Here is a 133,059-nt window from a genome sequence, read left to right as displayed (position 1 = left end):
TGGTTATGCCAACATTCTAAAAATAAATAATTCTCTCCTGTTTCCATCAGAGACGCTCAAGGTAATTTGCAAACATTTGCAGGCAAGTTTTCAAGGGGCTGAACTGCAGGCAAAGCTGCCGCTGACTTCACAGGAAGCTCCCAGGTGACAGGTGGCAAGGTGAGGCCTTGGTTCTGGGTAATTAAGACTTACGGCACCCTTGTTAGCGAAGAAATCCCTGCATGCATCATTGGAGTGCAGTGGACTGCAGCCCCACTGTGCTTCCACCGCCCGCAGCCATTAGAAGCCCACTTGAGCCATCATCAATATTTCTGTCTTTTACTTTCAAAATCAGAGGGTGACATCACTTTGATTAAAAGTGACAGTCGGGTTACAAATAATCAGTGGAGTCAGCCTGCTATGGTCAGTGTCCACAAAACTGCTGATGGAGGAGCTGGTGCCGCACAGGGCTGCAGGGCTTAGAAAGAGTTGGCAGAGAGAGATTCAAAACCCACTCTGGCCTTCTGAGCAAGTGAAATTCTCCCAGACATTGTACTTGCACTCTTTTCTTACATTTTTACACTCCTTTTCTACTTACCTTTCTGTCCCCTTCTCTAAGACTCAAAGGTGCTCATAGGTGGTCAGGTCTGGACAGATGTCTCTAGAACACTCTCTGGAACCCTCCTCTGCATCAGGGTGGAGGAGGGATGGGCAGATGAATTAGGTGTCTGTTGAGCTTCATCATGTGCAAGGCTCTGTGCTGGCAGCTATGGGGTGCAAGGAATTCTGTAAAATTCCTATAAAATTTCAAAAAAGTCTATAGTTTCAGAGGCACATCTCTACCCAGAGCAAGATACCTACTGCCTTGCCAATGGGTTTCAGCCCCAGACAAGTTTGCTATGGATTCAGTGTGACCAAAGAAGTTGACAGCAAAACATTCTTTGGGGTGAAAGGGTTATATCCAACTTTATTTCCACGGTGGCAGATCAATCACTAAAATCCCATTCATTCAGAGCGATTTTGCTCGCAGCAAGCCTGTCTCTGCCTCTGGGCCCCCCTCTGTCCGCACAGCCGTCCTCTGGGCCTCTGTCCTTGGTGCTGCCTCCACTACAGCTTCTGCTCTGCTCTCCTGCAGCCTTGCAGCCCTGCCACCATGTCGCACCCAGAGCACTGGGTGAAGCTCTTTATATAGTCAAATCACCCACAGGTGTGCAGTGAGCTAGTCAACCGGGGCCAGGTGAGAATCCTGGCCACAGGAACTCTCATTTTATCCACATCTACCACCTAGGGTTATCAGCACAGCTTTGGAGGCAGACAGCCTGGGTTAGAATCCTGACTCTGCCACACTGGCTGTGTAACCTTAGGTAAGTTATACAACCTCTATGTACCTCAGTTTCCTCATCTGTAAGATGGGAAAAACAATAGTACCTATCTCACAGCATCATGAGGAATAAACATATAAATGAAAGGGCTTAAAACCTGATCATTGCTCAGTAAATGTGAGCAAAGCAACATTCATAGAATATTCACTGTGCTGAATGCTTTATGCTTTATCTCATCTAATCTGCAAACAGCATATGAGGTGGGTACCATCATTATCCCCATTTTATCAGCAAAGTAGTGGAGGTGCAGCAAAATTAAGTAACTTGTACAAAGCTAGAAAACTAGGAAGTAAAAGAGCTGTGATTTGTACCCAGAGCCAAGGTGCTTCTAGAATGTATCTTCTATAAGAAAATCCATGGGAGCCAAATGCTATAGGTACTCAGAGAACCAAGAGATCCCTGGAACAGTCAGGGAAGATTTCTGGTAAGTCTTCAATTGCATGTAGGGAGCTTTATTTATTTATTCAGCCAATATTTATTGAGCACATAATATGATCAGGCCCAGAGTTGGAGGCATCGTGAGTAATGCACAGTTTCTACTGGGAGTTTAAAGGAAAAGTAAGCTATCAAATGCTTCAGCAGCAGGTAGGGGGGTCTCTGTAAAAGGTCATGCTGAGCAGGACCTCAAGGGGGGAGTGGACAAATCCTTCAGGATGGGAAGATATGGAGAAGGGAGAGGGGCAGGATAGGATTCCAAGGGAGATGAAGGCTTATGGCACAGCACGAGCCGAGGCTCAGAGAGATAAACAGCTCAAGGAAACCCTAAGTACTTATGGCTGAAGCCAAGGGTAAGAGTGGGTAGGATGGTAAGAAATAATTATAATAACCAACAGCTTTTGAAAACTCACGGTGTGCTGAGCACTTTGTGCTCTTTTATTTCTTACCTAGATTAGGCAAACTACAGCCTGTGGGCCAAATCCAGTCCACCACCTTTTTTGTTTTTAGTCCATGAGCTAAGAATGATTTTTACAGATGAACATTTGCTATAGATTTTGATGATAAGGAATACGAATTGTGAACCCTAGTGAAGCAAAATCATAACATTTGTCCCAAAAGAATTTCATTGTTCTCATGAACAGGCCTGTACTATAAAAAATTGTCTTCGATTACTATTATGTTTTGGACTTTGTCAATAAAATATGTTGTAGACATTTATTTTCTCTCTAGTTATACTAGTATTTATATACTGGCCTTAATCTTGCATCTTGACCTACAAAACCTGAAATATTTACTACCTTACCCTTTATAGGAAAAGTCTGTCAGCCCTGATTCTTTCCCATTGCCCACGAGGCATCATTCTTATTTAAGGAGAAGGGGCATAGAAGGATGACTTGATATGATTCATGTTGCAGAGCTAAGGTGGGTGGACATTAGATTCAAACCCAGGTAGTCTTGCCCTGGGCCCATGCTCTGAACTGCACATCCACCCAGAATTTGCAGCAGTCTGGGGCCAAGGAGTTAAGGGCCTGAACTAGGGCAAGCAGAGAGGGAATGGAGGGCACAGAACTGCCTGGATGTGGAGACCAGCAAGGAGGAGGAGGATTCCCTGGCTGACCTGACTCAGGAGCCCAGAGTAGAGCTGGGAGTCATTAGCAATGGGGGTTGAAGTCTCCGAGAATCAGAATTCATACACTAAGGGAAGAAATGTGTCCCTCTGTTAACAGGAGTTGAAAAGTTCACCTCAGAATGGGGATGGGAACAGAGCACTTTTCCATCTTGGAAGCTCTGCAGTAAAAGGGAGTGGGATCCTGCTCCTGGGTCCAGTGGGTCCAGGAGAAGGAAGCCTGTTTTGAAATGGTTTATCCATATCATCACGTGATATCTCTTGTCTCACACACACACACTCCAGAGGATCATAAAGGATTTTTTTTAAAACTCCAGTGTGTATATTAATTTACACAGAATTATCTGATTAGCTTCTGAGGCTGTTGACTTGAGCATGAAGATTCCAAGTAAAAGCAGAGGGAAAATGCTCAGTGTATTTGAGAACACAAGAATTTCCTTCAGTGGAGTTTCAAAAAAACAAAGGAAGAAGCAGCATCTGATTACATAATTCCTACCTGAGAAAGTAAAAATCTCTGATTATCTATTTGTGCCCTGCCACACTCAGGGCCCAGAGGAAATCAGCCAAGCCTAAACAAAATGAATTTCCACCCCTTCTCCTTTCCCTCCCTCTTGTTTCATGACCTTTGTGACCTTGAGAAGCCCGAATGGCTGACAGGGGAAAGAGGGGAAAAAGGGAGAGAGGTGATTAATGCCACCACCGAACCCAGTCAGGGCTGCAAAAACCTTGCCTACTGTGGGCGCTCTGATGGACCTTATGTTTTCCCAGGAATTCTTGGGGCAATGAGAAAAATGAAAGGCTGTCTGAAGCGTAGAGGAAGTGAGGGTTTAGTGAGGTTCTGGGTGGTCTGGTCTTGGGAATACTTGCCTTGGTTTTCCTTGGGGTAGGTCCTGGTCTGTAAGGTGCTTGTGGCAAGTTTTAAGATGATGGCACCACTGTTCCCGGCCCCTACCCCACCCCCAGGCAAGCTGGAAGCTAGGGCGATGGCAGGGTGAGGGAGAAAAATCCCCTGCTGGCCCCCCTGGGTGATCTTGGGGGCAGAACACAACTGCACACCCCAGGCCTGTGTGTTCTGTTCATGAATTTGCAGAAAGAGCAGTATCTGGAAGGTGGGTGCTGTAGAAAGCCTGATGATGTGGCAGGGCTCAGCAACTTCAGGCCTGTCCCTCTCAAATGCTGATTTGCTTTCCCTTGGGTAAACAATGGAGAAGGTGGCCTGGGGGCATGCGTCATTTCATCCAAGAGGCACTTTGAAAAACGGCAGCCACACTTTCAGCAGCTAGGATTCCACTGAATAAATAATCACTTTGGCGTTCTAAAGGGACCCGGAGATCAAATCGACAAGATCTAGGAAATCCATGAAAGGGAAAAAAAATGCAACATGGTCCTCTATCTAATACGTGAATGAGATTTTCATGAGATGTCTTTCAAAGAGAAAATGGGTGTGCATAAATACACAGCAGCTGTATAAACTAAAACAATTATCTCTCATGGTTTGAAGGGAGCATATAATGTAGGTGAAGGAGAGATTTGTATATTTACCTCTGAACCTGATTTGATTTTAATATCATTCTGTCATTTGTGGATAGTTCCCAAATGCCTTGTCAGGCACAGTCGCTTATTAAGCCACTGAAAGTAGCTTACAAAAATAGCAGACAGTGTAAACTGTGAATCATTCCATGGAACCCCAGTGGCCCTAGGACAACCAGATTCCGCACCAAGTTAAACAGGAGTGCAAATACGTGCTCAGCATCCTTTCCATGGCAGATCCAGTGCAACCTCAGGGTGAAGGAAGATTCGTAAGGCATAGCCTGGACTGAGGAGTTCACAACCCAAGAGGGAAGGAGCAAGCAGCCTTAAAAATACTGTACAAGATGAGGTCAAACCACTGGAGATCAATTAGATGGGATCACTCTCAAGTTGCATCGATGAAATAAAGGTCTGTATAGAGTGCAATGGGAACAGAGAAGAGGAGATTTTAACCCAACGTAGGGGTGTCAGAGAGAGGCATCAAGGCAGAGAGAGTTGAATGGTGTCCTGAAGGATGATTAAGTTTGAAAGTGGCAAGGGGAGTTTTCTTACCAGAGGAACAGCACTGGCAAAGGTTTGGAGGCAAGACCACTGTAAAAAGTGAACCGAAGCTCTGCATGGTGCCTGTGAAGGTGATGAAAGACCAAACTGGGAGAGCAGGTGGGGTGACTGGGCTAGACACAGTGTGAATGTGAGCCCTGAAGGTTTTTAGGCTGCGAAAGAAACACGGAGATTAATATTCTAGATGGATTCTACTGATGGCCTCCCATTTACAGAGCAAAGCCTCTCAAAATACATGGTGTTGTCATTGTCTTTCTCACTGACTCAGAAAATTAATTCATTTCCCAAAGTTCTTTGTTTAGTCTCAGGGTGTGTTTATAGCTTAGAACAGGGGTCTGCAAACTAGAGCCCACCACCTGTCTTTCTAAATAAAGTTTTATTGGAACACAGCTGTGTCATTCCATTCATTAATGTCTACAGCTGCTTTTGCACTATGACTTATTTTGAAGAAGAGTTCAGTAGTTGCAACAGAGACTGTATGACTGACAAGGCCTGAAATATTCATGATTTGGTGCTTTTCAGAAAAAAGTTTGCTAACCCTTGCCCTTGGGTTCTCGGAAGTCTTTGCCATCTTTCTCATTAGATCAGGAACTTTGGCGATAACCCAGAAGATTGGCCTCATTACCCTTTGCATTGCTCACTCTGCCTTTATCAGGAGGCCAAATTCAATTTCACCCTTCAAGCCAGTAGTGGGAAACAGAGTGGAGAACCAGGTATAAGAGACAGCAAGGCAGTGAGTGCCAGAAGCCAGGCAAGTCAGGTCGAATCACTCCATTTCTTCTCGGCAGGAATCCTGCATATGAGATCAGTAGCCTGCTGTGGACACCAAGTACATTGGTTAAAGTAGAGTCCAAAAGCTTTTTACCATATCCTCATGGGAAGACAGAACTGATTAGGTTGTTGTGTTGATGGTCAAACAATGGTGGCCAAAATATATGGATTAACATGCTGGCATCAATCTTAGGGTGATCTCTAATATGATATTCATGTTATTATCTCTATTAATAATATATCTCTAATATACAAGGCTCTGGACTTAACTCCTGTCCAGCTCAGCATTTTTATTGACTTAAGTAAATCAGAAGCCATGTTATCAATGTGGATTTTTGCCCATAGCTGGGTGGTGGGGGACAGCTAATAACTGGCAATGATATGTCAGCGTCAGTGTTCCAAAAAAGTCTTGGTAGGCTAGAGTAGTGATCAAATGTGCTCTTTGCCAGAGAGGTGGTTTATCCTAAGTGAAGGATGTGAGGCTCTAGCAAGTCCATCCCTAACATTCATGGACCCTGGGGCGAGAGTATAAAGGGAGGGCAGCATGCCATATATCTAAACATTTAGAAGTTATAAACCAAGCTAATAAATGGCTAGACAAAATATGCTCTATCCTCCTACCTTGACAAATTCCTTCTTCCCAGCCTAGAAGGCCAGGTTCAATTTCAGAATTCTGATTCCTCAGAGTCTTAGGGCTGGAATATGGCAGCACCGGGAGAGCCAGCTCTTCACCTCACCTCTAGCTCTTAAACCATCTTTCTAGTTACTGACCTGCTCTTGGACTCCTTGGCAACTTACCTTCAGTAGCTTCCTCTTTACTGCCTCACCAGTTGTATCTGTCATTTGGTGTCATTTGTCTGGCTCTGCCTCCTGGCTTCTATACTTAAATCCAATTCCTGCTTCCACCTCTGATTAATCTGTTTCCAGTCTCCTTGGGTAACCCTGATCTACTGCTTACATTTGGCACAGTCCCCTGGCAATAGTGTCCCTTATGGATTCCCCCAGGGCTGGGAGACAGAACCTGGCCAGCTCCCACCTACCTTCCAGCTCTCAGATCTCATATAACAACTCCTCTCCCTCCCAACCCATACCATGCCAAGGCCTCTTAAACTTGACTGCAAAGGAACAAGTACTTGCTCAGTAGCAGGGTGGAGAGTGGGAGGTAGTCCTACCCACAAGCAATATATTTCTTTGAATGTGAGTGTTTTTATTTGCAAAGGGTCACATGCTTTAAGAAAAGCTTTAATCATCGAGATATGATTTATGTATAACATACATTCTTAGAAGGACACAAAACATAAACATATAGCAAATGAATTATCACCAGACATATGGCCGTCAGGTAAACAAATGTACCAGGAGACAACCTCCCCTTTATGCCTTACTATCTTCTTTCCAAAGGAAATCAACCACTATTTTGACCATTGATTCCATTGCTGAGTTTTGCTTGTTTGGAGATATTATGCAAATAGTATCAAACACTATTTTTTCGTTTGTGTATGGCTTCTTCCACTGCAAATGTTTCTGAGATTCCTCTGTGATGCTCTGTGTAGTTCTAGCTCACTCATTTTCATTACCTTGTGTCCACTGAGTACACCACAATTTATGTATTTATACATCTTGTTATTGGGCATTTAGGCTGTATCCAGTTGCTGGTAATTATGATTAATGTTGCCATGCACATTCTTGTAAGCACCTGCTAGTGCACCTGAGCATGAATTGGGACCAGTATACATCTAGAAGTAGACTGCTGGATCATAGGGTTTGCATATTTTGACTTAAGTCAATACTCCCAGTTTTCCAGAGTGGCTGAATCAACCTATACTTCCACCCTTCTATCTATGAGAGTTCTTGTGGCTTCACGTTTCATAGGTTGTTTATTCTTTATTCTCCATGATATAGCTGTGTTCATTTTCATTTTTGCCTTAAAGGGGAATGATGCTTCTGAAAGATGTACCAAGTTGGCTGCAGTTTCACCTGTCCCCAAGTTGGAGGAGCTCAGCTGTGTATCAACCAAGCAGCAGAGGTTCTTGCTCAGTGTCATGACCTTCTAGCCTTTCACCAAACTGCTTCAGATTCTCAGAACAGCTTTTCTATGCTGCTGGAATAGCATCTGCATCATATGGGATGAATGTAAAGAGGATCCACTGCTGACCTCCAGTCCATTTTGCCGAGATACTATTTACCTGAAGTAATATTATTTTGATTTCCTTCATTTATTTGTCACCTTAGATAGCCTCTAAGTCCTTTCAAGGAAATGGCCCATATATTCTTTTAATATATGCTTGGGATATAGAGTGCTTGGGACCCCATGGGGAGCAATCAGTATTTGCTAACTGACTGACTGGCTCAGTGTAGCTTAAAATCCATCTTTATTTTTACATGATAGTTTAAGTGATTTAATGAGTGGCTGTCACTGACAACGCACTTGGGGACTGTGCATAAAATGACACAATAATATAAAAATAAAGCTTTGCTCAAAGACTGATGCACAGAATTACCTTCTCTGTACACATTACTCTTGATACTGGAGGAAACAATTCTTCCTTTGGTCAAGTGCAGTTGTTTTCATTGATAAAAATAAATAAATCCACATTCCTTTTTGCTGCCTTATTTGAACGCTTACAAAATCAGGAATCATATATAATATTCATTTCAGCAATGAATATGCAGAAAGTGCAGCATTTCTTTATTTAGGGATTTTAAACATTGTAGTCATGCTCATCATGGTGACTGTAGGCTTTTATATCTAAGACAGACTTATTTCTCAAAGTCAAATTTAAATATCTCAAGTGGTAGTGTTGGCCTCCTGGGTACTACACAACATAAAACTGAAGAAGGAAGGTTGATCTCGCCAAAAAAATGTAAAGAAAGGGCGCAGCTGTGGATATTTCATGTTTAGGAAGCAGAGGGACCAAAGAAGAACAGAGAATTCTAGGGGAAAGAAGCTTGCAATGAAAATCTGGATGTTAGCTACATCTTAGAGCAGAGAGTGGGAGTTGTTCCCTAACTTAATGATGCTCTAAGTGAGGTATACAATTTTTTTCTCACTTGCATGTTTTTTTTTTTTGAGAGGGCATCTCTCATATTTATTGACCAAATGGTTGTTAACAACAATAAAATTCTGTATAGGGGACACAATGCACAATCATTAATCAACCCCATCTCACTTGCATGTTTTATAGGGAAGGTTTTTCTTCTGCTCCTCTCGATAATCTAAATACCAAATACTGACAATCCAGATGGTTACATGCATCTAAGCACACACAGTTTCATACCCATGGCTTTGCTCCTGATTTTAGTTCCTGAGATAGTTTCTTTCATTCATTCATCCATTCATCCATTCACTTACTCTTTCACTGAGTTGTTCATTTGTTTAATTAGATGATCAAGCAGGAAGTAGCCAGTATCTACTATATGCACCATGTTGTGCTTGGTGCTTAGTGGACAGTGATGTGTCCTAACCAGACATTATTCAAATAATTGTAAAGCTGCATCAGTATTAAGTGCTTCTGAAGGGAGAACATGGTGCAACGGAAATGTGTATGAGAAGGATCTGGCTTCTGGGAAGTGACCTTGTGGAAGTGATGACTGGGCTTCTATCTGTTAAATGAGTGGATGAGTTAAGTAGGCGAAGCAGGGGGAGGGGAAGGGAACTTGAGGAAACAGCTCATGCAAAGGCCCTGTGGTGGGAGAGCATGTGACTGATACAGAATGAAGGTCAGTGTAGTAGGAGTGGAGAGAGCAAAAGATGTGGGCAGGACCTTGTGGGTCCTAAAGGAATTTTATCCTTATCTTAAGGGCAAAGTTGATACATGGGGGAGAATAGGTAGAGGACAGGAAGAAATCCAATTTCACAGTGTGGGTTGTGGAACTCAGAGGTGTACAAGGAAGGGGGTTTTAGGACTTCTTGTCCTTACCTCTATACAGTCTCTGGTCAGCAACCTGACTCAATCACAGATGTCCTCTGACAGCTGTTAGCTGTGGGATAGGCTGGTGCCCCAGGCCCAAGTGGATAATAGGGAGGACACTTGGGGTGGCAGAAGGACATGCTCCAGTGGTCCAGATCTGCTCTCTCCTCGGCACCCAATAAGCTATTTGGGCAGGAAGGCTGAGCTTGCTACTCACAGAGCCGATGTGTTTAACTGTTAAGGCCTGACAGGGAGGCCTGGTTTCAACTTTAATAGAATGCAGGGTGGCCAACCAACTGGCATAATCTCTTCCCTGAAAGGTAATGTGTGGCCTTTGTGTGCTGGGGCTTCAGTTTGCAACCAAGATTAAATATAGACAAATTCAAAATATTAACGTATGGACTTGATTAATAATGCTAATAATAAAACACATCACAATAGCATTTTCACACTCCAGGTATTCAACATTTGGAGATTCAAAAGATCTGAAAAATATCTGTGGTTCAAGTTATTATGATGCATAGCATTCTAAGACAGCAGCAGATCTTGGAGGGGCAGAATTCTGGGCTGGAAGGAGGGGAAAGGCAATTACTTCCTGACGGTTGACTGTGATTGTCACAGAGCAGGGTTTCTTGGCCTTGGCACTGCTGACACCTGGGGCTGCTCACTCTCTGTTGAGCTCTCTTCTGTACTGCATGCTGTTTGACAACATCCCTGGTCACTACTCACTGGATGCCAAGAGCACCCCACCCCTGACTGTGACGTCCCCAAATGCCCCCAGACATTGTCCAATGTCCCCTGGGGGGCTAAGTCCCTCCCACCCCCAACTTTTGAACAGCTATAAGAGGATCCATAATTAATGCACCTGGTGTAGAGGGTTTTGTGAAATAAAACTAAGCATGGCCAATAATTTGAAGATTGTTTTACATACACATTTTAAATGTTCCCTATGGAATGTGGCTAGGGGTTTTTCAACCTAAAATCAGTGTCACTTCTCAAACGACTTCATCACACAACCTGCGTATGACAAATGACTGGACCAGAGCCTTCCTTGAAACTCCCAGCCAAAGGGCAGATGCCTTCCTGTTGACGGAGGGAGGTTGAGCTTCTGAATGATGCTGCAAGACAACTTTTTAATCTTAAGTTTGAGGTACAAAAACTGCTTTGCCATTTCTTCCCTTGCAGAGGGACAAAAAAGGAACAGGATTGTTTGGTTTCTGTACACTTGAGACTTCTATGTCTTTCTCCCCATCTCAGTTTTGGTGGGAGATGGGAGGGTATGAAAAGCTATAATACAACCATTTGGATGCTCAACCATAGTCTGGTGGAATTGGAAAAGCTTTGTAAAATTTCCCAAGAGAATGCAGTGCTCTGACAGGGTCTGCTGCCCCCCATCCTGTGCTGGGACAGACGTCTCTGCCCAGCTGGGGTTGCTGCAACCCTGTGGACGGAAAATGCTTGCCTTTCAGCCTCTTCACCATGCTGTATGTGACCTTGAAAACTGGCTAAATCTCCTTGGCTCTCGACTGTGCTTTCTCTGAAAATTAAAATTAAAAACAGTGACTTGTCCGGGTCCGTTGTCCAGGTGTTGTGAGGTTGAATGAGATCGCAGTTCGGGAGCAGGGTCACCCTTTTGAGGGGCGCTGCTTCTCACCTTGGTGCTGCTGGGGCTGCCCTGTATTTTATCTAGTTTTTTATGTTAAATTGGCTAGGCAGGCAGGTGATTCTTTTTACAAAATTGGAGATGCAGGATTTAGAAACGTCACGGAAGTACCAGTTAATCACCCTAAATTTAAATCTGGTGAGTTGAGATTAGATCTTGGCAAGTTTAAACTTATTTTATGTGTACATGAAATACATAAATTATATAAACTTATTCTATATACAAAATAAGTTTAAACTCATCTCTAATATAGTTATTTGCTCTATATATGTAATATATAAAATAGATTCAAAATTTATATGTATATATATTATAAATACAGCAAATGTCCTTGAATAGATGCATAATGTGAATAATGATAAAATACCAACTAAAATATTAATAATACTGTGGCTTATGTGATTTGAAAAAGCTGTCAGTATTTTAGATTAGAATGTATAAGCTACATGTACTAAAAATGTGAAGGGAGTTAGAAAAACTTAGTGTGACTATGAGAAATCCCTAGACAGAATTGGCCCAGGCAGCCTACGTGTTTATCTGGGGGAAGAGAATTTATCTACAGCCCCTGGAAGAATATGGAGCAGGACTTGTTTTGTTTTGTTTTATGGCCTGTGCTTCAGGCAGTAGAAGGACTAGGCAGCGAACTGTTGGTCTGTTCACATTAAGCCTAAAGACTGATCTCTGACTAATGTTGAAATTAACCAGATAAACTTGGATAAGTCCAAGAAGAAATGCAAGTAATAACACGAAACCAACATCTTTGGAACTAGAGCATGATTTTGGAACATTCCAGTGGTAGCAGCATGAGATGTTTGTCTTACAAAGAGTGTGGGAGGGAAAGCCCTGTGAGTTTTTTAGCCGTGACACTCAGAAGTGTGTCCTTTGAATAGCAAAACTTTCCTCCGTGTCCAAAATGATACTAATAACCCCTCATTTGTGTAGTTTCCAAAGCACTTCCCCAGCCACCATTTCATTGAATCGTCAAAGCAATCTTGAGAGCGGCTTTCATCATTCCCAGTGTGGATAAAGCCAGCTCAGAAGGGTCAAAGGACTCGCTCAAGGTGCTTGATTGGAAATTGGTGGAGAACCAAGTCTATCCCACACACCAAGTTGATTCTTAAAAAAAAAAGACAAATTCCCTTTTTTAAAGAAGGTAAATTAAAAATTGAAAGCAGTCAGGACTCCAGATGGAATTGGAAATCAACAGAGTGGTTTTGTTTGCTTTTAAAAAAGTTTCTTTCCTTCCAATTTAACCACCCTTCCCTTTTCATTTTAAATTCCTGCTAGCAGTGATCTTTCATTTTAAAATGGTAAGAAAACCTGTCTTCTTGTTAACCACCATATCTCTCCCACTCTGAAACTTCCTGTGGGTTATTTGGCCAAATTTTAACATGAGCTGCCAGGCATTGTGTTGCCTCGTGACATGTACATGCACAAAGGCATGTTGTGGTTTCATTTACCATGATCTCCCCAAGGACCATGTCTTTCCTCCAATGCGTGTGCATTCCAATTTATTAGTTTTAAGATGCAATGAAGAGAAGTCTGTTCCTGTAATTGACCACGAGGTCTTAGCCCTGGAAGGCATGAATCTTCTGATGAGTATGTGACCACCCTACTCCAAAGCCATGCTCACTGCATCTAAGCAGCTGCAACTTTCACTTCTTGGTTTTTTGTTTTTAATTTCCTAAATTTTTTATTTGCTTTTGCCCTTCGCTGATTAGGCAAATACATTTATACTTTTCAGAGAGATGTTTAAACCATTTGTGTTCAAAGTATTTTTTTTTTAATGGTGTCCTGTCAATAATACGTTGAGGATACAGTTTTAAGAACTCAAAATCTGTTTAAACACAACTTTCTAAGTGTTATTGCTCATCATTTGGCCTTTGGCCTTTGCAATCTCATTTTGTTTAATGCCATATTCAATGTTCTTTATTGGGAATATTTTCTAACTTATTCTTGGTCTTGAAGGCACTATGTTTTTTCTTTCACATGTACCCCATTTAATTTTTTCCTAATAACTGTTGCTCAAAATATACTGGATTTCTATGTAATTCATATCTACTTATGTGTCTGCCTGTCTAACGATCTATTGTCATTTATCTATGCAAATAAAAAGTGCTTACTGCAAGGCGCTGGGACAGTGCACCATAGTATATCTGGCCCAGAGGAGGTTCTTTGCTATATGGCCCCCGGTGAGTGTCACACAGGATTGCTTCTTCAAAGTGAGATATCCAGTTATCACTCACCAACCTGTTCAGCCTTTTACGGAGTAATTTTGTCACCTCTCCACTTCACTCAGATTTGAGAGAGTTAATTATTTAATATGTTTTCAAAGCACATTGGGTTCCCTAGAGAATGTATGCCACATAAGTATATATAAATGAATAATTAATTAAAGTTGAAGCAGGTTACTTGGTGAGTTCTTCCCTAACCGCCCCATTTTCCTAATGAAGTGTTTTGAAGTTACAATGCAGGTTTGGTTTCTCACCCCTCCCCTTTCCGGCGCCTTTTCCTTCTTCCTCTTTTCATTTCCCTCCGGTCTGGTCAGTTCCATCAGTGCCTACCATCCTGTGGGCCCTTGATCAGTCACACTGACTTAGCACTGGATCTATAGGTAAAAGCCTTCATTAACTCCAACGAGCATCATAAGCACTCTAGAGTGAGATTAATAATTAGATAATGGTATTAATACACTGTGAAAATGAGAAGTCAGGCTCATGAAATGCCGAGCATGGTGTGGTGATCAGTAGTTGAGAGACCCTTGTTTACTGACCGCTTTTCCCTGATCTGTTTCAAGTAAAATAAGAGATCCCTGATACACTAAAAATTATAAATCAAATCAAATCTATCCTACATCCTGACTCCTCTCACTGGCTAGAACAAAATCAGGAGCCTGCAATTAAAGAACACAGTTCGGAGGTCCGTTGGACTCTCCTTGAGGGAACAGTGGACTAATTTAGATGGCGTTCGAAGGCGTGACATAATTGCTTATTGAATGTTGACATCCAAATCCTAGTTATACCTTTACCAGAGATTAAGAAGAATTAGGGAGCAGTTCACATCCATCCTGCTAAACCTGACCCAGTTTATTTACACTATAATCTTACTTCAGAGCATGAGAAGTAAAATGAGCTGCTCTTATCAATTAATAGATGAAGAAGAATTTAGATCTCAAGTTCAATGTAAGAGCTATTTATTCCAAAGCACTAGAGAAATGAAGAGGCCCTCCCTGTTATGCTGGAGAGAGGTGCTGGGGGCAGGGGAAAATGCTGAAGAGAATTTTTTATTTCCTTCCTTCTTAAGAGTTTGAATTACTGTGCAATCTTGGATTTTCTAGTGACCTGTGTTAAAGCCCCGGGGCTAAAGGAGACCTATAATGGATCTATTTCTGAATTGTTCAGCAGTATTGGAGGTTAAGACAGCAGTCGTGGTACATGCGTATAATGAGGCCAGTGCCTCCCTTCTAGCCAGCAGGGCATTGGTCACAGCCCTGCATGGCCTCTCAGAGCACAGAGGAGAGGACACTCCTCCTCAGCCCACTTCCAGAATTCTTCAAGTGGCCAGTCCTGTCCTGGGAAGACACAGAAGTTGCTTTAGGGATATGAGATAAAAGATCATTGAAAGACCCTACGGTTGTGCCCATATCTGCCTCACTTTGCCCACTCCTACCCTCAGTCTCACATTCCACTATCAGAAATTCACTTTCCTCAGTTAAGGCACTATTCCACATTCAAATACCTCTGGGAGGTAGAACACATTCTCTTTACCAGTCATTAATAATTTAGTGTTCACTTGACAAACAGTTTTTGTTCACTGAATTTATCTATAACATGAATTAATCAGAGTCGGGGAGTGAGAAGATGTTTTGGAGTCCAATGCTGCCTTTCTGCAGGTAGCATGACCCCTTTGAACCTCAGCTGGCACACCTGGAAAGCCAGGGGATGGACCAGGGAATGTCCTAAATTGCTTCTGGTTCCAGTGCCGTCTATCTCTAAGACAGCTGTGGGAATAGGCACAGACCAGACAACAGTGATGGGTGGGGGGATTCTGGGTGTGGAGATCCTGGGGAGATTCTGAGACACAGCAGGAGGAGAATGGAAACTCATGCAAAGGCTTGGGGTCTTTGATTTGCTTAGTGTCAACCTGTAGACTTGGGTCCAAGCTCAATAGCTCAGCATAGAGCCTGGTACACAGTAGGTACCCAATAACACTGGATTAAAAAGTACAGGGAAAATGGCAACACCTATGTATTAGTTTCCTAGGACTGCTGGAACAAAAATTCTCCAACTGAGTGTCTTGAAACAACAAAAACTTACTGTCTTATAGTTCTGAAGGGCAGAAGTCACAAACCAAGGCACTGGTAAAGCCACGCCACTCTGAAGCTTCTAAAGAAGCATCTTTCCTTTCCTTGTGCAGCTTCTGGTAGCCCTGGGTGCTCCTTTGGCTTGTGGCAGCATCACTCCAGTCTCTGACCTCACATGGCTGTCTTCACTCTGCATCTTCACATTGTCATCCCTCTGGGCATGTCTATGTCCCAATTCCCATCTTCTTGTAAGGACAGCAATTATATTGGCTTTGGACCCATCCTATGACCTCATCTTAACTTGATTATATATCCTAAGACCCTATTTTTGACTAAGATAATATTTGCAGGCACTAGGGGTTGGGACTCCAAAGTATCCTTTTAGAGGGTACAGTTCAACCCATTGTAACTTATTCCACAGGATTGTGGAGACAATGAACTGAATTGTGGATGTGAAATGTTTTAATGATTGGAAAGTGTCCATGCAAATGTAGGATAATGAACTCAGCTGGGATTGAGTCTGGCCCTTTTTCTCCAACCATTAGGCAATCCACAAAGAGTTTTAGCATAATGACTCTGAAGTCCAATTTAAGGGTGCGAAGATGAATGAGGGAAAAAGTATAGAAAATGAGATTAAGTACACATTAGACAAAGTTCACTACCTTTACGGGGTTGCCGGGGCTTCGCTCAGGTCCCAAGTGAGTGAGATGACCTCAAATAACTCCTGTCCTAACCCAGATTTTTCAGAATGGGACCAGCAGGCAAGCAACACCCATTTACCAAGGCCATGCTGGAGAGCATGGAAATCATTGATTCACACTCATCTTTATGCCTTTTATTATCACAGGCTTGGAAGGTCACTTAGTGAAGAAAAGCTTTAATAGGCACCGGTAAGGCATTAAGCATTGCACTATTCAGAAGACAGATACGGTTCCTGGCCTTCCAGAGCCCAGGTTCTAAGGAGAGCCATGTATATATTTTAGGTGTTTTCCCTTTGCTCTTTGGGGGTTAATACCAGGAAAGCGTTGTATCCTTAGGAATCAAAATCTAAATTTCAATTCTGGGCTGAATAGTAATTTTTCCTGAAGGTTTGAATAAATTATCCAATCTGCTTCCATTTCAACTATTCTCAGCATTTCTATTTTAATCATTAATTTTGGCTGCTTAGGACCCCAGAGTCACTGAACCTGTTTGTGACACTTAATTTGGGATAGGAATGAGGTAGGAGGCAGAAGATGCTCTGAGAATCAACCAGGAGGAAATGGGCTTGAGCTACAGACTGAAAGATTTGGAACAGATGCAAAGGACATTTGCTTGTTAGTGACAACTGTAATTCTTTGGTTTCCTCTAGGAAGGCAGATTTTAGAATTTGTACAACTGTAACTTTGATAAAGACAGGAAAAATTCTCATGTAAGGAAGATTATTTGATTTTCATTCTGATGTGACTGCAAGGAGTTGAGTCAGATGAACTATCCCCATAGGTACAATCATATCTCAAGATAGTAAGAATTTCATATAATACATCCTGCTTCCCTTTTTGCTTTGAATGCCAGGAAGCTCAAAGCTCTCTAAACTTCTCAGTTAAAACATTAATATTAGCCTAGGACACTCTGCCAGTTATCTATTGCTGTAAGCAAACTCCCTACAAATTTAGTGGCTCAAAGCAAAAAATTATTTTTATCTTTCATGGTTCAGTGAGTTTACAGGACTCAGCTGGGCAGTTCTTGCTCGGGGACTTGCAGTTTCAGTCAGATAGTGGCTGGAGTTGGGGTCATCTAAAGGTTTAGTGTGGGTAAGCATTGGAAATGGTTTGCTTATTCCCATGTCTGGCACCTGGGCTGAGATGGCTGGAATGGCTGAGGATCTCTCTCCTTCCACACTGTGAACTTGGACTTTCTCACAACATGTTGGTAGTGACAGTTCACACAGGGCAGCTGGCTTCCCCTAGAGGAGATACTGGGGGCGGGTATAATAGTAGGTGTGCTTCATGGGTGAGTTCATCTTTGGAGACATGCTACCATAGGTATTTATGGACCTTTTTCTGTCTCTCATGGTCTTATAAGGGATGAATCTTTGTGAAACTCGTTTGGAAGCAGGCGAGTATGTTTGATACACAGTGTTTCACTCTTGGGTAGGGCTTGACGATTCACCATGCATCCTCACCTATGCTCCCTTACCTGGCCTTCACATCACCATATAAACCAGCCAATCAGTGGCTTTATCCCCCCCTTTTTTTTATAGACGTGGAGACTGAGGTTTGAAAAGGATTAGTGACCTGCCCAAGATAGCATAGCTAGGAAGAGGTGGGATAGATCCTGGACAGGTGTGTCTGTCATGGCAATGTATGTTCTCAAGCACATGGTGGAGTCCTGGACAGAGACCTAAGTCTCAAACCCAGGTGTGACTCCCCACATGCTGTGCAACACCGGTCTCTGCAATACCCACTTTCACTTCAGGAGTTCAGTTAATGGTATGAGTTTGAGTCCTTAAGCAAAATTACCAGAATCCAAATTGGCTCCGCCACCTTGTGGCTGTGGACTGGGGAATCTTTCAATGACTAGGTTTCTTCATCTGTAAAATGGGCGGATGCTCAGACTTCAGGAGGATTAAGTAAATTAATGCAACAAAGTGAAACTTGATAAGAACATTAAAAAGGAACCTCTCTGTGAAAAACTGTAGAGATGAGTAGCTATTACGAAGACCCTGGTCTAGCTTGCCATCTACATGCCATTCTTGATTTTGTACAGATCTGACTAAGTGTCCATACAAGTACAGCTGATCTTGACATTTCACTTTACTTGATATTGTATATTACTGAATAGACTAGAGCCCGCCTGAGTATCATGATTTCAGCTGCAGGCTGCAGTTATAAAATGTTGTTGGGACAATCACAACCTGCTTTTCCCAAGCTCTCACATGTCTTCACTCTCTCTCTTCAATCACTGATGCTGACATTCTCTCCCTCGGTGCCCAGTTGCTCTCCCCCCTACTCTGTCCCAAATAGTTCTGCACATTCACACCCAACTTCTCTCCACCCCACTCCTTTTTCACACACATTACTCAACATACTCACTCAAAGATATTCTTCCACCTACAGATACATGCTCTTGACCTTCTGCATCCCAGAGTGTCTTCCTTCCTCGGAACCTCAGTATACAGATGTTTCTGTGCTCACCAAGCCTGAAACGTCCCTCCCTCCCATCCCAGGTCTTCAAGGATGACAGGAGAAGTTTTTCCAGTCATGACCAGTGGGTAGGATGCAGACGAATGTATGAGTGAGGAAGCTTTGGACACCTGGCTGCACCTGCCTGGGGATGTTCCACTCACTGCGCTGCCCATCAGGGGTCTGATGGGCCCAGAGAGAGGATTTCCTTGCTGTTCACATGGACACTGTACAAACAGCTGGTACACAGTCCAGAGGGCTCATGATAGCTGCTGCTTAAGGGGCAAATGCTCCTGACCTGGGAGAAGCTTGTCTAAGGAAAATTGCCTGCTTTTTCCCAACTCAGGGTAGGGGGAGAATCAGGCTGAATATGTACCTTTTCAGAAGGGCAAAGAGCCAAAAATAACTAGGAGCAGCATTTCATTTGACAGGCCCAGAAATAGAGCTCATTTTAGAGTACACTGGGGCTAAAGAATGAGTGATTCTGAGACTTTAGCATTTCCACAGAAATACATGGACAAACTCCCAGGTCACGTAAGTCCTTCCATCCCTTCTTTACTACAGTTTCTCAAATCTGGTGCTCTGTGGTCTATCAGAAAACAGTCTGCAGAGTCAGAGAGACTTGAAGGCTCAAAAGACGGGGTCTTGGGGCATCCCATCTGAGATGGTATCTTGTGGAATGTTCTAAGGAAGAAACAGGAAGTAATTAACAAATATGAAGGATGCAAAAAAAGAGGAACAGATAGGAAATGGATTTAGGGAAGGTAAAGCCTAAGTGTCGTGAGAAAAATGGAAGTACTGAACATTAAAAATTGCCTGCAGGGTTAGCTGGATCCTGAAGGTCATGTTGGGCAGAGAAAATGGCCGTGCTTTCCCAAGCGAGCTGAGGAGTGTGTTGCCTGACAGCAACCTCACCTTCTATTTTTGTTTTCTTCTCTTGTATTTTGATGTAAAAGGCAAATGTTACAGTTCATTCACCTTTTTTCTGAGTATCTGAAATTGCAAAGAGCAGTGGGAGAGGAGAGATGGCAACGGGAATGTGGAGGACAGTGACTGTGGGAAAAGCTGGGTTTAAATAGGAAGAAGGTGGAGGAGAGAACAATGAATACAGAAGGAAAGAGGGAAGGAAGGTAAGAAGGGAGGAAGACGGAGAAGGTGCACAGAAAAAATGAAAAAGGATAATAATGGATGCAACTTTATTTAGTCAATATGTCTAAGAACTTTCTACATATAAGGCATGGGGGGAAACACAGAGCTGATTAAGAAATAACCCCTCTTTTCAGGGAGCTTAGAGTCTCCTGAAGGGGGGAGAATGGACCAAGAAACCCACCGCAATGTGAAGCAGGGTTAGCCAGCCGATTGCCACATGGGGCTATGGGCAATGCTAGGTGGGGGCAGAGATTGACAGCCCGTTGAGTTTTGACCTGAGGTCACAAAGGAAGGCTCCCTAGAGTTGGTGGCATTTGTAGGCAGGCAGTGGTGGAGGGACCACTCGTCACTCGTACACAGTCCCCTTCCCTGCCACCTCTTATAACGCATAGGTCAGTTGTCTCTGCAGGGACAGACCTCTTCACCCTGGACATCCTTGGTCCCTAGAAATGTGAGTTCAAGTGCCCTGGCATGGAAAGTGCCCATCCTCACGTAAGTTTCAGCTGGTCCACAGCAAAATGAGACAATGACAAGTTGGGGTTTTTTCACAAGCAAATTATATTCAGTTGAAGGGACTGTCTTTTATTATATTAGGTCCTTCCTAATCTTTGATGGTAAAAGTGCCTTGTCTCTCAATAAAATAATGTGGATAAAAGAGAGTATATCTGGGTTTTTTTGGTTTATTTTAAATACTGTCACTTGGAAAGTTAATAGTTGGCCAACTGCATTGATCCCTGAGATTTTTACTGCTCTTAAACCATCTCAGAGCCTAAGAACTCCTAGCCTGGGAAGTCATCCTGTGCCCACGCCCATGCCCCCAGAGGCGGGCGCATTCAGTGGATGATCTGCCTTCCTTCTCCAGCCCCTCCCCTCCACCTGAGCCTTGATGAGCAAGGCCATCATCCTCCCTCAAGACTCCGCTACCTGTGTCCTTTTCCATGTGCACTTGCTCTCCTCGCAGGCACCTAGAGGGGATGTGATGAACTGACTCATGCTAAGGCAGTAACGAGCAATACCAGATTAATACAGTCTCCCCAAGGGCCTTCACAGTTTAGTGGAGTATTAAAACTTAATTCAAACCAATGAATTGTAATGGTGGAATTTTAAGCTCTTCCACAGAGCAATGGGAAAGAACAATATTTTTAAATAAAGGGTCTTTTTCTGAAATCAGACCATACCCTTCAGATTACTGACACAAACAGCTGGAGAGGAGGCGAGGGCAATAACTGATTCTGTCTTTGGGATCAAAATGTCACAGTCCACTGTGAATAGAAATCCTGACGTTCTCTTTCTCTGCCCCTCTCCAATACAAAATGAATCAGTCAATCTTGCCACCCCCTGGCCTGGGTGCCAGAGCAATCCGAACATCCCTTTTAGAAGACCAAATTGTGTCACGGGAAGTTTCCTGCATGCCTGATGCTCCTCATGGAAATGAATGCTCACCCCCAGATTCCAAAGCCTTGGGTGGTGCTTACACCCAGTAAGAGTGCATCAGAAGATGGGGAAATGAGAATTTCCATACACCAGGTTAAAAATAGGCCAGTCCCCTCCAGGATGCCTCCATGCTGACTCTAGTTAGGTAAATTCAGACCCTTAAAACTCACAAGGCTTTGACAGCTCTGATTCTGTGAATCCCAATCGCAAATAACCTGAGTGGACCATTCAGTTCCTTGAAGACCAGTTGAGTCTGTGTGCAGGGAAAGAGGAGAGAAATTCTCGAGAAAAGCCCAGGGAGACAGGTGGAACCCCCAGATATGTTATGAAGCTCCATTCTGCAGACAGGGAACAATTTTCCTTCCACATATATTAAAAAGTATATTCTACACTTTGACCTGAGAAGAAAAAAAATATGGACACAATCTAGGACAAAGCCACTAAATCTTTTGTCCCTTTTGACACTTGATAGAATAAATGGTTTTCCATATCACACAGGAGAATTTTAAGTGCTTTGGGTCTGTGGAAGTGGGACGGCTTGTTGGGACATCTAACAAAGAAACTCTCAAATCCTTCTATGTAGGGCTGCTGGATCACAGAAGAGAAAAGTGACCCTTTCCTATGAGCCAGTGTTTCTGGAAATGGGGTCTCTGGGCCTGCGGTGACATTACCAGGGAGCTTTGTTGGAAAGGCGGCTTCTCAAGCCCCATCCAAGACCAAGTGAACCTGAAATTGTAGTGGGATTGCCCAGCAATGTGTGTTTTAACAAGGCCTCCTGATGATTTGGATGCAGGCAGAAGTTTGAGAACCACTGACACAGGCATTACCTTGCAGTGAGTGACTGTGCCAAGAGCTTGACCCAGGGCCACAGCCCTCAGGTGACCTAGAAAAAGTAAGGAATGACTCAGCTGAGTTGCTCAGTGTGGCCCAGCCTGTACTGAGCTGGCTTAGAGCACATCCAGGCACAGGGATTCCAAAGCTGTCCTAACCCAGCCCTGTGCATCCCATTTTCACCACCAGCCTCTCCTAAGCCTGCCATGACTTGAACTTTCACAGTAGCATCTTTACAAGCAAAGGGCTGTGTTGTCTCAGATTCCCAGTCTATCATTAGTGCCAATCCATGCAAATCTACCAATGCCAAAGGGAAGCTTTTGAGAACTTTTGATGATGGGTTAACTGTTGCCGAGTAGCAGCCACTGACCCCAAGCAGTTGTCTGAGCCACTAGACGCAGCCATGAACTTCCCAGAACGCCAGGGCAGCAACCAGCTGGGGCAGAACCCAGGCCGGACAAAGAGCAGCTAGTCCCAACCTGCAATCTCAAGGCGGAGGATGTGCTTGGATTTTTTTTTTTTAAAAGCTGTTTGTGCACTTCATTAGCCTCACCCTTTTTCATTTGTGGCTTCAATACAGTTGCATTGACCTAATTAATTCATTTCCTTTTCGGTCCAAAGTGGAAGCCAGGGCACAGGGATGCAGATCACATACAAACCCGCTTTGAGCGCCGACACCCTGGACAATTAAAACAAAGAGCGCGGCGGTGGTGGCACCGTACGAAACCCCTCGGGAAACATCCAGAATGTACCACCGACCAGCCGGCAGGGTGGGGCGCAACCCGGGCTTAAAATGCGCCAGCAGGGAGGCGGCTCCACCCCTGCAGGTGGACAGGTGGAAGTTGGCAGGGGTCAAAATCCATCCTTAAGGACTAGAAGCTGGGCAGCTGCGTGGCGCAACTCCAGGGGGCACACGCGCCCTGCGCCCAGCGGGAATGGCGTCCTCGCCGAAAAAGCAACCAAACAAAAACCCATTGCCCGGGCGGGAACTGGGCTGCAAGGCCCGCCAAAGGGGTGGGTGGGAGAGGGAGAATGCGGGAGGGAGGGAGAGAACGAGAAGGGGAATCAGGGCGGGGAGGAAAAGGGCAGAGAGAAAGGGGCGAAAGTGGGAAAAAAGGCGGTTAGGAAGAGAGGCGAGGGGAGAAGAAGGGTGACGGAGGGAGGGGAGGGATCGCGGCGAGGAAGGGCGCGCTAGGGGGGCGGCGGAGGGAGGCACAGAAAGGGGAAGGGCGGGCCGGCCGGGTGGGTCCCCACCTGCGTGGGCGCTGGCTGCCCAGGGGGCGGCCGCTGGGGGCCCGAGGGGGCTGCCGGGCGCTGGCTGGGCAGCGAGGCAGAGGGGAGGGACGGGGGCTGGGAGGGGAGGAGGAGCCGGCGCTCGGCGGGGGCTGCGGGGGCGGCGGCGGCGGCGGGTCCGGCGGCGGCGGCAGGTGGCCCCGCGCGCGGCTGCCGGCCCGGCCGGGGGCGGGCGGGAAGGTGGCGCCTCGAGCGGGGGCCGGTCCCTGCACCAGGTGACCTGATCCGGCCCTGATCCGGCCGGCCACGCCATGCAGCCGCGCGGCGCGGGGTTCGGGTGGCCGCGGAGGCAGCACCAGCCCCCGCCGCCCGCGGTCGGCGTCCGGGCCGCAGCCATGGCCCCCCCGAGCGGCGGCGCCCCCCCGGGCCTCGGCGGCCGCCCTGCCTGCGCGCTGCTCCTGTTCTGCTACCTGGTGAGGTCCCCCCCACCACGCGCGGGGCCCCGGGGACGCGGGTGGGGCGGCCGGGGGCCTCCGCCGCGCGGGGCGGGTGCGGCGCTGCTAGTTTCCTCTCTTTCTCTCGCTGCGCACCGGGCGCGCCGGCACCTGGGATGGGGACCCGGGGCGCGGAAAGCGGTGCGTGGAGCGGACTTGCGGCGCTGCGCTCTCGCCGGTGTGCATTCCTCTTTCTCCGAGACCCGCTCCAGACCCGAGTCCAGGTTCCCCTCCAGACCCTGTCCTTCCCTCCACCCCTCCTGGGAGCCTCGCAGCCCCTCGTTTCCTCCCCACCCCGCCGCGCCTGGCTCTCCAGCTCCCTCCCTCCCGTCCTGGGCGCCCCTCACAATCTCCCCCCTGCTCCTTTCCTCCCCCTGCCCAACTTCGCCTCTTTCCGCCAGTGCCACCCGCCTCGAACCTCCTCTTAGTTTCCGCCGGGTCCTCATGGCCCGGACCGTTTTCTGCCAGCGCACCCGGCGGTGAACCTCGTATTTCCAGCGCTCTTCAACTCCTCCATGGTCACTCCGGCCAAGTTGGGGATGCCAGAAAGAAATCTAGTTCTTTGTAACACGCTTGCCGCCGGAGTGGTGACTTTAGCTGCGCCTTGAACACTGTCATTTCAAAGAATACACTTGGTTTATGCATGTCAGTTTACAATCTTCACACTTCTTGGTTTTAGTCATCAACTAAATGGCAGTAACCTATTTTTCAAAACCAGCTCATTTAAAGCATCAGAGTAATTTAAACCTTCAGAACAAGGTGGGGGAATATTTCTCAGTTTCTTTGATGGCTTGCTTTCTTCTGCTTTGAATTCTTTTAAACAATGGTACATTTACAGAAGGTGACACCCTTCCTGTCCAGCTTACCTTATGTTCCAGGATCCTGCAGAAGCCCTGTGATATCTTGCCATATATTACTGTAAATAAATGATATGGAAAATGCTGAATCATGAAACTGATGTAATAGGAAGTTCACAGAATGCTAAAAAAAAGAAATGAGCAGTGTCATTGTCCAGAATTTTTTTCATTTTTCTGGCATTGTCATTATTCAGAATCTTTCTTCTTACAGGCTAAAAACTGCTTAGGAGATGTTGGCAGGCATTAAAATTTGATTCCAAAGAAATTTTCCACCCAGCCCAAGTTTCTTTTAAAGTTCTTTTACTTCTCGGGTGTTTCACTTCTTGAAGCAAGAGGGTGTAAAAAGGCAAATTATACTTCTGCTTTTGCATCTACCTGTTGAATAATCCATGCTTTTTCTCATAGTTTAAAATTAGCCAGTGCCAAATTTTGTAGTTGGATTTACTTCATGTTTTCAGAAGAAGCTGTCAGTTACCATGAATGACTTTTTTTTTCACCCAAGAGATTATTATTATTTAATATTTGTGCTACAGGGTGATAGCACATAGGCTTATAAATAGAACTGCTATAACAAATTGACAGCGTTTCATTTCAAACAGGTGATCTCTGTCCACAAGGTGCTGGTTACCAACTCACAGAGGCAGAAATAATGTAGTAGGATAGAGTGTGTGAAACATGTGCACAGGTAGTCTGGAAAGTTCCACGTGGAAATCGCACTGGCAAGAGAAGACCACTTCTTGATGGTTCCAAGAAATCAGAGTACCAAGGGCAAGCCTAAAGGCCCAGTGGTATGCAGGAAGAGAGAGAGATAATGGAGCAAGTGTAAAGGTTCTGTATGGACCAGGGGGGATTGAAAAGAACAGATCGCAGAGAGGTAAAGAGTAATGTTCTGCATAGATGAGACTGAGGTAGTGAAGTGGTGAGGTAGGACTCCGAAGAGAGAGATTATAGAAAAAACGGTAATGTGAGAAATAACTAGAGCATGGATGAATGTCTTGGCAGACGGGAAGGAACGGCTTTTGGAACTCTCATGGAGAGGAAAATGTCAGTGCTTCCTGATTGTGTTTCCTTCAGATGGGTTTCAGATATGCTACTGGAAAGGAAAGACCTTGATAATCAAGAAAGCCATTTTGCAACTGAATGAGAAGATTGTACAAAACCCAGGGGAGCAAAAATGTGACTTGGAAGGTGGGCTCCACCTATTGTTCTGAAGGTCCAGTGTTTGCTAGGGATGTTGCACTAGAGGAATGTGCTACCCAAAATCCTGCTGAAAGGGTAGGCTTCTTGACCTTGGAGAGGTTCAGTGTGCAAATTGGGGAAAATAGAAACAACTGCATGAGACACATGAAAAACCTAAAACACGGGGAAAAGAATGCGTATAGTTGTGTCCATTCTGCCCAGCAAAGAATACTTCCTAGAGGAAGAGATTGGTCAGGGAAGGCAGGGTGGACAGAATAGGTAGGCAAGATCTCAGGAATATGCAGACACTAGAAGGAGAAAGCTATCCCATAATATGGAAGCCTAAATAATAATAATGATGATAGTAATAATAATAGTTTGACTTATTACTAAGTCATTTATATGCATTATCCAACATTAATTTTTGTAACCTTATGTGGTAGGAGCTATTATGATCCCCATTTAAAGGTAACTGAGGCTCAGAGAGGTTAAGTAAGTTGCCCTGGGCTACACAGGTAGCCCAAGATTAAAACCCAAGTCTGTCACTTTCCAGAGCCCCAGTTCTTGGCCATGCTAGCTTACTGCCTTTTGGGTTTTGGTGCTTGTATCTCATTTCCCTAGATGTATGTGCCATCAGCAAAGCCCTTCTAATTAGCAGCTACTGTGCAGTTGGCCAGGATGTGAGGTCATGTCTAAAGTATCATAAAATATACAAAGCAGGAAGCTCAGACCATGGAATGTTAAAGCAGGATGTTAAAGAAAAAAAAAAAGGTAAAACCAGGAAATATTTGCCATCCACATGGAGAGGTGAAGGATTGGATCTTTATGTAGTCCAGGGGCAGCTGGTGGGGTTTAGCACTGGAGTTTCTTATGTGTGTCCAAGTGTAGAGTGAGTGTGCCTTGGAATGCGTTCCAAAGCAAATTGACCATGATGTGGGGACCAATTCCTATTTTATGTTATTTCTGCTGATTTGTTTGTTCACAAGGACTGGAGGTTGAGAGTGGCTTTCTGAACAGATGCCTTTAAGCTGCTGCCCTCATGGGGAGCATGCTTCCTGGAACCAGGGTCCTGAGGCAATGGGCATCTTCCTTCTTCATTGGCTGGGACAGAGTGACCTTCAGGAGCAGCCCAAGAACAGTACTGTGACTGTAGCTAGGATACTGCTAAAGCATGAATAATTGTGAGGAAGCCTGAAAGATAAGTCACAGATTGATGTCAAGCAGATTTCTGAAAAGATGATCTCTGGTTCCAGCAGCTGCCAGAACATTCTGAGGTCACCAAAGGTCAAGACACAGAGGGCCTCCTCAGAAAGAGTGAGGCCTTGAAAGCAAAAGGTAATGAAATTGCTTCCACTGTGGTCACTGGTGCTGAGTGGTGTGGTCCATGCAGGACTTGCTTTGCCAACAGACCCCCTTGCCATTCTTGTACAGCATTGATTCTTACCTTCCTCCAGATTTGGCTGGAACAGCCTGAGGCTGCCCCAGCTCCATCTGTGACAGTGGCACTTGCAGAAAGCAATTGTGTCCATTCTGAAGCCTAATTTCAAATGTACAATTTTTTCTTCAAAGAGGAAAAAACAAATCTAACAATGGCTAGTATTGATGTTAGCTGTAGAGCTGAAATATTCATAGTGGACATTTGCACTTGTTAGAAAAACAGAGGACAGAGAAATAAGAGAGCATTAGTGGCACAGCTATAGGTGGGGTCATTAGCAGACGGTAGCTGGGACAGTCTTGTAGAGAATTCTCTGTAAGTGGCCACAGACCATTGGTTATCCCTCTAGAAATATTGATTAACTCCTTACTCTGTAACACAGGACCTTGGAAGATCAAAACATGGTATAGAGACCCTCCATAATCCAGTCTGTGCAAGAGTGATCATGGATTTCTGAAATACGGAGATTATCCTCAAACTTCATATCATCCAGTGGCTTCTGCAAGTGTCCTGACCAGAGCTCCTAAAATTGCCAAGCTGTGTTCTTTCTCTCTTGCCTTCTTTTCCTCTTGGCAAAGGGGTAGGAGCTGTGAACTGGCTGACAGGAAGCAGCCAGAGGAAAGGTAGGAGAGAAGACGTAAAGAACCCGGCAGTTCACAGTGAGGATGGGTAGTCTCGAGGAGATCATAACTAGCCTACAGTGAATTCAGTTGCCCTATTTATTGGCTCATCCCATTCCTCTGAGAACAGGACCCCGGGGCAGGTGGGCTGTGCAGCATGTGAGGAACTGGTGAGGGGATTCTGCTCCCGTGGCCCTTATTTGTCTTGCATCCTCATTTGAAGAAGGGCTTGCTCACTTGAGCTGGGGAGCTGCTTCGGTGCAGTGCGTGTGTTTGTGGGGGAGTTGATATCAGTCCTCCCCAGACATAAGCTGTAGTGACCTGATGGGGTTTTACTGCCCCCCCACCCCCCATCAACTTTCAAGATGGGAATGAGCAAAGTGGTGACAGGTGTAGAGATAAGTGGGTGTGTTGACGTCATCATTTTGGATGTTTCTGGAAGGTGAAGAGGAGGGCCATTGCTGACTTTGGAGCCAGCAGGTAGGGATTTGAATTTTGGTTCTGCTTTTTAGTAGCTGCTTGACCTTGGGCAAGCGACTTACCTTCCATTCCATCCCATTTCCTCAGCTGTATAACTGGGATGCTGTGTCCCTCACAGGGCTGTTGTGAGGATTGGGTCTCTGAAGTCCTTTCTGAGAGGATGAGGTTGAGAATGAGTGGCAAGAAAGTCTGTACCTGTCCAAATGCCTGGCACACAGTAGGTACTCAGTGAAATAAAATCAAACCAAACCTCAGTTACCCTCAAACGATTTGAGCTGTAAAGAAGTAGCATACCAAATAGTATTAAAGAGGGGAGAGGACCAACACAGTAAGAGTATTGATCATTACTGGGATGGGGTTTCTCTGCCCAGCTGTCAGGTTGGGCAGGCATATTGGTCAACTGGGAAATATTTCACAAGGCACGTCTTGGTTTTGAAGTCCGTATCTATATCACTGCCCATGCTGTTTAATTGCATGCTTTGTTGACATAAACAGAATTTTTGCTTATTTCCAGGCAGCAGAAATTGGAAAAGTAGGTCTTCTAAGCCAATGTAATTACCTTTTTGACCTATGGAAAGTTTGATCCAACCAGTTTGGAGAGAAAGTGCTCAAGAGCCAGCGTTTTCTTAGGTGACTGATGGGGCAGAATGGGGAGAAGTGAGAAACACAGACATTCAATTATTGTTTGCATATCAGACAAGCCCACATACACGTGTAAGTGTAAATGAACTTCCCATAGCGACATAGTGAATGATTTAAGATTTTCCAATCTCTCTGTCGCTTCCTTAGTTAAATAACATGTGGATCATAAAGAGAACACAGCCAAGCTTTCTCAGCTCTTTGGAACAAGGAAGGGTTATTTGAGTAGAATTTCTTCTTATCGATTTTGTTTAAAGGAATCAGATGCAGTCATTCTAAAAGAAGTTTAGGCCGTATTGATAAATTTTTCTTTTTTTCCATGCAGAAGATACATCTGTTCCTCAATTCCCAGGCTGAATTGAAAGCATTTAGATCTCTAGTTTTGGGTCTTTTATCATGAACACAGCATTAACCGACCCATTTCTTTCTTAAAAAAAATATATATCACAATACACAATTACACAAAGACAAGGGAATCTGTGTTTTGTGACTGGGTGTGACATTGTCAAATTTGACTTTAACTGAGGCTTACTTCTGATATAAACAGATGTTTGATGGCTCACTCACCTTTCAGAGCCCAGCTCCATTGTGTGCAGAGCAGATCAGTATCTTCTGAGATGGCGCATCTATGTGGCCACCTAAATGGTGTAATTTGAGGGGCACAGAAATGCCTCCCTTCACCTCAAAAACCTTGCTTACAGCTGCAGTGCATTTGAGCTTTGCTTTTAAGGTATTATCTCCACCAGGCTGGCATAGAAATGCAGATACATGACATTACTGCAGTAGTTTTTTCCATTATCACATTAACATGGATGAATTTACCCAATTGGATAGGAGTCCAACGGGGAATGGAGGGATAGAAAACTTCAAAAATTTAATTTGTATTTTTGGTGTGGAGAAATGGAAAAGTTCTAGAATGTTAGGGTGGGTGTCCCAAATGTCTGGAGGGCTTGGGTGGCTGGGAGAAGTCCACCCCAAGTGGGTAAGGTGAGTGCCAGAATGCCAGCTTCCCTGACGTCACAGTCCCCTACGTCCATTCTGACCCCCAGGAGTCCAGTGAGATGCCAATGGTAAGTGCTCTTTGGAAGGAGGCTGGATGGAAAATAGGGCCCCTCCTCACAAAAGAACTTGTGAATGTCAGGAAAGTGGGGAGGACTTAAGATCGGATCAAGTCCTTCAGTTTATATCCAGGTGGCCTCAGAAGGAATGACTTGGGATGCCCCCACAAGGTGCCTGGCAGAAATGTCCATGACCAGTACTTTATTTCAGCAAGAAACACTTACCAAAATCCTACTACATGCCAACCTCTGTTTCAGAAGCCAGAGACATAACAATGAATAAGACATGGACTCTGACCTCATGATTTCTAAACAAAGGGACGTTTGGGTAATTTTTAGCTTGTGTTAATGTAACCTGGCATGTGAAAATACCTATGAAGGTTGGACACGTGTCATGCCTGTAGCTGAAACTCTTCAAGTTAATTGCCTTATTTTCTTGGCAGGAAACAGCTCATAAGCACACACATGACTTGAGCCAGGAAATCAGCTTCAGCTTAATCAATATTTAGAGTGTGATGTGTTGCTAATCATTGTTGGTTTTGTACATAACAAAGGTAACCACAATTCATGGTGTAGCCGCTGCCCACTAGGCCTGCTCCAACCCGTGAGAGGCCAGCTTCCTGCATTGCATAGGTGTCCAAAAGACTGAAGATCATAATGCCTTCTTGAGGGGTTTAGACCATGCCCCTAAAGCCCTGGACAGGGATTTTGAGGTCCTCTTTGGGGCCAGCACATCCACGTTATATTAAATCATTTCCCCATCCCTCAAATTGCTCTTCTCTTTTACCCTAGCTGTCTCTCATGCTTGTTGCACTTCTCAAATAATCTTTCTGAGCCCATGAAATTATATGTCTTTGCTCAGCTGAGCTCCAACTTCTCATCTTCTTTAGATCAAAATTGAAAAAAACAGTAACAAGATGTCAACACCACCACCAGGGAATCTTAGCAAAATAAGAAATCAAGCCCTATCAGCTATGCATCTATGAAATTACGCCTAATTGGGTTATTCATTTCATTTCTCCTGTATAAGATAATTCCTTTAAAAGCATACGTTCTGTCACTTTGTGTTCTTCAGAGCTCTATCTAGGACAAAAGTTTGATAATCTAAAACAGTGGTTGGCAAACGGTGTCCTGGGGGGCAATCCAGCCAGCCTCCTGCTTTTGTAAACAAAGTTGTGCTCATTTGTTTGTGAGTTACTTGTCTGTGGCTACTTGCATCATACCACAGCCAAATTGAGCAATTTTGATGGACATTGAGTGGTCTACAAACTTTAAATATGTACCATATGGCCCTTTATAACAGGAAAAGTTTGGTGGCCTCAAATCTCGAATAGTGTCTTTCAGTAGCCACAAATACGTAAGCCACAAATGAGAAGCCGCATATGTAATTTCACATTTTCTGGTAGCCACCTTAAAAAAATAAACACAAACAGGTAAAATTGATTTTAGTGACATTTAATTTTACTCAGTGTATGCTAATATTATCATTTCAACATGTAATCAGTGTAAAGATTATTAACGAGGTATTTTACAATCTTTTTTTTTTTCTTTTGTATTGTCTGTGAAATCCAGTGTATATTTAAAGCACATCTCATTTGGACCAGCCACATTTTGAGTGCTTGATACGCCTTGTGGCTTGATGTGACTTGTATCCGATAGTGTATTAAATTATAGAGCCCATAAACCTTGGATTTACTTTTATTGCACTTAAGACTTTGAAGCAGGTGAAAATAAAATAATCTTCCTATGAGTATATGGATATTCCCTTTAATTTTGAGGGCAGGCCCTGGAGAGAGTCCACAGTCAAGTGTCCTATACCTTCTTCATTTTCATCTGTCACCACCAATCTCCGCAGCAAGTCTGAGGTCTGCAAAGTCGCGGGTCGTCAAACAAAACTGAAACCATGTGCAGCACGCTGCAACTTATTAAAGCAGAAAAGCAGACTGATGCATTTTTAAGCCATAAGATGGAAAATAATGAACACAATTATTATTAACTGCACTTTGCAGTGAAGTCAAACAGTCTTTCCTCCTGGCTTTCTGTTTAAAAAAGGCATTCACTGGAGTTCCCAGTGCAGCAATAAAAAAAGTGATAAAAAAATCAAAGTGGAAGAGCTGGGCCGGGGTGAGTTTTTAAGGCATACATGAAAAGAATGAGGAAGAGGTTTGAAGTCATTCTTTGAAAAAGAACACAATGTGACATTTAATGTGCCACACCATGTCCTGAGCTCTGCTTTCTATTGTGTCACTGACTAGGCAAATTTCTCCTCATGGGTTAAGGACAGCACCGGGAGCACTGGGAATGAGAGCGGCCGGCGTCAGCCCCTTTCGGCCTGGCTTCCAGCCGCACCCGCTGTCTCTGGCTTTGGCTGGGCTCTGGTGTGGGCTTAACAGCTTGATTTGCATCTTGAGAAGGGGACCCATCGAGATTCATCCAGCCGAATGAATGAACCGCTGCAGGTGGACAATTGCTGGGTGTATCTCTAATCATATAAAAGCAGAATTCAGCCTGCAGTCCCCGGGAGAACGCGGGAGTGGGAGTGGAGACCAGGAGCCGGGCTCCTGGGCTTGTCTCTGCTAAGCCACCAGCTGGGTGACGTTGGACACCGTCTCCTCTCGGTTGCCATGTCCTTGTCTGAGAAGTGGGGTGGGCTGGCTCATCACCAAGGACTCATCCATTCTAATGTTCAATACTTCTAAATATAAGGCTACTTTTATATTTGGAAGTATAAGTGAGACCCTCGAGAAGTTAGACCTATTGCTGCAGGGGGTGGGTAGTTTGGACTGTACCCCCTTTACATGTCTCACAGGTTTCCCATGACTGATCAAAGGCAATGGCCGGCCCTTCCCTTTCCTCTTGACGTTGGGAGAAGCTATATTTTCCATTTTCATCTTTTAGGACTCTTCCTTTTCTCCCCTCCTCTCCCTCTTTTTTTTCCCAATAGGTCAAAATTCAAAGGGTAAGTAAGAATATACTGTAAGATAAATTCTAGCCGGGGACTTTGGCACGGAATCAGTGTCTGACGTGCTCCCCCCTCCCCCCAGTGCCTTCAACCTTACATATACAATGCAGGCCTCTCTCTTATCTTGTCTCCTGGTCACCTCATCTTTCTCCATGCAGGCAACCAATGCTATGTGTATTCAAGCGAATATATATTTTTTTCCTTTTTTAGCTCGAATGGTACTTCTAAACTTTGCTTAAACAAAACAAAACAACTCACACTTTGGAGATCATTCCATTATCTGCAAAAGCAGATCTTCCTCATTTTAACAGCTGGATGGTTCTGCAGGAGTGGATGTATTACAATTTATTGAACCAGGCCTCTCATGATGGACATTTAGTTTTCCATCTTTTGCTGTTAAAAACAGTGCTTTAGTTAAACATACATCATTTTGCACAAATTTGAGTGTATTTGTAGGATAAAGACCTTGAAGAGGAATTATTGGGCCAGAGGTGGGTGCCTTTTTCCTTTTGTTGGATATTGCCTGATTGTTGTGCCCAGAGATCACTCCCATCAGCAGTGTAGAAGAGGGTGTGCTTCCCCACACCCCAGCCAGTGCAGTGTGTGTAGGACTTCCTGATGTTTGTGAATCTAGTAAGTTCAAAATGATGTCTCAGTGTAGTTTCAATTTGCTTTTCTTTTATTATGAGTGAGAATTTACTTATCAATGAACCACATCATTTGCTCATTTTTTCTTCACTGTTAGCTTTGTTTCTAATTAACTGTTAGTACTTTAAAATAGAACCACTGTCCTCTTTCATAGAAACCTTCGTTGTTCCTTCACTGTCAGTAGAATAAAAGTGCACATTCACTGGACTGGGACTGGTGCCCATCAGAGCCAGGACCCTCCTTTTTCTTCAACCTCATATCCCTGTGTCTTTTTGGGTTTTTGCCCCTGTTCTATTCTCTGGTCAAACCAAGATGCCCCGTCGACCCCCTGCACACTCTGCATCTCCCTGCCTTCTTAACCCCACTTACGCTGCTCACACCACTTGCAGTGTCTTCTCTTTGCCTCTTTTCGTAAAAAACTCTTCATCCCTCAAAGCTCAACTGGGTATACCAGTCCTTCCATAAAGCCTGTTCTGGAGCCCCAGTGAGAATCACTCTCAGGGCTGTGCTCTAGGGCATGTTTATTGTTTGACTGTAGCCGCGACCTCATTCTGTGGAGCCCTGACCACGTTCTGCCTTGTGTCATTGCTAATGGTAAACCTAGTTCCCTGGTACCTGGCTGTGTGTCTTATCCACCTTTGCTTCTCCTTCAACCCTAAGTCAGAATTGAAGGAAGGGGCCCCATTTCTTCCTTCTCTGGAGAAGACCACAGTGACCTTTTTCTTAAAAATTGTGGTATAAATATTCCTAGCGTAAAATCATTTAAACCATTTAAGTGTACAATTCAGTGACATGAAGTACATTCATATTGCTGTACAACCATCGCCACCATCTGTCTCCAGGACTCTCTTCATCATGTAAAACTGATAAACACGAACTTCTCATTCTCCCCTTCCCCCAGCCCCCAGCAACCATCATTCTGCTTCCTGTTTCTATAAATCTGATTTAGGCACCTCATTTAAATGGAATCATACAGTATTTATTCTTTTGTGATTCGATTATTTCACTTAGCATAATGTCCTCAAAGTTCATCAATATTATAGCATATGTCAGAATTTCCTTTCTTTTTAAGACTCAGTAATAGTCCATTATGTATATATCACATTTTGTTCGTCCATTCATTCATCAATAGATATTTCGGTTGTTTCCACCTTGTGACTACTGTGAATAAAGCTGCTATGAACATGGGTCTATGTGTATGAACATAACTCTTAGGATCTCTGTTTCTGGCTTTTCTGGGTGTATACTCAGAAGTGGGACTGCTGGATCATATGGTAATTCTTGGTTGTTTTTGAGGAACTACTATAGTTTTCCTCAGCAGCTGTACCATTTTGTATTCCCACCAGCAGTGCGCAAAGGTTCCAGTTTCTTTACATCCTCTCCAACACTTGTTATTTTCGGTTTTTTTCCTATTTGTCTTTTTTTGGATAACAGCCATCCTTATAGGGTGAAGTGATCCAAACTAACCTTTTTTTGTTATTGTGTTATGGATGCCTGAAGCACAGAGATATATTTAGAAAAGCTTTTTGTACCCCCAAATCAGTGCCAAATGCTCCAAACATTGCCTTAATTTCATGATCAAACTTCCCATATTTCTTCTGGAAGGAATGTCTATTGACAGGGCTTTGTCATTTAAAGAACTAAACAAGTAAACAGGCAGCTAAAATCTTTCTTGGCACATGTGATACCATCCATGGTGAAAGAATCAGACAACACAGTCTGTGGTCCAAGCCTGCCTGTGTGTGATTTGAGCAATAGAGATCTGCTGGTCCATCCTTCATACATGCTCGTCCTGGCCCAGAATTTACAGGGAGGGAAAGATGCCAGGTTGGTGTCCCTGTTATATTCTCTCTCGGGTACACCTTGAACTCTTCTGTCCCCCTTTGATTTGGCTGTATTTGACCACCATTTGAAGTCAGGACAACAGTTTGGAAGTGTCTGAAGCTGGCTTGTCTCTTTTTTGCTCTAAGGCAGAGTCACTGCTACTAGATTTGTAGTGAACAAGTTCCTCCATTTGGAAGCCAGTTCTGGAATGATTGCCACATAGACTTGAAAGTCACATTTTGATCAGCAGATGCTACTGGAGTCTGGGGAGAGACTTAATGTGGCCTCATCTTCATTTGTATGTGTGTTGGTTTTTCTCCAATGATTCAGCAGTGGTTTCAACATCTTTTATCTTCCACAGTCATTGCTTTATGTGGATGGATGTTTTTTATCCTAGGAAAATAATGATTCATATATCTGTTAATATGATGATTTTTAAACTTCCTGTATTTCTTTTCAGAATTTTGTACCATCTCTGGGCAGGCAGACTTCCCTGACTACACTGGTGATACCCGAAGCTGAGCAAAGTATGGCTTACAAAGACTTTATTTATTTCACTGTCTTTGAAGGAAATGTTCGCAATGTTTCTGAAGTCTCGGTTGAGTATTTATGCTCTCAGCCTTGTGTTATCAATTTGGAAGCAGTTGTGTCGTCTGAGTTCAGAAGTAGCATTCCTGTGTACAAGAAAAGGTGGAAGAATGAGAAACATCTTCACACCAGCAGGACACAAATAGTACATGTGAGATTTCCAAGCATCATGGTTTACAGAGATGATTATTTCATCAGACACTCCATTTCAGTATCCGCGGTGATATTACGTGCCTGGATTACTCACAAATATAGTGGTGGAGACTTGAATGTTAAATGGGAGGAAAATTTGCTTCATGCTGTAGCAAAGAATTATACTCTGCTGAAGACAGTCCCGCCTTTTGAACGTCCTTTCAAAGATCATCAAGTGTGTCTTGAGTGGAACATGGATTATATTTGGAACCTTCGGGCAAACAAGATTCCCCAGTGTCCTCTTGAAAATGGTAGGTCATTTGCCTTCTTAGGAACCTAATGCTTATTTCTTTTGATAGCATGTATTCTAAAAGTGGCAGGTAAAAATTCTAATCTAGCAGTGAGGGAGGCAAGGAAAATGGAGGGACACATCGCACCTATAATTTAGGGCACAATGGGAGAGAAAAATAGAAAGGTGAAGAGAGGAGACAGAGTGGGAGAGACCAGGACTGGAGAGGCAAGTGAGATAGGGACAAGGGACCTTGAGAGCCTGGATCTGTTTTAAGTTGGAAAGGAGCATTCTTGCCACTGAAACAAGGATTGGGAGACTCTTCCTCCCTCTCTCTCCTCAAAAATCCCTCAAGCGTCGGTTGTTTTTAGCTGGAGTGTTTATCCCAGAGGAGACGGAACCAGAAGGAGCCTCTGTGTCAGACGGGAAGGTAGAAGCCCACAGTGGTTTTCAGCCAAGTGCACCTGGGTTCAGTTCCTGCCTCTGATACTTTCTACCTATGTAACCTTGGAATTCTCAGAACCTCAGTTTTTTAATCTATAAAATGGGGATAATAAAAGTTCCCTTGGAGCAGTGTTGTGAGAATTAAATGAGATGTAATTCATTTAGCACATAACCAGCATTCAGCAAAAAATAGCCACGATGATGGTAGAGTCCAAACTGTGCGTTTTGTACCAAATAACGCATGGTCACAGCAACAAAGGACTAGTGCAGGAGGCTCCCATGCCCTTTCAGCCTCCCGTAAGCGCTGGGGTTGGAGATCTCTGGCTACTCACACTTAGAATAAGGAGTCTGGAGTTCTCTCTGTTGGTATGGGGTGAGGGGGCACGTTGCTGTGTGGATGCTGAGTGCTCACCAGCTCTTCTCCCTCTGCTGCAGCGGGGAGCCAGCCCGGGCATGCTCCTGGGCACCCACTCGGAGTCTGGCAGTGCTTCCTAAAGTGTGGTCCTAGGCCCACCTGCAACAGAATCATCCAGGGTTCTTGGTGCAAATGGAAATTCACAGTGCCCATCCATTACCTACTCAGTCAGGATCTGTGGGGTGCATGGTCTGGGAATCAGCATTTTAAACACATTTTCATGATTCTGATGCACCCCAAAGCTTGAGAACCTCTGGAGGAGGGGCAGAGCTGGTGGAACTTTGGTCTAGAGTTACTATGGCCAGACCCTCAGACAGCCTTAGTAGGTGAAGGAATTTCAAGGGCTTGTGACAGCACAGCATTCCACAGGACATAACTGATACCTCCTAGTCTTCAAGACAACTTGTTTGGGACAGGGTGATTTAAGGACACAGCAGAAACAATGGCAGTGTGTATTTCCTGGGGCCAACCCAAAGCAACCCCAGCATATAATGAAAACTTGAAGGGCCTGGGCAACCGTATGTCCTAGTTGCTCAGAGGCCACTTGCCACAGAACCAACATATTTGGCATTAAAAAAAAAACTCTCTTGAAATAATTGTAGATTTTCAGAAAGTTGCAAAACTGGTAGAGTGAGTCCTGTGTCCTGTGTGAGCTTCCCCCATCTTCCTTTAATGGTGACATCTTCCATAACTGTAGTAGAACATCAAAACCAGGAAATTGATGTTGATCTAATACTGTTAACTAGATTATGGGCCTTTTTCAGATTTCACCAGTTTTACATGCACTTGTGTGTGTGTAAGTACAGTTCTATACAATTTTATCCCCATTTTGTTTTAATAGCCCTGCTCTGTGCCTAGCTTATCCCATGTGCAGTGCTTTAAACACAGAGATGTTGGGAGGAAGAAAGCAAATTCCTTTTCTGTGCATGTATGTGTATGGGGGGGTAGGGTGGGCGGTGATTAAATGCCTGTAATAGTCAAGCCACATGCGTTTTGATGATCAATGTGCATCCCTCCTGCAGGCAGAAGCCCATGCTAGCATCTTTCTTGAATGCCTTCCACAGGGATATCTAATTTATTAAGGAGAAGGAAGCACGGGGCATATACAGCCAGTTTTGATTTGCCTCCGATTCTGTCAGGGCTTAATGATTCCATTTCATGTTTGGCAAATCACATATTTCTCATTGAAGAACAACTGAATTGCAAGCTGGAAGTTTTCAAATGAAGTCATTTACGAACTGGCTGAGTTCTTAGGGTGCCTGAACATACCCTGAAAATTGAAACATCTATTCTTTCTTTTCTTTTCCTTCCCATATTCACAGGACTTCAGAATAGCACAGTGGGATTTTTCTCCTCACCTTCAAAGCATGACTTTTGGGGTGAGAACCAGTATATTAAAAGCAAAACACAGAGAGAAACCTTTCAAAGAAAGTCGCAGAAAATAGGGGGGTGCTCCATACACCCTCAAAACCAGCTCATTACAGTTTGCATGGCTGTAATTTGTTCACCAAAAGAGGAGAGCATTTCCTCTCCCTCTGTCTTTAAAAGACAATCAAAAGAGCCCTATGGGAAGTGTCCATGACCTTTGTGCTTGATGTTGGCCATACGTGGAAGGGGGCCAGGATTCTGGCTGTTCTTAGCAGGGGCTTCTTTATTCATCTCTTGATGAACAAGAGTCAAGTCAGAACAAGAGGATGGCATTAGGGGGTCTCGGGGTTGCCTTTCATGTCTGGCCCATAGCAGTCTTCAGCCAGCACTGTGGTGGTGCACAGGGAGTGTTTTCTGTGTCCAGTGAGTGCCCTGTGTCCCACGGGGGTTCTTCCTCTGAAGTGAAGTGCCCTTGGATTTACGTTCATTTTCTTTTTCTGTTATAAAGAGAGAGAGCCCACATCCTAGTGCACCGTTGTTCTGCCAAGTACGGCTGGAGTGCCTTGCACCAACAGCTTAGGTGCAGGCTCCCAGGAGAGGGCTGTGCGTGCCTGGACACACCACTGCCGCTTATCTCCTCTGCCAGCACCTGTGCCAGGCCAGGCTGGTGGTCTGATTTCTGATGGAGGTGCAGCAGACTTTCATCCAGCCCTGCTGAGTGAACCTATCCTGGATCAAAAGCCAGCAACCTTTCAGGACACGTGTGTGCCCAGGCTCTCGCATGTGCCCTTCTGGGCGTGTGGGCCATAGGTGGCTAGGCGCACCATACCTGTGCCTCCACTTGTCTGTTTCCTTGGGGGAGGGAACCAAACATTCGCTTTTGTCCCTCACCAGTCACACGTGTGCCTGAATCATGTCTGAACTCATGGAGAGAAAGAAATCAACACACAGGCTGGGAACTCCAGGCCCATCTGGACTTCTCTTCCTGTCACCTCATGTTATGAGAGGTCAACTGGTCCTGTCACTTCCATCTTCAGACTATATTGCATATTTAGTCACTCTTAACCATGTGCATTGCTGTCATCCTGGTCTAAGCCACCACTGACCATGTCTGGACTCCAGCCACAGCCTGTAAATTGCCTCCCAGCTTTGCTCTCATCCCCCAGACAGCAGCCAGTGCAAGCAGATCATATCACCCGCGCAGGCGGTTCCTCCCATTGCAGTTAGGAAGGATCCACCCGTGTCCCATCCTTGGCCTGAGGAATCTGTCTCTGTCCCTTCCCTGGCCACGTGTGCCATGCTCCCCCTTGCCCACCTGTTCCAGCCACACATGCCTGCTTGCTTCTCCTAACATACCAAGTTCCTTCTTGCTTTGGGACGTCATCTTACTGCTCCCTCCATCTACGTGGCTTGCTGCCTACCTTGTTCATACCTCTGCACAAACGTCGTCTCTCTCCCGACCACCTTACCTAACCCAGCAGCCACCCCCTGCTGTCCCCACCGCATGTCTGTCCACCTATGTTTTGCTTCCTAGCCTCATTGCTGCTGAACATGGTAATGAAATACGTTGAGTGTCTCCATTCTGGAACCTGAGCTCCATAAGGCCAGGGGGTCAGGGCAGCTGTGCGCCTTCCGTGGGGCTGGCACGCACTCTGCAGCTTCCCTTCCCAGGTGGAGCCCGCCTGGGCTGTGGTGGTTAAGGTACAGCCTCCGGGTCACTGATCCTGCTTCACAACCACATGTGAGCTCACCTTCCCCCTGCCTTTTACTGGGAATAGCTGCCACCCTTGGCTTCCAACCGCCACTATCCACTGCCACCTTCCCTATTTTCCTGGCCAAATCATACCCATTTTTCTGTAGCCAGTTCAACTTTCCATCCATCCCTCACCCCTGCACTGAAGTTTTTTCTTTTCTTTTCTTTTTTTTGATCCCTACAATCAGAAATTAACTCTTCACCCTCTGGCTTCCCTTCACCCTCTGTTCGTACTACCCCAGCATGCATACGATGGGTGTCATGTTCAAGTCAATTAAACAAAGATTGGGCATCTACAATAGCTCCATTTTCCTTTACCAAGCCTGGAAGCTGAAAGATGCAGACATGGTCGCTCTGTCTCTTTAGGTGGTTATGTGGGAGGTAAACACAGCTACCAATAGTAACAGCCACTTTCTGTTACTGAGCACTCACTATGTGCTAAGTGTTTTGAGTCTAAGTTAATATGCTCAGTGCTCTACTGTCATAGTTACAGAGGCAGAAACAGACTCAGAGAAGTGGGCACTTGTCTAAAGGTCCTGCAGCTCTTCAGGATGGAGCTGGGATTTGAACCCAGTTTGGTTCCCACACCTCATGCTTACTTATCAGTCTGTGCTTCTGTGTGATACCATGTAGTTATTTATCTGTTTGCTTTAAGTCATTCTTCCATTGAGAAAGGTTGTGGAGTAGTCTGTGTGTTAGGCGCTCTGCTAGGCTTCTTCACAGGGAGGTGACATCTGAAGAGATACTTGAAGGATGAGGAGAGTTTTCATAGTCAGCAAAGGAATGGAGGTAAAAGGGCATCCAGGCTGAAGGGAAAGCATGGACAACAGCGCACAGAGAAAACACAGCGCGACAGGGAAATGGTGACGAGCCTCCGTCCCTTGATATGAAAGGACGGCAAATATGTTTCATCTTGCACGTCAAGTCAGAGTGCCTGGGGGTGACTCCCCAGAGTATAGTGTTGAGAAAGATTCTGAGGCCGAGTCTGTGCCTAGTGAGAAAGAGTGGCATGTTTGATTGTTGACAGCGTCTGCCATGGGGCGGGAGTGTGGAGTAGCAGCACTCACGTGTGTTTGCTCCCTCAGGTGGAATCTCCGGTGCAAGGTGGGCGATTCAGGAAATAAGACTGGAAGGGCAGGTGGGGGTCCCACTTTGAAGGGTCTTCGATGTTATGCTAGGGGTGTATTAAACAATCTTCCCTGCCCGACTATATGAGCATTTTTCAGATCTTCTCTCTTAGGCCAGAAACTGGGGAACATGGCAATTTTCTTCTTCTCCCCTCTTTTCCTTTTACTAAAAATTCATTCTCATATTCAGATCCAGTGGATTGGAAGTGTGATTTCTTATAACAACATTCTATTACAACAAAATAATAGAAGCCTAAGCAAACATTGGGGCCAGACTTTACCCGTGTTTGTGAAAATGTCAGTTTATACTATGCGATTATTCAAATCGATGACATGATAGTACTTTTTGTAATTATAAGAACTATATATTTGGCACTTTCAGGAAAAAAAGACTCTTGGTTCTTTTTTTTTTGCTCCAGTTAATCGCAGTAGTCTGAATTTTTCAGTAATAACACTAATTAATGCCTAGTATCTGCATTGCCCTTTATGATTTTCAAAACACTTTTTCCATGTAGATTGTCTCACTTAATCCTCATAATAGTCTCATGGGAAAACATATTATTCTCGTCCGCTCTTTACAGAGGAGAAAACTGAGGTTCCGGGAGCTTGTTTAACTGGAGTCCACGCTTCCCGATTCTTCAACTTTCTATGCTGCCTCTCTGAAATACGCTAATGCAGTCCTAACCCAGGTTCTAAATTAGAAAGAATACTCTTTTTTTAAGTTGAATTTTTACTGATGTGAATCATCCTGTTTTCCTCACCCACTGGACTTTGTCTCTTTGAAGAAAACTGAACAGCCTCAGAGGCCCAGGGCAGGGAGGCCTGTGGAAGCGGCCGGCTCCTTCTCCCTGCTTGCATGGAAACGCAGAATCTTGTTCCCTTCCTTTTCAGTCAAAAAAATAATACATGTGCTGGTAAAAAACTCAGAGAGTGAAAAGGGTTTGGGGGAAGAGTAAGTTTCCACCCACCAGTCTTCTAGTCCTGAGCAATACTCAGAAACTCAGTAAGCACTTACTTCTTGTGTCTCCTTCCAGAAATGTTCGCTGCACATAAAGTATTAAATTGATAGATCCTTCACTTTATACACTCAGGGGAGGATCCTAAAAATTCTGCCCTGCGCTCACAATATAGGAGAGGTTTCCTGTATGGGTACAGACTGCTAGGCCTTGTTCCCTTCAATAGCTGCTTAGCATTCCTTTGCCTGACAGGCCATAATTTATTTAACCTGTCTCTTGCTGATGGTCATGCAGTTCATTTCTAGTCTATTATTATTAACAGCAAAGTTTCGCCAAGCATCCATGTACCTGTATCTTTCAGCACATAAATAATATAAGTATTTTGGCAGGATAAATTACTGGGAGTGGAAATTATTTTATTCTTAAGACTCCTATTAGCAAATATTTCACAGCCCCTCATTTCACTGCATCGTATCCTTTTGGGGGGAAGTTCTGACTTAAATCATACTTGCTAGGAAGTAGAATTATTTTTCTGAGGCCATGGCTTTAAGGAAAATAAAATGCCCGGTGACCATTGCCTTCTTAATGCCCTGTGTTTGGAAAGCATGATTGGGTTGCCTGTGCTCCAGCTGACTTCTCCAGGTTGGACAATCTTAGCTTCTTTTCCCCCTGTTTCCGCTTACCGACCTTCAGTCATTCCTTGCTTCAAGACTGCCTCTAACTTCTACACAAATGGGCTGAGGATCTTAGCTGCATCACAGTGGTGCATTTGAAGCACATCCTAAGTAGGGTTTTGCTACGTGGAAGTAGAACCCTCCCCAGAGCAGCTGTCCCTATTAGAGCTCTGATCACTCTATAATGAATTGGAGAATGGACTACAGAACCCCCCAGCCATCCTAGTTGTGGGTGATACTCAAAATACTTAACAACCAGCATGAGGTGGGGGGCCCGTCAGTCTCCTCAGGTGCTAGCCCTAGTGCTGAAGCAGGGGATGCTGGGAGGCCTGGCTGAGCCAACCTCTGTCCAAAGCAGAGGCTAGGGTGGGTAGTGGGTAGTTGGTAGTGGGGCCTTGGAGGTTCAAGGAAGCACCATTCACCTAACCAACATAGATATATTCCAGCGTCTTAGCAACCAGTATGGCCGTGCAGGTTTTGTTGGATACAAAAAATGTTTTTGTAAAATAATTTGGGTCATTGGGTCTTAATGTTTTCCCTTCTGAAGCAAAAAAAGTCAGTCTTTTGCTTCAAGTTCTCCTGCCCTACCTGCTTGACTTTGATCCCTGGATAAGGGAGAGGCTCATCAACATTCCCTTTTAACTCCTTTCACTTTGGATGCCTTTTATGAAGTCCTTCTACTAGAGTCGGGCTGGGCGCAATCACATCCCACGCATCTGGGTAAGTGTTTCCACTGCACACTAGGTAACGCAGCAGTGGTTACGGGCAGAAGGCTCCCAGGGCCCCCCGGGCCATCTGCACTCTCCTGGTCCATGCAACACCTTGGAAGCCAAACCAAGTTGGGCTGATATCAACCTCTTAGTGAATTTTTGCCACGATTCCAAAGACACCCTTGCAGTATTTCCATTTCTAACCCCCTTCACCCCCACCCATCCTCATAACAGACCAGTGAGTTCAGTTTGCCCAAATTGAGCACAAATTATAGTGAAAAAAAGTTTAAAGTGTTTCTGTTGGAATTGATATCTCCACCTGGTGGGGTTTCCAAATGCATCTCTACCTATAATAAAGCAGGTAGATTTGTGAGCTTTGGAGGAAATTTGGCTTATTTAATTCTATTAGCTATAGTCACAGGGGTCTGAGATATGAAAACTTTGCTCATGATTTTAATGAACCAGAGGTATCATTCTCTATAATAAAACATTTTTCACCATTGAGGAACAAGGACTGGGGTGTCCAGTATCCCAGGCTGAGGTCCCCATAATTTGTGCTGTGGCATTTGGTAACTTGCTCAGAATTTAACTCTTCCGTCTCAAGAAGCACAGGAAAATACATTATTTCCACCATTTAACCATGGATGTTTAAGCCACAGAGCATTTTAAGGAAGAGAAAAGTGATCTTTATTCTTAGGTTGAGTTCAGTGAATTCATTTTTCTTTGAAGGGGGGCTGGGGTAGATATGGGAAATAAAGAATTCATACTAGACTTGTTTAAAGCAGTATGTGTTAATATAGATGAAATAACTCTGTTCTCTCTTTAAGATTTGTTACGGACACACCTATCTTATCTAGAGCCACCGAAAAGCATTGTCCCACATTTACAAAATAGAGTGGAAGGCTCCCTAGTTTAAAGGGATATACTTAGTCATTTTTGCGTAGGGTAATGTGCTAATGTATGTGGAGAGTCTGCACAGAAGGAAAAAAAACCCTGTAATTTTAAGAACATGGATTCTGAAACCAAAATGCTTGAGTTGGGATCCAGCTCTACCTCTTACAGTCTAACCCTTTCTAAGGCTCAGTTTTTTCATTTGGTAGATGGGGATAATAATAGAACTCATTTCTAGAGTCTTTGTGAAATTAAATGAGATTTTCCCCTGAAATGTGCTTAGCATGTTGCCTGGCATGTTCTGTGATAAGTAAATGTTAGTTACTACTTTGGCAGCTGTGCTTCCATTTTAGACTTAGTCTTCCATAGTAGACTAGGAGTAATAAAGAGGATTAGATTACCCATATATATATATATTTGTTACACACATACATATATGTATTTGTTACAGCAGCATGGACCATAGTGAGTGCTACTAAAGCCGTAACTGCTATTATTATTACACAGATTCAAAATGTTTTCCTTAGCCTTAGAAGGGCAGCACATAAAATGGTTGTGCACGCAGACCCTTAGCTCGACACTTGAAATCTGGCTCTACAACTTATTAGCTCTCCAACCTTAGGCAACTTACTCTACCTCCCTGTGCCTTGGGCTTTTCACCTGTAAAATGGGACCAATAATAAAATGTTCTTTATAGGGTTACTATGAAAACTAATGGAGATTAGCTCTGTAAAGTGCTCAGCAGGCACTTGGCATGTATTCAGTGCTCAATAAATGTTTGCTGACATTTTCAGAATATTGCATGCAAATGTTTGATTGGATCGAGGCAGAGGGTTCCAAGCAGAATGTGCTTTGGGAAGCAGTGCTTTTCTGCAGATAACTGAAAGGCAGCTGTCTTGCTGTTTGTAGATGTGGTTACCCTCCTGGGCTTTCTCTATGCCTCCAGTGGCGAAAACACGGGCATCGTGAAGAAGTTTGCGAGGTTTCGGAACCGAGAGCTGGAGGCCACGCGACGCCAGCGGATAGATTACCCAGTGTAAGGATGGGCAGGTGATGGGGGCTGGTGGGCGAGTGCTCTTTTTCTCTGAGGACCAGAGCAGGCTAGCGGAGCCCCTTAGGAAGACACACCTTTGTTATACGCTTTGTTGAGATCCACACAACTTAGACAGAATCTGTGCACCTGACAACCTCATAGTATTCCTGAATTATTCTTGCACTTAGAGATCCTTGTTTGCCAAGGGTATTCTATACAGTTTGCCTTGGACTTGCTATGCTGGTCCCAGGAATGCCATGAGCAGTGAACGAGGTGTGGGAGCCTGAGGCCTTACAGGGCTTCAGGGGCAGCCAACCTGTGCCAGCACAGACTGTCTCCTTTGCCTTCCTTTTTCTGTCTTGGAAGATGGGACAGGCTGCTTGAAATTTCACAACTTCTGATCTCCTCCATTGATTTCAGCAAAACCCAGATATATTTTTTTTCTTCTGCTGAATTGAAGATGCTGAAAATGGTTCCTGGTTCACCTCAGAATGGATGGATTTAGCAGAGTGATTTCATTCTTCCCATGCTGCTGGCTGTAGAAAGATGTTGAGTCACTTTACTGAGCGTATGTTCTTGCTAAGCTTCCTTGCAATAACTTATCTTCATGAGTTTGCTCAGCTGGGTGGGTCAGGAGGGAGCTGTGTGGCACCATCTGTTTGTATATCTTACCACCATGGATTTTGAGGCCAAATTATAAAGCCCAGAATGTCCTAAAGGACTTGTTTGAGGTAGCCCCAAAGAACTTGGGGCCACTGTCACTTTGACCCACATGGAGAGAATTCTATGCATTTATTTTGACCTTGATTCCTGTTTCAAGTGCAAAAATGCACTCACTGCCCCCCATCCCCCGCCAGCTCCCCATCTTTGTACTGCTGGTCAGTAGCACCATGTGGGCATCAGGCAAGTGTTCAGCAAATATTTGCTGAGTGATTGAAGGATCATGTATCTTGGCCAAATGTGTCCTAGTTGACTACTGCTATTTTATTCTTACTCCACAAATCACAGATGTACAATATATATTTTTTCAACTAAAATAGCCCCAGTCCAGAAATGGAACAATTAGATTAGTTGTTCCATATTGGTCAGCCAGAACTGTGACACTGAACAACTTAAAATGTGCATGGAAATAGTATCTATGTGTCCCAATTAGCACATAGGGATGCCATTTGCCAATTATGACATTTTTCTACCTTAGAACTTTTATCTTTGAAAGAAATAAAATTACTCAAAAAGCCCTAATTATGTTTTTTCTTTTAATCATTGAAACTGGAATATCTTATCAAATCATCTCTTAATTAAAATCAAGGTTTTTATTCTGTGTCTGGCTTCATAAACCTTAAGAGTTCAAATGGTGGGCGTGTGAGATTCTCAAAGAGGCACAGAAACAGAGTTTTTGGTGCGAGGTACAGTGGCTGCTAGATTTGTACAAGGACGCTTAACTCCCGTCTTTTGCAGTTACTATAACTACATCCTTTGTCTCAAAAAATCAAGCATTGCAAGCTGATCTCCCATGATGAAGGCAAATTCATCCCTTCATTGGAAAGAAAGCAATTTGCTTGCTCATTGTTAACTCTAATTACCTGTTCTTGAATGATATCAATCTGCAGAATTTTTTTCTCTTCACTCTTATAGGTTTACTGTTTCATTGTGGCTTTATTTACTCCATTATTGCAAGGCCAATCTCTGTGGGATTCTGTATTTTGTCGATTCTAATGAGATGTACGGCACACCTTCTGTATTTCTTACTAAAGAGGGTAAGTATAAAACAGAACCTTTAAAATGATGTTGTAATTTTCTTACTCTGTCTACTGGTAGATACGTCTGTCTAGAATAAGGAAGATATTGTCAATGTGGCATCAGTGAGAGTGATAGCTTTCAAATGTGGGTTTCAAATTACCTTTTTTTCTGGAAGCCTGACTAATGTCTTCTTTACAAAGGAATGCATTTATATGTTCTTTTGTTTGGCTTTGTTTTTGTTTAAAAGCAGAAAGACTGTGATCTAATCTTGTAGCTTCTTACAACGATTGTTGAAAAGGTATAGCCCCTTCATTCATTCCTAAGTATTTTGTCATTTTCATGAGCTTTAATTTTCCTTTCAGGCCACTTGCATATTCAAATGCACCTTGTCAAAGGAGAAGACCTTGCTGTAAAAACTAAATTCACCATGCCTTTGAAGGAGTGGTTTCGACTGGATATCTCTTTTAATGGAGGCCAGGTATTTGGATACAGACTCCACCAGGAATCCTATCAGCATCACCACTTAACATTAAGCATTGCTATAAAGTCAGGGAGCAAGAAAATCTACAAAAACAAATTTTGTAGCAAATGATGAGCTCTTTACAACTATACACTTTTTCAATCAAACTTTTATAGTTGGAAGTTTAAATCATATGAATCCCATCCCATTTAATTAACTTTTAAAGTGCTTTCTTCGACCATATTGTGAATGAGTAAATAATATAGCTGGTTATATACCTCAGTTACATGAGCAACTCAGTCCTCTTCCCCAAGGAAGATAGGCTCTGTAAAGATAAATGTTAAAACAGCATCGACCAAGTTTATATAGTGTTATCAGAGCTACAACTTTTTTTTATAGGAAATTTATTGATTAGTTCAGCTAATAAATAATTTGACTGTTTTTGGCAGTTGAAACAATTGCTTATGTTTGACATTAAACAAATAATAGCTAACATCCTAAATTATAATATCAGTGGGACAGAGGGTCTTTATCTACTCTGTACTATAAGACACTGCACGTAACTGTTTTTATAAGATAGGCTCTCATAACACAGACTTTATGGATTATGATAAATCTGTTGTTACATTTGAGGACAATCCCATTTCTCAATATACACAATGCCAGTATGCTACTTTTTTTTCTGGTTACTTTACTTCCTCATCAGCTTTTCTTATTGATTTGTGACTTTCTAGTAACAACACTAGAAGAGACATTTTGTTTGTCTTGTGTATTAGATAATACACAGACTTCCCTCAGTGTCTGGGTTTATCACATTTCCTTTTTCTGAAGAGAAAAGAAATCAGGTCAGGCCTTGTAGCTTTCCTGAGAATAGTCTGTAACATGTTAGCTGGGATTTTTTTTGTGTTTGTCTCCTTAATGATGTCAGGTGGCATAGCTGTGGTCCCGGAGTTTTAGTTCCCCGTTTATATGAGGATTGTGATGGCGTAGCTGGGTTGCTGCTTTCTCCCAAGGAGAAGGTCAGCTCATTATGTGTCACTTAGGTGTCAAATTGTCAGCGCAAATCATAGATCTTATTTTGCACCTGCTGTATGCAAAGCACTATGCTCAAGGAGCTTTTAGGCTATTTATGGAAGTACCATTAGGCAGGTGAAGGGATGTCATAAGGTGAGCTTAATTGCCAAATGATTCATACTGATTCAGAGACGAGAGACAGCCCTTCATGCTGGGATGCTCAGAGAGGGCTTCATAGAGAAGGTTCGTACAGGTTGGGCAGAATTAAAATGAGGATGAGAGGAGGGGTCATTTTAAAACATCACTGGGGGTTAGCAGATAAACCAGTTGGGGGCAGAAATTTGCAGACTATAGAAAATGAATAGAAGCAAAAAATGTCCTTCAGGCTAGAATGTAGAGAATCTTGAATATCAGGGAATTTGTGTGTCTACTTGCAAGGCAGCGAGGTGTCATGGAAGACTTTTGAGCAGAAGAAATCAGAGTAGTCCTTTAATTAAAGTGATGAATCTAATGGCAGAGTCCACGATGGGGTAAAGCAGGAGAGAAGAGTTAGGAACACTCTCTGGGGTGGAAAGAAAAAAGTAGTTTTGTATTTTAGTAGACTTTTGACATTTGTCCTTCTTTCTTGCCATCCTACCTGGTTTCCCTAGTATACATAGGTCCCAAAACAATAGTGATGATTGCTTTTCTATACAAAATCCACCTCTGTGGTGGTGGACAAGGGGCTTAAAGTAAATGGTTGGTTTAGAGAAACAACTGGTTTAAGTCTTTTCTGTCTCTGAAACAACATGTTGTAAATGGCTGACTTGGGTTGGTTTGTGTGTGTTCGTTTGTCTTCCACGGACACAAGTGTTGTAGCCACATTTTAGTGACTCTTTTAGATCAGCTCGTGTTTCTAAATGCTTACTCTGTGCTAGCTCTGGGGCAATAGGAGGGGCCCCTGAGGGCTTATGTTGTAGTCCAAGACATCCGAAGACTACACAACAGCTGACAAATTCACGACAAAAACATTGTCACCACTGAAATGATAGTGACGATTCCATGTTTAGGGAAACAGCGTGCATGAAGAACATTCAGCGCCCATCTTGCTTTTCCCCCTAAGGCTTTCAGGGAATCAGAGTAAAATTTCAAAAAATCCTTTTAGTGTCTCACACATTTCCTTGTCTTTCTATGCAACAAGCTTTTAAGCACGAATACACCAAATGAACCTGTGGCTTGTAGTTTGGAAGTATCTCTAACTCTTTGGAGGAAATTGCTGATAGGTACTGTTACCACATCAAGTCACTTGGAGAAATTAAATTTTTTAGCTCTTTAATTATAGTCAGGGAAAGTAAAACTGTTAATTTTATTTTTGCAGAAACTGATCAGGCAAAAGAGTCTATCCCACTTTATGAGTAATTTATGCCCAGAACTGTATTTATGATGTGGGGTGTGGAGTCATAACTGATCCTTTGCTATCTCTCCCAACATAGATAGTAGTAACCACTACCACTGGACAGGATTTGAAAAGCCACCACAATCAGACCATTAGGTAAGTGCAAATTTTCTTTTTTACTCGAAAATTTGTTGGATGAGGCTTAAGGAATCCTCACACGCAAATGTTATTCCCCACCTCCTTATGCAACTTGCCCAAGTGTGGAATGTGGCCAATCTGCTCTGCGGCTAGTCTTTTTTTGTTTATAATTTTTAAGTTAAAATTTTTTGTCATGGATATGTTTATTTATATTTTCTTAATTGAAACATAGCTGATAGAGAATATTATATTGGTTTCAGGCCTACAATGTAGTGAGTTGACAATTATACGCATTATTGACTGCTTACCACCGTAAGTGTAGTTGCAGTCTATCAACATACAAAGATATTGCAATATTATTGACTGTATTTCTTGTGCTGTACGTTCATCCCCGTGACTAATTTATTTCATAATTGGAAGTTGGAGGCTCTTTATCCTCTCCACCTTTTTTGCCTGTCCCTCTAGCCCCCTACACTATGGTAAACACCAGTCTGTTTTCTGTGTTTATGAGTCTATTTCTGTTGTGTTTGTTTATTCATTTGTTTTGTTTTTTAACGTCCACAAACTCTGTTTCCCCCACAACCTTTTTCTCTAAGCAAGAGAAACTACTTCTCTTTCCAGATTTCACTGTAAATTCTTCCTTTCGTGGCACTTTATAATTCATTTTCTTTGAAAATTATCTTCTGCAGAGGAGTCTGAAAAATAAATCAAGGTATTAATGCTGCTTATTGAGAATGGTTGGTAACTTTGGCCATGTATAAAACATAAAAGCAGACAATGTTCATATTTATGTTTATAATCTAAATTTGAAGCATATACCACTATTGATATTGGTGTAACTTTTCATCCTTATGTAACCATTCTCCACAAGAGTTACAGAAATTGAGAATTGGGTCTCTTGCCTTGTATTTCATAATTTTTTAATTTGCTTCTATATCCCTGTGTGACGGTGGGTTTTGTTGTGGCAGAACTATGGGGCAGCCTTTTTCAGGAACTCAGGGTGCCTCAACATAGCTAGATAATATACATATAATCAAATATTTTAGAATAAGTATAAAGAACAGAAACAAAAATTACAACTTTCTATGTATAATTTATATATCTATGAATAATAGATACATACCGTCTTTGTATGTATAATATAAAAAATGTATCAGGCCCTTTGGCTGGGGGAGGGAAGGCTCATTCTCTGTCTTTTTTGCCATTTCACTACACCCAGCAGAAAGCTGTCTCTCCAAACAGCTTCCATGCACTCAGAATCCCCACACAATCCAAATTTTCCTGGAAACCAATTATTTAATAAAGGAAACAAAGAGGGATGGAGACAGGAGAATAGAGAGGCATATACTCTCCTTCCCCCACCCCATCAATCATTCTTGTTTACATTTAGGTCAAACTGATTTTTTTCAGGCTCTGGGCACATAGAACAATTCTTAATTTCATGGCCAGATTAAAGGATTAGAGTTATATGGGAAGCTTGAGAAGTGTTATTCCTTAGCCTGCAAAAAGAAGGTAAGGGTGACTTGATATCTATATTGAAGCAAAGAGGCTGAAGCCTAAAAACAGAGCAGAAGTCTTAAAGGCCTCCAAGTGGATTTAGACTGGTCAGAAAGTTCAACAGATATGAATTTTGTTATATAACAGGTGGCCACAGGCTCTTTTTTGGGGTGTTCAAGAACAGGAAAAGCCTGGGTGTTCACTTTGGTCAAGCAGATGCCATGTGTCTCCTTTAGAAATCCCTTCTGGTGGCTTGATCTGGGAAGCAGACCCCAGAAATGAAGGGTTCAAGCATTTTGGAATGTGAAGTCTAAGCAATACCTTTTTCTTTCTACCCTGACACCTACCTCCAACCCATGACATTTTTGACAACCAGGAATTTCCTAGACTCTTTTTCATAGTCTTTGGAAGGTTTTCCTTTCTTAAATCCCAGAAACTGAGATGCTAACAGGAGTGAGTCCTAGACGGAGAGATCACAATACGATCCAGGGCTGGGACTGGCGTGAGGGGAGAGAGGCACATGCCTTCCACATAAAATTCAGGAGATGTCAAAAAAACTCAGTAATTGTATTTGTTTGCTAGGATTGCCAGAATAAATACCACAAACGGAATGGCTTAAATGTCAGGAATGTATTGCCTCACAGTTCCAGAGGCTGGTGGTCCAAGGTCAAGGTCAAGGTGTCAGCAGGGCCGAGTTCTCTCTGAAGCCTCTAGGGAAGGATCTGTTCTAGGCGTCTCAGCCTCTCTCCAGCTTCTGATAGTTCCTTGTGTCATGGCAGCATGCCTCCAATCTTTACAGGGCATTGTCCTGGGGTATGTGTATGTGCATCTGCGTCCAAATTTCCCCTTAGTACAAGGACACTGGTCATATTGGATTAAGGGCCCCACCACCATGCTAGTAGGCCTCCTGTGAACTAATTACATCTGCAGTGACTCTATTTCCAAATATGGTCACATTTCAAGGGACTGGGAGTTCAGAGTTCAACATATGAATTTTGAGTGAGACACAGTTCAAATTATAACAGTAATCATGATTAATAACATTTAATACAATATTTTTAAAAATCAAAATTAATGTAAAGAATCAATGATGAACAAAACATCACAATTTTAAGTAAGTACAGAATCAGTGTAATTGTATAAGATCCCAGAGATGAGGACTGATTTTCAGGCACATGTTCATTCAGCATCCCACTGAAAGCATTGAAATGATTCCCTACCCCGTAGTACTGGCAGTCCCGAGACCCAGCAGTGCCCCCCCAACACCAACTCAGCTGCTCTTCCTGTATTCCTGGGAACTCACCCATCAATAGGAATACTAAGATTTAATGCCAGGCCTAGGGGTTAGGTATTTGGAATCTCATCCATCAGAGATTTCAGAGTGGCCCAGCCAGTGAACTAAACACCAAATATTTCAGAAGCTTATAGGTGTTACAAGGAGAGCCTCTTACACCTTCTGTTTGTTTGTTCTTGTACTTTGAGCATAGTGATAACTGTTAGCCCACAAAGGTGGAATAGGAAGATCAGTAATTAAGTGCTCAGCAGTACCGTGCTTGTACATGAATGAAAGGCTGCCCGTAACCCTCGGTGACAGGTAACAACTTCAGGCATATATGGTGTTCATTCATTCAGTCTTCATTCATTCATCCAATATATTTTCATTCATCCAACACATCTGTCATTTTCCAGACACAGTGCTGGACTCTGGGAATAAAATGATGAACAAAAAGAATACAATCAGTACCTGCCTTCATAGAGCTACAAAACCTAGTCCGGGAGACAGATCTTAAACAAATACACAAATAAATTTAAAATAACAAACTGGTGAATTCTGGGAAGGATATGAATAGATGGCTTGAGAGGATAACAAGGGGTCATAATTTAGAGCAGGTCCTGAGGAAGTGACAATCAAGATGAGCATTACTGTAAGGGGTGAGGGGCAGCCAATTTGGGGCTTGAAGTTCCCCTGCTAACGAACTCCCGAGCCGGAGCAGTTTCCTGATTCTGAGTGTGGCCTATTTTACAACGCCGGCTATGCTCCTGGGCTGCCACTGCTCCACGGCATATACCAGGGTGCTCTCCTTTGTCCAGATAAGAGGATAGACAGTTTTCCAGGGTGTCAGAGGTTTTTGAAAGGGACTGGCTTGGACTTTGGAACCGTCTAGCTCAGCTTTTATGTCAGCAAAGTTGATGACCATCAAACAATGCACAGTACAAGGGATCTCTTGCAATGTTTGTGCAGCCACTGAGAATTTTAGAGCAGAAAAATGTGGAGTCACTGATGTGGATAGAAACTAGGCTGGAGAGGTCTTCTACTTAGTTGTATTATAACAGTGATAAAAAAAAAATTACAATCTGGTACCATAGGGACCGAGTAATTCATTTATTCATTATTCATTTCTTCAGTTAAAGCAAAGACCCATTAAAAAAAAAAGATGCTGTAAACATTTATTCTAATTAAAAAAAAATACATATGTACATTCATTTGCCAATCTTTCCAGATAGGACTTTTTCTTCGATTAGGAATCTGAGGGATTCCTGGTGGTCTTTTGTACATATATGGTACCCAAGTTCTGTTTCTTCCAAATGAAAAGAAAACAAAGACACTTGTGAAACTGTCAGAGCCCAAAATCCATCTGGATTTCAATTTCTTTTCCCAAAAGTTTTCAGTTGTCCTGATTGCATGACAGTTTTTTAAGTCACCTTCTTGATAGTCTACCCCAAATACTCAATGTAATTTTTACAAAATAAGAAACTCTTTCTTCCCCATCCATATTTTATTGAATAACATATTTAATTAAATCGTATGATTACAATGCTCATACAATTGGCATTAACACATCTGGGAACAAACACATCTTCCTCTTACTAAGAATGCAACTCAAGAGGTGGCAGCCAACAGTCCAACAGTGGATTAGGTAAATAATAATTATAACCGTAGTTAACAGTTATGGTACTTACTATGTGTCAGACACTGTTCTAAATGCTTTGTTAAATATTAGTTCATTTTACCCTTGCAACGACCAAGTAGGTAGGTACTGTTATTATCTTCATTTAAAAAATGAGAAGACTAATGCTCCCAAGAGTAGCCTCCAGCCACTGGGGATCCAGCCTGCCATAGGGATCGGCTAGCAGGTGAGTTGGTAAGTTGGGTAAGCAAAGTTCCATCAAGAGGGGTTCTACGCGGAAGCATTGCTTCATAGCCACCAAGTGCCAGGTACTGTGTCCTGAACATGGTTGCACTATTCAGGTCTTCCTAAAGTCTTGAAAAATAGGATCACTTCACAGCCCTTAGACATAGTAACTTTGTGGCTCCACCTGACAAAATGGGAAGAGACCATTATCATCTTCTCATGGCCTTCCCAGCTTGAGATTCTGGAAAGAAAAATATTAGCTGATGAAGCACTTCTTTTCCATTTCCGTGGCTTCCATACAAAGCTGATTTCTGAGTGCTCACTTTGGCTGCGTCAGCTGATGTTATCAAAGAGTGTTTTTTCCTTTACCCTTTTGTCTTCCTCTCGGCCAGGGGCGCCTGCTCAGGGCTGGGTTCCTTGCTAACAGTCAGTGTGTCTCCTCTTCCAGGATAACCCCAAGTCCCGTGGCTTCTCTGCCCTAGCTGCTGGTAGCTTGCTCGGTCCCCGGTGGCATCACCCTGGCCCGTTGCTCTCGCAGCTTGCTGGGCTCCTGGCGGCCTGCCTGACATTCTGTTTTCTTTCCTTTGCTTCCATCTGCCCTCATGCTCCCTGGCTCTCTCCTCTTTGCCTGGCTTCTCACTTGATGTTTGTCTTGACCACCCACCCCTTGCTGTTCACATATGTTCTGATTGCACCTTGTTTACCCATTCCTATTTTAATTTTTAGATAGGTAATAAAATGCACATGGTTTAAAAAAATCCAAACCATATGAAAAGCTGTATAGTTAGATGTCTTGCTTCTAGCTCTGCCTCCATCCACTCTATCCCCTACCCACCCTTCCATGGAGAAATATTTGTATTAGTATCTTGGTTATACTTTCAGAGGTGTTTTTTTTTTAATGCAAATTCCAAAAAAATCCATTCTCCTTTTTGTTGGATAAAAAGTATACTCTTTGAAGACAAGTAGTGAGTCTGTGGCATCTTACTACACTGATGGACAGTGACTTTAACGGGGTGTGGAGGGGACTTGATAATATGGGTGAATGTAGTAACCACATTGTTTTTCATGTGAAACCTTCATAAGAGTGTTTATCAATGATACCTTAATAAAAATAAAAGGTATACTCTTTGTTCTGCACCTTGTTATTATTTTCAGTTAACAGGATGTTTTAGACAGAGTCCTTTGTCCCTTTTTTTAAAGCTGTAGAGTTAAAAAGCTCAGGTCCAGGGTCCCTTGGATGGATGTGGGCCAGTCCTCACTGATAGACACCTGGGGTTCTCCAGTCTTTTGTGAATATAAACAGTGCTGCAAGTAAAAACTTTGTGCATTTTATTCATGCCGGCCCATTTTTTCCCCTCCCTTTTCCTTTCTGATCCTTCAAGTCTTTCAGGAGGAAATGGACTTGAAGCACATTACTTGTGCTGACTTCTGGCCTTTGGCCAAACCCTTTGACCATGCTGTGGCCTCCTCCTCCTAACTCATATTTACCTCAGTCCTTATCTAATAGGATATGTTGCTCGTTTTCCTCCACAGCTGCCTTCAATTCATTCAACAAGATTTTTTTCCCCTCTTTTTGAGCAAAGTATTTCCAATTAAAGCCAGCAGTTCCAAATAATTCCAGTGATTCCAAACACTCTCACCAGTACCAATAGCTGCTGGTATGGATTAAGTATTTACCATTGCCCAGGCACTCCGCTGGATGCTGTACACCTTTGAATTTCACTTCATCTTTTTAGCAATTCAGTAAGTGAGGAACTAATTTACTAATGTGAAACTCAGTCTCAGAGAGGTTAGGAGACTGATCCAAAGCCACACTGCTAGTAAACAGCAGAGCTGCAATCCTAGCCCAAGTCTGCTTGACCACACTGTGGTCCCGGGCTAGAACTCAGAGTGAAGGGCTTGGGGAGACCTGGGATTTTAAATCAAGGAGGATCGATGAAAGCATCTCTTTTTAAAAAATTTGGCTCAAACTCAGAACTCCTTTGTTCTTCTCTAGCTTCCGGGAAGATTTCCATTATAATGACACGGCTGGATACTTCATTATTGGCGGTAGCAGGTATGTGACTGGCATTGAAGGATTTTTTGGACCCCTGAAGTACTATCGCCTCCACACTCTACACCCAGAACAGGTGAGCCTAGGGGATTAAGGAGACATTTCAGATACTCATGGGTGATGGGCATGTGGCTCAGGGGCTTGGAACCCGGGGTAAATGACAGACTTATCCAGGCTGGACTTTACATCGGCTCTGTCATCCAACATAATTAATATTGAGGCTTTCCCCCAGCAAAGACGATAATAGATTTCTGTTAATGTTTGGTTCATTTAAGACTCATAAAATGGAAACCATTTGCTTCCTCTGTTTTAATAACTACTAGCTTAATTATAGAGTAGATTTTTATCAGGCTGTTGCCTATCCAGTGATTACGCTAATGAAAGGAGAAAATCTTAGTTATTTGGTAAACCTTCTTTTATATGCTGTTATTTAAAGTATCAGAAGAGGAGACACTCGAGCAGATTAAAATCTTGGTTCCTTTCACTGCTCTCTTCGAAGGGAGGCTCACACTGGGGTGGTTTGGCTGCATTGTAGAGATCGCAGAGGGCTTTGGATTCAGAACAGAATCTACTACACAGTGACTCACATCTAAAACCCACCCACACATGGGATTGTCCAGCTCCCCAGGCCGGCTCAAGCAGGGCTGGTATGGGGAGAGGAGGGCTTTCCTACGAGGGACCTGCATAGCCATTGTTTCTTCTGCCTTGGTACAGAGCTCACCAGACACCTGAACAAGGAACATTCTTACATTCCTGTGACTGCGCTGGTTTGTTCTGGGAAAAGCAGGAGTCACTAGGAAGTAAATCAGAAAAATGTCCTACCACCCATGGGAGCATCTTTAAGCCCCTATTGAGAGACCTGTACGAAGAGGGAAAGAATGAAATTAATTTATTCATTTGTGCAGTAGATACTGTGTTCCTACTCTGTGCCAGGCTAGGTGTTGAGGTGTTCAAGATGAACTAAGATAGTAACTTTCAAATTTTTTTTGAAGGTGGTTCACAATAAGGAATCTATTTCATATCATGAACAGTAAATATATGTACATACACACATATACATATACATACACACACACACACACACACATATATATACATACAAATACAAATACATATATATGTAAAGCACAAAACCAAAACAAAAATTCACCAAGACTATATACTCTTGCTACATTAAATGTCCTCTGATATTTTGTGTTCTACTTTGTAAAAAAAAATAAAAATAACTGCTGGTTACAACCCACTGAAATAATTTCATGATCCTCCAATGGGTCACGTGTTTTGAAAACCACTGAGTTGAGATAAGGTGTTTGTTCTTGAGGGGCTCCCTGTCTGGCTCTTAAACACATTGTCATGAAAGACTGCAGTACATGCTTTACTTCAGACTTTAATTCAGACGTGAGCACAGTGTTTGGGAACCCTGAGGTGGGGACATTCGCACAGACACATTTGTGAAGGTGGGCTGCTAGGGAAGTCGCCCTGAAGCAGTGACCATGGATCTGGCTCCTGGGGTTGAGGAGACTGCCAAGCAGGAGAAAATGGGAGGTGGTCTCCCAGGCAGCAGCCCAGCACAGGGAGACAGGGCGTCCCTTGGGAATAGAAGAGGCAATGAATGTGAATTTCTAAGGGCAGTATAGGTGCGGGGAGACGAGGTGGAAGCCTGGTCTCTGGGAAATCTTGATATTTAGGAAGCTCTGCAGAGGAGATGATGCTACAGAAAGAAGCGAGAGGGAAGCGGCCAGAGCTGGTGTGTCCTTGAATTAAGCCCTCCCTTTGCAAATCCGGAGTGGATGATCGGGGCGCAAACAAGCCATCTGGTGATACCAATGGGCGAAGGAAGTCAAGCCGGACGCAGCCTCATAGGTATCAATGGGTGTTTGATGATGATATTTGTTCATTCGATTTTCTTACCTTGTAGATTTTTAATCCCCTCCTTGAGAAGCAACTTGCCGAACAAATCAAGTTATATTATGATAGGTGTGCTGAGGTTCAAGAAATACTGTCTGTGTACACATCCAGGGTCGAGCAAGACAGCGGGAGGCAAGAAGCATGTGAGTGTCCAGCTTCGGGAGAGCACGGTGTAGCTCTGGGCATTTGTGTCAATACGTGTTTGCCTTCTCTTTCTAATGGGGTTAAAACAGAACATGTATAACCTGACCAATGGGGACAAATATGACCTTGATCCCTTCACAGATGATGCGAGTGAAAGCGCAGATTCCGTCTGGGGTCCAGCAAGACCAGCAGCCAACAAGAACCCAAACTTTCCTCAGAGCTTCAACCACACGTGATTTAGCTTAAGAATACAAATGAGTGTTGTGAGCCTCAAATTACATTATTCCCATCTGCAATGGGAACCTAGGCCAGTCTAAGAAAATGAAAATGAATTGGAAAATAAATTAATCATTAGGAATGTTTCCCCATCGGTGCACTGTTGTTGTGGGCCATTAATATCTGAATATTAGCTTTCAGAAATGTTGAACAATGACTTTGTTGTTTAGGGCTCCGTTTTATTTTTTAAATCCTTGAAATTGATTCATTCTGGGAGACCTTGGTAATTTTCAACAGAAGGAATGAATTTCAAATCGACTGCTTTCGTGCCAGCTTCTGTCTGCGCTGACATCCTTTCACCCATACAGGGAGGGTGTTGACGGTTCTAAAAGTTGGTCCCGTCTTGTCTTCTGCTGTCCCAGCTTGGATCTAGCACTTACAATGTCTCTGTGCTGTAGATCTTCTTGCTTCATATAATGGCACTAGAGTGAGTCACATATGTTCCTTCTGGAAGAGACATTCCTCAGGGCCTTTGCCATCAGCACAAGAGAGTTGAGAATTTCAGTCTTGCCCACATATCTCACCATCTCCAGAGCTGAACTTCCCATTCTAGGCTATGGAGGGATGGACACATAGTGAACCCAGTCCAGTAGGGTTCCCACAAAACAGTCTCAGGAAGTGTTTAGAGGTGGTGATAGGTAAGGGTGGAAAGGCAGGATTTCTGCAATTTAATTTAAGAATAGGCTGTACTGGTCCCCAGCTGCTGCTTTCACTGCTGAATCATCCAGAAAATATGATGCTGTCAGAAGTGGGTGGGGGAAGATATATAGGAATAGTAATATCCCAAGCAGGAAAGAAACTGATTTTGATAACTGATGTAATTTCAGGAGAGATACCTGAGCTGGAAGGCCAGCCTTGCATGCTGATCTGTTTGGTGGCACCGGGAAAATTTTCCTGACACCTACTGCCTTGCCTCCCTGGGGGTCCTGGCGCTTTGCTCCTCAACTCACACTGCCAACAAAATGGCCTAGATATTGGCCTCCTGGGGACCAGCCTGAGGCCAGCTGCTCTTTCTGTAGAATTATTCAACAGCCATCAGCAACTTTGGCACATTTCCCTGGGCCTTGGCTTTGAATTTGTGACCCTGAGGCAAAGGCATCGGAGCCAATTTCAAATCCCTAATGCACCCAAATCAACATACAGTAACATTAGGTCGGACCTCTTATTTCTGTAAGGGAGTTCCTTTAAGGAAGCCATGATTTAGAATGGGGAGACTTTTCCTCTCCTAAGGTGGGGTCGTATCTTATGCCTCCCCGTGCTGCAGGTGAGCTGCGGAACTCCTACCTGGACCTGAAGCACAGGTACGAGAGCCTCTCCACTTGCAGAGCCCTCCCCTGGGAGAAGGAGCTGAGAGACCAGCACCCCAGCTTGTTCCGGGCCCTGCTAGAGATGCATTTGTTGACAGGTAATTGTGCCTTGGCCTCATCTTGGATGAGGCCATTTCTCTGTATTCCCTTGTCCTCTTCGATGATTTATGCCCCAAGGTTATTTTTAACCCTAGTGTTCTAGCTTTCCTTCAGATTTAAATTCTGCCCTTCTATGTCCACAAAGCTCAGGATGTCTCTGCATATTTCCAACACTAAATACAAAAACTTAAATTCACAAACCGCTCAAGCAATGCCTTATTTAAAACCAAGGCCATAAACGATGGCTGGCAGCCAGAGCTGGCCACCAGATGTGATGGGTTTGGCACATTCAGTATTGTCAGTTAAAAAAATAATCATTTATCAGTACCTAAAAGCTTGTATAAAAAAGCAAATTTTTATCTTTTCTTGAACAATCCAAAGATCTGGCAACGCTGGGCCTCCCACATGGCAGCACCCTGGAGGTGAGTGGTTGGCACAGGGAGTGAAAGGTATAGAGGGGATGAAAGGAAAAGAGGGAAGAGATGAAAGAAGAGAGGGAATGTGAACACAACAGTCCAAGTAGGTTTACTGCTGAACCTGAGAGGGGCCCCCCTGTCCTGGCCTGCAGAACGAAGGAAGAGAGTCGGTAACAGGTCAAGAGGCGTTTTATGGCCAGGGTTTTCGGTGGGATCTTTGAGGGGAGGAGTCAGGGGAAAGGTGGGCTTGTGGCTTGCTGACGTGTCCTCTGGAGGATGCTTGTAGCCCAGGTGAGATGACACCTAGGTCTCTGTGTGATGGTGGGTGGGCTTATCCAAAAGGTGGTCCTCAGGTCCGGATTCTATCAGGGAGGTCTGTCCATCCACAGCCTCTGCCCTCCATTTCAGTGCCTCCTCCCTAATTCATGGATCATACCTGTGTGGGCCCTTAGGCACTTGAACTTGGGACCCCTGATTTGAAGTAAACCTTAAACAGCATCTCAGAATCTGTGTGTACTTCCCAAAGTGGCCAGCTTCTCCTTTGGCTCATTGTGATTTGGGTTTGTTTAGGTAATTAAGTACACACTATAGAGCCACAAGGAATCTTAAAACCATGTCCATTAGGAAAAGGACAGAAGCTAGAGATGTTCAGCCCGGGGAAGCGGATGCTGAGGGGGTGGTGTTAACCATCTTCGTGGTTAGGGGCGACCTGTGTGTTCCTCATCAAGGCAATGGAGAAACCCGCCTCTGCTTCATGTAAGAACTTCCTAAGAACAGCAGTGTCCAACAGAATAGATTCTCTTTGAAAATAATGACCTTCCCCACCCCCATCGTGAAAGAATGCAAGCTGTACAGGATATTTCATCTTTTGTTCATTTGGTCCTTACTGAGTGACTGCTCAGTTTCTTGGCTAGACTTTACAGATAAGGAAAATAACACAAAGTCCCTGCCCTTGAGGGGTAGACTTGAAGGCAAGGGAAAATGGTAATGCATTTTTAATAAAAGCTGCGGGAATATGTGGTGAGGGCACAAAGAAGGGAGTGGTCAATTGTACCGGGAGGCTGTGGTGTTCAGGGAAGCTTCCTAGAGGAGGTGACACTAGGCTTGATACTTGAAGTGTCAGTAGGTGTTTACCAGATAACCAAGGTGGGGATGGGCATTGCAGACAGAGTGGGGGCAGAGTGGTGGGAATGGCACAGCATTTTTAATGATGTGCAAGGGTTTGGGGAGGCAGGAGAAGGCCTGGCGAGTGATGATTCCCAGTAGAGCTCAGATACCATCCTGAAGAGTGTGGGCTTTAGCTTGTAGGTAACAGGGACCTGTTGAAGGGTTTCAAGCAGGGCACAGAAGAATGACCAGATTGGGGTTTTTGAGATCGCTCTGGCAGCAGTGGGAGGGTGGGAGAGGTAAACTAGCAGGTGTGTGGAGTTGGAAGCAGGAGTCCATTGCCATGGTCTAGGAGGAGAGGATGCAGGCCTGGATGGGACTGGGTGGCGGAGATGGAGCTAAAGGATGTAAGAGGCTGGCTCTGAAGGACTCCGTGACTGCTCAGATTCAGGCAAGGAGGACGAGGAGCATGGAGGCTCTGTGGAGTCATGTGGCAGCACAGCCTCTAGAGCCAGGTGGCCTGCTTCCGATTTAACTTAGCGTCTACCAGCTTGTGACCCTGGGCAAGCTACTTCATTTCTCTGAGCCTTAGTTTTCTCATCTGCAAAGTGGATCTCATCTGCAAAACCTCTCTCCTAGTGTCGGACTAAATGAATTGATACTTAGAACAGTACCAGCATGTAGTGAGCTCTGTGTAAGCCGCGTTTCTCAAGTGCAGCCCTACTGACATTTTGAATAGGAGAATTCTCTGTTGTAGGGTCTGTCCTGTGCATCGTGGATGTTTAGTTGCGTATCTGATGTCTGCAACTAGATACACCACCTCCCCTCCCACCACTGCCCTCTTGACTTGGGACAACAAAAAATGTCTCCAGTCATTGCCAAACGTCCCCAGGGAGGCCAGATCTCCCCCAGCTGAGGCCCGCTGCTCCATCAGTGCTGCAGCTATCACTACCAGGATGAGACAATTCCCAGGTTTCCGTCGGTCACCTGGGAGGTGGTAGAGCAACCCACCCAGACAGGAGATGCACGTTGAACAATTTAGGTTAAAAGGATTGAGACCACATACACATGAAAACTGTTCTTATGAGATTCCTGATATTTAAATATATTTTGTTGATTGGGAATAGGAGTGAGTCATTTTCATAAGACATTCTCTTTTAAGTAAATACTCCCAATAAAAAAGAATGCTTTCATGTTATTTTCACAACTCAGAAGTTCTGTGTATAAGAATTCAGAATTATTTTACTCTCTGTGGAGGCCTGGAAATGGAATCTAATTAAGAACCCCCATGATAAGCCCCTGAATCTCAAGACTTCCTGGGCTGTGGCACCATGTGACGCTACATTGTGGTGCAGCAGCACATTCTACTGACCTGTTAGGCTTCTGGGATCCCATCCACGGTGGGAAAGGGGGCCCATGAAACCAGACTTGCCCCTTTAGGACCCACTGGTGGTGCCAAACTAGCCAGTCAAGCCCTTCTGGTGCCAAGTCTGCTTAGAACATTGCCAAGGAGCTTACCCCGAGAAGCTATCCCTACCACCGTGGCATCTGCCTCCCTTGGGCATACAGCCACCTCCCCTCCCTGCCATTTCCTGGGGCCTAGGAGCAGGCAGGGAGGGGAGCCAGGGAGGCAAATCTCCAGAGCCAACCTTAAGTTCCCATCTGCCTTTAGCCCTTAGTTTTCTAGGTTATATTGCCCCGTTAAGGACTGGGGAGCCTCTGCAGAGGGAGAGCATACATTCCTCATTAAATTCATCTCTCTGCCTGGCACGCTGCCCTGGTTTGGGGCTATCATATCCTCCCACTAACCCTGGAGAAAGGGTGGTGTTGCACATTGTGCCCAGTGTCTAATAAGGCTGAGAGAAAGCAGAAAACATCTGATTTCATAAATCGGGGATAAAGAAAACAAGTTTACATTTTTAACATATCTTTACCCTGGTCTCCTATAAAAAGAATAGTAGAAAGACCTGCGTGTCTGTATATCCATTCCTGCTTCCTCACATATCCTTCCTTTCAAGTTCACCTTGCTTTAGTGTTTAGTTGGCTTTGGAGTGTTCAGACAACTCTGGTTAATAGGCACCATGTTTGTGTTATGTTTTCAGCTGCTGTCCCAAGCTGTTCGGTCCTGTTGACGAGTAGACTTTATTAGAACATTGTCATCGTATTACATTTTTTATATCTGAGATCAACTATGAGAACAGATTCAAGTATCAAATGTTTGATGCTTAGAATTCTGGCTTCAGGAACTGAATAGGTGCAGTAACAAAGATAAGGAAGTTACCTGTGTGAGTAACTCCTTATATTGCTCATTCCACAACCTTCCTCTCATTCATTCACTCCACGAGTATTGACTCGGTGCCTGCTCTGAGCCAGCTTAGGACAAAAATGGAACCGTGTTTAGAAAGAGAGTCATTTAGGTAAATAAAAAAGAAAAATGTCAGTTCCCATAGTTCCTACAAAGGCAATTAATTTGTGGGCCTATTTTTTTTCTGGCATCTTGAAAAAATAAGACAGTGTGAAACAATGGCCTGTGATTTCTGGTTCTATTTGACTGTCATCTTTTCTCCTGGCAGCAGCCCCTTGCATATATGGCCGACTCCGCTCTCAGGCTGCTGCGCTTGCACATATCAGACCTGAGGGTGCTTTTCCCCCACACTGTGTGATTCTGGGCAGATCATCTGCTCTTGCTCTCAGCCAACACACTTCAAAGGAGTGATGAGGACACTGCAGGGAGTGGAGAGGAGGGGTCTCGGGCCAGGTCCACAACCAGTAGGCAGCCCGTAACAGCGTGTCCTCTGCTTTCCAGCCCAGGAAGGTCGGGGCTGGTCACCACTCCAGTTGTTCTTGAGAGACTGAGCTGTGTTTTCCTACTGCATAAGAAAATTGCCAAGTGTTTACACTCTCACTCTTGATAGACTGTAATTTAAGAATTTTCATAGTGATACAATACACATAATATAAACTTTCCCCATTGTGACCATTTTTACATGTACTCTTCAATAGTGTTAAACACATTCATGTTGCACAACAGATTTCTGACCTTTCTCATCATGTAAAACTGAAACTCTGCAGCCATTAAACAACTCCCCATGCCCCTTCCCCTGAGGCCCTGGTTACCACTAGGCTATTTTTCTGTCTCTCTGAAATAGGTCCTTCATATCAGTGGAATCCTACAGTTTTTGTCCTTTAGTGACTGGCTTCCTTCACTTAACATAAAGTCCTCAAGGTTCATCCATGTTGTAGCATTTGTGAGAATCTCCTTCCTTTTTAAGGCTGACTAATATCCCATTGTATGTATTTAGCCCATTCTGCTTATCCACTCATCTGCCCATGGAACAGTTGGGTGGCTTTGACCTCTTGGCTACTGTGAATGGTGCTGCTATGAACATGGATATGTGCAACTATCTCTTTGAGACTCGACTTTCAATTCTTTTGGATATACTCAGAGTTGGGATTGCTGGATCATATGATTAACTTTATAAGGAAACTCTACACTGCTTTTCGTACTGGCTGCACCATTTTACATTCCCAGCAACAGTGCACAAGTGTTCCAATTTCTCCGCATCCTTGCCAACACTTGTTATTTTCTGTTTTTTGGACAGTAGCCATCTTCATGGATGTGAGGTTTAATTTACATGTGTAGTTTATATACTGGGAAAAGTCTGAGTTAATAGCAATTAAGAATTAAGTTGTCACAAAGTGACATATCTATGAAAGAGCTTCATGGACAGAAATGTACCACCTGGACATGAGGGATAAGGTGACCTGCATAGAGCTCATCTCACTCTGCCTTGGGTTACAGCCATTTAGTCTTATTTATGTCTGTGTATCACTTACTCAATTGCAAGCTTGTTGAGAGCAGTGCAGGAAGTAGGAAGTATCCCACGGGCACTGCCAATTCTCTGCAGTGCCTGCAATCGTGCTGGTCTTGTGTTAGCTGCTTGGTTACTGACCCTTCCTCCGTGTGACCCTACACAGCATCTTTCTGCCCCACTCCCCTCAAAGAACACGAATCACCCGACCACGTTCCTCAGCTCGTCTGCCATATAGATGTGGCACAATACCCTCCCTGCCTCCCAGCATTCCAGAGCTACTGCTCTGTACCCTGATTCCCTTGCTTGGCATAAGATTTCTCATGCGTTGCTCTGTCCTGAAGGTCCCCACTGTCCCCAAACAGCCTTCAAGTCCCAACTCAAATACTGCCTCTTTACATCATCTTCCTGCCCTCCCAGCAGACAGCTCCTTCTCTGTGCTCTCTGACCATCTTGTAAGTTTCCCCTTTACAGGTCCAGTCTCACTGCATTATAATTGTTGACTTGCCTATCTGATTCCACAGTGGAGCTTCAAAGTCTTCAAAGACAGAAATAGGAGCTAGGTTTCCTTGAAGACTTTCAGTAAGTATTGCTGAATAAATGAACTCCAAGTGAGTAAGTGATCTATCTCATGGTTAAGTCTAAAAACATCCTGTGGAAGGAACAAAGAATTTGACTTCCAAGAGATACAAGTTCAAGGTCTGCACTCTTCAAGCATGACACCAACCCAACTGGTAGAGTTCTGTGGGCTTATTCACCTTCTTTCTAGGTTTTTCTCATTTCTCACACACTTCCTTAACCTCGCCCTCTGAAGAGCTGCTGTCCTAGCTCTGAAAACACCTCTGCAAACATAGTTGTTTCCTGGTCTGCCAGCATGCTGCTTTCCAACTCTCTCATGTCAACAAAAATAAACCAGAATCCTTCTTAGTCTATGCATGCCTATTACAAAAGAATTCCCAAAATGTAGCCCTCATGGTTCTTGCTTTCATATATTTGCAGTCTAGTTGCTGAAGTATACAGTTGCCAAGATGTGAAACAACCCTGAGGTACATGCACACCCAGTTTGGCACCATGTACTGGGGACCTTCAAGCACTGTGCTGGGCCCTGGGGCAACCGTAATGAAAAGATTGGATTAACCCGTACACAGCTGCCAAGTGCCAGGGGTGCAGAGGGAGGAGGCTTCTTAAATGTGGATAGCTGGTCGGCAAACTTGGTATAAAATGCAGCTGTCTCCACTGGCCGTTCTTCCTCCGAAGTATCACAGGACATGTTCCCCACTTCCCAGAGTCGGCATGTCTTTGAACTGAAGATGGCAGCACTCCTTGGGGTATCCAGCAGCAATGCACAGAGGTGAGGCAAAATACCCTTCCTGTTGCCCAGCATTCCAGAGCCACTGCTCTGCATCCTGATGACCTTGCTCCCGTGCTCCTCTGTCCTGAAGTTTCCCACTGTCCAGGGTCTGGATGGCATCCAACATAGGACCCCATGCTCAAGACTTCAGGGGGACCATTCTGGTTGTTCTCTGGGGAACCTCCAAATCTCTAGGAAAGTGGCTCCTGTCAGAGCGTAGAAATTGCTCTATTAGCATTCAGGCGTTTGATGCTAGATGGTAGTATTTTAGAATGCATACTTTGTCATTCAGAGTGTGCTGGCTATTTCTTTTACTCTGCTGTCACACCTTTCTTGTCAAAATGGAACTCAGAGCCCTTTGAATGAGGCTCTGGTATTCAGGGAAGAGAGGTAGTGGGGTCTGGGCTGGTAGGAAGCGGCCGGCATGGCAGTGGCAGATGGGCTTCAGGCCTTTCTGACTGCTGGTTTGGGGAGGAAGGACACAAAGGCTCAGGTGCAGGTGGGACTCAAAGGCGGGGGGCACTGGTGAGTGGGCCAGCTGAGCTGGCCAGCATGGCCCTCTGGACATCTGCCCTGAGGCCAGAGCCGCCTCTCATCCTAGGCTGGGCACCTCCGAGCCCCTGGGAGTGGAAGCCTGGTTTAGAGGAAGTCCAGGGGCTGCCAGCAAATGGTTCTCAGGAGGAGGCCAGGTCTGAGGCTTTGCTCAGCCCTCAGGGCTGACACCGTGGGCTCCATTCCTTCAGGGCCTGGGCCTGACTTTGTCCCAGGCTTTGGAGTGCCAAGCTCAGGGGAACAGGTGCCTCCACACGGTATGCCAAGGGGCTGCTGGTGGCACTAGCTCACTCGAGTGTGTTTTTAACTCTTCTTGTTTTTAGAATATTTGTTTATTTGGAGACTGAAAACTGCAGAGCATGGAAATGGTGAAAATCCAATGATACTACTTATAACGCCGGGATTCTGAATCTTTTAAGAGCTGTTTTCACTGTTGTTCATTAGAGAACCATCATCTTTATTTTTTTTAATTTAAGAAAGCATGCGTTATAGTTTTTAACAAATACACAGAAGCACAAAGGAGAAAACAAAATAAGGGCCATACTTTTCCTGCCCAGATAATCCTTGATGACAGTACTGAAAGGAGAGGGAGGGAGGGAGGGAGGGCAGGAGGGAAGGAGGGCGGGAAGAAATTGTGTATATAAAACCAGAAAAATTGCATAGTACTGAAAGGTACAAAGATTTTACTTTTGAGAGAGAAATAAGCTACCTCAGCTCCCGGGGACTCAGTGGGGCTCACCAGATCAGACTGAGGAATGTGCTGGGTTTTTTTTGTTTGTTTGTTTGTTTTTTGTTTTTTATTAAAGTATCACTGATATACAATCTTATGATGATTTCACATAAATGACACTGTAGTTTCAACATTCACCCATATTATCAAGTCCCCCCCACCCCATAGCAATCACTGTCCATCAGCGTAGTAAGATGCTGTAGAGTCATTACTTGTCTTCTCCACGCTGTGACGCCTTCCCTGTGACCTACCTATATTGTTAATGTTAATTATAATGCCCCTTAATCTGCTTCTCCCTCCCTCCCCACACCCCCTCCCCAACCCCTCCCCTTTAGTAACCTCTAGTCCCTTCCAGGAGTCTGTGAGTCTGCTGCTGTTTTGTTGCTTCAGTTTTCCTTCATTGTTATACTCCACAAATGAGGGAAATCATTTGGTACTTACCTTTCTCTGCCTGGAATGCATTGTGTTCTTTAAACTAGTACACTTGATGAAGATCTTCCTTCTCTGGTTAAATGACATTTTCTCCTTTCACTTTTTTCCCTTTCAACCTTCTACTTTGGAAGAATTACACTTTTTAGAAGCTCCAAACTAAAAATGACTTTCCCGTTGATGTCCCTGTTCCTCTCCCCGGAATGAGTCTGCCTCTCTCCTGAATCCTCAATCAGATGCCAATTCCATTTCCTTCAGCACAAGGCTACCTTCTCATTTTCTGCTTTTTGCCTGTTTTAACAATGAGCACACAAATGGCAACCTTATGGTATTTTGCTGTAAAAAAGAAAAAAGAGCACAATAAGCAGTGCTGTGCTACTTGGAAAATAGTGCAGGCTAATTAATGGGGTGGCACCTTTCCTTTCCTTAGCTTCTGTGCAGGAAGAAGGAAAATGGGGAAGTGGTTCCTTCTTCTATTTTGTTTTTTTGTTTTTTTATTGCACCATTAATCTCACTAAACAAGGCATGTTTTTTTAGTTACAGATCAACTAGAAAAAATGCATATGCTAAACCAGATGGGCAAAATTGACAGTTTCATTAAACTGATTTTTAAATGGCCAGTTTTACAATATCACCAGTAATATCATGGCTTTGATTTTGGAATTCAAATGTTAAGGAATGTGCAAAAAGAGTAATTTTACTTTAGAATTATTATTTTGTATTGTATTCACTATGCAAAAAATTAGTTAGGTTCTTCTGCAGAGAAAATACTGATTGGTAATATTTGGGGGAGTTAAGAATGTTAATATGTAAAAGAAAAAGTGAAGCCTTTTCAACCTGCCTATAGTTCAGTCTGCAGGGTATTTTTGTGCTAAGGATTTGAGCTTTGTGAAAGATTCCCCTTTTGCTTCTTATTCTCCAGCAATCCCAGCAACCTGGAACCTCTTGCTAATGATTTCTGGGGTTCTGTGCCATAGGTCAGAAGGGCAAGTGTTTCATTTGGAGCTTCATTTGGTTTGGAGTTTCTTCTCTCCTCTGAGCCCATAAACCTTGTGTCCGTGGGTACTCAGGCAAAACTCATCATCTTAGTTAGGTGTTTGAGCAAGTGAGGTGGGGATGAATTGTTAACAAAATGATAATGTTGCTTTGCTCAGATGGGCACAGAGGAGCATGTGAGATGAGTACATAGTTAAAAGTAAATGTATGAATAAGTAGGAGTAGGACTTATTTTGAAACTCCATCTGAGTGCTGCCATGCATACTGAATCCAGGGGAGAAGGTTCTTATCTTGTCTAATGGTTGGGTAGGATGGAATTCTTTCAACTATACAAAGGGAAAAATCCAAAATGAGATCCCCAGACTCCAGGTGGGAAAGGGTATTGTTATTCAGATATATGCCAGCAGATGAGCAGAGGGAAACATTCAAGGATGTTCATTGTCGTGTTGTGGGTTATAGCAAAATCACTGGAAGCGACCCAAGAGTCTAAAAATAGAGAACTGGGTGGAAAAACAGCACTATTATAGAATGCAATACTATTGAAGCTTGAGAAAGAATGAACTTCTCATAGCTGTGGACTTCTGATAGCCATGCTCATGATATGTGGTTATTTCAAGAAAAGAAAGTTGAGGGTCAGAATCTACAGGATCTTTTTGGAAAGAAAATGTGTACTTATCTATGCAGCTAGATGTGTATGTGAATTACTGCCTGAGCAAAGGGGAAGTCTGGAAATCTACACACCAAGCTTTTAACAGTGTTTTTACTATTAAGGAAGGATTGGGAGAGAGGGGAACTTCTGTTTGTATTTTACACAAATCTGTGTTGTTTGTTTTTTGACAACACAAGCAGCTATTTCTTTAGGGATTAAGAAAATACAGAAAGAGGAGGAAATTCCATTTGTTCAGTAGGGTGATTTTTTGGTGTTGTTTTTTAGCAACTACTGTGATTAGATCGAGAGCAAAAGCAGCCCCAGCTGCTGCCTCTCGGAAACCTAGGGAAGCCTGGGGTGAGGAGTCACAGGAGCCAGCAGAGGAGACTGCCTTGCACCCGGTGGAGGTGGTGGGTGGGCTCCATCCCCACAACTCAGTAAGCGAGGTGAGGCACCGGGCCCCTCTCAGGGGCAGCCAGCCCACCAGCCAGCCCATGTGCCCAGAGGGACAGCCCCAGCTCATAGCACACAGCTTGGGTCTCACGGCTTCATTCACGGACCCATTGGCCTGTTTTGAGGTGGACTTCTGTGAGAGAATGGCCCTCAAATAACTCCAATGTAAACCTTCCCATTTGAGTTTTCCAGCATTGGAAACTTATCTCTGTTCATTCTTTGATGGAGTGCTGATAGTTTAAGTCTCTTGTTGCTTCCTGAAAGTTGTTGGTAGCATTTTAATTTTGGATGAAATGAAGAAAATAAGAGAAAAATGCTGGACATAGCGATATTTAGTCAGATAAAATTTTTTTGTCTTAAATAAGATGAGCATAGCTCTTTAAATGTAAATAACACCCGTGCAATCCTATATGATCTTTTGTAACATGTCATCTAACAGATGCACAGAAAAGAAGATACGCATGCCACATTTGTTGCCTGAATTAATAAACAAGAGAGACAATAATGTAGACCAACTTTAGAATATCGTAACACTAACATTATAGAGCCATATATCTTGCTAATTTGGCTATATATAAGCTTAAAGTGCTTATCAGATTTATGTGAGGATTAGGTAAATTAAAGTGTCAAATAGTTTAAGGCAGTTGCATAAATACAAAGATCTCTATCCACAGTGGAAAGGCACTTACTAAAACAACTGGTTGCCTGTTAGTCAGGAGGTAGGTGTCACAGAGCGAGTACAAGTCTGAATTTTGTCACCTCCAAAGCTGTATTCAAAGGTTGGCACAGCCACTCGCCAGCTTTTGTAACTAAGGCAGGTTAGTAGACTCTTCAGCATTCAGTCTTCTCATCTGGAAAATGAGGATGCTAGTAATAGTACCTACCTCATAAATTGTTCATATTATGTAACATAATTTGCATAAGACACCTAACCCAGTATATGGCATCTAGGAAGCCCTCTATAAAAGTTGACTCATTCTTTTTATCATGTTTAGAAACCCACGAGAAAACATGGAGGCAAAAGATGATAAGAGAGCATCTCAAAATAAGGCTCTTTTGCTTCACATTTTAGAGCAGCACCTAGGAACTATTTCTGAGATATAACACATTCTTCTTCAGAGGGTCTCAGAGGGAAAAAAAAAAAACCTCTCTGGAAGTTTCGGTGGTGAGTTACACTGAGTAAATTACTCTCTCAAGGTGCTCTCTCAGCTATATAAGGCACATCCTTTCCCCAGGATACTAGGCTGTCATTTAGCGACAAAGAAAAGTCTATTTACAGAATGACACTATGACATCCCCGAAGGGTTTAATTTACCTGCCCAGAAGGTGGTATATTTCAAGGCATGGCAGGGCCAACCATATTAATAACTCAGGTGGTTTAATTGGCTTTTCCTCCTTTCTAAAGCCACGTCGATCCTGTGGGAATTAATTGTGTATGCTGTGAATTATGTTATTTACAGTGCCAAGGAACCAGAATGAATCTGTATTAGAAATCGGTGGGAGTATATTTGAAAAGGCTGTAAAGAGGCTCTCCAGTGTGGATGGTCTTCACCACATTCGCTCTGTCATCCCGTTTCTGATGGATTCCAGCTGCTGTGGATACCACAAAGCATCCTACTACCTCGCCGTCTTTTATGAAACTGGATTAAATGTACCTAGGGATGAGTTGCAGGTAGAGTATTTCATGGGTGCCAGAGACATGAGCCACCTGCCTTGTGTCTGCAGAGGACTACTCTCATGCCCGACAACTGGACATGTTCATACTCCCCAGAGTCCTTTAAAAATCTTTGCATTCAAGGAAAATGTCCTAGAGGTGTGTTAAATATAGGATCTCTCTCTGTCACAGAGGGAATAAGGGGCCTTTGTTTCTGGACATGGCCCTGGGGCTATGATTGATAGACTCTTAAAACAGTTTGGGCATAACTTACCGGAATTCCAGTCCTTCAAGAACAGGTGCCTCTTACCCAATTCTTGTAACGGCTCCGACTATAGGGCCATTATCCCATATGAGATTTCTGCTAGGTGAAGTCCTTTGGACCTCTAAGCAAAATACTGTCACATCTAGCTTTTTTATCCTCAAAATAAAAAGCAGGCAGTTTCATTTGTGGTTTTTGAAACAAAGTTTATGGTGTAACTTGCCTAATATTTGTAATTATGTTTTTATAAATCCTACCAAATGGCGCCCAATCACTTTTAGTTTTCAGGTTTGCATATGTGAATGTTTATCCTGGTTTGAAGAGACTCAGACTGTGTAGACCTGCCCATCTGTCTCCATGTTGCACTTAAATAGCTTCTTTGTGCATGTCTCTGACTTATAGACACTCCTGATTGATGGCGTGCTTTCCTGAGTCCCTGAGGCAATCCCCACAAAAGTGGAATAGTGTAGAAGATTGTAACTCCGTCTCTGCCACAAAGTGGCTGGTTGACCGTGGACACATGACTTCATCTCTCTCGGCCTCCATTTCCTCACTAAATGATCTCTAAGAGCATGAGAGCATGATGTTGGGACATGGCCCACTGTTCAGCTCATATGGCCATAGATGACATAGCTCAAGCAGACCAGGGATCCTGAACAGATGGCAGATATAAGAGGTGCTTTGAAAGATGTCAGGGGAAGACCCCTATTTTCAATGAGAAAAGGGCAAAAAGGAATTTAAGCTATTATGCATTAAGAAGGCCAGATAGCTAAGACTTTGTAAACCATTAGAAAGCTGTTAGGGCCTCTTTTCTAAAGACATGTTTCTGGAATGCCTATGCTAATATACAGGGACAGGCCAGAAGACCTTTCGATATTACGATTTCATGACCCTTTTCTATCATCCTGTGAACACTGTCAATTTCTTCCCAACAGGGCACGTTGTATAGTTTGGTTGGAGGCCAGGGCAGTGAGAGGCTGTCTTCAATGAATCTTGGGTACAAACACTACCAGGGTATTGGTAACTACCCCCTGGACTGGGAGCTGTCCTACGCCTACTACAGTAACATTGCTATGAAGACTCCCCTTGACCAGCACACACTCCGAGGAGATCAGGTATGAGAAAGAAGTGGGTAGAAATGGTTATAGCCTTATTTACCAGGGCTTCTCAGCATTTTATAAAGTGTCTGCACCAATGGCTGGTGTATTTTTGGGCCTTCAGAGGGTGAGCATCATCGAATGGAGAGAAAAGCTTTCTTATACTTTCAGGTTCATATTTCCTGACTGGGGTCTCAGACTGGGTGTGGGCGCAGTCCTCCATCTCTGCACAGGCCTTTTCAGGAGTGGAAGGACTGATATGGGAAGGGTAGATTTGGCCCTGGACAGATAATGATTTTGGGAAAATGTGTAGAAACACAGGCATCTTGTCTTCATTCCAAGACCATGTGAAGTGGTGGGGTCCAGAGATGTCAGGGGGTAACTGAGTCAAACTGAGTGGCTGCAGTAAACCGAGGATTCCTCTCAATATGTAATGAACAAGCAGGGTCTATGATATAAAGAAGCAAGCTCCATTCCTAGTTATGTTTCTGCTTTTGGGTGCCTTGAGAGCATCCGCCCCCATCGTGTGAGCCTTGCCAGCCAGTGCTCCCAGGTGACTGACAGCCTAGGATGTTTGAAGACTCTGCACCATCTCTGATTAAGGGCCAGATGAGGGGCACTAACTCCAGCCCCTAATTTTGCAGGCTCCCAAATCTTATTGACTCACTGGACAAAGAAATCAGTGGCTCACATCACCATAAAAACAGACCATGTTACATTGGACTAAGTGATGTTTGTTTTGAGGACCGGGATGAAAGGGTATGAGTAAAAGCGATGGTGTAAGAATAGGTGGCAAGCTGCCACTAGATGATGCAAATCCGCAGCCAGTGGGAGGAGACTGACATGACTGGCTTTCTGGAATGTATTTTTATGTATCCTCTGTCTCCAAAAAAGATTTATGATGTTTTGGTGGTCCACTTGAGGTGGTCAAGTTGAAAAGAAGTCCAAGTAATGTATAGCAGGAGTCAGCAATTTTTTCCATAAAGGGCCAGATAGTAAATATTTCAGGCTTTGCCCATGGTCTCTGTGGCCATGACTCAACTCTGCCAGAGACAGTATACAAACTGATAGAATTCTGAGTTTGTAGAGCCATTAATAGTATATAAACTGCATGGCCAGATTTGGCCCTGGTCGAGGCCATAAACCCTTGATTTTCCCTGCTTATGCTCAGTGAGCCCAGGGAAAGGGTAAAGCTAGGTCAGGATTGTGGAATCAGGCTGAGCAGCTAACCGGGAACCAGACTGACCCCTCACTGTTCCCTGGCCCTGCTTCTGGATTGCACTCAGAAATCTGCAGCAAAAAACAGAAGCTTTGATGGTTGGGAATACATAGTTTCTGGAAATGAAACCTACAGTGGCCACTGTACGCCTGTGAAATAAATGACTCAAAGATACATGCTGCCAGTGAACATTAAACATGAGTCAAACTGTAAAACACCAGAAGGCCATCTGTATTTCCTTTAAAAAAAACAAAGATTTCTTCTGAATAAACTTAAACACTCTCACCATTATCATTTGTATTCTCCTAGTGTATATAAGCTATATGCAAAATTTGATCCCAGTTTGACAGGCATTAATTTATGAAGTTTTTTTTAAAGGAATTATTCTGAGTAAAAAACATTTGTACCAAATCAAGCTACAAAAGAGTGTTGCATTGTTCTACTAAGCCTGAATGTGTTAGTAAGGTCCTATATGTATATATTATACTGTTAAGAATTCTAATTCAGCATAAATTAGCAACGGGAAATGCTCTGTTGCTAACAAGCTTCTTTTCATTTGAAGATGTGGCACATGAAATGTTATGATTATGAAAGAAAATGTTTAATTGGTCAGAACCGGAGAAGATGAATAGAAAAGATCCATCTTGCAGCTGAAAAGTCATATGATTAAGAATCACAGATACGAATTATACAGTTAGAAGAGTTGTATCATAGCTCATTTTCTTAAGAATGTGTAATTAATGGCTCCTTGAGAATTTAAGCAGGTGTCACACATTGATTTAAATGTCCTGTTGTTGAGAAACCTATTAATTCACCCACAGCATGTACTGAACAAGGTATGGAAAGCCAGACCTCCAATTAACAAAGCAAGGATCTGTCAGTAACTCCTTTCTTGAGTCTTGTTTCATTTTCTCTTTTATGTAACTCATGCATCACATCATTTCATCTTCTTTATTAGTCATCTTGCTTCAGGTCACCTCTTTATGATTTACCAGGACTCCGCTTCAGGTTAAAGAGAAAGAAGATGGCTGCATTTTTGTTGTTGTTGTTGTTTGTTTGTTTTGTGGCTTAATCGTGAATGAGTTCCTTTCATTCCCTCCACTCCTCAGAATTTGTTTCTCTGCAATTTTTGGTCCCAGTCTGTTCTCGATACACATTTTAGAGGAACAGACCCTCATCCACACCCCTGGTTTCCACTGCCCTCCACAGGCTGGCGACACTCCAGCCGCCCTCTCTGACTGAGATGTTTCTTCCAACCCTCATCTGCACTCATAACATATTGCAAAGGAAACTCACCATCTCCTCCTCTCCATTCCCTATAAACATGCTCACTGACGGATCATTGCCCATGCTGGCCACAGGGGACTCATCTTTGATACCCCCATCCCATCATCCCATCAGGTACAACCTCAACAGCTCTACCTGCCCGTTTCCCTCTCTGCCCATCTCTGTCCCCACGGATACCTCATTTTCCCTTCACCATCACTCTCCAGAGCCTCGGGGGGTAGCCTTTTGCCATGGGCTGAATTGTGTCTCTCCTCAAACTCATATGTTGAAGCGCTAACCCTCAGGACCTCAGAATGTGGCTGTATTTGGAGATAAAGCCTTTAAAGAGGTAATTAAATTAAAATGGAGTCATTAGGTGGGTTCTAATCCAATATGACTGGTGTCCTTAAAAGAAGAGGACATTAGGACACATACAAAATAGACAGGGGTGACCATCAGAGGACACAGTGAGGAGGCAGCCATCTGCATGCTGAGGAGAGAGCTTCACAGGAGACCAGAGCTGCCGACCCCTTGACCTTGGGCTTCTAGTCTCCGGAAGTGTGGGGGAATAAACATCTGGGTTAGTCCCCCAGGCTGTGGCATTCTGTTGTGGCAGCCCACACAGACTAGGACCCATCCTACCTGGTCCTCCCGTCACCAGTCTGGGCCCTGCCCACTGTCTTCTCACTGAGGCCAAAGTGAGGGTCTCAACCCTCGAGGTCTCAGCCTGGCTGCACGTCAGAATCCACAGGGGGGTTAACAGTACATCCGCACCAGCTCCATCCCTCATTCTAACTGAAATGATGGCCGTGGGCTCCAAGCATAAAATAACTTGTATGTGTATCTGTACATGTATGTGTGTATTTAAAAGCTCCTCAGATGGTCATGATGTCCATCCAGCCAGTGCTGAGAAGCTCTGATCCAGAATAACTAAGTCCAGCTGGTCACTTGGCATGGGAGCTGCTCCTTGATTTGTCCCTCTGTGCTTCCCGAGCTCTTTTCCCAGTGTTCCCTGCTTGGACTGCCCACTCTGGTGGCACCAAGCTTTTGGCCACCCCATGTGGTTCATACCTCCTGGCCCTGCCTGGTTTCCTCTGCCTGGTTTGCTTTCTGCACACCCCCTGCCCTTTTCCTGCTTACTGACCCCTCCTTGGGCTTGAACCCTGGGCTCAGATGTCACCCCCTTGTCCGGATCTCCCCTTTGCTGTGGTATCATGGCATCTGGATGGATCCCTGCCTTTGCTCTTATGATGGGTATTGTGTACAGGGTCACGGTGCCGGCTCCCCCCATAGATTTTGAGCTCCCTGACTCAGGCACTTTGTCTGTTCACATCAGTGACCACAATGCCCAGCACTGTGCTTGACAGGTAGTTGGCGCTCAGTGGTTACTGTTGGGGTGATGGATAGGATGAGAGTACAAAGTATCCAGTAATGAACATACAGTGCTTATAATGTCTTGTTGACTTTCTGGTGCTTTTTAATGCTGTCAGTGTTCATCGTTGACAGCAAGCACCCGGAGCTCTTGGCTTGAAGCTCTGCCTCTTGCATTCAGCCTTCGTATGTCGCATCTCCCATTTGGGAGATCTTGGACACTTGCTGCCCCGTCCCTCCAAACTCACGGTGATATTTCTCCTTCTTACTTTAAAATCTCTGAAGTGTTAAACTCCTCAAAACACACACCTTCTTGTTGGGATCCAAGCATTACAGCTGATTTTAAACACCCTGAGAGACAGGTTCCTGATGGTGATTCCCACTGGCTTTGGCGGAAGTTAGTGGATGCAGGTGGTTGAAGTGTCGGCTCTAAAATTGCCCTGCCCCAGAGTTCCCAGGATCACTGGCTGACCTGTTCAGTTTTACACCAGAGAACCTAATGCTCTGGAGAATGCTGGGCTGCTGAGGGCCTTTGCTCCCCGGTGGCAGAGTTGGAAAGGTTTTTAAATCCCGTCCTTTCTGTCTTCCTTCTTCCCTGTTTCTATCTCTGTCTCTCTCCCCTGTTTTCTCACATACCTTTCTCTTTCTCTCTCCTTCTGTCCTTCTTTCTCTCACTTCCTTTCCCTGTTTCCACCACTTCCTTCGCTGTCCCTACCCCCTTCCCACTCTCCCTTCTCTGCCTTTCCTGTGATCAATGCCAGACAGCTGATACGATATGAACACTGTCTTTGTAGCCTGTAGGCTGAGCAGAGGGAATGGAGGTAAAGCATGTGAAGTGACAGCGTCTCTGAGATGGTGTGGACCTTCTCTGACACTGGATCCAGGGGCTACTGAGGACTGCAGATGCTTCAGACATTGGAGCTCATCTGACCTGGCCCCAGGTGTTAACCTTGCAGTGTAGGGTAGGAACAGCTCAGTCTAGACATGTTGCCTTTGTAACACAGTGACAAAGGAAACCTGCTGAAGCTACAAAAGATCCTGGAACTGGTCAGCCTGGCACTCTGGGTCGCTGCCAGCATCCACCCTGCTTTGCCCCCCCACCTCACTCCTGTTGTTGCTTCTCCACACCACAGCTGCTTCCTGTCTTGGTCGTGTTTTGGTCTGAGGCATCACCCTCTGGCCATAAAATGTTGCTTGAGTGAATGAATGAACAACCAAACACTACCTCCTTGGAGGGGCTGTTCCTTCATCAGATGACTTTGCAGGTGGTCGGGTTTCACAGAGGGCCCAGGGCCTGTGGCTGTGACATGCCCTGGTCACCACTGTGGTGACCCCAGAGCTGTGGAGGAGCGACCTCCTGCCTGGGTGTGGCAGGCGGTTGTGGTGTACCTCCAGCGCGAGATTTGCCCGGGTTCAGGCCCCAGAGTGCGGCTCACTGGGTGTGAAATCTTGGATAACCCCACTTATCTCTCTGTCTCTGGATAGCTTTTTACCTGTAGGGTGGAGGCCATGATGGTCTGCACCTCACACAGGTGTTACAGCCTGAATAAGTCAATCCATGTGACCTGTGCTGAGTGGAGCCCAGCACATAGTATGAGCTCTCTAAAATGTGTCTGGCTCCAGTACTCCCTCCTCAAATTCTATTCCTTCCATCTCTTAAGGCACAAAATTCTCTTAGACAGACCTTCATCCTAAGGTTTTGAGCCATGCAAAACTGCAAATACCAATAGTAGAACTAATGTTCTGAATTGTTATCAACATTTTACTTGTTAGAATAAACTAAGGAACTGAAAAATAATGAGTTCCCATTACTGTTAGCCATGTTAGCAGTTAGCCATGTGCCAGACACTCTGCTAAATTCTTTCATAAACAATCTCATTTAATCCTCATGCAACCTTATGAGGTCAATACAACTATGATTCCTATTTTACGATGAAGCAACTGAGACTCAGTTAAAAAAGCTAAAAAACAGCTCAAGGTCACATGGCAAATGAGTAGTAGAGCCTACATTTGAACCTAAGTCTTTCTAACTCTTTGCACTATAAAAACATCATGACTAATAGGCTGAGCACTTTTGAAGTAGCAGCTACCATGCTAAGCTCCATTTTATGGACATACAAACTGAGCCTCAGGTAAATAAAGTTAGTGGCCAAGGCCCACAGGTACTTAGTAGTGAGCTAAAATTCCCCTTGGTCTGATGTGAAAGGTTGTGCTCTTAGACACTCCACCCTGCTGCAGAGTTTGATGACAACCAAAAGCAGGAGGCAGCTAGGTCATGGGGCAGCAATGTAAAAAACAAAAGTGATCCTTCTTCGGGGTTACACGCAGTTTCCCAGGCCCTCTGGAAACTTGGGCTTTACCGAGACCCTCTCCTGACACTGTTAAATGAAGTTCATTATGTGTAAAGGGAGACAATGAAACCATCTGCCGTTTGCTTCTTCCCAGGTGCATGAGTCCTGACGTCAGGGTGGCAAGGCTGGGTAAGCACTGTGGGCCCACAGCCAGCCCACCCGCGCTTGACTTTTCGGTTTGAAGAAGTGAATGTATGTTCCTGGATAAGGTGCTTCACCTCTCTGGGCCTCACTGGGGAAATTGGGGATATTGATAGTGACTGTCTTATGGTTGCGAAGATCAATGAGTCGATCGGGCTGAAGCGTTTAGAACAGTGCCTGGTACGCAACCCATGATGGGTGGTATGATGTATTGTCACTGCCAGAGAGGGGCAGAAACACCCGAGTATAAATCCCTGTAGGGTAGGAACTGTGTCTTCATGTGTGCTGCCTTCTGTTCAAGTCCCGTGACAAAGTTAAGGAGGAGGAAACAAAGAGAAGAAAGCAATTGAAAGTCACAGCAGCCAAACTCTCCAGCTGACCAGAAAACTTCTTGTTGAGAATCCCATCATTTAGCAGCTCCGGCTTCAGCCCAGTTCTGGGCCCATCACAGACAATAGTGCCACTGGCATTTGAGCTGAAGCACCCACTCACCGGCCATTCACTTGGCAAAGGGTCAACCGATAGAGTAGCTTGTACCCAGACAGGATTCCAGGGTCTTCTTGCTAGAGGGCGACACTGGGGAGTCCGGCTGGCCTGGATTCCACGGCCAGTTCTACAGTGTGATCTTGAGTTCGTGGTTTCACCTTCTGAGCTTCAGCTCCTTTGCCTACAAGTTAAGGACACTGATACTGGAGTTGTGGCCTTGTGAGGATTAAATGAACAAATATTTGTTAAAAACACCCAGCAGAGAGTTGATTTCAATAAAAGGCAGTGGGCATCATTATTCTAATTGTTGTGATTTGCTTGGTGGCCTCCTGAGATTAGACATGGAACAGGAATTGATAGCCGCTGGGTGCTGAGTCCCCGCTCAGTCTCTGCAGTCTCGGCCCCTGCGGTACCCCTGGGAGGGACCCTCAGCTCCATGCAGGCACAGCAGAACAGCGCCGCAGACTGACTGTGTCATCGAAGGAGCAGAGAGGGTCACAAGGGACGGCAGCCTGGCTCCTTGTTCTCTGCAGCTTCTTTCCCAGTTTTTTTTCGCCATCTGCCTGTCGCATGTGCTGGCAAGAGAGGCCCTTTTCAGGATGCCTCACAGCGCTGTTAGGGCTCAGTATGTGTAAGGGGAGACAGGACCGGTTTTTTGATAAACAGCCAAAATTTACACATCAAAATTTACACTTAACGTTCTTCAAAGGAGTAAAATACCTGACAGGCTGTGTGCAAATTCAAACATTTTGTGAACCTACGCTTTGGGTTCATTCATGTTTAGTGCCTCTAGCACCTTCTCCATCTCATCCTCAGAGTTAACATGCCGTCTTTTTTTCCAGGGTAGATTCAATTTTTGGAAATAGCCAAAAGGCATTTAAAGCAGAGCTTGCTAAATAAAAAGGGTTAGTCATGCAGGATAATAACGCTTAGGGATTTAAAAAAAAAGGTTATACTTAGAAAATATTGATTTACCTTTTCCAATGCTGTGTCTAATGTGGCTCTGAAATCAGTGGCACAAAAGTGGCCTTTCAAATAAGCCTGAGCAATCCAAGTGGAAATGGAATAAATTTTGTCATCCTAAGGCAAACACTTTGAACAGAAGAGAAATACCTTTTTAGATACATGAGATATGATACATTCATTTAAAAAGAATTTGATCTTATGGCATTGTGAACACACCTCATGTTTCAATTCCTTGAAACATTTTTTACTTGAGCAATTGCTGGTCTTAGAAAATGTGGTGTCTTCCTGATGCCCATATCATTTGGATATTTTTTTCTCTCCCCCCTCCTTCCCTCCTTGCTCCCCCTTCCCTCCCTTCTTCCCTTCTTTCCTTCCTTTCTAGGCATATGTTGAAACAGTCAGACTAAAGGATGATGAAACACTGAAGGTACAAACCAGAGAAGATGGAGACGTCTTTATGTGGCTGAAGCATGAGGCCACGCGCGGCAACGCGGCAGCTCAGGTGAGAATGTGGGCCGCTGTCTTGGAAAGGCTGTCGGCCATGACTGACCAGTGTGGGCCATGGTAACAGAACACCCCAAACCTTCGTGCCTTAAAACAACACCGGGTTATTTCTTGCTCACACCACCTGTCCAGTAGGGATCAGCACAGGCTGTCCTTTCATGTGCCCTGGGAATCCAAGATAACAGGGGCCCCATCCCCACACAGGCTTCCACAACCACTGCATTTGGGTAACAGCCAGGATACATCACACGCTGGCTCTTAACGCTTCTGCTCAGAAGTGGCACGAGTCACCTCTCACGTTTCTTTGGCTAGAGCAAGTCACTTGACTTCAGGCGGGCCAGAGTATAGTCTTACCCCACACCCAGAAGGAGAGAGAGCCAGGGTATTCATGTTCAGTCCTAAAGACTATACCATCAGACATTCTAGCGCATCAGATAGAGATAAAAAGAAGCCTCATGGGGTGCAGGTGGACTTTGAGAAGGCAGGCCAAGAATTCAGCTAAAAGAATAATAGAAAATCATGTGTGACATTTTAGACCAAAAGGAGAGACCTCATCTCTTGAACATGTCTTTTGGATTGACTTTTAAGAGATGCAAGAAAGGACCAATGGCTGGAAGAACATCACGATCTGGCTTCTGGCCTTGATTTCATTATGAACAAAAGCCCTGATGGCAGCTGGCTAACACTGATTGCACCAGGAGGTGGGCAGCCTTCTTCCCATAGAATGGATTTAGCCTCTGCTTTGTTCTCCTGGGGTGCACAAGGTGTTGGGAAGAGCCTCTGGGTCTGCTAAGCAGGCACAAGACCAGAGATGGGAAAAAGAAAGAAAACAGGGAAGAGCAAACACAGTGACAGAGACCATTCCAGAGACCCTTTATTAGCAGAGAGTTTCTTCCCCACCCCCATAGAAGTCTCCTAGCATTTCAGGAGATACTCTGCAAGAAGTTATACAGATTTGGGAGGACAAGGGAAGAGAAGGCAAAGAGAGGAGAAGCCGAAACAAGGAAGAACAACAGTGTGCCAATAACAACAAGGACTGCCTGTGTCTCCTTCGCGGACATGTCCTGAGCCTGCAGTCTTTCTGCTGCAGGGAGGAATCCCAGCACAGAGCTCTGGAAATGCCACTGTCAGAGCCGTTTCCTGGGTGCTCCAGAATTGGTGTGAACTTTCCTTCCTCCATTCAGGAAACATTGTTGAGTGCTTCTATGAGCTTCTATTCAGCTCTGCTGAATGAGGGCTGAGCAAATGAAGGCAGATGAACAACATGTGGAGGTTCCTACCTCCAGAGAGCTCCCAGCCGTGAGTGTAACAGTGGAGGCAGCCTTGTGGACAAATGTTGGGACGGGGAGATGAGTGCTGTTGGGGGCGCCCTAGTCAGCACAGATGTGCATAGCACTCCATGCAGTTCACTGAGCCAAGAGGATGGGCAGTGCCTCCCAAAGCGGAGGGTATTTGAGGACTGGGGACAGCTGTGATTGTTGATCAAGTTCCATCCAATCTGGCTCTGGGTGCAATGGATTCATTCACACACACACACACACACACACACACACACAAACACATAAGCATGCAAACACATACCATTTCCAACTTGTGTCAAGAACTTACATACAAGTTCACTTTCAAGGGCTCTGCTCCCAGTTGGAAGACAACACATGTCTACCTAATTCTTGGTTCTCAATATAAAAACATTTATAACTAGGTTTGTTTTCCCCCCTTTTGAAATCTTATATTAAGCATTGTGGAAGGAAGTTATTATTTTATACTGCTTCTGTCTTGAAGCAACGATTGGCCCAGATGCTGTTCTGGGGCCAGCAAGGTGTGGCCAAGAATCCCGAAGCGGCGGTCGAGTGGTATGCCAAGGGCGCCCTGGAGACTGAGGACCCTGCGTTAATATATGACTATGCCATTGTGTTGTTCAAGGTAAGAATCATTCCATTCGTGCTGACATTGTGCAATCCTTATCAGACTTCCCGAGCAGTTTCCTGTAGGCGCACAGGCAAACAAGGAGTCTAACTGTAAACTTCCTGTACACTTCTGTCACTCTTCATGGAAAGGGCATTTGCTGAAAGGGCAGTCAGAAGCAGTCCCCTGGTCTTGTTTTTAATCATTAGTCTGATTCTCTTTGGTTTTACAAGAATGGTAGCCTTCCAGTGGAGACCCCATATGTCAGGGATGGCTATATGGCCGCCACCCCCAGAGATGCTGTACATTCTCCACCAGGCACAGCTGTCACTGAGTTACAGCTTCAACCAAGTGCCTGTTTGGGCTGGTTCCCACCAGTCCCATGGGTCAAAACAAAGATTTTGGTTTAAAGCCAACAGGAGGATTGGGGGACAGGTGGGAAGAGCATTAGCCAGGAGACAGAGGAGGAGGTCAAGGCCTCCACTGAAGCCATCAGCACGTGTCCTTAGAGTTATCTGACCTCATGGGACACTGGTAATGGCCGCAGATAGAGATAGCATAATGAACAGACTTTGAGAACTGTTAAATACTGTATATTACACAAAATAATAGTAGTTCACACCGATCAATTAGGTGCTTATTACTTGATTTACATGTATTAACATGTATTAGCACATTTAATCCTCACAACAATCTTTTGAGTCAGGCCCTGCTGTGTATTATGATTGCTGGTTATATACACGGTAGCAGAGGCACAGAGAGGTTTGGTAATCTGCCCAAGGTCACACAACTGGTACATTTCAGACTCGGGAGTGCAATCCCGACAATGTGGGTTCAGAGTCTGTGCTTTTCACCCCAAAACACAGAGACATCAATTCTGGGAAAAGCAAAAAGCTGTTGGCCCTGGTAAGGAAACCACTGGAATTTTGTCCCTGCCCAAAGAAGGCAGCTGTCCTCAGATAGCAAGTGTCTTCAATGACGTGGATTCATGTGCCCAGGCCCATCTCCAGAAGCACAGCTGTGGCCGCTCACTGATTAACAACCATGACTTTTGTTACAATTCTAACCCTCCAAAACCTTAAAACCTATTGACTGTTATGGCTCCCAGATTTAGAGCCTGAACTTTCTCTTTCTCATTGTCAGATCAACATAGAAATGGTTTGACTTGTAGCCATATGCCAACGCACCCATGTAGTTATTCAATAAACACCTTTCAGGGCTGAGAAGATGCCAGACTCTGTGCTGGATGGAGAGACATATGGATGCGTGAGCCACGCCCCTGACCTCAAGGGGCTCATAACTTAGTGGAGAAGACAGGCACAGGGGACTCCCCTGTCCACCAGAGTCAGGGACTGGCCGCTGCCCAAAGTGAGGAGAAGATACAGGCATGAATCAGACATCACTTCTGCGGCCCAGGAGCTGGCAATCTGAGGGAGAGGCAAATACATTACTAAAGGACCCTGGAAGTGACATAATGTTTCCTGGGGGTCTGATTTCCCAGACCTAAAACTTTGTGACTTTCCTGCATTCTAAATTAATCCTGAGTAGGATGTAGGAAGCCCTTTATCAGCACTTCAAGGAAGTATTTTACCTCTGGCTGGAAGGTCTCTTTAAGTGTATTCCATGTGAAAGAACCGTGTGCAGAAAATGTGCTTTCCAGATGTGAAGAACAGTAGCATGTACTTAGCTGTGAATGGGCGTTCAACTTATTGCATGATGGCGCCACAATGGCTGCGGGTTGTCTAAGAAAGTTGAGTCCGTCCCGTTTTGCCTCCACGAGAGGATGGAGCTTTGACTTTCACTGCAGCCACTGTCCCCATAATCCCATCAGTGGGTGTTAATGAGCACTTACTATGAACCAGGATGTACATTTGTCTCACTTAACAATTTCCAACATTGCTCAGATTTGTGTGTAGTGTGAAGTCTTTGTGCAAGAAATCACCCCACTTCTGATTGAGATAACAAGTGTCCTGGAAAATCCCGAGCCCAGAATTCAGTGTGTTTGAGTTCTAGCTGCAGATCTAACTGAGGCTTTGGGCAAGTCACCCCCTCTGGGTCTCAGGGCAATTCCTTCAAAACAAGATTGTTGGACGAGGGAAACTTTGAGTTCACCAGATTCTAACATGCTGTCATTCTGGTCTTTCTGATCCTTTGCTAGAATTCTGAGAAGGTTGTCTCATTCCCCATCCAGTTATTCCAAGGAGCATTCATGTCCTTTTCCCTTTCCTCTCCCTCTCTAATTAAATGAAGTAATGGTGCCCTTTTGAAAAATATTTTCATCTTCCACTTTGCTTCAGCTCACCAATTTTATTAAACAGGCCAGTTAAAGTCTAGAAAAAACTGGGTGTATGTAACTGAACCTTTAGTTGGATTCATGATTTTTTTTAGGGTCCTGAAATATAGTAGAGGTGAATATATCCTGCATGTTTTCTCTATGCTGCAAGGAGGTTATGAATCGCTATACTTTGTCAGCATAGAATGGAAACGTATAGGAGAAAAATATAACCTGGTAGTTACAAGCTTGGACTCCAGAGCCCTCTTGCCTGGGTTCAAATCTTACCTCTACTTCTTTGTCACTGACTTCCGGGCAAGTTTCTTGGATGGGATTGATGGCAGCACCTCTGTGGAATGACACAGGACAGGACAGTGCTTGGCCCACGTTAATTAAGATAGGAACATTTCCTAGTGCAGTCTTCATTTACTCTAGAGCAAAGTACTTAAATAGAGTTAAAAACTGTATTCATTGAAAAGTCCTGTCGCATTTTATCACGTGTGACCCCTCTGATGGCCGTGTCCCAGACCACGAAGAGTCTGTGGCACACCCAGGAGGGAGGGGGTGTCAGTTGACAGACACTAAGTGAGTTTGGAAGAAGCAGTGGCAGTTTTCAGCTGACCCCCCTTTCCTGACATCTTCACTGTCAGACCTCTGTCAAGAGAGACCTCAGGGACCCCACCCGTCCCACCGTCAGGCCCACCGTGTCCCCACAGGGTCCCACAGACACTTTAGCGTGGTCCCGGGGAGTTCTTGTCTTGTAAGGGGAAGCCCAAAGCCCTTTGTCTCTGGTGTATAGACCACCTGTGCTGGGAAGACCCCAGTGTTTTGGAGGAACCTTGTCCCTTCCTGTCAGGGCCTGATGCAGCCGATCCCAAGGGGTCCTATCTCCTTCTCCTGGGTTCTCAAGCTGGTTCCGGAGCCATAATGTTCCACCCCCGGGATTCCTGTGAGGACCCAGGAATGCTGCAAGTGACAGCCCATTAACTCTTTGACCTTCCGGGCCCAGATATAGCGCTTTCCTGGCTCACCCGTTAGGTAATCCCCAGAGAAATCCAGGATGACCAGTTATTTAACCTTATTCACAGTTTATCCCAACACCTGTGCATTGACAGGAATGCGATTCGCTCCATGATGAAAAGGGAATTTTGTTTGGATGCTAAGCTGGCACGGTGAGTTTTTTTGTCACTGCTCCACAGAGAGAAGCAAAATAATAACGACAATGGTGATAACAGCTCTGCATATAGAAACCTTTAAGATTAGGTTTTTAATTAAGAAAGCTTGGGTTTTATTTTTAAGTATTTTAATATTGAACACTGATGTAACTGTGATGTTTCCCAGCGCACCCTGAATTTGTTTTGTTTTCTTTGTAATCACTGCTGTTTATCATTGTTTAGGGTCAAGGAGTAAAAAGGAACAGACGGCTTGCCTTAGAGCTGATGAAGAAAGCAGCTTCCAAGGTAACACTTTTGCATATTGTCAGAGGGAAACATTTCCACCACACACACCCACACGCTCGCTCGCTCGCAAGTCTGCGAGAGGAGCTGGCCAGCCGGCGGCCGGTGACAACGGAGTAGGAAGGGAGGGGTCCCTGGCTTTGCAGTGGTTAGTCATTTTTGAGCTAAGACACACACACAGAAACCTGCCACAGTGAGGACGGGGGATTCAAAAGCTGAATTCACCTTCCAGTCAATAAAATTCAGGCCGATTTTGTTTGAAGGCTAAAATTATAATCACAGCTGCCCTGATAACAAGCAGCAGGGGGCTCCTTGAAATTGAATGGGTATAAATGCCATTGAACTAGGAAAACCCAAAGCTTAATTCCTCTGGAGGTTAACCCTGTCATGTCCAATGCATGTTTGCTTCTCATGCTCTAAAAATGGGGCTGTTTGTCATGTTTAGGAATTCCTTTGCTTTGGCCACTATTTACGCTTCGGTATTATCATCAAGCCAGCGGATTTCAGAATAGCACGACAGAATGGAGGTTAAATACCACTTGTGAGGGGGCACACACAGGCATGCAGCCGTGCAAACACGCATGCCCCATGCATGCACACCCACACAGGCACACTCACACACACATGCATACAGATTTGCAAATCAATGAAGTTGTAGAGATCATTGTGATTCTGCAGCCTCCCCAGGGCAGCTGGTTCTCGGAAGTGCCTCCATCCCCAGAGCTGCTAATATTTGCCCTGTTGACAGACTCCTATAATAACCATGCAGATATTCCTCATTCCCTTCCTTTAAGGAGCTCGGCTTCTTTTTTCTGTAGAAGTTGGAGCATGGAATAAGAGGGCCAAGAGGCTTCTCCTCCATCTTTGTAGTGTCAAGAAGCCAGTTATGGGGTTTCCTGGTGGTCAGTGTGCTTCAATTTGAAGGGATTTTTCGCAGAGCTTAGATAAGTATCAGGGAAATGAAGGTTTATGGCCTTGAGTAGTCACATCCTTAAAAGTGTTATGTGTCTCTTATTCAGACACTCAGCAAGGAGTTTTTAATATCCTTACTCTTTGTCAGGCACTGTGGTAAAGGTTTCATATAGCTTGATTTTTGGAATTAGCCAAAAGTCACTTGGAGGTAAATCTGTTAACCAAGCTGTTAATGTCTAAAATAAAGTATGAATAGTAAGCACTAAGATAGGATTTTTTGTGGGGCTCCTGAACTGGATCCCAGTGCAATTCCTAAAGGATTTCTGCAGATGCTTGGAATGGTGAAAGGTGCATTTGGATAAGCCTGTGGCCTCTGGCTGTACTGTAAAAGCCACTTTGATGTGTATATTCCCTCAACTTGTTCCAAAGTTCTTATCACTTTATAGTATGGCCTCGCCTACTACTTGATTGAAATGTATTCTGCAAGACTTATCAGAGTCTACCTTGCACCTGATCATGTGTGAGGCTCAAGAGGAATGCTTCTAGGACTAGATCCTTGGCACTGACACTTTCCCAAATGTCGGCCATCCTGGGCACCTTCAGATCTGAGCCCTACTATCAATGGTCAGGGTGTAGAACTGGGATTCCTTTTTGTTTAGCATCAGCATTCAAAGGGTAACTTTCATTAAACTCAACAAATTGAGCAACCCACTCTGTGTCAAGCACTAATATAGGGATACAAAACAAAGGTTCCTGCCCTTAGGGAGCTTCTATTCTAATGGGCTTTGTTAGTTACTTTCTCTTGGTCTTCCTGGCATGGAGATTCCAGCCCAAGGGCTCGGTAGTACAGACTTTGGGGAGCCATTGCAGACTGAAAAGCCTCAGACTGGGATCTTGGCATCTGTTACTGAGGGATACTTGTCCTTCACTTGTGAAGGGGGAGGTGAAAGAGATCTGGTTCCATACTGGCAAGTCTCACAGATGCTAGGGCTGTTTGGGAGGCAGGAAGGAATGAGAAGACTGTATGCTCAGGTCTGCACACAGGTGCCTCACTGCTGGACGGGGGCTCTGTCCGGGGCACTGGCATCCCCAAGGTCACCTGAGCCTTCCAGAGCCAAGCTGGAGCTGCCGAGGGGAAGCAGGGGGGAACACCTGAAGAAAGCAGAGAGCCCCTGAGAGCAACAGTCAGCAGGAACAGAGGGGCTCACGACTAGATTCTCAGAACCGAGCCATCCCCCTGCCCCAGCCCCAGGCTTAGACACAGCTCCGACTCCCTCCTCTCATCTCCACCACCCTCCCCTCCTGCTTCGGAACTGGGGGGCCGACGTCACAAAGCTCCTGTGTTTTGCAAGCAGGATGTTGCAGCTCAGCTGCTTCCCTCAGAGGGTCTGTTGGTGTTCAGAGCAGAGTAATCAACAGGTGGGCAAGCGGGTCACCTAGAAACCGTCCCAGCCAGGGCAGGTTTCAGGCCTCCTGTCGCAGTTGAGTGCTCATGAATTTCAAGGGCACTGTTGATACTGCAGGGCAGTAAGAGGCCTTTTGTAGACATGGGTGTTGCACAAGAGCCCATAGGAGGCAAGTGATGGTTTGGGGGCCAGCATCACTGTTGAGCTGGGAGGCAGAAGTCTCAGCAGCAGCCGTGTGAAATCCACGGGGAAGACTGAGGCAGGCACATGTTTTCTAGCATTTAGCCTTTCTTTAATGCCATCTGTGCCCAAAAGAGATAGAAATGGTTTTGTTTAGACTCAGGCAGAATGCTTTTGTGGCAATGGATTCTCTTTCGATTTCATTAAAAAAAAAAAAAGTAATTCTTCTTTGTTCTGAAATCCAGGGATTGCATCAGGCAGTCAATGGCCTGGGATGGTATTACCACAAATTCAAGAAAAATTATGCCAAAGCAGCAAAGTACTGGTTAAAAGCAGAAGAAATGGGAAATCCAGACGCATCATACAATCTTGGAGTCCTGTATTTGGACGGCATTTTCCCAGGAGTTCCTGGCAGGAATCAAGTAAGGCTTGATACCACCTATGCAGTCGGTCAGTCACTTGATCATGAAGGCTTTGTGAAGGTGTCCTGTGTGTCCCGCCTGTATAGATACTACCTAAGACACAGACCCTCCCCCCACCCCTGCCTCAAGAAACTCAAGGGTCCAGTTAGGAAGATAAGATAGTGAAAAATAAAAAATGGTATTTAGCCAAGTGTTGAGTGAGTGCTAATTGCTGTGACCCAAACATTTCTGGAAAGCGGAAATGCGAAGGCAGAGTAGCCAGGAAGGCTTCATGGAGGAGGTAGGCCTGAGCTGGGGAGTGAAGGGGAGATGATACAAGCTGAGAGAGAGTCAGAGATTGATCCTTTTGAAAGCAAAGAAAGGTGAGTCCAGATAGGGTTGCCTGATGTGAAACCAGGTTGAAGGATCATAAAAATAACAGTGACAATCTTTAGTGTTTGTTGAGCATTTGCTTTGTGCCAGACACTCACAAACACTTCCCATGCCCATCCCTTGTCACCCTAACTATCCTCTGAAATGGATGCTATTAGTATCTATTTTACAGAAAAAGTCACTGGGGCTCTGAGAGGTTATATAACTTTACTCAGTCATACAAGTAGTAGGGTCAGGACCTGGATCCCTTTGTGAAAGGGAAGCCCTTCGTTATTAATAATAATATTGAGGATGGTAATTATAATCCTTCCACCATTACATTCAGCAAAATTTATTGACCTCCCACCCTATGTCAGGCACTCTTCCAGGCACTGGGGATACAGCAGCAGACAAAATAGTCCCTGTTCTTGGGAAGCTTACATTCCAGGGGGCGAGAAAAACAATAAACAAATAAGTACATAATGTAAGGGCAGGTGGAGGTAAATGTTATGGAGAAATAAAGCAAAAGATCAGAGATGGCCTCTCTGATAATATGACATTGTACAGACTCCTAAAGGAGTCTTGAAGATATCTGGGAGGAGAACATTCCAAAAGGCAAGGAACAGCCAGGACAAAACCTCTGAGGAGAAAGCAGCTTGGCATGCTCCAGGAGGGGCAGGGAGGCTAGAGTGGCGGGAGCAGAAAGCAGGGGAGTTGGGGGCAGGTGGGAGACAGGCCAGAGAGGCAGGTGTCCAGCTCATTGTGAGGACACAGCTGCTCCAGAGGGGATGGAAAGCCCTGGGCAGCTTTGGACAGCAATAGGTTGTTTTTCAAAAGGCTACGCCTAGATCCTAGCAGAAACTAGGATTGAAGGAGATGAAAATGGAAGCAGAGGATTAACGCATTGGATCCAAGTGGGAAAGGATACACAATATCACAGGAGCTGAAATGTGACTGGATTCTGGATATATTTGAAGGTCAAGGTGACAGGACTTGCTGATACATTGGATGTGAGGTGTGATGAGGGAGAGGAATCAGGATGATGCCAGGGTTTTTGGCAATGGGATGGAGACATTCGCGTGGAGATGGGATGGGTGGATGGGCATTTGGTGGGTGGATGAGACTGGCAGCAGCAGACATGGGGGGTGGGGAACTGGAAGATTATTTTTTGTGAAGCACTGTGCTAAGTCTCAAGAATATGTCATCTCCTTCAATTCTTGCAACAACCTTTCATGCCAGGTGCAATCAGAAGCCACATTTTTCAGCTAAAGAAATGAGTTTATCTCAATCATGTTTCTCTCGGTTGGAGAGATTAACTAAATGCCCACACAGCTAGTGAGGAGCAGAGCTGGGATTTGAACCCAAGCCTATCTGACTCCAGAGCCCATGCTTAAAAATGAGAGCTCCCTTTCTCAGAAAAATAATGGTGATTAGTGGAACATACCCATCTAAGTGTTGTATTTTTTCCCCTCTGCGTCTGACTACATCGGAGTTTGTATATTTTTATGCATTGCCAGTGTCTGGTAACCCTCCCACACATCTGTGAGTGTGGGCGTTTTTATTGTCATATTCTAATTCTCACCTTCCTAATGGAAATGCAGTTTTTGTACATGAGTTTGAAAAAAAGGTATGAAGTCGGGTTAGGAAAACAAATGCCTGAATTTTCACCTGGTGTGACTCCTGCTACCATCTTCTGTCCAGCTTGCAGGGGTTACGTGAGGATCAAATGAGATGACAGTGATATTTGTAGTTACATTTTGGCTTCTTTAACTTAATCACCAGAATAGCTGCAGTGAAGATCGTCATACCTAGAGGCCATCTCCTGTGGCTGGCTGTCTTCCTGGAACTTGACTCGTTTTCTTACAGATATCAGAAGTTATAAGCTCTGAGAATATCGGGTGTTAAATATTTCACCGCCTTGGCCCTGGTTAAACCACGCCCAGCTGGGAGGTCTCTCACTAGTGAGAGTGACATTTTGTTCGTCTCTCTACAGACTCTCGCTGGTGAATATTTCCATAAGGCTGCCCAAGGAGGACACATCGAAGGAACTTTGTGGTGTTCCCTCTACTATATGACAGGCAACCTGGAGACATTCCCCAGAGATCCTGAGAAGGCGGTTGTGTAAGAATCTGTCAGTCGTTGGGTCTGAAGGGGAAGCCATGTACTTACATTCACCAAGCCTCAGAAAATGGAGTTCCTTTTCCTTTGTTTTTGCATGTTTTAAATTTCATTTTTATTCTTATCAGTATACATGTACATAGTTTAAAAATCCACATAATTTGAGAAGGCAAAAATAAATAAATGTAATTAAAATAAAATCATCTGACAAGAAAGAATAGGAAATCTCAGCCTACTCCACCCCAGACTCTGTTGCCTGCTCCCAAGAATAAATCACTTTCTATCATTTATTGATTTCTTTTTTGTTTACCTCTGTTTTTAAATGACATGCTTATACCACTATTTCTGTTACTTTCATTTATAAGCATTGTCTTCCTTTCCTCTCCCATCTTCCCAATTAGCATATCATTAGTTTGGTTAGATTTGTATCAAGGTTTACATTATCATGACTATGTAAATGCTAGTCACAGCTGAGCCATGTAGTATTTTATAACTACTTTTTCTTTCTTGCAAAACTTTTTAGTTTCTATGGAATAATTATATTTCATTATTAACTTATTTATTGTAAAGTGATTATATTTGATTGTTCTTTAGATGTGTAGCTTCTATGTACTTACCATTTGCTACGTACTTGATCTCCAAATTCTCCTGTAGTTGTCTGAACCCTTCTCAGTATGTCAAGATCCACCAGCCATCCTATTAATTTAATCTTCTTTGCTACATTTCTTCTGACGTCATTGTACAGGACAGGGCTCCCCTCCTGAACTTAACTTCCATCATCGTTATGGGGTTCCCTTTCCCTTTATCTCTGTCTTTTTCAGTTCTCTTTGCTGCACTCTATTTCTTCCTCTTTTTCAATTTATTCTTACATTTTGGTACAGCATAGCCTATGGTAGCTTCCTAAATAACATGAGCATGAGGCACATTTTTGAGGTTATACGTGTCTGGAAATGTTTTATAGGGGTTGGCAAACTATGGCCCACAGGTAACATGTGGCCCACCACCTGTTTTATGTGGTCCCGAGAGCTAAAAATGCCTTTTATGTTTGTAAAGAGTTACAAAACAAGCAAACACACAAACAAGGAGGAACATTCAGCTAAGACCACACGTGGCTCACAGATTTAAGACATTTACTATCTTGCCAGCAGAAAGAAGAGTTTGCAGACCTCTGTTTTAGACCACTGTCACACCAATAGTCTGGCTCTCCAAAGGTGGTTTTTCATGACATTTGAGAGCAAACCTAACCTGACCTGAACTCAGTGATAAAACTTAACTTAGACTTGAGATTTTTTATCACTGTTAGTTAGGCTATTTGGTATGAACATTTGTGTATTTCATGGCTTTTACTGGTATCTTTTTGTATTGATTTCTAGCTTAATTCCACCATGATCAAAGAATATATCCTGAGTCACTTCAATCCTTTGAATTGGTTGAAGCCTGCTTTATGACCATCATATGGTTGATTTTGGTACACCTGCTTATTTTGTTAGAGTTTACATTTTATATCTTTTTCCATCCTTTTACTTTCAATCTTTCTCTGTCCTTTAATTTTAATATATGTTTCTTATAAGTAGCGTATACTTGTAAGCAACATATAATTGGGTTTTTGCATCTTTTTTATTTAGTCTGACAATTTTCGTTTTTAGTTGGTATATTTAAACCATTTACATTTAATATAATTATGGCTGTATTTGGTTTTTAAATATACCTTTTTCTATTTATTATTCCTTATCTGTTCTTTCTGTTCTTTGTTTCCTTTTTCTCTTTTTTTAACCTTCCTTTGTATTAGTCAATTGTTTCAAAAATTCTATTTCCCTCTTCCATTAGCTTTTAGTTATGTACTCTTATAATAATGATCTTTTTATGGTTGTAAGTCTAAAAATTACAACAGACTAGGTTATTATTAATAAACCTCTCCAGGATAAATTATGGGACAGAAAGAAATAGGGTAACCTTATAATAAATCAATAAACACGTTTCAGTTGAGCGAGCACTGGAACTCTTGGTGAACATTATCTTTCCCCACTTTGGTGGTGGATATTTTTCATTAGGTACCTTTCATTTCTTTGTTTCCATAAATGACAACTCCTAAGCATCTGTAAGAAAGGGCAGTGATTGCAATGCTCTCAAAATGTATCCTTTTTTACCTTCTAAACATTCAGTTCTGGTTTGTTGCTCTATAAAAATTCTAACAAGCAAAATATTCCCCCAGTGGGATTTATTGAAGTCATATAAGGAAAGAAAAAAGCAATGATCTAATTTGCCACAGTTTGGATATTTTCTTTCCCCTTTCCTTTTCAGATGGGCAAAGCATGTAGCTGAGAAAAATGGCTACTTGGGCCATGTCATTCGCAAAGGCCTCAACGCCTACCTGGAAGGCTCATGGTAAGCTTGCGATCCACGTTAGAGTGAACTTTCTCAGCCCATAGCTTCAATCTGTCAGTGCGATCTTATGAGATGGAGTCTTAAAATGCAACCAAAAAAGCAATTTGCAGGGAAATCATTGCTTCCCAGCAATATTCAGAGTATCACAGACTGATTGGCTGTTGATTGGAAAACATAACATTTCCATATTTAATTATGGACAAAAATTAGTTCTCTAGGGGGAGCGTCCACATTCATCAAGTTGAGAGACACACGAATGTATTGACTTCTCTTTTCTTTCAAACATGTTCCCTTGATTTTAGAGTCTCTGGCGATGGCACGAGGGATCTTAGCTGACCCTCTGCCTCCTACTGGCAGACCACAGAAAGGCCAGGATTTTCCGCCTTGTCCATGGGAGGAAGAGAGCAGTGTGTTCAGGGCTCAGGCTACATCCTTCCAAGATATTTTACTGCATCTTCCATGGCCAGGGGCCTGGGATTGCTGGAACTTACCAGCCTTCAGTGTCACAGCCAAACAGACTTCCCTGTCCTAACTTTCTTCTTTTGGAGATAGCAAATCTCATCCTGTACTCTATAGGTTAAGGCACCACATAGGAGGACTTGCAAATGCTCCTATTTGCTATTACTTTTTTTTACAAATAAGGGTACACCTCTCCAAACTCTGACTCCATCTTTTTGTTTTCTTCTACCAGTCCTAGCACTCTTGTCTTATTTTTCCCTTGGGTCACATTTTCTTAACTGGCTTATTGCCTTAATGATCTAGGTATTTCAGTAATAACTAAAAAAGGGTCTGCAAATCAGCACATATCCCTTTGGTCCACTGCCTCAAAGACATTAGATCAGACCAATCAACGATTATACTCTGGTCTGAACACTAATTAAAAATTAAAACGGAAGCCCAAAAGAATGCCATTTTCTCCTTTGGTCCATGAGTGCCCACATAGTCAACAGATAGCATTTCAGTGAACAATAATCTTACATTAAAGAATGCAGAGGAAATGAACCCAATGAGAAAAGCACCAACTAAAAATGTTTATCATTATCATCTTATGAGAGTTTATTACCTGTGGCCTCAATTTGCATAACTGAAATAAAATTTTTTAATGAAATGATTATTTTCCAATGACACACCTTACCATTTCTGTGGTGTTTTATCTTGTTTTCCAAGTGAGCATCAGTTCATAAAACTCCCAAATGTGACTTTAATTTGCTCTATTTCTCAGCTTCCAAACTTCCCACCCCTTACTCCCACAAGCTTCTTAGGGTGAACTATGCATTCAAATATCAAAGTGTTCAAATGTGGGTTTTCCTAAAGGGAGCACATCTGTAAACACATCCCCCACCCCATTCCCACTCAAACCAAGATGTCTGACAGTTTTTTCCATAAAGAATGTATCTATTAATAGCTTAGCTTTCTTGCCTACTTTTGAATTTAACATCACAAATGCTTTTGAAGCACATTTTAAAATGTACTGTGAAGGCTGAGATGAATTAAGATTTTTGTGCTCTTTTATCCTTAGAATATTCAGCCATGACATGAGATTGGTTTTTTTTTTTCCTTGGTGGATACAGGGAAATTAAGTGTGTTCTACATTGTCCATGAGTTTGGATTCAGCTCAGCAAATTTTACTGAGCACACATAAATGTAGGGTGCCTTGCCCTAAGCTGCAAGGCATGCACAAGAAGGGCTTGGGGAAGCTTGCTTCCTCTCCTCTTGCTCGTGCTGTACTACCTGCAGTGCCCAAGTGGCCCACATTCTATCCTCCCTCTAGGCCTTTGCACTTCCCTCTGCCCAGAAGTCCTGCTTAACTCCTTACTCCTTCTTGCCCTTCCATGGATTATGATTGCTCTTTACTTGAGGGTTGCCCTCTGATTTGTATCCCAGTGCCCAGCACCTAGTGGTACCTGGGAAGTGCTCAAAAGCTACTGGATGAATAACTAAGTTGCATAGACAGAACAACTGCTCTAGGGCCATTAGCAGTATACACAGAGCATCAGGGATTCTAAGAAGGAAAAGATTCCCTCTGATTTGGAGGATTTGGGCCAGACTTTATGATGGAGATAGCAGAGGATAGCCTTAAGGGAAGGATGGAATTTCTACTTAGCCATGCAGGGAACAGCATTTGTGGTGAAGGGAATAGTGGGAACAAAAGCAAAGAGATAGGAGAATTCTGGATGAGTCTAGAAAAGTTTAAGCCATGCAGTTTGCCTTGAAGGTAAGATTTGTAAAAGGGAGTGATGTATAACTAGATCAAAGAGGTGCTGCTTTATGGAATCTTGAATGACAAGTCCTATACTTTTTACTTAATTTGTGAATCAGTGGGGAGCCATTGATAGTTTTGGGAAAAGGTAGTGACATGATAAAGGTGGGCTCCAAGATGTTGAACAAAACAACTGTGTTTGATGGTAAAGAGAAGGGACAGTCTGAAAGGGGGAGCTCGTTCAGAATCCAGCTAAACAGAACTGAGCATTGGGAGATGTGCCATGAGCCAGTTAAGCTGTTTTTTTCTTTTATCATATAATAATTGATATGTACAAAATAATATGTAGTGTATATGTAAGTCTCCAAAGCAAAACAATAAAACAACACCTATAATGCTAATTGAGAAAATGAACTGCTGAAGCCCCCTGCATTTCCCTCCAAGATTAAACCTACCCCTCCAATACCCAGAAGTAATCATCATCCCAAATCTTGTCATTGATTTGCCCGACTTTCTTTATAGTTTTGCCAAAATGGATATATGCCTAAGCAATAGACTTTAGTTTTCCTTGTTTGTGAACCTCATATTATTAGAATCCTAGGTAATTCTTCAGCTGTTTTTTTTTTACTAGACATTATGTTTCTGAGATTCATATTCCTTAATGCACACACTTGTAAGCCATTCATTTTTTCTGCTGTCACATACCACAATTTACTTACCAATTTTCATATTAACACATATTTAGGATGCTTTTTTTTTTTTTAAGAATAACATGGCCATGAACATTTTTTAACATATATCCTGGCACACATAGGAAGAGTTTCTCTAGAGCACTTAGGAGTGGGGTTAGGAATAGGCATATGTTTGACTTTACAAGACAATGTCAATTTTTTTCCAAAATGATTTTACTAATTCACTCTCCTGCCAACCATGTATTCATTTTTGTTTCTCCATATCCTTGCCAGTCTTGATGCTAATGCTGAGTATTGTTAAAGATAAGTCTCAATCTGGATTCAAGGCCTTTTCTTATCAATAGAAAGAAACATCTAGTGTCCATTCCAATGGGAAAATCTTTGTCCAAATATATTTGAGGCAGAGGGCTCCTATCTCCTTGGTACGCCAAACCTCCAAACCCGCCCCAGAGGTTAAATAGGAAATATATGAGTGTTGGCCTCCCCACACCACCACGTGGCTTTTTTTAGTACCATCTATTTTGCTGTAATAGAACTAAATCATCCATCAGTGTCCCAAGTCCATCCCCTTTTTTTCATTTTCTGTGAGTGAATTTATTCTGGACATTATTTTCAACTTACATGTGTCAGTTTGATGAGCTTGTGCTTTTCTGCGTTGTTCTAAGATTTATATGAGATAGTTTAAAAGAAGAGCGTGATTGAGGAAAGGGCCTTTTGCTGCATAGGCATAAGATAATGTTTTCATGCCTGAGGCTGTCCTCGGACACCAGGAGAAGTCAGCTAAGGAGAGGCAGGCTGTCATGTTTCATTTCTGTCTACCTTACTCCCATGTGTTTTATCTGAGAGCTAGGTGTTTATTGTCCTTTATCTTAAATGTATCCCAAATATTAACCCAAGAGGTTAGTCTGATTATACTGGGTTTGAGGCAAGATAAGGGCATGCAAAGTTCCCATTGGAAGAGATTCACCTTTTTGGAGTAGAGCCAGGTTTCTGAATTCCACTGAGAAACCAGGATTTTTTTCATCCATCCCATTTGAGCTGCTTCAGGCATTGGCAGAAAAGAGCCCAGAAAAAAATTATGCAATTGTTTGAGAAACTGCTTAGAGGTGCTCAAAATTCACAATTCATAGCAAGCAGCCAAAGGCTTGATTAGTAAGATCTATCGTTAAAAAAGTTCTATAAATGTGTATGCCAAGTCTGAAGTGGAGGGGTGGCCCCTAAACCTGTTCTTTGCTCTAAATCCCTTTGTCTTCTCCTCCATCTCCCACCCATCCCCGTCAGAATGACTCTCTGGGTGACAATCTCACTTCAGTGCATTGGAAATAAACTGAAGCTCTGGCTGCCTTCCTAAACCTTGAGGAAGTTCACGGAAGGACAGCACAGTTTTGTGCCTTGTCTTTGGGCTTCCTGCCCACAGCAAGCACTGAGTAAACCTGTATTTCATGAATATAAACATGGAAATACCTGTAATTAATACTTTGATGCAGTTTCTGTTGAAACACAAATAAGAGTAATGTGCTGGGAGGCTGAATATGGGTAGGGTTTCTGCAGAGGTATTTTTTTCTCAGAAGTTTTAATAAGCTGAGAAAGTCTGGTCTTGAATGTTCTAGGCCCCGCCTATAATTCACTCTTAAATATACAAAAATAGTGGTGGTGATATGGGGTGCACTGACATCTGCTGATTGCTTCTGCAAGGTGGAAGACAGAGGTGATTTCCATTCGGTACTTCTATTGATAATGATGTTTTTAGACACATCTTTTTGATGGCTTTTAGTGCTTCCTCAAAGGAAACACTTGAAAGCTCCATGAAATGTCCTCCTGACTGATACAGTAATTGGACGGTGGAAATCTCCTATAAAACTTATTCCTCCTTGCCCTCCACCCCCCCCCCCAGGGTAACTTTAGAGACAAAGTATTATTTTTATAAAGGTTATCAAAGTGAGTCTATTCTTTCAGGCAGTGTTTACCTTATCCCTTTTCCCCCACCAAATTCTAACAGTCTGCCAACTGCTGTCTAATAAAAACTCATGTTACTACATTTAAATAACATAAGCCACAGTCCATTTATTAATGGTGGCAGAGGGAGTCGACTTGATGTTTGACCTTGAGCTGGCAAGTCTACACCATCTCCATCCCTCTCCATTCCCGGGGAAAACCAAGCACTGGGGCCAACCTGAGTGTCTCTGAAGAAACTTGAGATGATAAGACCTTTGGATGGTTCCTAACTGCAGAATGTTAGGCTTCCCTTGCAGCCCCTCCGCCTGAACTCTGCTCTGAGAATACTTGTCACCAAATGTAATTTTGGCACGCTGTGTAAGATAATGCCTAGGCATCTTTTGTGGTGTTGCGGCTGCAGCTGTGGGCTTGTTATCTGGCTTGCCTACGCAGGGGGCAGTGCATAGCTCCCCTCGTCTCCCTTTAGCATGAGTCATGACTAATTGGTCGGCTGCCTTGGGTATCTTGGAGGCTGAGAAACAGCTCACTCAGCAGCTACGTGGCTCGTGAGCTGCAGGAAGTCTGACTGAAGGTCTGACTGTCCTAATTTGACCTCCAGTCACCTCTCTCTGTCCCCAAGGGATGGTCTGTCAGAAGCTGCTAGTAGTGTAGAAAAGATGATTTCAGAATCTTCTTCCCTTATTCTCACAAGCCCACCTTCCCCAACTCTTCCTTAAACCAGTCCCTAGGTGAGCTAAATTGAAGAAAGAGTTCTTACTGTTAAGTACTTAAAATGAAAAATCCGTTTCAGAAGCAACTATTTATAGTTAAAATAATTTTTTACTCAGAAACTGGGTAACAGAGAAAATAGGGGAAATTAGAGAAGTAAAAAGAAGAAAATAAATATTACTTGCATTCTCACCACCTACAGATAAGTGCTGTTAGCATTTTGGTAGATCGTTTTTAGGTTTTATTTTGTCTCTGCATATGCGTATCTCTGTGTATAGAGTGTGCATTCAGTTTTATTTTGGTCTTACAAAAATGCACTTTTTAATTCTGCCCTCCCCCCCACCATTGATTGGAAAATTTGCATAAACATCTTCTACATTCTTGCATACTGTTCTGCAACATTATTTTAATGGCCTCATCTGAAAATGGCTGCACTGTGGGTTAATTTAACTGTGATTTTCAGATGTTTAAGTTGCTTCCAATGTTTTTTTATTCATATAAATAGCTCTACTATGAAGTCTGTTGTCACAGAATCTTGGCACATGTTTGTGATTGTTTCTTTAGAATAAATCCTCACAATGTCCCCCAACAGGGAGACCTGTTGGACCAAGTGATACATATATGCATTCTTAAGACTTTGCACATTTAACAATAGCAGTGGTTGTAGGAATATGTCCATTTCCCCAAACCCTTGCCATTACTCTATATTATGAATGGTGTACTAGTCTTTCAATAGTTAAAAAGTGATCTCCCATGGTTTGCAATCATTCAAGTAGTAGTGGTGTCAAACATTAGTTTTTTTTGCCTCTCCTTTGCCAAACTTCTAATGGGCCACGAAAGTGCAGCTTTAATTAAGCTTGTTCAGAATCCTAAGCCCTGTAAAGTCCTTCACAAAACAGAGGACTCAAAGGCAGAGGGCTTTTTCTTAATACCACTTTTCCTCTCTAAGCGAGGATGGAAGGATTGAGGGACCTAAGGCTAATGGACAGCAGCCCAGCCGGCCGGCCGTATACCATCGGCCAGTAGAGGTAGCTGTTGTGCCAACCAGCTCTCCAACCTTCTCTCTTGAGTTCAGCCTTTTAGACAGAAAATAAATCAGTGCAGGCAGTATTTTTAACAGTATTTATTTTTTTAAAAACCTCATGATTTTGTGGTTTTTTTTAAAAAAGCTGCTTATTTTGTGCCCTCTTGTGTTTGAATATAAAGCTCTGTGACTATTAGTAAGAGCCACTATATGAAATTTATTATTAATCGTCTATTTTTAGGCATGAAGCTTTGCTGTATTATGTTTTAGCAGCAGAAACTGGAATTGAAGTGTCACAGACAAATTTAGCACACATCTGTGAGGAGAGGCCTGTAAGTAAATGCATTCTTCTCAGAGCAAAAGCTCCAAAGTTAAGGATAATGAATTGGATTTTATGGAGGCAAAATTAGTCACCAGGCCGAAATATAAATGAAATAATTTTTTCCCCTTTTTCCCCTTAGGACCTGGCCAAGAAATACTTGGGTATTAATTGTGTTTGGAGATACTATAATTTCTCTGTTTTTCAAATCGATGCTCCTTCATTTGGTATGTATAGCAAAATGGATGCTAAATGGAAGCACTGGAAGCTTTTAATCTTTAGTACACAGGGAACATCTAACAGCTTTGTATGAAGTGTGATATTTCTCAACAATTAGGAAAGAGACTGAAAAATATCTGCCGTTAAGATCATGACTAAATTCTGCTCTCAGTCTCAATCAATGCGCTGCTCGTGCATTATCCACTAAATGCTTGGACCCACCATTTCTTGAGAGCTGGAGAGAATTCTAAAGAGAAAGCATTATGGAGATTTTCTGGGCCAGTCATTTGCCTTTTGCCCTCCAACGTATTCCTCATCTTCCTGTGCTCTGCCTGTATGGGAAAGGTCTTACCCCAGGAGCTGCAGGCTCCTCCCCTTGTGTGATTAGTTTCAGCCAATGGGAGGAGCTGGCCAGAGATGGCAGGTTGGGAGCTTGCGAGAAGCCCGAGTATTTTTCCCCTTTTCTCTCTGCTTTGGATGTATCTCCAGCAACGGCCTCATCTCCATGGCTCCAGCTTCGGTGGTCGCAGATCTAGGCAGGGTAACAGCGTGGTCCTCTGTTGCTGAGCTCTAGGCTGCGTATGGTTACCCATGTGACTTTCAGCTCTTCCAAGGCCCTGGTAACCAATTCCCTGTGTTATAATCCTGCCTTTGAACTCCTTGACATGGAATCTGTTTTTTCTGATTGGACTTGGAGTGGTACACACACTCTTAAACAAAACTTTTTCTTTGGAGGAAGAATGCACTATATGGCTTAAACAGACTAAAAGAATGCCCATCAGTCATGAAGCCCAGGCAGCAAAACTTCAGATGTGAAATAAAGTGCCTCCAGCCACCTTGGCTGATGGGAGTGTGAGGTTGCAGACCGCACTTCTCACAAACAGACCCATTCAGGAGTGCTGTGCACAAAGGAAGAAAATGTGTCTAGAAATGGGGATGCTTGGCACAAAGCCTTTTTCTCCCCTTCTGACACCAAGGAAATAGTGATTTCTGTGTTCAGATTCTGGTAGGAAAAATGCTCAGTTGTGTGAATGGGTCCGTCATGTACAATGTTGGTCTGAAATAAAACTACTTGACAAATGGACCTGTGCTTTTTGTCCCGCAGCATATTTGAAAATGGGAGACCTTTACTACTATGGCCACCAAAACCAGTCACAAGACCTTGAGTTGTCTGTGCAGATGTACGCCCAAGCAGCTCTGGATGGAGACTCACAGGTAAACAGCAGATGTGAGCTCCTGGCAATGCCCGTTTGTGAGGCTACAAGGCCTTGAGTCTTCAGAAGCTCCCCCACAACCCTCTCACCCTCCATCTATATCTGCCTCACAGTTTACAAAGCCATTTCTCATCCATTGTCACAAACCCCTCACAACAACTCTACGAGGACACTAACCATCATGGCAAGTCTTTATGGAGCACCTACCATGTTTCTCACACTGTTCTAGCAGCAGCCTCCTGAAGATGGGGTTTATTATACCCATTTCATAGTGAAGGCAACCAAGACTACAAGGTGATAGATTGTTCAAGGCCCAACAATCAGGTTGTAGGTAAAGCATTCAGGACCCAGGTCTTCGGGCTCCAAGCCCAGGAGTCTTTCCACCAAATTCCATCAAACTCTCCAGGTAGAAATTCAAGAAACTGGAAGTGTGGTCGGACTGGGAAGTGGTTTGCTCGTATAGTTGGGCCAGTACTTCAATGATATGACTTTGCTCTCAGTGACTTTTTAAAAAATTTATTATTTTGGAATATTTTTAGATTTATAGAAAAGTTACAGAAACAGTACAGAAAGTTGCCATATATGCTTACCTAGCTTCTCCTATTGAGAATATCTTGCATAACCACAATATTGGTGTCAAACTAAGATATCAAAGTTGGCTCCATACCATCAGGTACACTTCAGACTCTAGTTGGATGTCACTTGTTTTTCCACTAATATCCTTTTCCTGTTCCAGGATCACACCCTGCCTTTGGTTGTCATTTCTTTAGTCTTCTTCAAACAGTAACAGTTTCTCTGTCTTTCCTTGCTGTCATGACCTTGATGCTTTTGAAGAACACTGGTTGGGTATTTTGAGACTGTGCCCTGATTTGGGTCCATCTTCTGTTTTCTCATGAGTAGAATGAAGTTAGGCATTGGGTAAGGGAAGCACAGAAGTGATGTGTTCTTCTCACTGTATCATATAAGGTGTACATGATGTCAGTAGGTCCTGTTAGTGATCAGGCTTATCTCAATCACTTGGTTAAGGTAGTTTTTAACTGTGAAGTTAATATTTTTCTCCCTTTTAATGTATAGATATCTTGGGGAGATAGTTTGTGATTATTTCTTCTCTAACTTATGCCTGCTAATTTTAGTATTCTTCCTCAGATGTTGCCTGTGGTAATTGGTGCTGTGATGTGCTCACAATGATTCTCTAATTCCCTCATTCTGCATTTGCTCATTGGAATTCTCCTGTGGGGATCTTAGGATCATTTTCACAATGGAAGTTGGGAAAGTTGTCATCTTGTTGTGCAACAGGTTTCTGGTGGTGCATTTTGGGGTCTGATCACAGAGCAAAAGTTACAAAATTTTCCTATCATAGTCTTATTTTTTTTAAGGAAGTACTACATCAGAGTGCTTTTTTGTAGGGATTAAAATCCCACATCTCTATCACTTCATAGCTATCTGTGAATGGCAAGTCATATATCACTGAGTCTTTGCTTTCTCATTTGTAAACTGGGGTTAATAATAGTATCTGCTTCATAGGTTATGAGGATTCAAATATTTAAGGTAAACTTCTGAGCCCTGCACTAAGTGCCTGGGGTGTGATCTATTCTATTATTACTTCTGGAATGAAATAGGAGTTGATGCTAACAGGATTTGCTATCAAGCCGAACTCCCTTAGGCAATATCTGCTGTCCCTGGAAATTAGCCTTGAACTTTTTTTTTCAACTCCGATTGTTATTTTTTGGAAAGACAGCGTTATGAAAACATTAAAAGATAATTTTAAAAGAAAATAAAAGTTAAAGAATGCCCTCACAATTCCATGACAGGAGTTTTACTCCTTCCTATCTTCATGCTCTCTTCTCATCCCTGCCCACAGGCAAGTGCACCCCGGGAGTGTTCACTAGCATGTGCATCCCACTTCAAAAATCTGCCTCCTCTCACATATTATAGGAATGTGTGCATTTTATTGCCTAGGCTGTGTAGTGATTACGTAACCACTGCCTCATATTCTGTTGAGCTGATGGACTGTAATTTATTAAGCTTTCTCTTATCGGGGGACATTTGTTCTTTCCTTTGTAGATTTATTCATTGATCTGTTTATTCAGTCCTGCCATGTCTTAGACATACTTAGTGGTGGGATGTGAGATGAAAACATAAATAATATTCTTGCCTTCATGGGATTTATAGTCTATAAGGGAAGACTCGAGTACACTTTCCTATTGTGTTGCAATTATAGCTAGTGTTACAGTGAACACTTTCATATTTTCATCTTTATCTCCATTTGAATAATTTCCTTAAATTCTAAGGGATACTATTACTTAGTCAAACAGTCTAAATGGTTTGATGGCTATATAACAGTATATTACTGATCTGCTTTCTGAAAGGGTTTTCCAATTAATCTATCACCAAGCAGTATGTAAGTATAGAATAATTAAAGTCTTATCTGCACTGGATGTTTTCATGACTTAATTTTGCTAATTGAGTAATTATAAGTTGGTACTTTCTTACTGCTTTAAATTGCATTTATTTGATTACTAGTGAGGATGGACTCTTTTGTGTGTCCTTGTCTCTGATAATTTATGCTTCATATTTGTTATGTGAATTCTCTATTCTGTACCTGTTTATCAATTAGAGTTTTGATACTGGTTTTTTTTTCATTTAGATCATATTAGTTCTTTATACATTTGCCCAATAGATAATGAATCTTAAGCTACTATGTTGCATACAAATATTCCCTTCATCTATTTTCCCATTTATATTAATTTTGTTATTTTTCCATTGTTCAGAGATACTAAAATTTTTTTATTCTTCTCTTTTAACACCTCAAGTTTTAAGAGCACCTTCCTTTCACAGAATGGAGAAAAATTCTGTTTTCTGCCTCTGTGTGTATGTCTTAAAGATAGTTAACACTTGCTGTTTGGAGGTTGGTTGGCAGCATGGGAGGTTAAGATTAGAGACCCTGGGTCCTGTGCCTCAGTTTCCTCATCTGTAAAATGGGGAAGATAATAGTACCTAGCTCAATTTGCTGTTATAAGGATGAAGTGAATACATATAAAACAGAACAATGCCTCAGATAGCATGCACCCAGAAAATGTTAGCTGCTCTTACTTTTACCATGATTATTATATAGGATGCTTTTGAGAGTCCTAGTGTATAAAACCCCAGGGGATGGTGGTTTCATTTCGATTGTTGTCTGTGGCAATGGAAAGGAGAGGTCAAAAAGGATCTAAGTCATTAAAACATGATTATGAACTCTTTGAAGAGCAACAATCCAGTGAAATTTGTAAACCCTAATGGTAAGTAACATATCACCTTTTGTTTATTTCTTCATCTGGCCACATGCTCAGCTCATGATGGACAGTGCATCTCCTCCAGGTAGTATAATAGTTTCCATCCATTATAAGCATCTCTCTCATCAGACTCTTAAGTATGTTATTTTATTGGATCTGCACAACCCAGTGAGGCAGGTCCTTCCTCTGAGGGTCAAGAACAAGGCATATGAGGAAGAGGTATGGAAGCGACCAGAGTAGAAGTCTGTGCCAAGAAGATGGTGATAGGAGGTTTTCCACAGTGGCTGAGGAGAGATGAGACAAACACCCGCCCATTATTCCCTGCATGAGAGATTCTCTGCAGTACAGTGTCAGTCATGAGTAGCACCACCAGCCACAAAACCATTTTGTTAGATTTCTGATATGCTGATGGTGACCCAGAGCATGCAGCCCGTAAGCGGTGGACATTTGTCTTCTGCTCGGTATTCTGGTTTTGTTGATGATACAAGGGCACATTTTCCAATGAGTTCTGTTTTGAGAGAGTGAGCAGGAAAGGACAGATCCCCTGGTTGACTGACTTCTGAGCAGATGGGACACAGCATCCTCTGAAAGCCTCCTGGTTCTCCTGCACATAAACTTCTCAGATGCATAGAGTTAGAGAAACAATTCATCAGTGAAGATGACAAAACCATCTGGCTCAAGGGGCTGAAAAAGAAGTCTAAAGGTTGCAAAAGCTTACACTCTGACAAAGGGTGTGTGTCTGGGTTTTACCATAAGGAGTTGATGAGTTTGGTTTGTGGCTTGTTCTCAGGGGTTTTTTAACCTGGCCCTGCTGATTGAGGAAGGTGCTACAATTCCACATCATATTTTGGATTTCTTGGAAATTGACCCAACTATCCATTCTAATAACATCTCCATCCTCCAGGAGCTGTATGAAAGGTGAGTTCAGAGCCTCCTTAATACCGTGGAATCTGGGAGAACCCAAGAGGGTGATGTCTGCTTCTTGGCTGAAGTCAGCCTTCCTCTTACTCGGTAATGTCAGTTGTTACAAAAAGAGCTCAGGATTCATGTCGATTAGAGAGAGAGCACTGAGCTAGACCCACACTTATTTCCCTTTTCTAGTATCTGAGACTTTAGATACAGAATCTGCTTGGTCTGAAGTTAAAGTGCTGACCAGGGTTTTCCACGAGAGTGGAAAAAATAACATATCTGATTAGACAATAGTTTTCTGCAGGATAGGGAGGCATTCCGAAGCTTGGACTTCGGACAGACACTTGGACATAAGTATCCCTCTGGCAGCCCCCGTGCTTCAGGGTCCTCCTTGAGCCTTTGGCTTTTTATTAAGCACAAGACTGACCTTTTTCTGAGATTACTGCAGGACCCTGGAATTTGAGGGCAAGCCCAAGCCCCTTAGAACTGGCCTTATTTCTTCATCTCTCATCTCAAGTGTGCCCATTTGCCCAAAGCAGAGGGCAGTGGGTTTGATGACCTTAAAGTGCTGGTCATGAGTAACACTGCCAAAGTTCACCAGCACGTCAGGATGCCACGTGCTTTCCGTCCACAGGTGCTGGAGCCACAGTAGCGAGGAGTCCTTCAGCCCCTGCTCCCTGGCCTGGCTTTACCTTCACTTACGGCTTATCTGGGGCACCATCCTGCACTCTGCCCTGGTAGGTACAGTCCCCGCCAGCTCTGCCCCCAGGGTCCCTGGTCTTTGTCAGCCACCTGACATGTGCTTTGGATTTTGCAGATCTACTTTCTGGGAACTTTCCTGCTGTCCATAATGATTGCCTGGACTGTGCAGTATTTCCAGTCTGTCTCAGGTAACAATTTATAAAAAGCCAGGGCAATACAAAAAGTTGGGGGGTTCTTTTTCCCTACCAAAAAGATGCCACTGTCCCTTGGCGATGCTATTTCTTTTCAGGAGGATGGTCATTCATGGGGTGGGGGTATCCCCTGGGGTGTATCATCATCTCTGGCTGATAGAAAGTCCAAATTATTGCTCTAGTTCTCAAAGCAAGCAAGGATTGTTCAAAAATAAGAAGCTTAAGAAATTAAACTAAAATGTTTTCACTGATTGAAAATACATCTGGTATCGAAGTTCTACCTCTCTGTGCCTTAAAACCCAGCTCTGAAGCCCCCTTCAGCATGAAGTGTTCCTATTCACCCCAGTCAAGGAAGCAAATGTGTGGGATGGTAAATAAGCACTCCTGATGAACAAAACACCCAGTCACATGGGTTCAGAGGGCAGGGCCAAGGAGGAATACAAAGTGAACCTTTAGTTTACTGTGCTTCCAGCTAGTCATGTTTTTTTTTTCCTGAGCTCATGTAGGGCAGTGTTTAAGGAGGACATCTCCATTGATTTGGGCTTAGAGTCCAGGCCTGGCTACTTGTTGTTAGCTGCGTGACTACAGTGAGTTATTTCACTTTCCTGATCTCCCAATTTCTCATCAACAAAATGAGGTTCTAATAGTAGCTCCTTCCAGGGATGTTAAAAGGGTCCATAAAATAACTATGCATGACACTTAGCAAAGTGACTACTATAGTTAAATCTTAGCTATTATGTTTACCTGGCATATAAAACTCTCTCAATACATGTTAGCTATTATGCTTATCTCCCCTGTTAGACCATAATCTAGGTCAGAGGAAGGCCTTACTCCTGTCACTTATGCTTTCTCACACTTAGTAGGTCCTCAAATTTACAGACATCTCTCAGTGGAGAATTACAAGTTTCCACCATCTTGGATGGCTACAGAGGACATAATCCCTCATCAAGACCAACAGGGTCATTTACAAATGGGTAAATTAGGATTGGACATGGCCTGTGAGCATCCTCACAGCCATTATTTGTGTAGCAGACAATGAAAATCAAAAGGACTTGATAGTGAGAAGGAAGTCACTGTAGCAAGAGGCTAATACGGAATCATTTCCCTCTGATTACCTGAGAAGGTGAACTAGGACCCATCACAAGCCCTTCCAGGTTTCATGTCCTGTACTATGCTGGCTTATAAATTTTCCTCATGCAAATTTTGTGCCGTCTCTAAATTTGTTGCCAGGTATAGCACATTTATTTTACATCTTGTCAGTGTTTTCCATTTCAAATTATCTTTGTCATTTTTATTCTGTAGAAATATTGTTATGATTACTACAAATGCAATTGCATTAGAGGAGCTGAAAATTGTCTTTATGATTTTACGCCAGCTGGTAGCCATGAAAATTCATGGGCTGGTGGAATTGTTTTGATCAGAAGTTGTGTCTTTTTCCTTTCTTCATGTCTTCATTATCAGTCCCTCCACATCCTTGTCTCCTTGTCCCTCCTGCTCTTTGGATTATCTTCCCCTTCCTATGTATCCTTTGCTATCTCACACATTTGCTTCATTGTTTTCAAATTCCCTCACTTGTTTCTTCCTGTGCATACCTCCTTCCCTGTTGACTAGCCTTAGGGAAGTCTGGATGGGATCTTAAAAATAATTTAATTCCATGCCCTTCATTTTACAGATGAAGAAATTGAGGCCAAAGGGATGAAGTGGGCTACCTAAAATCACTAAATAAAGGAAGGATGTAGGGCAGCATAATTTTAAAAGTGTTCAGACTCATAGCACTTTAAAGTAGCAGTTGCTACCTCTCTGACATTTTGTCCCCTTATGTAAGAAATATTCTGTAGCACATTCTTCACTCTGAAATGAATGATAATTAACCTGCTTACACACACATTTTAAAAAGTAATGCCCTAACAGTAATATAAAGGAGAAATAAAAATAAATATTATAAAATCATATGTATTATAATATGCAAATTCTAGCCTGTGCCTTTTAATTCTAATGTGCATGTGAATCACCCCAGGCTCACACAGGTTCTGATTTGTTAGTTCTGGGGGTAAGTTCTGAGATTCAGCATTTCCAGCAGGGTTTCAGCTGATGTCCACACTGCTGTTCCATGGACCACACTTTGAGGAGTAAAGGCCTAGAGGTAGAAAAATAAATAAAATAAGTCTCCACATACTTCCAAAATGTGCCCCCATAGCAGTGCCTATGTTAGAACTAGTGTTGAGTTAAAACATGTAGTAAATTATTTTCATATTTTTAAAGTCCTCGACATAAATGCAAATGTGTCAATAACTTTGGAATAAAAAGGTATTCCATCAGCGATTGGGTGGTGGGCAGGGGCCAAAGAGGCACAGAACAGGCTGCAGGGAGCCTGCTCAGAGGCACGGTTTCTACCACTGGTGTGTCTGGAGGAGCTGGTGCCCATGATCTGCCCCACGGGGCAGGGAGCCTGGGGTTGATGCTGGCAGTAGATGCATTGAGAGGCAAACACAGTGATGGCCTCTATGCTGACAGACTGAAGAAGGGCGGGCCTGGAGAGTTAGGAACCTCCCTTAAGTGACTTTGTGTAAGGATCGTGCTATAAGTTAGGGATCTTTGTCATTTTGTGACTTGCATTTTTCCAGTTGGTTGTTTTTAAAAATTAATGATTTATGGTCAAACCTTTAAATTGAGCTGTCCATCAATTTTGCATTGGCTCCAATTGCCTTCATTTTCCTCCAGAGTTTATGTGCTCTGTGATATATAGCCGACACTTCACCACGTTTGCCACATTAAATTGTCCTGTGTTCATAAGGCTAAGCAGTGCAGGACCGTAGTTAAGAGCACAGGCTTGGGAGTCAGGTGGCAGAGATTCTGGCCCTGACCCTCACTCACTGTGTGACCTTGGGCAAGGGAGAGTGTCTGTCTGTGCCTCAGTTTTCCCTTCTATAAAACAGTGAAAGTAGTTGTACACCTTCGTCCTGTTGTAGTTGAGAGAACCAAGTGAGATAACACAATGTAAGGGGCTTAGAATTCAACAAACGTTGGTGGGTAGCTCCCAAGAAGTAATATCCTCAGGGCATTTTACTGCAGTTAAAGCATGCTGACACCAGGTGGCGCTGGCCCTTACCTAGCTTGCTTTACCTCAGGAACAGACACAATTACCAGAAACTAGCATGTTTTTCTATGTTGTTAGACTCTTTATAAAACATAAAACCTTTTTTAAAAGCATCTAAACAAAGATATTGACTAGTCTATCAAGAGAACCGAAACACATACACAAAAAACATTGCACATCCCTTTTATTTCCTTTGAGATAGCTGGTTTTTTGACTCCTCGCTGGCCTTCCACCAGGCAGCTGGGTCTCCCCCAGGGCTGATGTATCCCAGGTCACACAGAGGTCCCTGGGTGTTGGCTAGCGCGAGGACCACTCACGTGGTCATCGGTCTGACAGCAGCGCACACCCGGCCCCGGCCTCTGCCACCCCTCCAGGTCCACTGACTTTGCAGCTTCTGGGTCACCTGGGAGGCCTGTCATCTCTGCCAAAGCTGAGCACCATTAGCTTTTTTATTCCCAAGTCTTCCTTCCTCAAATAGCTACAGGGCAAGATGAGGGCTCTGCAGCAGGTACAACCCACAGCTGGGCTCAGCCACTTTCCCAGACTCCAAAAACCCCATTTCCCTGCCTCATTGCATCTCTAAAGCTCTCTCCATCTCCTTTCCCTGTCAGAGGTGCCAACCGTAATTGCCTTAATGGACTCAGCCTTTTAAAAAAACAAAAAATCTTAAGTATCTCTACAACCATCTTCATTTCTGCCCTGCCACAAATCTCCCCTGAGACAGAAAAAAGCACGGAGCCTGGCTGACTGCCTGCAGAAAGGTAAAGGGGGGAACAGAGGGAGAGACTGGAAATTACCATGTCAAAGAGAGTCCTACCTTAGTGGTTTTAGTGTAAACTTTATATCTAAATAGACTGCACACTATAGACCAAGATCTGCAGGACCACCAGCTCCCAGGTATGACTAGTAGCTCTTTAACCACCGTCAGCCTAATCAGAATGTTCATAATTTCAGCTGATGCATCCTTTCTGCCCAAATGGTTAGCCTAGTGGTCTTTTTAAAAGAGTAAGGTGGTATGAACAAGATCAATTAAACCATTTCCTGCTCTTTTCTCGTCCTCCATATTTCCAGTTAATGAGGTTGCTACTAAAATTACAGGAAAATGTCACAAAGTGGTGCTCATGAAAAAAAACAGTAGCCTTAAAGTCAGGGCCATGTAATGGGGAGATGTGACCTTTTTTATCTCATGAGCCTTGGTGCCCACGTGGTAGTTCTACTCCTAAGAAATGTTTAGGTGACATGAATCTCATACTTACCGTGGGCTCTGCTACATCCAGGGGCCCAAATGAAGCAGCATGTCCCGAGCATATGATCTCCAGGGTTTCTCCCTGGCTCACTGCCTTGTACCCCATCTTTGCAAACATTCTACTACTGAGGATTAACACAATATACTCCCTTGTGTTCTTTTTTCTGTTATGCTCCCATCTGGTCAACTGGCAAGCAGACATTTTTCCTACAATGGTCCGTAACAGAGGTTGGCAAACTTTTTCTGCAAAGGGCCAAATAATAAATGTTCTGGGCTTTGAGGGCCATCTCTCTCACAACTCAACTTTGATATTATGTGAAAGTAGTCATTGATGGTATATGAAAACCAATGGGTATGACTGGTTTCCAGTAGAACTTTACTTTATGGACATGAAAATAGGAATCTCATGTGTTTTTCACATGTCACAAAATAGTGGTCTTCCCTTGATTTTTGTTTAGCCATTGAAAAATGCAGAAACCATTCTTAGATTGTGAGCCATACAAAAACACACAGCAAGCCAAGTTTGGCCCATGAGCTGGCTGCAGTTTGCCAACGCCTGGTCTACACGGTCCACACCACTTGGGGCCAGTGCTTGATTATTTTCACTAGTGTACAGAAAATGGTCCCTTGAGCAGCAAGTAATCCAAAGTCACTTTTATTTGGCTCTGGAATATACTCTATAATTTCTTAAATACCACACTTATTTTCCTGGCTACCTTGATTCTAATCCTGTAATCAAATTAGCACATATTCCAGGTGAGCAGAGACAAAGAGGTGACTTTGAAGTGATGATGGGCTGTTGGGGGGCTTGTCCACTGATTGCAAGCCCCCCAGTGGAAAGGGAAGTGTACTCACATGGATAATAACAAACTTGGTGTAGAAACATGGAACATTTTTATTAAGCTCTTTCAAGAACATTTAAACTGTGGCAATACTAATGTGTTCCTTCTCCATTCACACATTGGCACTTTTTTGTTTAAATCAGAAAACTGATTGCAGATTTATCTTGTTACCATGGCAATTTAAACATTTCCCTGAGCTTGAAAAGGAAAAATACATGCCTTAGTACCTCATTTACTTCCTCAGAGATCATCAGAAAGATAAATCATAGGCCCAGGGGGGTTTTGGACACCATCTGATCCAAGCCCCTTACTTCACAGAGAAGGAAAACAGGCCTATGAGATTAAAGCATTTCTGGGTGAAACGTCTGCCCTTCAGAATCTACCCCAGTGTTACCTATTAGCGGTGGATAAATGAGATTTGCCCTGACCAGCTCTCCTGACTCCAGCAAATGGTCTTTGTACCGCATCACTGGACCTCATGCTTCTTGTCTTGGTGAGATCACCTGCCAGAGGGATGCCTTTAATCTAGAAATGTCACGTCATTATGCCACACCCTGGCTTCCCTCCCATAGCTGCTGTCCTGTTGTTTCAGAACAGTCTCTGGATCTACAAGATCTTCTGTAGCTATCTGAAGGAATTCCTAGGAGGATTTCTTTATATATCCGGCAAAGCCAGAGGCCTTGGAGCCCATTCCTGAATTTCCTAGAATGGCCCCTTAGAGGTGGTACTCTTGAAGAGTTTATCTAGAAGTCAGATTGTCAACATGTGATGACATCTCCTTGAAGTCAGTGCATTTCAGGCTGGACATAGGGGAACCTTTAAAAATAGTTCCACCTACTAAAAATTGTCTAAGACTCAAGGATTGCTGAGCTTGGTGAAGATCACTGCTTAAAGGCAAACTAACAATTGTTTGCCCAGACTATGGCCACTGTGCTAGCCATCTGTTACGTATCCCTGCAAACTGAACCCATTTTACAGATGAAGAAACTACAGCTCAGGAGGTTAAGTAACTTGCCCAAGATCACTCAACTGCTAAGTGTCAGAACCATGTGACTCCTGGTCATTCTGGCTTCAAAGTTTCTGCTGCTTTCATAGGCTACTGGGACCTAAAAGAAAACTGTAAGGATCCCAGAAACAAATGCACCAACTCTTTCATCAGCCCTGCAAGCTGTGTCCCTGAGATCAGTAAATCTTAACACATTTCCATGGCACACCAGGTCACTGGTATTAATAGCTAACATTTGTTGAGTACCTAGGCATGCCAGACACTGTTCTAACCACTTCGTATACATTAACTCATTTAATCCTTATAACAAACAACAAGGTATAGAAACTATTTTGCCTATTTTATAGAGGCAGAAGGAGGGGTAACTTGTCCAGGGTCACATAACTGGTAAAGGGCTTAATAGCTGGGTTCTAGAGGCTGCAAGCTTATTAAGCACGACATCTGCAGCCTCACTGCCTAAAGTAGGGTGTGTTAGTCTCAGTCTCAGCACTGTTGATACTTGGAGCTGGATCATTCTTTGTTGTAGGGGTCTATCCCATGCATTGTCCCTTAGCAGCATCCCTGGCCCCACCGATTATATGCCAACAGCAACCCGCCCTCCCATTGTGAAAACCAAAAATGTCTACTGACATTGCTGACTTTTCCCTGGGAGTGAAGAAGGCCCACATTTGAAAATCACTATCATCAAGTATAAAACTTTATGAGCCTCCCGAATGTTGGTGGTTGTCCTGCCTCCTTACTAAAGGTAGATAGCTAAAAATTCAACCTAGTAATTATGTTTTCCAAAACTTAAACACATTTATTTAAATAAAGTAGCTTAAGCCAAATTTAGTACATCATCCAAATGGGCTATGAATGTGAATAAAACCAACTGTCCTTTCTGATTGATGGGGATAATTTACAGCTAGCTTTGTATCAGCATCATGGGAAGAAAAGAGAGATGACCACAGATGCATAGAGAGTTGATTTTTTTTCTTTTTTCTATTAAAATATTTTCCTGGAAGTCACAACATAATTGCAGAACTTAGAGTCTCAGGATGTCAGAACCCTTTGCACATCTATTGTAGCCTACCATTTGATAGAAGGGGACACCAAAGTCCAAAGAACTGAGATAATAGGTCCAAAGTTGTTTATCTAGTTAGTGTCACGACCCCTAGACTAGAAGCATCTCTTGGTTTGCTAGGGTCTAGGTGTGGTTGTGCATCCTGCATGCACTGTTTTGAATATTCAGCACCTGTTGTATGTGTGTCTTTGCAGCCAGCGGTTCCCAGATGACACCAGCCCAGACCTCCTCAGACCCAAGTGCTCCCCCTGCAAGTGCAGCTGGGACTCTAGGTGCAGACGCCTCTGCTCAGGACCAGCCCACAGTCGCCAATAACCCAGAGCCACGTGGGTGAACTGGGCATCCCAGGTCTTTCAAGACGAGAGAGTCCTTTCAACAGCTGGTATTGGAAAGCTGGGGGCAGAGCATTATACTGATCAAACACCTTAAATGTCTTGTCAGCTGGATGCGAATTTTGTACTTGGTGTCTTTCTTTTTTTTTTTTATCAAATTACAAGGAAATAACCCAGAGCAGACAGAGGTTATGCCAAAGGTTATCAAATACAAGGAACATTCTGATCATAGGGGTGTGTCTGAAAGGTTAACTGGGTCATTGCAGACACCCATTCCTGGTGATTGTGTGTGGGGAATCACAGATCACCCTGAGGCATATCCAAATCCTTACACAGAGATATGTTTGAAGAACTTAGCCCGTGTTTGTTGCCTTTCATTAAAGAACAGAAAATTGTGATTTCTCTGCCAGTCAGATAATACTGCAGTACATGTGTTTGTCACAGCCCAGCTCCTCGAAGTCCAATTGACAGATTTCCATTTGACTTCCAAGACCCAGCAGTTCTAAGGCACCTTGAAATAAATAGGTTATGGTTGGAAATGCACAGGAGGTGATAGCTTTGTAAATGGGTTTACATTTTTCTCCTTGAATTTTTCTGGGGTCATAGTGCTTCTGAATCATTTAATGACACTGTTGGATATCATTTACTTTTCAAATGCAATCCAGACAATAACATTTAGAAAATCCTTAGTATTTAACAGCAGTCTTCTCCATGAATTACCCATTAGAATAGACTGGCAGTAGTGGAATATGCAGGAAAAAAGCCTTCAGCTCATAGTCTCATCCCCATCCCTATGCTTGCCTGAGTCTGGGGTGTGTGTGTGTGTGTGTGTGCATGTGTGTGTGCATGTGTGTGTGTTTGTGTGTGGAGACAGAGAAAGAGGGAGGGAGGGAGAGAGGAAGGAACAGCAGACTGTATACTACATGCTGCTAAGGTAGTAAATAAACCAGTGATGCAATATTGTGGGTCCAAACTACTCTTTGCACTACTTTATTTACAGTAGTAAATAAAAATTATTTTTATACCATTGACTCCTGGTAAGTGGTTTTTATTTGTTCTTTTTCATAGTTGTGGTTGTCACCATACGGAAGTCCTCAAGTCCAGGCATTCTCCTCAAAGAGACAATAAAAGAAGTCTTCCTTATGAGAGGGATTATTTCTGGTAACCCATTAACTTTTGAACATATATAGGTGGCAGAAGGCCCCTCTCTCCAGGCATCCCAGGCCCAGAGTCTGGCCCCTGTGATGTTAACACAGTATCAGACCTTGTTTCAGGGCCTCTCGCTGCTATGAGGCTGGATTTATATAAATTCTGGGTCAAGTCTGAGTCCCTTCTCTTTCTCCCATGTGTGCTGTGCATTCTGCTCTTGTTTTAGCAAAGATTGTCCTTCCTTCTTGCAAAGGAGCCAGACTTTGGAGTCAATAGCCCTGGATTCAAGTTCTGATTCTGTAACTTACTAGCTTAGTAACCTTGGGTGAGTGATTAACCCTCTCTGAGTCTTAAATTACTGTTTTATGAAGTATGAGTAAAGAAATCTGCCTCTTGGGCTTTTCATAAGACTTACCTGAGATAATGTTTGTAAACCCCCAGAACACTGCCCTGAACATGCTTGGTTGTTATTTCCATTGGAAAAAGAGGACCAAGGGGCCAGATAAAGAGCCCCTTGCTCTGCCTAGATCCTCTCTTTATGGCAAACACACCATTCCTTAGTTGCTGGGAACTGAAGGCTGCTGATGGCGCACAGCTACACCCCTCACAGGGGATTGCCATCAGCTGCAGGGACCTGCCCAAGGTCATGTCCTTGCAAGAGCAGCCCATGGCCAATGGCTCTTTGATACAGGACAGGATTTCTCAACCTCAGAACTGCTGACATTTGGGGTTGGGTGGCTTTTTTGCTGTGGGCTGCCTTGTACCCTGCAGGATACCTAGCAGCAGGCCTGGGCTCTCCCCACCAGATGCCAGGAGTGCACACACCCCCACCCGAACCCCCAGCTGCCACAGCCAAAAAATATCTCCAGACACTGCCAAAGGTTCCCTGGGGTGTCAAAATCACCTCCCCCAGGTCATCTTAAGAATGACCGGAAGTAGGAAAGCAGAGGCTCCTTGCCTCAATTTGGAATAGCTCTGAAGGGCCATCCCAGCTCCGGGACTGCACCTTGGTGGGAGCCTTGCTGTAGTTCTGTTTCTCCCTCCGCCCGAGTCTGCCTTCCTTGTTACCATGAAGGATTTCCTGACACTGCTGCCATTAACTGTATACACAGCTCTGCACCTCAGAGTCTATTTCCAAGGAACACGACTATATTAACCTACTAGAGCTGTCATAACAAAAAGTACCACAGCGTGAGTGGCTTAAACAACAGAGATTTATTTCCTCAGAGTTTTAGGAGACTAGAAGTCCAAGATCAAGGTGTCTGCAGGACCACTTTCTTCTGAGGCTTCTCTCCTTGGCTTGTAGAATGGCTGTCTTCTTAACTGTATCTTCACATGGCCTTCCTTCTGTATATGTCTGTGTCCTAAATTCCTCCCCTTATAAGGACTGGTCATTGGATCAATGCCCATCTTTAATTACCTCTTTAAGGGCCTTTTTCCAGATATAGTCACATACTGAGGTACTAAGGGTTATGTCTTCAACATATGAACTCTGGGAAGACACAACTCAGCCCATAACACCAACCTGACACAGTGGGGGGCTGCTTGAGGTTCAGAATATGGACTGGTGGGAGCACCTGACCTCAAATAGTTGTCCAAACATGCTCATCTCCAGGTGACTCTGGGAAGGGCTGGAGTGGTTCCAGCATCAAACCCCTGCAAATGAAGCTGGTAGTTTCCATGTCAGTTTGGGCCCCAGCTTTGACACCCATTCTCTTGGGAGTTCTCAGGCTGTATGATCTGGGTCCAGCCCACTTCACCTCAAGCCTTGACTTCCCTCCTCTCCTCAAGTTCTGAACTCCATTCCCACAAGGCTGGTATCCAAACTGGCTGGAACAGAACCCTGCACAGTGAAGGTAACATGGCATAGAGAGGAAGGGGAAAAGGAATGGAAGGCTCTGATCCAGAGGTGATATTCTTTTACTTCCCTATTGCTCTTCCCCTTGAAAATTCTTAGAACAGTAGACTGTGAAACAAATCTATCACACAGATGTGATTCTTTGGGCCCAGCCAGTATTTTTAAATTTTTGAATTAGTACCTAACATCTTGAAATAAAAAATTGGGGGATTCTCCTAAAAAAAATCTAAAGACGTAAAAAAACTGGACTTTCATTGCTACATGGCAAGAATTAGCTGACGCTAAATAGGCCCGCCCCTTTTAGACTGGGCCTTTCTGATGTTCCTCAGTCCCCACCATTCCAGGCTGATTGACACCTAGCCCGCCTCGGTGCCTGAGTTTACAGTCCATGCTTTGGAATTCCTTTTCTTCATTCTTAGCGGCTTTGTTTTGGCAAGTGTGATAGAGATCCCCAAATTCATCTACTGCTCAATCCCTCTCAAGCTTCTGAGAACCAGGAAAGTGGTAGTCTTCCCTTCTACTTTTTGATAGAGGGAGATACCAAGTTGTGAGTCATTTAAAGTCCCAGTAAATTGTCCACAAAGCTGCAGGATAAAATGTCAGTTAAAAAACCAATAGTGTTTTTCCTATACCAACCGTAACTAAAAATACTAGATTATTAATATTTTTGAAGTATTTGATAAAATATTTAATATTGTGAATGAAATTAAGTATCTCATTTATAGTAGCAACACAGTTATAAAATGTCTAGGAATTAGCCTAAAAAGTAAACTCACTAGATCTTTACCAAGAAATCAAAAAAATTTAAAGTTTATAAAGAAGGTATAAATAAAGTAATATGCCATGTTCATGGATAGAACAGGAACATATAAATATGATGATTTTTTCAAAATTAATTTATAAATTTATTGATAATTCAAAGTATTGATTTTGTGGGTTTGTGAGGAACTGAGAAAGTGACTTCAAAATTTGTGTGAAAGAGTGTAAGTCCATGCATAGCTGAAGAAAGTTCAAAAAATGAAAAGGAAAGAGAACTGATCTACCAAGTATCAATATATTACAAAGCCACAGTAACAGAAACAGTGAGGTGGTGATGCAGGAATAGACAAATGGTTCAAAGGGAAAAAATGGAGAGCCCAGGACCAGGCCAAACATACATATGGGAATTTGGTATATGAAAAGGTGTCACACAAATCAATTGGACTAGGAATGGAATATTTAGTAAATAGAGTTAGGGAACTGGCTAAGTATATGTAGAAAGGTAAGACTGGAACTGTACCACAAGTCCCTTATTTAAAAAATTAATTACAATTTAAAGACAACTATGAAAGATTGAACTACAAGGCAAGTAAGGAAAAATGTAGAGTATCTTACACATTTTGAATCAGAAAAGATTTTTTAAACTATATATAGAAATCCCTTTTGAAAAATGAAGGATTTCTTAGATCAAAGACCTGAATGTAAGTCATGAAACCATAAAACTCTTAGGAAAAATCATAGGCAAAAATATCTTGGACATAAACATGAGCAACTTCTTCATGAACATATCTCCCCGGGCAAGGGAAACAAAAGCAAAAATGAACAAGTGGGACTATATCAAGCTGAAAAGCTTCTGTAAAGCAAAGGACACCGCCAATAGAACAAAAAGGCATCCTACATTATGGGAGAATATATTCATAAATGACAGATCTGATAAAGGGTTGACATCCAAAATATGTAAAGAGCTCACACACCTCAACAAACCAAAAGCAAATAATCCAATTAAAAAATGGGCAAAGGAACTGAACACACAGTTCTCCAAAGAAGAAATGCAGATGACCAACAGATGAATGAAAAAGATGCTCCACATCACTAGTCATCAGAGAAATGCAAATTAAAACCACAATGAGATATCACCTCACACCAGTAAGGATGGCCACCATCCAAAAGACAGACAACAACAAATGTTGGCGAGGTTGTGGAGAAAGGGGAACCCTCCTACACTGCTGGTGGGAATGTAAACTAGTTCAACCATTGTGGAAAGCAGTATGGAGGTTCCTCAAAACACTCAAAATAGAAATACCATTTGATCCAGGAATTTCACTCCTAGGAATTTATCCTAAGAATGAAGCAGCGCAGTTTGAAAAAGACAGATGCACCCCTATGTTTATCGCAGCACTATTTACAATAGCCAAGAAATGGAAGCAACCTAAGTGTCCATCAGTAGATGAATGGATAAGGAAGAGGTGGTACATATACACAATGGAATATTATTCAGCCATAAGAAGAAAACAGATCCTACCATTTGCAACAACATGGATGGAGCTAGAGGGTATTATGTTTAGTGAAATAAGTCAGGCAGAGAAAGACAAGTATCAAATGATTTCACTAATCTGTGGAGTATAAGAACAAAGAAAAAACTGAAGGAGCAAAATAGCAGCAGACTCACCGAACCCAAGAATGGACTAACAGTTACCAAAGGGAAAGGGACTGGGGAGGATGGGAGGGAAGGGAGGGATAAGGGGGAGGGAGGAAAGAAAGGGGGCATTATGATTAGCATGTATAATGTGGGGGTGAGGCATGGGGAGGGCTGTGCAACACAGAGAAGACAAGTAGTGGTTCTACAGCATCTTACTACGCTGATGGACAGTGACTGTAATGGGGTATGTGGGGGGTACTTGGTGTGGGGGAGTCTAGTAACCATAATGTTCCTCATGTAACTATAGATTAATGATAACAAAATAGAAAATAAAAATAAAAAAATGAAGGATTTCTGTTCAAGAAACAATACTATAGCCAAAATGGGTAGATTGGTGACAGAGTGGAGCAGGCATTTGCAACATCCAACACCACAGAGAATCAATATCCACAGCACACAAAGGACACATGCTAATCAAACAAAACAACCAACAAACAGAAAATCCAGTAGAATAACTATTCAAAGCATATGGTCAGGCAATTCATGAAGGAGGAAAATCTAATAACTTACTAGAAGATGAAAAACAGCTAAACCTAACTTGAAGTAAAAAAAAATACACATTAACAAAAAAAGATAATATCCACATATTTTCAAAAATTGAGACGGATAGATAATACTCTGAGAATATGGGGGAATAGAAACACTCTTCCCTAGCTAGCGGAAGAGCAAACCAGTGAGCATATGGTGGTAATGGGCTTAGTGAAGTGAAGTGTTTTTTACCCAGCAAGCCTGCTCCCGAGTATGGGCTCCACAAACTGCGCAGGTCCAGCAGGGCATATGCATGAAGGAGGGTGTTCATCACAGGTCTGAGAGAGCAAGGAGATGGAGCTGTCTGATGGTCCTCCAGTTGGAGAATGGATGTGGCAGGTGAATGTAGTAGAAAACAACACACCAGTCCAAAAGTAAGGAACTGGATTTATGAGCAGCAACATAGAAAGATGTAATAAAGTATATTGATAAATGAAAAAAGTAAAAACCTCAGTCAGTCAGATCTATACCTTAATACTACTTGGGTAAATTAAAAATCAAACCCCCAAAGAATATTATATAAGACCTATATGTATACATACATGTATATATATGAACATGGACATATATATTATACATACATATATGTATATGTATATATACATTCTTTATATATATTCTACATGCATACATATGTATATACTTTTTTCAGGATGTGCACATAACTCTCAACATTGGTGATACTCATATTTGGACCTAGATGGTTCTTCATTGTAAAGGGTCTTCCTATTCATTGCAGGTGCTTAGCATCCTCCCAGACTCTCCCTACTAGATGCCAGTTGAGTCCCCTCAGTTGTGGCAACCTAAGATTTCTCCACATTATTCCAAATGTTCTCTGGTGGTTAGGACGGGGGCATTGCCCTGGTTAAGAATCACTGGATTAAATAATATATCAAAGATTTTGGAGTGGCTGGTTAAGTATTCAGAGGAAGGGAATGGGAGATGGGCTGTGTGAGGAAAAGAAAATAGAGCAGGCTCTGCACACAATGGTGATGGTGTGCCATGAACTAAGGAGAATAATTAAGTCAATTTTTTGTCCCTAAGGTTCAAATACAAAAGATAAAGAAACACAAAACAAACTAAAATTGGCCTCAAGGCCTTAGAATTAGCAAATGTTTGTTGGAATTCAGTCTGTTACCACCTGAGTGCCCTTGAGGCAAAAAAAGTTAAGGTACCATATAATCTCTTGCTTTTTTTGCTTTACCCCTGACTTTAGACAGAGTGAGGAAACCTTGGCTTTCCTTTAATGAGCCTGTGCTTAAGCATATTTTACCAAAGCTCTGGTGTCAGAAAAAGTGTGCTGAATTAGCCAGCAAAGCATGTGCTGCAGAGATCAGCAAAGCAGAGAACCTAACGCCCATGAGAAAAAATCAGCCCAAATGAACTTACCTGGATTTTAACATTAGAAAAAGCTAGAAAGAAACCTTTTAAAATATGTAATATTTTCTAAGAATTGCATATCACCAAAAGGTACAAATAAGACATAAGAAAGCTAGAGTGGCTTTATTAATTTCAGATAAAAGAGATTTTAAGACGAAGAGTATTATTACAAGAGACAAAAAGGGGCATTTTGTTATGTTACAATGGACAGTAAATCAAGATGATAGAATAATTAGAAATAATAGATGTGCCTAGTAAAAGAGTATCAAAAATGTATGAAGCAAAAACTTACAGAAATGAAGAGAAATAGATAAATCCACAAATCGTAAACAACATATTTCTCTCATTAATAAAACAATTTAGAAAAATCAGTAAATATACAGAGGATCTGAATAATACCAACAACCCCCTTCATCTAATTGACATTTATAAAACACTACACCCAATAATCATAAAATACATATCCTTACAAGGGCACATGGACTGGTCACCAAGATTGACTGCATCCTGAGCCATAAAACAAGTCTCATTGGAATACAAAGTAAAGAGATCTTGTAGAACATATTGTCTGACCACAGTGGAAATAAATTAGCTAAATAAACAAACAAATAAATAAAACAACCTGAATAGCTGCTAAATAAGCAACACATGCGAAACAATTAATTGGTCAAAGAAAAAAATCTCAAAGGAAATTAGAAAATATTTTGAACTGAATAATAATAAAAACATAACACATCAAAATTTGTGGGATTTTATAGCATTAACTGTTTATAAGAAAATAAGGTAGATCTCAAATCAGTGACCTAAATTTCTACACAAGAAAAAGAAGAGCAAAATGAACTCAAAGTAAGCAGAAGGAAAGAACTAAAAAAGAAAAGAGAAGGTATTAATGAAATTAAAACCTAAAAAAAAATCAGGGAAATCAAAGCTGATTCTTTGGAAAACATCAGTGCAATTGATAAAGCTCTAAAGGAAAGACACAAAATTGCCAATATCAAGAATAAACAAATGATATCACTATTATTCACACATAAAAAGAATAACAAGGGAATATTATGAAAATTTTATACCAATAATTTGGCATCTTACATAAAATGGAAAATTTCTTGGTAGATATAACCTGCCAAAGCTAATGTAAAAATAAATAACTTGAATAGCCGACAGCTCTTAAGAAAATTGAATTCTTAGTTTAAAAATCTCACCCTCCCTAAGAAAATTCCTGACCCAGATAGCTGTAGTGGTGAATTCTATCAAATATTTAGAAGAAATATAATGCCAACTCTACACAAGCACTTTCATAAAAACAAAAGAAGAGGAAAGACTTCTAAACTTATTTTATGAGACCAACATTATCTTGAAATTAAAACCAGGCAAGATATTATCAGAAAAGAAAACTAAACTATAGATTAGTATCTTTCATAAAATAGATACAAGAATACTTAACCAAATATTAGAAAATTTAAACTAGTAATTAATAAAAAGGATAATACATCATAACTAAATGTAGTTTAGCTCAGGAATGCAAGGTTGATTTAACATCTGAGACAGTCAATATAATTCATCATATTAACAGACTAAAAAGAAAAAACATTAAATCATCTCAATAGATGCAGAAAGCCATTTGACAAAACCAACATTTACTCATGATAAAAACACACAGCCGATTAGGAAGAGAGAGGAACTTACTAACCTAATAAAGGGTATCTCTAATAAAAGCTATAGCTACATCGTACTCAATGGTGGAAGACTGAATGTTTTCTTCTAAATTGGGAAAACAGTAATAATGTCTGCTCTTACCAGTTCTATTCAATAATGTACTGGAAGTCCTTTGTAAAACTAAAATCCTAAAGGATACACAAAAAGGAAAGTATAACAACTAAATGACCTTAGCAAGTCCACAGGATAGAAAGTCAACATATAAAAACAATTTTGATAAATTAGCAACAAGCAATTGAAATGTGACCATTTTTTTGAACAGTATTTACAAGGGTATAAGATAATATAAAATACCTACTGATAAATTTAACAAAACATTTATAAGATCTGTATTCTGGAAACTCAGAGTATTACTCAGAAAAAAAAAAGGAAGACCTAAATAAAATGGAGAGATATTCCATGTTCATGGATCAAAAAGACTTAATATTTTCAAGATGTAAATCCTCTCCAAATTAATTTATAGATTCAATGCAATAACAATCAAAATCTCAGCAGGATTTTTTTGGTAGAAATTGCCAGGCTGATTCTAAAATTTATACAGAAATGCCAAGAATGTAAAACAGCTAAATATTGGAATATTGAAAAAAAAGAACAAAGCTAGAGGATAACATTACCTGGTTTTATGACTATTAAAAAACTGGAGTTATTAAGACAGTATACTAATGACATAAAAATAGATATAAAGATAAATGGGACAGAATAGAGATTCTGAAAATCCACACACATGTCAATTATTTTCAACAAAGTTGCAGAGACATTCAATTGCCTTGGAGAAAGGATAATTTTTTCATAAAAAAAAAAAACTTGATATTCGTATGCAAAAAAACCCCGCACTTGACCCTTACCTCACTCCATATATAAAAATTAACTCAAAATGAATCATAGATCTAAATATACAGGTTAAGTCATAAAACATTTGGAAGAAAATATTAGTGTCCTTGAAATTGGCAAAGATTTTTTTATAGACCACAAAAAAACATGAACTATAGAAGAAAAATTTCAATAATTTGGACTTGATCAAAATGAAAAATTCTTGCTCTTTAGAAGACACGATCAAACAAATGAAAAGGAACTGAGAGAACATATCTACAAAAAAGGTACATGACAAAGGACTTGCAGATAACGTACATATAGAACCCTTACAACTCAATAATAAAAAACCAGAAACTCAACACAAAAAATGCAGAAACACACTGAACTGAACAACCTCTTCATCCAGCTAGCTGTAGGGATAGCAAATAAGCACACCGAAAATATACTGAACACCATTAGTCATTATGGAAATGTAAATTAAACACACATTGAGATACCACTGCATACTCAATAGTATGGTTAAAATTTAAAAGATTGATCATACTAAGTGTTGGTAAAAACATGATTTAATGGGAACTCTCATTTACTACTTGTGAGAATGTGAAATGGCACAACCATTTCAGAAAAAAAGTCTGGCAGTTCCTTAAAAAGTTAAGAGAACACTTCCTAATTTGGTGTTGCCAGATAAAATAAAGGACACCAGGTCAAATTTGAATTTTTCATAAGCAATGAATAATTTTTAATATAGGTGTATCCTAAGTATTTCATGGGACATAGTTATGCGAAAGAATTCCTTGTTCTTTATCAGAAATTCAAATTTGAGTGTTCTTGCATTTTTATTTACTAGATCTACTTCCCATACAACCTAGCTATTGCACTCCTAGGTACTTACCCAAGAAAAGTGAAAATATATGTCCACTTGTACACCAATGTTCACAGCAACTTTCTTTGTAATATCCCTAAACTGGAAATAACACAAATGTCCATGAACAAAAGAATGGATAAATAAATTATGGTAGTCATAGCCATACAATGGATGACTACCCAGTAATAAATAAGAATGAATTCTGGATACACAAAAAGCATGGATAAATGTCAAACTAATTATGCTGTGTGGGAGAGACCAGACAAAAAAGAGTACATACTAAATTATTCCATGTACATATGGTTCTAGAAATGGAAACTATCCTATAGTGATAGAAAGTTGATCAGTGACTTCCTGGGGCATGTAAAGTTTAGGATAAAAGTGTGTGGGGAGGAAGCTCTTTCAACTTCTGGGAGTAATAGACGTATTTATTCATTATCTTGATTGTGATGATGGTTTCACAAGTGTACATATATATGTCTATAGCTCTGGGAGGAGGGGACTTCCTGCTCAGGACAAATTCTTTATGAATCCAAAAACTGAATGAAAACAAGGGTGAGAGATTGGAAATGAAAGAGTTTATTCTCATGGCTCACTCTCTCTTCACTCCAAACCCTGGCTGCTCTGCCCCAGCACTGCTCAGGAACCCCTGGGGAATGGCTCCCAAGCTGTCTCCCGCCTGGCTGCATTGCAACTGCCCTCCCCCACCTGCTCCACTCTCTCCCCCACTGCACTGGCAATGCTACCACACTGGGCAGAAATCTGGGTGGGTTCCAAGTGGGTTCCAAGTGACTGGTGGGAGCCTGACCAGTTACATAGCAGAAACAGAGGGGAAGAAAGAATGGGTGCTTCCTCTCCACCCCTACCCTGGACTGGATCCCATGACTGCAAACATTCCCCTATTATATACACAATGGGCACTATTAAGGCCAGGCAGGAATCCTGGTCAGAAAGCTCCATTTTCCCTACAATGTCAAAACTCATCAAGCTGTATTATTTAATTTATGTAATATATTCGGTGTCAATTATACCTCAATAAAGTTATCAAATTTTATTTTTAATTTTCTTGTGTGAATTTATTCTGTATATAATGGTGTCTGAAATTCCGTGGTGAATTATAAAAAGCATTTTATTTACTTGGAGAGATGAGACTAACAAATATAAAAAGTAAATAAAAGCACAAGTGGTAAACAAGATGAAGTTCCAGAAAGTATTTGCAGATATTAAACCAATGTATTTTAATTCCCCCTACACCTCATGTTCCTTCACAGCCTTCTCCCTGAAGAGCCCTGCAGCTTGTAACCAGAGAGTGAAAGAGAGCAGATGGTTGACTTCATTAAGAGGAGAATAGGCTTTCAAACTAAACCTGGTGGAGAAGTATCTGGTCTCTAACATTTCTTTAGTATATTGTAGCTCTGGGGCAAAGTGCGTTCCTGGCCCCGGGTGAGTCCCCTATGACACTGGTGAAACTGAAATAAGTCAAAGGAAAGGGTATGTTGCAAAGAAAGACATTTATTGCTTAGAGTCACTACCCAGGCCTGACTCCGTCCAACTGCTCCAACCATGGCTCATGCTCTGCTGCCTCAGTGCACACTCCACTTCCCCCCACACCCACCACACCAGCTCCTTTTGGGAGGAACTCTGTGGGCAGGTCCTTGGTGACTGGCAAGTGCCAGACCAATTACTACCAGGAATGGAGGGGAGGAGAGAATGGCTGTTTTATCTCCACCCCTTGCCCTGTGGGAGGCCGCAGTGATAAACACCTACTGATGTGTAAATGGACTAAGGCTAGGCTGAAGATTCTTGAAATTCTGCAGTTTACCCCAGAATCCACCCCTCCAGAATTCTTACATCAAAATCAACACACCCCCAATCTTCCACAATGGCCCCTGTGCAAGAAAACTGGAGTACTGCAACCAGAATAAAAACACACAATAGTAACAGGAATTATGATACAGATAGAAATAAAATCATGACAATCCTCAAGCCTGAGGATCCAGCTGGGTTCAAAGTCCTACTCAGACTAAGTCCATAGCTTGCCCATTCCACAGGAGGCCAGCAGCTGAACTGGTAGGGAGCTCTGTGCACACTCAGGAAGCAGCAGCTATGGTTAGGAGGTGGGCCCAAGTCACAAGGACTGGGAATAACATTACCTGCAATAGGACCTGTTTTAATGACACCAGCAGGAATGGAGTCCTGTCCTGGTCTAGCATACCAGACCTTCACTCCTCTCCCTGTGGGATTTATGAATGGGTCAATATATAGAGTTATGGGAGGCACATGCACTGGCCATAATGACAAAACAAAACTTGTCTATTAGATGCTCTTACCTTCCATCCATTTGGGGTACACTACTGTGATCTTTGAGGGCCACTCCACTGTTACCCCAGGAACAAACAGGAGGCCAGCTTCCAGGCCTGTCCCCAAGGTGCCAGAAGGGCCAGCCATCACTGATCCATGTAACAAAATATCCAGGGCCACATCCACTCAGCAGAGTCTCCAGGGTTTAGCATGGTTGGTGCTGGCAGCAGGATGTTGCCCTGCTGGCTGAATCCCAACTTCAGTAATTCCTCCTTGATTTGCCCACGCAGTTAGGAGAGGCAGCGATGTGTGTTAGCAAGTCCACAGGGCTCAATGCCCCCTTCCAGGGCTCCTCATTCAAATGCTGTAGTACTGTCCTCAACAGAACTGACCAGCCCCACAGGCTATTGGTGTCTGACTTCAGGCCAGATTTTAGCTAACCATTGTACCTCTCCATCATGCCTGCCCTGGTAGGGTTATACGGTACATGAAACTTCCACCTTATCACTAATTGTTGAACCCATTCCTGTAATGCATGTCTAGTAAAGTGGGTGCCTTGATCACTTTCAATCACTTGCAGTCAGCCATAGGCTGCAAAAAGATGCACTAGTGCCCTTTAGCTCATTTGATGATCTGCATGATGTGCAGGAAAAGCAACCAACATTCTGGTAGCTGTGTCCACACAAGTCATGGCATACCGATATCCTTCTGATATGGGCAGAGGCCCAATATCATCAATATGCCCCCAGAAGAGGGGTATCAGCCCCTTAACTATTGTCCCATGTTGCTGCAGGACTTGGTGTAAGTCTCTCTTAGAGCACACAAGGCACTCCCACCTGGCTCTGCTGACTTCTTCAAAGGTCAAAGGCAAGCTACAGCCCACATTGTTTTTTGTCCTGCATGCAACAAATGTTGATGTAATCATTGGGCTACATCAGAGGCAGGTTTTCCTTCTAGCCAACGCACCTGGGCCAATGTGCCTGCTTCATCATACCCTGGGAATTCGAAAGGCAACTGGCTGGTCACATGATACGCAATGACTGTTTTAGTCTAATCAGAAGCACATAGGTCTTGCCTCAACTCTTGCTCCCAAAGGAGCTGGTAACCAACTGTCTTGCCAATGGGTTTCAGCCCTGGGCAAGTTTGCTATGGATTCAGTGTGACCAAAGAAATCGACAGCAAAATATTCCTGCAGTGAAAGGGTTTATTACCCGGCTTGTTCTCCAGCGGTAGGTCGAGTACTAGCGTCTCCGCCTCTGCCCAGAACACACAACACATTCCAGCTCCTGCTGGCCTCTGCTGACTTCTTTAAAGGTTAGAGGGAGACCCCACTGGTGGGCTAGAGGCCACATTGTCTTTTGTCCTGCATGGAACAACCACTGATGTGTCCACTGGGCCACATCAGAGGCAGACTTCCCTTCCAAACAATGTACCTGGGCCACTATGTGTGCTTCATCATTTCCCAGGGATGCAGCAACAAATGACTTGTCACATGATATACTGTAACCATTTTAGTCTGGCCAGAGGCCCATAAGTCTTGCCACAACTCTTGCCCTGAAAGGGCTTGGTAACCAACCCACTAGTTGGCATGATACCATGTCAGTAGCCACAGGGTCAAGCCTTGATAGATGGCCCTGCTGTCAGTGAAGACAACGAGTCGGGAGGGTTCCCGGGTGATCACGTGCCACGCCTCTCGCAACTCTGCCCATTGACTGCTCCTCCCCTCATCATCTTTCATCCATGTTGTCTCAGTCTTAGGATGGAAAGCTATAGCTCTCCATTTCAGGGGCTACCCATGGCTGGAGCCATCTGTGTACCATGCATCTGCACGTATGGGTGTTCTTCCCTCCTGATAAGGGCTCTCTGTTACTAGTGGGTCTAAGGTGGGTTCTTCCTGCCTGTCACTGGTATATGTCATTGGCCCCAGAAAGTGTTGGAGTTCTCCACTCAATGGGCTAGTGGATAGGGAGCTATGCTGCCATGGGTATGCACCCCACTTGGCCAATGCAGGCATCTGTGCCATGCCACTCTGTAGTTTTGGGGTTGAATCTCATACCTACACTTTGATGAGATAGGTGGTTCTAACCTGTATGAGGGCCATGCTGGTAATGGGCTCTATAGCCACTGAGGAATGGTACACTGAAGCTAATTATTTTTCTATTAAGGTATACCGTACCTCTGCTCCTTTCCAGAGCTGTGATCAGAATCCGATAAGCTGACAAGCCTGTTCAAGCTGCTGCTAGATGCCCCAGCCATAACGGTCTCCAGTCACATGGACATCAAACTCACAGGGCCCTGTTGGGTCTATCACACTCAAGGTCTGCATGCCCTTGACCATCCATTGTGCAGCAGCAAAGGCAGATTCACATGTCTCATACCAGTCCTGCCTGACACCCTTTTGTGCCAAACAGTATAATGGCTTCAGGATTTGTGCAAAGTGTGGGATAAACACTCTCCACTAGCCTAAAAGATCTCAAAACTCTTGCAATAGTGTTATAAGGGGTAGGGGTAGGAAAGGCCTGAATTTTATTTATCACTGCTTTCAGTATTACTTTAGTCTTACCTGACCAGACTACCCCC

At 43.2% G+C, this 133,059-nt stretch overlaps 1 protein-coding gene across 1 annotated transcript; it reads left to right on the top strand.

The window, feature by feature from the left end:
• The first annotated feature begins 23,655 nt into the window (after nucleotides 1-23,655).
• Nucleotides 23,656-118,442, top strand: SEL1L3 (SEL1L family member 3). Its single transcript, XM_036900543.2, has 24 exons — nucleotides 23,656-23,948; nucleotides 36,132-36,702; nucleotides 45,928-46,054; nucleotides 47,687-47,808; nucleotides 48,154-48,269; nucleotides 50,738-50,796; nucleotides 57,406-57,538; nucleotides 59,381-59,513; nucleotides 61,055-61,195; nucleotides 73,152-73,363; nucleotides 74,543-74,722; nucleotides 82,887-83,006; nucleotides 84,791-84,931; nucleotides 88,583-88,645; nucleotides 91,386-91,562; nucleotides 93,907-94,034; nucleotides 96,333-96,416; nucleotides 103,238-103,328; nucleotides 103,458-103,542; nucleotides 104,640-104,749; nucleotides 108,814-108,941; nucleotides 109,567-109,669; nucleotides 109,750-109,822; nucleotides 117,274-118,442. Exons 1-24 carry the CDS (start codon nucleotides 23,787-23,789, stop codon nucleotides 117,411-117,413), a joined length of 3,399 nt encoding a protein of 1,132 aa, XP_036756438.2. The 5' UTR covers nucleotides 23,656-23,786; the 3' UTR covers nucleotides 117,414-118,442.
• The last annotated feature ends 14,617 nt before the right edge of the window (nucleotides 118,443-133,059 follow it).

The sequence above is a fragment of the Manis pentadactyla genome, chromosome 5, assembly GCF_030020395.1.
Source record: "Manis pentadactyla isolate mManPen7 chromosome 5, mManPen7.hap1, whole genome shotgun sequence".
NCBI lineage: Eukaryota > Metazoa > Chordata > Mammalia > Pholidota > Manidae > Manis > Manis pentadactyla.
Note: the sequence above shows the minus strand (reverse complement) of the source record. Positions and strands in the feature narration are given on the sequence as shown.

Bases quoted from the DNA above. Each gene is read 5' to 3' on its own strand.
- SEL1L3 (XM_036900543.2), top strand. From the start codon at position 23,787: ATGCAGCCGCGCGGCGCGGGGTTCGGGTGGCCGCGGAGGCAGCACCAG. The intron at 104,750-108,813 runs GTAAACAGCAGA...GCTTGTTCTCAG, and splicing joins CTCTGGATGGAGACTCACAG to GGGTTTTTTAACCTGGCCCT. The intron at 108,942-109,566 runs GTGAGTTCAGAG...TTCCGTCCACAG, and splicing joins CTCCAGGAGCTGTATGAAAG to GTGCTGGAGCCACAGTAGCG.